Source organism: Tachypleus tridentatus, chromosome 7 (assembly GCF_004210375.1).
Source record: "Tachypleus tridentatus isolate NWPU-2018 chromosome 7, ASM421037v1, whole genome shotgun sequence".
NCBI lineage: Eukaryota > Metazoa > Arthropoda > Merostomata > Xiphosura > Limulidae > Tachypleus > Tachypleus tridentatus.
This window is the reverse complement of record NC_134831.1, coordinates 70,148,066-70,282,781: the sequence shown is the minus strand read 5'-3', so window position 1 is coordinate 70,282,781 and position 134,716 is coordinate 70,148,066. Positions and strand designations below refer to the sequence as shown.

The 134,716-nt window shown below is 33.4% G+C and overlaps 3 protein-coding genes across 5 annotated transcripts; 1 reads left to right on the top strand and 2 right to left on the bottom strand.

Annotated features, from left to right (window-relative positions):
• The first annotated feature begins 11,056 nt into the window (after nucleotides 1–11,056).
• On the top strand, nucleotides 11,057–47,673 carry LOC143255927 (synaptotagmin-15-like). The gene is made up of 9 exons (XM_076512360.1): nucleotides 11,057–11,304; nucleotides 26,087–26,268; nucleotides 27,933–28,084; nucleotides 28,217–28,433; nucleotides 30,484–30,577; nucleotides 33,575–33,745; nucleotides 37,443–37,566; nucleotides 41,623–41,805; nucleotides 47,537–47,673. Exons 3-9 carry the CDS (start codon nucleotides 27,967–27,969, stop codon nucleotides 47,653–47,655), a joined length of 1,026 nt encoding a protein of 341 aa, XP_076368475.1. The 5' UTR covers nucleotides 11,057–11,304; nucleotides 26,087–26,268; nucleotides 27,933–27,966; the 3' UTR covers nucleotides 47,656–47,673.
• Nucleotides 47,637–69,752, bottom strand: LOC143255928 (transmembrane protein 72-like). Of its 3 annotated transcripts, none has more exons than XM_076512362.1 (7): nucleotides 69,510–69,750; nucleotides 66,116–66,176; nucleotides 64,969–65,040; nucleotides 62,922–63,061; nucleotides 60,776–60,881; nucleotides 60,007–60,064; nucleotides 47,637–47,774 (listed from the first exon to the last, which is right to left on the bottom strand). In XM_076512362.1, the coding sequence occupies exons 1-7, from the start codon at nucleotides 69,595–69,597 to the stop codon at nucleotides 47,712–47,714; spliced, it is 588 nt and encodes a 195-aa protein (XP_076368477.1). In that variant the 5' UTR covers nucleotides 69,598–69,750; the 3' UTR covers nucleotides 47,637–47,711. The 3 variants fall into 3 exon arrangements, with proteins under 3 accessions (XP_076368477.1, XP_076368479.1, XP_076368478.1); XM_076512363.1 differs by lacking the exon at nucleotides 47,637–47,774 and adding an exon at nucleotides 49,959–50,683 and having other exon boundaries at nucleotides 69,510–69,749; XM_076512364.1 differs by lacking the exon at nucleotides 64,969–65,040 and having other exon boundaries at nucleotides 69,510–69,752.
• A 7,533-nt stretch (nucleotides 69,753–77,285) lies between these two features.
• Nucleotides 77,286–132,303, bottom strand: LOC143255925 (polycystin-2-like). Its single transcript, XM_076512358.1, has 16 exons — nucleotides 131,915–132,303; nucleotides 124,890–125,000; nucleotides 99,246–99,376; nucleotides 98,117–98,367; nucleotides 96,836–97,060; nucleotides 96,006–96,168; nucleotides 92,437–92,502; nucleotides 91,675–91,905; nucleotides 90,985–91,106; nucleotides 88,286–88,406; nucleotides 87,338–87,436; nucleotides 84,186–84,310; nucleotides 83,252–83,464; nucleotides 82,431–82,578; nucleotides 80,166–80,273; nucleotides 77,286–79,538 (listed from the first exon to the last, which is right to left on the bottom strand). The coding sequence occupies exons 1-16, from the start codon at nucleotides 132,087–132,089 to the stop codon at nucleotides 79,518–79,520; spliced, it is 2,310 nt and encodes a 769-aa protein (XP_076368473.1). The 5' UTR covers nucleotides 132,090–132,303; the 3' UTR covers nucleotides 77,286–79,517.
• Nucleotides 132,304–134,716: the final 2,413 nt, after the last annotated feature.

The window sequence follows — 134,716 nt, the reverse complement described above, 5'->3', positions numbered from 1 at the left end:
CTCAGACTTACCGCTAAACTGCTGGAGGGCGTATTTATAAGTCCACGTGGAATAATGTATATTGAAGATAATTGTACTAAAGGAAATTAAACAAGACTGGTGAAGTAAAATACAAAATATTAAGAATACACAAATGTCTTCTATTGTCTCCTGTTTATAATTTAACAAATAATTTTTTATCCATGGGTGCATTTATGATGCGCAGATTTTGTCTTATTTTATACGACATTGATTCGTTTTTAATTGTTTGAATCATCTTAAACTCCTTTATCCACTTAGTAAAAAGTGAATGAAAAAATTATAGTTATACGATTTGGTGGAATGTAGTGCTTGAACGCAATCATAATTTTAAAATGGCTATTTAAGGCACATTACCGTAATAATGGGCCGGCATGGCCAGGTGGTTAGGGCACTCGACTCGTAACATGAGGGTCGCAGGTTCGAATCCCCGTCACGCTAAACATGCTCGCCCTTTCAGCTGTGGGGGCGTTTTAAAGCGACGGTCAATTCCACTATTCGTTGGTAAAAGAGTAGCCCAAGAGTTCGCGGTGGGCGGTGATGACTAGGCCTTTCCTCTGGTCTTGCACTACTAAATTAGGGACGGCTAGTGCAGATAGCCCTCGTGTAGCTTTGCGCGAAATTTAAAAACAAACCAAACCATAAGGATGTGAACAGTTTACTTTCCTTTCATTGTTATCGTTAGAAATATTTTGCACAAATAAATGTACTATATACAGGGATCTTCAAAACCCACGAACGATTGAGTAATATATTTAAATTAAGTCTGTTTCAGCGTCAGATAAATCTGGCACTTATTAAAGCATTTAACTGTGAGGATTTAAAATGCATTTCGTTATGTTTGAAGCCTTGTTACTGCTTTGATAATAAAATATCTTGATAATTTGTTCACTATATTTGACGGAGCCGCTAGGCGTAAAATACTGAATTACTTGCACTGATGTTATTTTATATTTTCCTTTTAATAATCATACGTCCTTTCTTTAGAATGATAAAATAATATTTATGCTATATGGAAATGCAAAATAAATCTCCGTGTGATTTAGAACGCACAAAATTTGATCAGTACAGCTGTTGCTAAAGTTTGATAATCTCGAAAACAGGTAGTACCGACTCCAGAGAACACCTACACATTGTATAATCAATAGGAAAGTCTACTTCAATGTCAGCCGCTTTTGATTGATGATCTACCGATACGTGTACTTTGGATTACGGAGGAGAAAATGGCTCAGCTTTTAGCCACTGTTTTTTTATGTCTTCACAGGATACTAGTTATATAAACTTCCTCTTGCGCGCTAATATATCTGTTTATAAATCCAACATATAAAAATACGTATTTTGCATGCATTTCTACCATATTTTCGAAAGTAGTAAACATCTAATAAGATAATGCAACAGTAAGTAAATATTTCAAACATCACTAGCTGCCTTCTCTCTAGTCTTAAACTGCTAAATTAGGGACGGCTTGGGCATATAGCCCTCGAGTAGCTTTGCGTGAAATTCAAAACTAACCAAACTTTATATTTAACACAAAACCAACATTTAACTGTGTATAAGTTAATTCACGAGTGCAAATATAGTGTACAATGTAAAATAGTACGGAAGTATAGGACAAAAAGAAATGATTTTAGAATTTTCTAAGTATAAAGTTTTCAGAACATTGTAAGTATACGTTTTAAACCTTTGAAAGAATATGTTGTGTCGAATATTCTTCATTCTTCTTAGAGAGAGTGTCTCATAAAGTATCAAGGTTTTGAAACGTATCGTGTACATTTCAAAAAAGTGTTTCTATTTCATAGGTTTAATAATTTATAGAACACTGTATCTTATCATCCCTTCTTTTCGTATATGTATATGTGTTCAATCATACAGTGTGCTTCAAAATAACAAAGGTTTGTAGTTAAACACAAAGCTACATAATGGGCCAGCTGGGATCTTCCAACCACGGGTATCGAAACCCGGTTTTAAGCATTGTAAGTCTGCAAATATAAATCTGTGCCACTGGGCGAAGGGCGATATAAAACTAAATAAGATTACAAGAGTTTTGTCTGTTTGCAAATGATTTCAGTGTGAAATATGTCTGGAAATTTGGGAACCATCAAAAAGTTGGAAAACAAGATTCAAAACGCATATCTATCACGTAAGATGGTTTCAGTCTCTTGAAGGAAGAATAAATTATTCACAGAAATATGATCTGATTTGGTAATGGTATTGGTTTTCTTTTTGTTCTTGTTTAGTGTTTTTGTGTTCAATGTACCCTCTCTTTTTTTTTAATTTACGTATCAAGATAATTTGCAGATGTGCACTATTAGTTTGTTGTTGTTTTTTTAGAGACAGGGGGTATTTTAGACCTTCGGCCTTATTGGATCATAAGGCCACTTTGTATTACTACAAGTTAATTATTTGGGCTTTAGGCCTATCGTCTGCCAAGGTCATTAAGGCCGCCAACGTGTTGAAACTACTCACCATTAATAAAGATGTTTGCGGTACTTTATTGGTTATTGTGCGGCTGCGTTGTTTAGAGGGAACACTGTTTGTATCCTTTTCTGCTGTTGATTCAAAGATTGTTACTTTTATATATGTGCCGTGCATTAACTAATGTCGTATCGCCTGTGTGAGTTATGCCTAACCTACGATCAAATCTTCCATGGGTGTTATGTGATCATATTGTCTGTGAATGTGTTTGTACTGTGCTTGACCGATGATCGCGGCGTTGGTAAGTTATACTTACCTAAATATATCGTATCGTCTGTGGGTGTTTAGTGCATAATTATTATTTAAACTAACGGATGTATTGTCAGTGAGTGTTATGTTTGTTTAATGATCGTCGTCTGTTATCCTCAACTGATGATAATATCGTCAGAGAGTGTTAGGTTTAATTAATTACTGTATCATCAGTGGGTGCTATGTCTAACTAACAACCTCATAGTATGTGTGAATTATGTTTAAATAATTATCAGTTAGTGTTATATTGAATTAATTTTCTTGACATTTTACACTTTCATGTACTATCCTGCGCCAAAGATCACGAGCATGTGTTAAATTGGCATTTCCCGTACGCACACTAAAACCGTAGTTACCGAAGGCAACGCCCCTTATGGAAAATGATAAAGAAATTGTTATATTACATACTTTTAAGCTAGAAGAATGGGAACTCAGAACATCTACCATGCCTATATAAGCGTCGAATTCTTGCGTGGTGTCTGACAGTCACGTGAAAGATGGTGGTAGTTTTGCTGAAGCCAAACAATCACGAAACTTTCTTTGTATTAGACGTGCGTATAGGTAGGTAAAAGGAAAAAAAAAATCCTACAAAAGAAAACTTTTTCGTGCAGACATAAAGAAGTCTATGCAAACCCTACTATAATTAGGCTGACAGGTAATCCTACAAAGGAAGCACGAACTTCCTTAAAAGTTCGAAAAAGAAATTTGTATTCAGATCACCATGAATTCTCTATTTTGTGGTTTATCATCTACTGCAGAAAACATTAAATGGCCTACTTCTGTATTAGCGGACAAAGAGTACGCAATAGGTGAATTTATGCGACGTTTTAAAATAGTAGTTTTAATCAGCCAAATGCACACGTCTTCCCATAAAATAAAACTATTTTAACTTAACGTTTACTGCTAAAAACAGGTATGATAATACATACTTCAGCTCTTGTATAAAGCCTCCCTTAATGGCACAGCAGTACGTCTGAGGACTTATAACGCTCGAAAACGAATTTCGATACTTGTGTTGAGCAGAGCACGGACAGCCCATTGTGTAGCTTTGTACTTAATTACAAACAAACAAACATTGTATAATTTTTTTAACTGAGAGAAGTTGCTTACGTTTCCACAAAACGTTAAGAAATGTAATGAAAACAACAACTTCCAGGTGTTATAAAAATAGATTGATCTAAATACTATAAAAATACGATGAAATATTAAGTTTTTATTTTATTTTTATTACGTAATTAAAGTCTCAATCTGATAATATCAAAATTAATTCTGCGCAATTAGAACATTTGTTTTTAAAATTTGTCAAGGTGGGTTGCGCTTATTCTATGGGTGCACCACAACAAGCATCTTAACCTTCAGGTCAAAATAATTTTTAGGTCTTGTATTAGTATTTTTTCATTCATAAGTTTGAAATATTTGTTCGATGCTTTTAAACCCATCATTCTACAATCTTTCTTTCTTATACCATAACACACAGCCTACGTTACTTACAAGCACAGCACAGGAAAAATTATAACAGAAAGAATCATTTAGTGGATCATGTTAAGAGAAAACATAATGTTAATCAAGACATTCCAGTCATATACTTACACTATTTTTCATGTTTTATATTATTAGTTTCAAGTTTCCAACTTTGAATTCACGATTCAGTTACTTAATGCTGTGTTTCGATTTTTTTGAAAAATTGTTTAATGCTTGTACTTACAAGTTACGGATGCCAAGGAAACGCCATTTTTGTGCTTATATGTACTAGTTACCAAGGAAACGTTACTTTGATGGAAGATTGATCGGAAAGATAGAGGATTCAGTTACATATTATATTATATCATAATAATTACATAAGAAATTAATTTTTGTAAGATTTTTTGCCTAAGTGCTTTCTCATCAATCACGATTGTAGTAAACTGTCTTCGCCACTCTCGCTGTCGGTTTCTAAAATATTGGGGAAAAATCATATTTTCGTGTGATTAAGATTAGTTTAAGACACGAATAGCCGTGAAAGGACCAGAAATTCATAAATTGGTGTTTATATCCGTATAAAAACAAATAATTAACACAAGTTAACTGTACTCTTATTAGAAATAACCGAAGTAATAAAGTGTTAATTAACTATAACAAAGCACCTAATGCATCAGCAGTGAGCACAAAGACATATAACGCAACAGAAACACCAAAAGGGTTTCGATACTTATGGATACAACACAGATGGCCTATCAATCAAACACATAACTATACTAGAAACAAGAAACTACATAACGAACTAGTAAATGTTGGAAAAAAACAGCTTATGTTTCAAATGAACTTTCTGATAATATTTTTAGATTATTAGAGCGTGTTTTTCAGTTAACATTTTAAAAAGTAGAACAAGGGAGACTGAAATAAACTTGTTTAAAGTTTATGCGTTATTTTGTTTATTGCAAAAGATCTGAATCAGTTTTTAACATCATGTAGCAAACATCTAGAGAACGAGGATTGATTGATTTGCTTTCCTAGCACAAAGGACGAAATGGGATATTTGAACTTTACCCATCTCAGGAATCAAACGCGAATTTTAGTGATAAAATTCTTTAAGGTTACCGCTGAGCCACCAGGAGATCTAAAAGAGAAAACTTGTTGTTGTTGTTTTTTATGTATCAGTCACGATAAGTGATATCTGTCCAGACACTTAACATTTAATGCAGCGTATTTCGAGTTATATTTTCATAATTTTCATTACAGGTAAATGACTGCCATTAACAAACCTCTTTAGTATTCTGTCTTCTACATTTCCATTAATGAAAAGACATACATATTTCGTCAATATGTAACTTCGGCTGTTATTTCTCGTTACATAACTGATTTTCTTAAGAAAAGTTGTAGAAGTTAATATTTTAAACCAAACGTTGGCATATCGAAATCAAAAGATGATAATTCTTCGTTAGACACATTTATTTTGTTATTGTAAGTATACTGTTTGTTCAATCTTTAAGAGTTTTCTCAGCATAGTAACAGCAGACTATTAACATGTATTTGTCTTAGAGTTAATGTTATAGCTTTCATTAGAGAGGTCTTTTATTAGTACTTTGAAATCTTGAATACCAAGTGTGTGGCAACTGAAGTGAAAAATGTACATCGACAGTAATACTACGCCGATAAAAATAAAGCACACGTCTTGTACTCAAAACATGTATAAAGTATCATAGATCTGTTTCATTCTGATAGCCATCATTACAGTTGTTTTCCGATCATGTAACTTCTATTTTAAACAACTTCTGCGACTGCGAGGGTTTGTTTATTTACTTTTTTGAAGTTAAGCATAAGGCTATACAATGGGCTATCTGTGCTCTGCCCATGTGTCGCTGTGCCAATGGGGATTTCTGTGATGGATAACAAAGAAAATGCTAGACAAACTTTCCAGTGACCCACTGTTATATACATGAAATTTAACTTAGATTAAAAATGCATAGTCGAGTGGGATTGTAGTCGTTTGTATTATCTTTCTTATAACTGATGATTGTGAGCCTTCGTTAACTTGGAATTATATTTACCAGAGATATGCCTAGCTCCATCGCAAGGTTTTGTTTTTTATCTGTGTGTTTTGTTTTCATATCGTCAGTTTTCTTTTTTATGTGTGTGCGATTGGTCAGAGTCAGGTTAGAATTCACACTGCTGTCCTAAACGTTGTGTTGTTCGGGTTTTCCCACAAGCATAGAAAACGCTGAAGACACTCTTCTTTATAACATTGTGCTTTGTAGCCTAACATGGTATATAAATCTTGTTGTATTTTATGAACGTGTACCTTCGGTAAGCCTTTTTGTAATATATATTCTTCCAGCTTTACGTCTACCCGTGGCGCTGCTATACTAATACATACCCGTCATTGAAACAAGTGCGATTAACCCTTTTAATGTTAACTTATGTACAATAATTCATTATAATAATACTTTTACATCCGTACAGGTTAAGTACAGAACCTTTAACACAAAAATGTGTCGACAGTGAAACAATACCTGGAAAGAAACATGTATGTCGCTTATAGTTCACTAACCTAATACAATTGACACCGAAATAGTTCTTTTTCAAGTAATTGATGATATAGAAAATAGCGTTTCAGCCATTATTATGTACTCGTAATTCAGCTGGACTAAAGCACCTGAAATTGGACAAAATACCTCATCGTCACTGAATATAGCAGACGGCCCGGCATGGCCAGGTGGGTTAAGGCTTTCGACTCGTAATTCGAGGGTCGCGGGTTCGAATCCCGCTCGCACCAAACATGCTCGCCCTTTCAGCCGTGGGAGCGTGATAATGTGACGGTCAATCTCACTATTTGTTGGTAAAAGAGTAGCCCAAGAGTTGACGATGGGTGGTGATGACTACTTGCCTTCCCTATAGTTTTACACTGCAAAATTGGGGACGGCTAGCATAGATAATCCTCGAGTAGCTTTGTGCGAAATTCAAAAACAAACAAACATATAGTAGACTTAGCGTAGTTAACATAATATTGCATTTTTATTTACTTTCACTCATCAGTTCTCATAGTAATTAAGGTCTACGTCGTTCATTCTTTACATTTTATTTTTCTTTGTTGCCGTTGGGTATCGCAAACAATTTTGTTAATATTTCTTACCAGAAGTATTTATTTCTTTCTCTTTAATTGCTCAAAAACTCTAACCCTAAAGTAAGCTTCTACTACACTATTTAAAAATTGCTCTTCTGTATTGAAAGAAAAATAGAAACAAAACTTTGAATACCACAAGCATTACGCCCTTAGAATTAAAAAATATCATAGTTGCAAATTTCTAATTCAACCAACGGTTTTATTCTAACAATAGAAGCACATGCAATTCTACAGAATAAAATAGTTTGACCTTTTCTGACGAGTGTCAGCTTAACATCAAAATCATATAAATCTAGATGGCGTGACATTCTCATGAAAACTACAAAGGTTAGACGCCCAATGTGTTTGAGTCATGAACTAGCATTTGCATAAATGATGTAAAGAATTATTATATCACCAAATGATATTTATATCTATGAACAGTAAAATATTCATCAAGTCAATTGGTTCATATCAGCCATAAACACGAGCCGAATGTTTGTCTAGTAGTTAACGTACCGGGACTTTGGTTCGGAAAGCGATATTCGCCACATTTTCAGATATGAAGGGATTGAAATACTAACACTCAATTCCGCTATTCGTCTATGAGAAGTTGCATTTATGTTCATTTATTTGTTTTTCTAACGCTCTACGGTCAGTAGTTTTGAATTAAGAACAGCTAAATGTGTCTTTAACCTGCTCGCTTAAATCATGGTCGCATAAGATGAATTCATAACGACAACAAATCGCTAAAATCAAATTCCGATACCTGCAGTGGGCAAACCTCAGAAAGCCCATGGTATAGCTTTGAGTTTCATAACATACAGATAACCCAGTCATGTAAAAACAAGTTTCCGAAGTTTGAATTGCAAAGCTATACGAAAAATATCTGCGTTAACCATCCCTAACTAGAAGGAAGGCACTTAGTCATCATCACATACCGCCAACTCTTAGACTACTCTTTCACCACCGAATAGTGGGATTGACCGTCACTTTATAATGCACCCACGGGTGAAAGGGGAAACATGGCTGGTGTGAGGGGGATTCGAACCCGCGACCCTTGTAATAGGAGTCGAGTAGCTTACCCACCTTGCCATACCAGGCCTCCGAAGCTTAGTAGTTTGTTTATGATATGATTGTTATTATTTTTATATAGTGTAAATAAGTTGTTCTTTTTAATGGTTTTTAATATTTGTAGTTGAAGTATGATATTTTCTATAATGACTATCATTTTGTAACAAAAAGACAGCGTTTATTACTGCCATCATTTTATGGTCATCACTTTGCAATGCCACCTTTACAGTTATATTACTTTACTTTCGTATTTTTCTTTTACAACAAATAATATGCATTATCATTTACTTACATCATGCATGAATACACATATACACGTGGGATCTAAATATTTTACGCGTTTCACTAGAAACAGAAAACTGCCCATGGCAAAAATACAAATTATCTATTGCAAAGATAGGCGTAAAAAAAGATGAAAGTTTCTTGCTCGCAGAACACTAAATTGTCCATTACACTGTCTGAAACTTTAAATATAATAAGAGATATATAACATAAGCACTTTTTTTTTTAATATGATTTTAGCAAACGTTTCATTTCGATTCCTCTCGGTGCACTCAACAGATAGCTCGATGTGGCTTTGCTATAAGAAAAACACACACACACAAACGTTTCATCCAGTCTTGTTTATAAAACCAAAGTGAATTATAAATTTGACATTTTCTTCTCCAAGGAATGAACTGTAGCGAAATCGGTTAATCCAACACTTTGGTAGACATTAAAATAGCATTAACCTCGTGTAACGTTCAGATGGTTCACAATGATTTTAAAGTTAGATGGCAAGTGTTTTGACTGGATCGTAAACGAAACTGATCAGATTTTAAGTTTGAGGTGACTGGATCGTTCATTTTCGTGATTAAAAAATTATCTTGTTTTGAATTTCTCGCAAAACTACACAAAGGCTATTTGCGCTTGCTGTCCCTAATTCAGTACTGTAAGACTAGAGAGAAGGCAGCTAATCATCACCCCCCGCCAACTCTTGGGCTACTCTTTTACCAACGAATAATGGGATTGACCGTCACTTTATAACGTCCCCACGGCTGAAAGGGCAAGCATGTTTGGTGTGACGGGGATTAGAACTCGTGACCCTCGGATTACGAGTCAAGTGCGTTTACTACCTGGCCATGACAGGCCGAAAGGTAAAGTAGACATCAAAGTGTTGAAACGAACAATCTGTCAGGTGAACGGCGATCAGTGAACGTTTCGGTCAACTTCTGGGAATTTGACTGTTTCAGCAACATATTTCAGCTGTTCATTACCTGATAACTTTGTATTTTGAATAACGTAGATTGTGAATTTCTGGTTTGAATATGTTGTAAATATAGTTAGTTGCTGAACCATGTCTGTGACGTTACATGGTTAATATGATGCCACTGAAAACTGATTGCTTTTGAAAATAGTATGTAATAGCTCTTTCCGACTCAAAATATTCATTCACTCATATGATAAACATATTTTATAATCAGGAGCGTAGAGTTTCAAATAGAGAGAAATATCAGTTGTACGTAATGGTATTGTTAAACAAATGAGTATGGATCACCTTGGGGTACCAGGAACATACAGAAAGAGATCTGCAACAAACTGTGGTAAGCAAAGTGTAGATTTTTGTACCAAGTGAGAACCCATAAACACAAAGGTCAATGGCAAAAGTCGTCCATGTGCTTCAGGCAATAGTACGCAACATAATGGAGAAGAACCTCTGTCTGGAAAAACGTCATAAGTCACACGCATATAAGCAAGTTACTTCCACCCATACTTGTTCACCTGTCCCGTACCTCAAGCAGGTGTGAAACTAAAATTTATGCTGGTCCGTAGGAAAATAAACAGGTAAAGAACGCAGCGCCTGTATATTTTTGTACTATTAAACTGTTGAAATGGGCACAAAAAACCATTAATTTCGTATACTAGACGACTTATGAAAAGTTTGCAGGCAAGAGGGCATGTGTGAAAATCCTTACAACGGAGTCTTGTAGACTTTTACAATGGAAACTAATCTGTAGTTTTGTTGTCAAGACGTACGAACATCGTTAGATATAACATGACTGGACATGGAGACATTGACTTTAACGATATGGAGAAACTCCAAAATCGTTTTCCTATAATGTACTGAACATTTGCGCACTCTACATGATGTTTAGACAGCTAAAACCTAGACGTAATGACACATGGTCTTTGTCATCGGGAATAGTTGCAAAATAGTGAAGTTTTGTTGTGCGAATTTAAGAGCTCTTTGTGATAGAAAGAAAAAGTTTCTATAGAACAGCAGGTTTTGTAAATGAGTAGAATTTTTTGTAAATCCCCTATGACCGATTACAGTGAGACTTTTTGTAGGAGTAGCTCACTAGATGAACTAAGAACTAGTTATACTGTCTTTAACTAACTCAGTTGACAGTTTAGATCGGCGCAGTTGTTACAAAATGTCTGGTTTTATCGACCCATGTACTGTTTCCATTATCAATACCTCTATCCTTTAATAACAAAACAAAACCAGAAAAGCTATCTACCGTATTATAAAAACTGATTTACTTTATTTGAGGGTATATCATCTTTATAAAACCTGGATTGTCGTGTCAGCGAATTTAACATGAACGCATGCGCACTAAGCTGCACGGCTGGCACGCCCTGCATAGCAGTCTGCTGAGTGACCCCTTAGAAGATATTGATAAACGTCGAGCAGGACGTGCAGTTAGTTACCGGTTCGGAATCGCAACCTTCACAACCTCAGATGAAACAGATTGTCGTAATGCAGTCTACAATAGTCAGATCCGATATATTAAAAGGGTGGTCAGAGTTGAGACCAGAGCCAACAATCTCAGCCTTGAAACGACGACTAAATGGGCCAGTCAGACCGTTAGAACATGCTGACCCTTTAAAGGAACAGGAGTCGTTTGACAACAACGTTCACTTTTATCGTAAGTCTAGTAAACTGAACTATTTGTTGTTTGTTTTCTTGTTTCCTTTTTTACTCCTTATTTTCTACGTACTCGCATGGTCGGGTTGTTAGGGCGCTGGACTCGCAATCTGAGGGTCGTGGGCTCGAATCCCCATCTCACTAAACGTGTTCGCTCTTTCAGCCGTGGAAGCATTATAACGTGACTGCCAATCCCATTATTCGTTGTTAAAAAAACTACATAAGAGTTGGCGATGGGTTATAATGAGTAGCTGCCTTCCCTCTAGTCTTTCACTGTGGTCCCCAACAGCACAGCGATATGTCTGCGGACTTACAATGCTAGAAACCGGGTTTCGATACCCATGATGGTAAGGGCACAGATAGTCCATTGTGTAGCTTTATGCTTACGTTCAAACAAGCAAACAAACAAAATCTTACATGCTAAATTAGGGACGTCTAGTGCAGATAGCCCTCGTGTAGCTTTAAGCAAAATTCAGAATAAAACAAACCGTTTTTTTACAGTACATGAATCTTTATATCGACTATATACGTGCAAAATATAAATACAGACAACATATATACCAATATATTTATCTGAACACAATACAAAGCTTAAGAATTTATTTTGTAAGGCATTTTAAATGTGTGTGTTTTCTTTTAGCGTTGTAAATCAGAAGACCTACCGCTGTTCCAATGGGAGACTTTTAAATGAGAATTAATAAGATAGAAACACACCAGTGTATACTTTGTTTTAAAATGTAATTTTTTAGATTAAGGAAAATGTTGCACCTTTCTTAAAATTCATACTTCTTTAAACTTTACGCTCAACACGCTCTTAGGTAAACATTATATCATGCGTATCTGATATAGTTTACGTGTAAGTATACTGTTCGATCAATAACAATAAAACAGAAGTACTTCCAGGCTTAAAATAGGGTCATTACTGACGACAAATAGATTATCTTTAATGTTAAGTTTGCAAAAGAATGATTAGTATAATGACTCGAGCTCAAGTTTATATTTCTAGGTTTAGCATTTCCATTAAAATACTAAAATAGCTTTGATTCATGTGACATATTTAGTGTTGTTTATACAAAATTAAATAGTATTAAGGCCCACTTCGTTTCAACATACCATGCACGACGCTTTATGAACGTGGAAGGTCTTCATCGAGCGAATTTTTTGGATCGGTGCTTCTTTGGAAACTGCAAAGCCTAAGAGACTTCAAATATCCCTCTAATGACTGTCTTAATTCGACCATTATTCCTAATGCTGGAGATGCATTTAAGTTTCAGTTGAAAGTTGTAATCAACTAAATTTGTATATATGAATTTCCTGGTTTTGTGAACTTATGAAGCAAGTAATGGTTCAATATCAACAAATAACGATTTTCCTTAAAGCCTTGTGCCAAAAACTATATGTAGTAAGTGTTTACGATACTATTTTACTGATTAATATGTTTGTTGGATATTCGCACAATGCATTTCAAGGGTTGTATGCGTATACATAGCTGTCCCTAGTTTTGAACTGGTGTACTAGAAGGAAAGCAGCTAGTCAAAGGCATCTAGCTTCTACTGTTGGGCCATGACCGTCGCTCTTATAGAACCCTCACAGTCCCAGACTGCATACCGCAATTTTGTGACAGCTGGATGCGAACCGTAAGCCCCTGAATTTACGGTCCAAACAAGCTGATTGTTAAACCAAGCCCAATCCGGTTTATTAACTGCATTGCTTTTATTAAATAGAATAAGTTGTAGAGATGGAACGTCATCTTAACAATTCGTTATTTAATTTACACATCTGATGCTTTATTTTAGAATATTATTGTCTTTTAATATTAGTGTGTATATAGAAAACAAAAAATAATATATCTTAATATGTTGTTTTCTTGCCTAAAGCAACAATTATGTAAAATAAATGATGATTAAAAGGTTCGTACTGTGTGTTTTTTTTAATATACCCGGTATGGTACCTTATTCGCATCATAGGCTAAACCGCTAGGTTAGAAGTGCCTAGGACGCAAGTGTAGCCTAACAAATACTTTTCAGCTACTGATCAGAAAAAGGACTGGCAGCCTGTCGCACTCGCTCTCATAAAAAAAAAAAAAACTTTGTCCGGTTCCAAAAACTGCATAATGGATTTGGTTGTCCTTTTATAATGCATCCACAGCTGAAATTGCGAATGGTGATCAGAAGTATAGCCCCTCAATCCTTGGACCTTCATTATACCACAGCTGACCGGGGCAAAAGGTTAATGAGATGCATTAAATATAAGTAATTGTGCTGACTGACAACATAAATAATAAGATAGTGGAAAAACTGACAGTTGAAACCTAAAAGGCCATCCCATGTTTTTAATGCGCTGTTGATACATAACATTTTGATATATCTTTAAGAAACCGTCCTTAATTTAGATCTAACATGCGATTCATAATGACTCTCTGACCTTGACACCAAAAAATGATTTAGTGCCGGAATATGTGAAGTACAATGACTTGGCAAGTGTAGCTGCTCTTTGACCATTAGCATCTAGTAGTTTGTTAAATGTGGTGATCCTACACCAATCACTAGAAGTTTATCAAGTGTGGTGATCTTACATCAATCAGTACTGAATTATAAGATATTCTTCATCATTCAATATTAAGATATGTACTCATTTTGGTGGTTCTTTATTTTTTACTAGGTGTATATATATATATATATATAAACAAGTTTAGTAGGTCAACATTATTTGTAAGTCACCATGTCCGGTCATATTCTATCTGATGACCATTCTTCTTGACAGTAGCCCTGCAGCGTAGCTTTTATCATAAATACTCCATCGTAAGACTGTCAAGTCCGAAACTCATTTTGTCTCTCTGATATTTTCTATAATTTACGTAATGTACGAATACAATGGTTTCCCAGCATCCACTTCAACAATCCGATCGCACACAAATCCATGGACCCTGTATCTTGCGACTTGATAGGTGTGTCTTTGTATGGAACAATACTAATAAGCATTTTATCTCCAAGGCGCTTAAAGTATGCAGCATTTGAACAAAAGATGTGTTGTGGAAGGAATTTGTGTCCATATTACTTATAACTTGTGTTGCTTTTTCAGGTTAATGTTTTTCTTGACCCCTTTGCGTTCTGTTGGTTGAAACACGTGAGAAGCTTTTGTCTCTGACCTTTGTGTTGGAGGATTTTCATCTTTTACAAAATGCCGCACTTTGCTTACCTCACTGTATTTTTTTTTAAAATGTTTTCCAATGTCATAAAGTGCAAGGAATGTCTCTGTCTTGCAAGTTCTAAATCCCAGACGTAAGCACATCTATGATCTTAGTGTATGAATGTTTTGCGCCGAAAAGATCTGTTATACACCCTTTCCAAAATCGATCAGTATTTCGTGGCATCACATTAGCTATAACACCATACGATGCAAATTGTACTTCTGATACAACCGCAACTTTATATCAACTGTGATTTGCTTATTTACGTGTTCAAAATCGTTTTAATACAACGTACTCAACCCCTGTATAATTATGAGGGTTTATATTTCATCAAACTTAAAAGCTCGCAGTCAGCAATGAGTTTCGTGGGATTAATACACTTAGATTAGATTCGACAGTACTCCTGCTACAAACTCTGTAACAAGATACTTGCTTCCCATAATCTGCAAAATCTTTTAACAATGCACGTTCTACAGCTCTCACAAATTGGATTTATTATTGTGCTTCATGTAAAAATTCGATACTAGTCTAGTCCTACAAAAGCCAGTAATCACAACATGTATTAACTAAAGTTTTTATTGGAATTTTTTATACTTTGAGGAATAGATTAATAAACACCACAGCGCACATGCACCAGACATAATCTGATCCTCAGTCACGTAACTTAAAGCCTCAACCGATAGACCACGTTCTGATCGATATGTGCCGTCAGATTTCAGACCTGTCCGTCGGAGTTTTCTAGTCCTAGTGAAGCGTCACTTTTATAGGCAACGAGTAGAATAATTTAATCTAAAGATTGTAAGAAAATAAACAGAAGCACGTACATCTCGTACAAACGTAAAGAATAGAAACGACAAAAGAAAGGTAATATTGATCACATTGCACAGAAATTTTAAAATGTATGAAAAACGAAACAGATCAAATTTTATCATAAAGCGATGAAAACAAAGAATCCTAAACAATGTAGGTGAATCAAACAATATACGAAAAAAAGTAAATGTTATTATTGATTATATGATCACAACCAGATATGGCAATCAGCTGGAGGTTTGGGGGCGCTGTAAGCCCCTCCAAGAAAAATCTGAAATTTTAGGCCTTTCACAGCCATGCTATACAATTCTCGATTCTCGGAAACTTTTAGGTTTCTTCAATTTACACTATACCCACAGGGGTTTGTTCAAGTATACAAACAGACGAGGTGTGAATTTACTGTCAGTAAAATGAATAAATATATAAATGCATAAGAGGTTTTGGAGAGTGGGAAAAAAATGGCACGTAAATATCCAAGTATTTATGATGGATCATTTTCTTAACATCATCACATATTAGGCGCATACAGTACATAAATATTTATATGAGCTAATAAATACATTCCATCCATTAATTTGTGCTACACGAGTAGCTAATACAAACATTTTAAAATGACAATAGACTTTATTTTATGTATGAATAACGAAAGGACCAGATTCTAGAATTATGTGCACGAAATATTGTCTCTTTTTTTTTATTGGTCACGTTTTGATTTAATATATATAGTATATAGTATATATAGTATAGCCACAATTAATGAAAACATTATATCTAACCAAATAAACAAGGAGAACAAAAACAAACAAAAAGATCAAGACTTCTCAATACTGCTGACATCACGTAATATCAAGATAACTAGGACAATATCCGTAAATAAAAACAGGGTACTGTCGTCACATTACAATAATAGATGCAATTTCATTATTCTTTTACAGCTGTTTTCGCCCCCCTTTCCTAGTACAGCGGTAGGTATACGGATTTACAATGCTAAAATGAAGGGTTCGATTCCTCTCGGTGGGCTCAGCAGGTAGCCCGATGTGGCTTTGCTATAAAAAAACACACATACAATTTTATTCATTACATACAAGATTTCAAAGAGCAGTTTTTACTATTATTAAGTGGCCAAAATTTGGAATAATTGCTTGAAACTTTAAAATGCATTGTCTTTTTTATGGATAATAAGTAGGCTCCAGTGAATGAAGATCGCAATACAATTATCATGACTTGAAGACAAGGTTGATGCGTCTGTCACCAGATGAATCTCAACACTTCAAGGTGTCATATGGCTCAATATGTTGCACAATACTGTCTCAGTGTATATAAACAAACTGTTTTAATCCATATTTGCCATGTCCACTATCTTGGTCAATTAAATTTACCGAGAAAGATCATTCACATAAACACGATTCAACTGGAAGTGTCAGTAATAGATTTGTGATATAGATGTATGGTAAAAATGTTGGTGAACGTTCCCTAATTTTTTCTTAGTATATCAGATCGCTGATTATATGGGATTCTTTTATAGTTCTCCAGTAACCAAATTCTGTTGGTGCTCCTCCTTCATTGTGTTTATTAAAATATGTCACTATCAAACTTTTCGTGAAACATAGAGATCAGATATGAGCCCCGTGGTGAAGTAATTGCAGAGAACAACATTTTGACCTTCTTGCACCTTTTATTAAGAAGGTTCAAATGTTGTTCTTTGAGTTATTGGTAAAAGTGTTAATATCCATACCAGCCGTCCTGAGATACAGGTGTGAGCCCTGTAGTGCTGGCTTAAATTCTTGTGGGAACCTTGTGTTCAGATGCTGAATCACATGGTCTAAAACAGGTTAGAACATGTTGACGCAATAATAGTGTACTATGGCGCTACGAGTGGATTCTAGCATGACGTTTGCTCGATCTCTTTGGACTGAGATGCGTCTTATAATGGATAGAGTTGTTCCCACAAAGTATACAATGATATTTGCCCTGTCCATTATCTTCAAGAACTTAGCATCACACCTCCTTGATTGCATAACGTCGACTAACCTTCTAGGATCTGTGTATGCCTCAATCAAATTGCACTTGGATAATTGTAGTGACACAGAGAAGGCCACACATAAAATCCAATACAAACTGTGTGATCTCAACTGACATAATGAACTCAAAGTTGCCAAGTATGAAAATGCATTTGATGAATCACCTGAAGATTCATCGCAAATTGTTTCGAATGGCGCATGTGTATCTTCATAATGTTCTTTAAGCCATACCAAAGTATCCACCGCAGTAGCCACCTGGATTCAGAAAGACGAAGTACAAATACTCTGGATGATGTGCTGAAGAGGTCTTGCTCAGTTTTGTCAATCAGATCGAAGTCAAGAGAGCTATTGCTGGGGTCGTTGAATGATTTTCGACAGTATATTTTCCGTTTCACTGGCCCAACAATAAAACAAGTTAACTTGGACATGATTCCCATTAGATTCCTAATGGAAGGAACCTATTTACAACTGTCGGTCGCTACCAGATTTAAACAATGGCTGCTATAGTGGACAAAGTATTTTGCTTTTGGGTATCTGTCTTGAATTCTTTGTTTTACACCAGGTCATGCACCCAACATACCTTTGCTTGTGAAGTTTGTAAGATTAAAAACCCCAGTTTTCTAAGGCAAACAACAAAGCACGTGACATAGTTGCAACATCGGTCCTTTAAAGGTTAATAAAACCTCTAAATCTTTTTTAGTTTCACTTTATCAAAGCATAACTCTTCTCTGGATTCAGTGACGTTTTCGCCTGAAGTTGACCCCGAGCATAAACTAATATTTTTGATAGAAAAGTGGTGTCCCCTTGAGGACTTTCACTTTCCAGTTACAAAAATATGCAAACATAGTCTAACGTGGAGAAATACTTACCCATGGTTGAGGCATTCTGTTTCCAACTATTTTGCTTTTTGAGCCTACTGTTTTTATTTGCATCAAAGCATGTTTGAATACACTTGTTTCAATGAATAGAAACATGTCATGGGAAACGATAGGAGAGCCATGATACTCTCTCACAATCAAATTGAAATACACAAAATTACCATAGAAAAGACTTAAAATTCGTTGAGTTTCATCTTTTACTCAAGATAACATAGAGTTCAGTTTGAGCCAAGCATATAAACTCCATGTTGAGACTAACCGGGCAGCATTATTCTTAGTAATTGACGTAATTCTTGCAATTGTTCAGAAAATATATATCTTTCAGAAGGAACTGGAATGATGAGTTACATGAAGATAACAACTTCATCTTTTTCATCAAGTGGAACTCAAAAGTTTACAAAGTGTTACAGTTGCACCTTGAGACGGTTTCAGGAAATGCTTGCAACGTGGTGTGCAAAATCCAAAATGAAATTATTGAATGCATTGAAAAGGAGAAATGACAACAAATCAGGCTTGAGAGAGACAGCTAGGAATTTTTTATCATAATGGCAGACGAATCATGTGATTGCTGAATCTAGGCTCAGTTGACAATTATAGAGTAATATCTTTTTGAAAATGAAACTCAGAAATATATTACTCTACAATTGTCAACTGAGCCTAGATTCAGAAATCATGATATATATTTTATGAACAATTGCAAGAATTACGTCAATTATTAAGAGTAATGCTGGTCGGTTAGTCTCAACATGGAGTTTATATGCTTGGCTCAAACTGAACTCTATGTTATCTTGAGTAAAAGATGAAACTCAACAAATTTTAAGCTTTTTCTCTGGTAATTTTGTGTATTTCAATTTGACTGTAAGACTGTATCATGGCTCCCATATCGTTTCCCATGACATTCTTTTATTCATCGAAACTAGTTTTTCAAACTGTTGATATTCATGCTTTGGTGCAAATAAAAACAGTAGGCGCAAAAAGTAGAATAGTTGGAAACAGAATGCCTCAACCATGGGTAAGTATTTCTTTACGTTAGACTATATTTGCATTTGTTTGTAACTGGAAAGTGAAAGTCCTCAAGGGGACACCACTTTTCTATCAAAAATATTAGTTATGCTCTGGATCAACTTCAGGCGAAAACGTCACTAGATCCAGAGAAGAGTTATGCTTCGATGGGTAATTAGCCTACATATTTTTGGTTCCAGCACTTCACATGAACTGTGGCTATCACTATAAATCTTGAAAATCTTGATGAATGGTTCTGAGATAGATTGCGTATACACATCATTTTTATCAAAACACAAAAATAAAATAATTGTATAATTCATTTATGTATGATTTGAAAACCCGTTTACGTTCCATTTACGTAATAAACGTGAAATTTATTTCATGCTGTATTCAAGAAGTGAATATTTCTTACATAGATCTATACTTCAACAAAAGTTAGAACCATAATTATACAACCACAAAAATTAATCCATGCCGACACATAATGTACTAATATTTTATATACCTTTCTTCCCGGAGAAAAAGTTTCCTGTCTTGTTTCGGTGTAATTCTGGTACGTTTGGGGCCTTTCTCGATCTCGTGTACTAACACCAAAATTTTCGGTTAACTTCCTGATGTACTGTGCGAGGAGCTGAATAGACCTAGATAGGGTAACCTTGGTGCCTGAAGATGACACCATTCTCATAGACTCTCGTGAACGAGAGTCAAAACAAATTACTTTGTCTGATTTGGGATCCTTCTAGATGGCTACACCACACTGATGTACCAATAAACAACATGGCGAGGCCATTTCAGTTTGTAAGGCCATACTATTGCTCATCTTCTGGTGCCTCGCCGATCACTCCAGTTATACCAACATGTCTTGTTACATCATACTGAATGTCGTCACATAAGTTGACAGGTCTTCAGTGTGCATTAACGATGAGTGTCAGTGCTACTAGTCGCTGTGTTGTAAGTGCTCTCTCCACTTCTCACGATTCCGTCAATGTGAAAAGTAGGTCAGTTACTAATGACATTTTCAGATGCTCTAATAACCTTGCAAGGCAAGCAGTGGTACACTGGCGACCTCTGCAGCAGGTGGATAATCTCTCAGTGTTATTCTGGTGAAATGAACCCTTGCTTGTCTGTATCAGACAAAATATTAAAGGCAGGTCACGGTTTGTTTCACGACAGTGCACTAGGGAAAAATGTTCAGTTTGTGAATGAAAGGATAAAAAATTGACAGCTCTTTGATAAATCAAGCATACAATCCGATAGGGCAATGATGTGATATAATAATACACTGCCTAGAATAGTTTAATAGCGCTCGATTTTAAATACAGCTTTCATTTATCTACAGTTTCCTTTTTAATGGGGGCATTAAATGGTGACTGATTAAATAAGTGGCAGGGTATGTCAGATAAACAAGCCTAATATGCGACAAGGCATAGTGAAGAAACTTGTTGGATTACTAAATTCTAACGACAGAGTACCTTATTATTGGAATAAGACAGGCCTTCGGACACCTCAAAGTAATAATAATGTTATGCATTTTACCAAACAGTATGAACTTGTTAAACGAGCAAACTTCATCTGTCAGAAGTCTGTTAAACAAGCAAACTTTATCTGTCAGAAGTCTGTTAAACAAGCAAACTTCATCTGTCAGAAGTCCGATATTTTGGTAAAAAAAAAAAACGCTAGCTTTGTCGTATCACAAAATACAGTGGGAGAGACCTATAAAATTATATCCAAGTTAGAAACAAGTATTTCATTCTTTCACCGCCAAGCGATCGACAGGGTTATCGGACGATGTACCTTTTGCAGCATCCAATCTCTGGAGCCTGGCTTTAGTTACAATACTAGTTTTGCCGATCATGTCAAACTGATTTAGACAGTCATGTGACGTAGTCTGATCGCATTATTACATGTCTTCATGGTAATCATTTTCATCCATTCTTACCAATAACGTGTTGTAAGCAAAGGTTTATACGAAAAACCAGTTAAACAGTATGACCGTATCCAACTTTTGAAGTCAGCATCCGACTTCACAAATAGGCCTAGCGATTATTGCGCCAAGCATACGCTCACGGTTAGTGACGTGTTTGACAAGATCTGTAATGCAGTCATCGTTATGTTCGTTTTAAATGTAATGGAGATAGAGTATATTTCGAAAAACATAAAAAGTTCACGCAGTCGGTATTAGGTGTAATTAATGCTATTCTATATAAAACAAACGGTATTAGGTTTCATAAATGCTATTCTGTCATATATGCAAAGAATTAAGAAACCACTGGAAAAAAATCACTCAGAAAAAGACTCAATCGGGGCAGTTCCACCATAACTATTTACAATCATAGATTAGAAGTACCTGGATCAGAACATACTAAAGAGAAAAATACACAGAATTATATGAAACAAATAATCAATGTGTAAAACTATGGAGACAAGAATAAACAGAAGAATCAATAAAACAAATTCTTCAACATTTAATAACAATGAGAATAACGAAAATTCACCGGAAGTAAATAGTATCGCAAAAGAATAAATAGAATAATGTTTTAGTATAAATATCAACGAGTAAAGAAAATAGCAGAGAAAACAATAAACATAAACTTCACTACAATACCAGTCTATAACAGAAACGAATGCCCTCTGGAGTCCACAAGAAAGCGACACCATAACAGTTCTAACGTGAAATAAAGTCAATGTTTGTTTAATCAAGGACAAATAAAAACACACACACAGCTCCAAACTTTAGTGAAAGACTGCTACTGTAACTAACACAAAAAAAAAGAAATTGACTCGCCCAGATTCACAATTTCACACCCTTGCTTATAATGAAAGAATTATCATGAAAGGTCACGAAAAAATCAAACAAATGTTAAAAACCACAGAAACTCTAGTGGTTTTCAATAGTTGACAATTGTTCTTCCATAGTATGTAGGTTTGAAGGTGTTTGTGACACATTTCTTGACCAGTTAGTTGAATGTAAGGTCTTCTGTTGTCCTTACTCTTTTCTCAAGTGTGGTTCGTGTCTTATCACTTTAGTGTTAGTTTATTTTGTTGCGTGCTTGTTTTCACGTCATCAGCTATTTTATAGAGAAGAATATTAAAATATTAGAAACAATTCGAGCTGCTAGATCTGTTGTAATCTTTCCTTTAGTTAGATATATGGTAAATATGGCTATGTTGTAATATTTCATTTACCCAGTTATATGATAGATATGGGTCTGTTGTAATCTTTCATTTACCTAGATATAGGGTAGATATGAGTCTGTTACAATCTTTAATTTATTTAGATACATGGTAGATATAGGTCTGTTATGATTTTACCTTTACTTAGATATATGGTAGATACCGGTCCGTTATAATCTTTCATTTATCTCGATATATAACAGGGAAGGATCTGTTGTAGTCTTTCCTTTATCTAGACATATGGTAAATGTGGATGTGTTGTAATCTTTCCTTTATCTAGATATATGGTAGGTATGGGTCTGTTGTGGTCTTTTCTATATCTAGATATACAATAAAAATGGGTCTGTTGTAATCTTTCCTTTGCCTAGAATGCCCTAGATATATGGTAGATATACGCCTGTTTTAATCTTTCATTTATCTAGATATATAACAGATATAGGTTTATTATAATATATTATTTATCTAGATATATAGTAGGTATGAGTCTGTTGTGGTCTATCATTTATCTAGATATATAATAGAGTTGGGTCTGTTGTAATCTTTCCTTTATCGAGACGTATGGTAAATATGGATTTGTTGTAATCTTTCCTTTATCTAGATATATGGTAGATACAATATTCCTATTAACAGGAAAACATCCTTACGTGTTACGAAATCTATCCATTTTGCACACATCGTAACAACAACCAGAATAACTTCAGTATAAAATGATCAGTTTCAATATATGCACCAACGTATCAGCCCTCGAAATATTACAGATGCTCTGCCAGTTGGTTGAAAAATTGCTTTTAACTTATAAATAAATACTATCAACAACATGAAGGACTGACCATTATAATCTCATGCCTCAACATATATTTCTATGTTCTTCAAATATGATACCAGGTTAATAACTAGCGTATAGGATATTCATTAACTAGTAATTAATCTATAATAATTATTAATTAAATCGATGTGATCGTGTAGTTTGGTGATTATAGCAACGACTGATATCCTATCAGCACAACCTTACTGTAAACACTTTGTAGATCTATGAAGTACAGTTAGTATCCTAGGAAACAATATAAATAAGTATCATCACATCACAAAATTTATTATTTTAAACTGTGATAAAATGTATTCATACATGGCTCAGAAATTTTAATTTTTTTTAATGTCGCACAAAGCTTTTCGAGGGCTATCTGTGCTAGCCGTCCCTAATTTAGCAGCGTAAGACTGGAGGGAAGGCAGCTAGTTATCACCACCCACCGCCAACTTTTGGGCTACTCTTCTACCAATGAATAGTGGGATTGACCGTCACTTTATAACGCCTCCATGGCTGAAAAGATGGGCATGTTTGGTGCGATGGGAATTTAAACCCGCGACCTTCAGATTACGAGTATACCGTCTTAACACGCTTGGCCATGCCAGTCCGGCTCGGAAATGCAGTATGTATAGTTCATAATTGCTCGGAAATGACATTACATACAGAATGTATAGTTCGTAACTGTCTTAACGAAATTTTCTAACATTATCGTGAAACTTTTAAGCTGCCCGTTCTTATTACTTTACGTAAAAATTAGGTGAAAAAAAATACAACGTTTAAGGTATATTTTTCACACTGTAATACAAAGTGAAAAATGCATGTCGCAACTTCTCTGTCTTTTTTTAAAAAGTTCTGATTGGAAAAGTTGGAATCAAAGGAAAGTTTGTCCATTTATTGAAGTGTCAATTTGTACATAACATTCCACACTCCTGGAAAAGAGCGTCTCTGTCTAGTTCAATGCAGCAAACTCATCAATAACAATAAATTGGTATCTCCTGACATCGCTACTAGAGAATAATTAGGGACAGGTCAGAGTTCCAGGTATTTCTTTTATAGTCCAAGCGTAAGAAATTCATGCCAAAATCAAAGTTGTTATCAGATAGTTCTTTGTTCTAAAAATGAATACAATCTATGCTGTTACACTGAAATACGTCCACATCACTACGTATTTGTCCCATGTGATCTAACTTTTTATACTGTGGTTTCAATGGATCAAACGCTTTTTCCTTACTTGCAAAACTGATGAAACAATTTCGAAATAACCATTAGGTATGATAAGAGCATGCAGATTTGAAAGTCATTAGATATCCTACTTCCCTTGTATTTGATCTCTGAGCAATTGATTCACTTTGATTTCTGGAGATCGTTTTCTTGTTGCATTCATTGAGTGCCAAGTGTGTTTTTTTCGTTATCCACCCACTGATCATTTTCTGGTGAAACATATTAGACGCTTATTTCAAGTCACTCTCAGTCGCTGTTTTTAGCGAAAAATATATGAATCATTTGCCATGACTCATTCTTAGTTATTTTTCTTAATGATTAAAACGTTAACGCTTCATCTTAATTCGTTGTTGTGTTTCGGTTTGGTTTGTTTTGAATTTCGCGCAAAAGTACACGAGGGCTATCTGCGCCAGCCGTCCCTAATTTAGCAGTGTAAGACTCGAGGGAAGGCAGCTAGTCATAACCACCCATCATCAGCACTTGGGCTACTCTTTTACCAAAGAATAGTGGGATTGACCGTTATATTATAACGCCCCCGCGTCTGAAAGACTGAAAGCATGTTTGGTGTGGCATTGTAATGTACCGACTCTATTGTAGAATATATCAATCTTTTTATTTTCACTCTCTCTGTAATAGTTATAACCTAGTGCACATGTACCAACATTTTATCAAGACTCGTTCTTATTCCTTGTATTTGATTTGGAACAGTGTTTCTTAAAATTTTCCAGTTTGGCATACAAATATATCTTTACATTTTTTATCAAAGTACAAACACTGGCTTAATTAAAAAAAACACGAGAAAATCTATTAACAAAATAATTAATATTTTTCAGACTTACCTATTAATGGGAGGGAAGTGATTGTTCTTATAAAAAAAATGGAGGAGTGTCAGGTACAATTCTGTCAGTTTCAAGGTGTCCTCACCCTCGGTTGCTCACCATTAAGTGCCTTTTCGAGAATATCGGGGTCCTTCATCGCAATTCAGCTTTAACCTTCGTGACTTAATGAGTATCTATTACTAAGTTATTGTGATTAACTCTTAATTTCCGTGGCTTCGCGAGAATATTCTAGTTTTTTATCTCGACTTAGCCTTATAACTTAATCTGTTATCCCTTTATGGCCACTTACTCTTAAGTTTTTGCAGTTTCGTGTGGGTTTTGCTCTTCTATCAAGATCTCCCTATACTTTCATCTGTTTGGTTTAGTGAGCAGTGAATTAGTTCTCAGTCATTTTATATTATTTATTAATTTACTTTGCAGTTTGCTAAAATACGTAACATCTTTTATCATAACCACATCCAGTGTACATAATTTACTGTGAGGAACAACATTTTTCTACGTAAATAAAACAAATAAATATACTGCTTTGTATTTTACAGTGTAATATCTTTCTTTGCCCCCAGTGGCTCAACGGTATGTTTGCGGACTTACAACGCTAAAAACCGGGTTTCAATACCCATGGTGGGCAAAGCACAGATAGCCCATTGTGTAGCTTTGTGCTTAATTCAAAACAAAGACAAAAATATCTTTCTTTTTATCATTGTTTTGCCTTAGCTTTTGTTACTTACATCGTTTCACACTCTTTAGAACTGTTCTTAATTTCCTTTTGAAATATCTGTTTATTTTCAACTTATCAACATTATTACCACTTACTAATGATCACAACTTTATGTATTACAGGAGATCCAGTGTTGTTGACCCTAATGGCAATAGGATTTGCTGCAATTGTTTTTATCATTATTGGTTTTGGTCTCTATCGCCGACGAAAACGACAAAAAAAGCTACGAAGAATTCGGACGAGATTCAACAACTGAATATTATTCAAAGAGATCAACAGATTCGTCTATTTATGGATGTATTACGTAAGTGAAAATAACAATAAGTAATTACGCACAATAAACTGAAACCAAAATTAAATGTTTATGGTGATAACTAAACATAAAATATTTTGATGTCAGTACAAAACATGTAAGTTAGCTATTAGTGTTAAGTTCATATTTTATCTAAGCAAACAACAAAACAAATTGCTTGTGCTCAGAAACAGTAATATTCAATTTTTGCTATTATTTAGTTATTATTATACCATGATTCTAAGGAACTATTTTTCTTAAGCGTAAGGCTTTTCGAAATGTAGAGATATAGTGTATAATAACCGGGTTCTAAACATGGTCTAGCTCTTGGCCTTATGCTTCTAAGATATATAATCGACTTTCAACCATGATCAAGCTCTATACTTTGCGATTCTAAAGTTTGTTGGAAGTGTGAGCGGTAGGCCATACCAAAATGTATAAAAAGATAAAAGTATCAGAGTAAGAGAAGTTTGAAATGTGTCATAATGAGAATGTGAGACTGGTACACATATTAACAAAATCTCTCCAAAAGCTACTAAAATATAAAGTGTTGTAAGAAAAAGCTGTCTTAGACGTCATAAGTTCTAATAAATTTATAAGATATGTAAAGTGATTTTACATTAAACAAGTAGTAATTATGATAATCTAATTCTAAAACGTAAACAAGTGGTTATCATGAAAATCACAAAATTAAATTTAGTCACTTGAATCCTAACCGGTGCTGATTTAGAAGAGTGTTATGAATCACAAGAATCTGTATAAAAAGTGTTTATAAAACCCTGAAAATTTTCTAAAAAAACTGAAAGCCTGTTTTTTCGCTACACTAACAAGAAGCTGTATGGCTCAAATCAACGTATATATTCACCTACAACTCCCACAATATTATAATGAATCAATAAGTTCGATAAAACTTTACAGTACAATTTTCATAAGTCAAGTAGGATGACGAAAATTATTTACAGTATTAACAAATCTTATTTCTTAAAATAATCACTTATGAATAGATATATCAGAAGATGAAATCTCAAGTTGAGTGGTAGTGGGCAAAGACTTAGCATGAGACTTTGAGAATGACTGCAAACAATGACTTTAAAAATACCAGAATTAAGTAACCTACTTCAGCAATATTTAAAATGTCGACAAACATTTGTCTTTTAAATTACACTGAAAGCTGACACCAAAAGAACAAATTAATTTTATTAAAAACCAATATGTAGTTGGTGATAGTACCTTGTAGATTGAAACATGCATTTCTTCCTTTAGTTAGAAAGGCGAATTTAGATAATTCTTAATACAGCTGGTCCAGTATGGCCAGGTGGTTAAGGCGCTTGGCTCATAATCTGAGTGTCGCGGGTTCTAATCCCAGTTACACTAAACATACTCGCCCTTTCAGCCGTGGAGGCGATATAATGAACGATCAGTCCCACCATTCATTGGTAAAAGAATAGCCCAAGAGTTGGCGGTGGGTGGTGATGACTAGCTGTCTCCCGTCTCGTCTTACGTTGCTAAATTAGGGATGGCCCTCGTGTAGCTTTACGCGAAATTCAAAAACAACTAAACGTAACACAGCACAAGCGCTGCGGGCTCGTACATGAACATTACTCTATTACAAAAGACGAACATTAAAACTATACTTTCAAGACGTTGACACTTGTTGTTTGTTTTTTCATATTTAGACAAGAAAGACCTGTCGATTTTGTCACTTCAGCCATGCCTCTTACCGTTCTGCAGAGCCCGGACGAAACATCTTTATCATCTGGCTCATCTCCAGATGCCATAGTGTGGTCCAGGCTCTCCTTGATCGACAGTGGAACACTAGACCTCTCTGGTGAGTAGTGTTTAAAATTTGTTTAATTCTACACTGTGTAGCCTAAGTTTGTCTGCTTTAAATTAGCTAATCTGGAGCAGAAACCCGTATTTAATATAAATAATAATAACTTGAGTATTCATTCTTGTACAGAATCCTTGCTCTTCGACGAACTGAATTCGGATTTGTACAAAGTTGGCCAGGACGATAGTGGGGAGGAATTCATCTTTCCTGATGGCCACAGGGGTCGGATCTGGTTCAGTTTAGAGTTTGATGCTGTAAAGGAAAGACTCATTGTACATTTGATCAAAGGAAAGAACTTTCCTTCCAGGACGCTGGGTTCCGTCAATTACTGTGATCCGTTTATAAGGCGAGTAAGGCTAGGTACAGTGGGGAATGAAGATTCCTCTTGGCGTTCTTTTATTTCTTATTTTTTTATTATTGCTATCCGTTTATTTTCGTTCACACGTAAAACATCACAATTCTTCAAATATGATCATTTCCAGTATCCAAACACAAGAGTTGTGACCTCTGTTTTATTTCAATTCAAACAAATATTTATACAAATCTCTTATTTATTTTTGGGAACGACACAACTTATTCTAAGAATAGCTAAATTATTCATAGATAAATAAATTGTATTCCATTTATTTCCAAAGGAAGATTAGATTAATATTTTATTTCAGAAAATTGTTTGAGAGAGACTTCTTGTCACTAAATATACTACAATAAAACTTACATAAAACCAAATATGATATATTAAAATGTATAGTAATAAAGGAAATAGCAAAAAAATTATTTACCATTATATTCAATATAAAAAACATCGATATAATTTTAAACCAATATTGCTAGATTTAATGATCACTGAGGGTCTCTCATCTTCTATATTCATCTCAATTGTGTTTCAAGTGCTACCTGTTATAATTTATCCTGGACGAGTCTCCAATTTATTATGTCACGTGTTTAAATTTCAATAGCCGGAAGTTTTAATTTAAAAGTTGATTGAATTTTGATATGTGCCGCATTTATGATATTAATATTGATACACACAGTTTTCTTTCTTAACACAAATGTATTTTAGTATACAAATAATATTACAATTTATAATAATGGTTATTGCAAATATTGATTTATATACAAAAGTGTTACAAACTTTCAAACAATACTAAGTCTTCTATTTTGTCTGGATGAGCATATTAATTTTCAGACACAGGAACACTTTACTTGACGAGTAAGCTAGCTCCTTCACTGAGCACACGTAAGTCTTCACAAACGAAAAGATCTGATGTCCTAGTAGAAATATTAACGTTCGAATTTATGATAATTATCTAGAGTTAAACGGTTCATAATGTTCGAAATATATAAACGTTCCTGGTAAGATGTCTGTAGTTCATCAATTAATAAGCGTTTATCGCACTTAAAGCTTCCAGTATTTATAGTTTACTAACCGTAGCAAACCAACAACAATATATCACTGTCTCTCCGCTTGTTGCGATTTACAAATTTCAAGACGAGGTTCTAGAAAGCTCAGTTGGCAATAATACTGGCAATCACTATCACTTTACATGCACACGTCGCACATTGTTGATTCTAACGCTCGATTATCTTCTACAAATTTAGAGAATAAGCAATACGCGTTTAACAGTACAAGTTACATGCATTTCTAAATATGTATTTAACTAAAATAAACATCGACATTAAAAATAAATATACACTAGTAAATCGGTTACACAAGTATATATAAACAAATATATTATTGATTAAATGTACTTAATTTTATCACAGTTATTCTTTTCGCTTTTTATTTAGAGAAATGTAAATCAGACACCAAACATTTAAGGCCTGGTAGTCAGGTGGTTAAGGCGCTCGACTCGTAAGCTGAGGGTCGCAGATCCGAATCCCTTTCACAGAAAACATGATCGCTCTTTCAGCCGTGAGGGCGTTATAATGTGACGGTCAATTTCACTATTCGTTGGTAAAAGAGTAGCCCAGAAGTTGGCAGTAGGTGGTGATGACTAGCTGCCTTCCCTCTAGTCTTACACTGCTAAATTAGGGACGGCTAGCGCAGATAGCCCTCGTGTAGCTTTGCGCAAAATTCAGAAAAAAAAAAACCAATACTAAACATATATTATTCATACTATTCCTCATGACTAAGTGGTTAGTGTACTCGACTCGTAATCTGAGGGTCGCGAGTGCGATTCGCTGTCACGTTAAACACGATCGCCGTTTCAGCTGTGGGTAGAAGGATAGCTGGACCAAAAGTGATGACTATCTACAGTCTTACGCTGCTCAATTAGGAACGGCAGGCGTAAATAGAGGTGGTGTAGCTTTGTGCGAAATTCAAAAACGAACAAGCAAAATATTCTTCACAACATCTTGAAGATAGAATTTAATTTATATTTACGTTCCTTCTCTAGAATTTTCCTGCTTCCAGACGAAACTTGCTACTTTCAGACGAAAGTACTAAAGAAGACGTGCAACCCTAAGTTTGAAGAATGGTTCGTTTTTCAGGTAACATTGTGTGAAAACTTTATCTCACATGTATAATTTCAATGAATTAAATTTTGTTGCAAATTAACAAATACTTTGTTTCCTTAACTTTTGTAAGTTAAAAATTGCTGTACGATAACATATCATACGTTTTAAACATAAACATTGTCTGGCTATTCTTTGTAATTATACCTTGCACATTTGACCGCAAGGTGTCATAGGTCTTGCCGTTACCCCACTAAGGGGCATCAGAGGATAAATAATGAATAATGTTTTTATGTTGCATGTATTTTTTTCAAAATTTTTGGTAATATATAATCAATTGTCGGATAAAGCTTCTTGAAAATATTAAACTGTCTAGTCTTAGTAGCAAAACAAACAATAATGTAATAAAGGTTCAGTTTGCTGGACTCACAGTCTGAGAGTCATAGGCTCGAATCACCGTCTCACCAAATATGTTCTCCCTTTTAGCCGTAGGGGCATTATAATGTGAAAGTGAATCCCCCTATTCATTGGTAAAAGAAAGCCCAAGAGATGACAATAAGTGATGATGACTAACTGCCTTCCCTCTACTCTTACGCTGCTAAATTAGGGATAGCTAGAACAGCTAGTTTTCCCGTAGCTTTGTGCTATATTCAACACAGTCAAACTTTATTTGTGTACCTCAAAAGTAATAAAATTTAGGGGCTCGACAAGATATTAATTAAGATACTCACCGAAATTTAATTTTTGGATAAAATTCGCAATCATTCTATTATGTATATATATATATATATATATCAGTTTATAAAACCTAAATTAAAAACGGTATGTTTTATTACAGTGAATTATATATTTTGTTACGTATTATAATTTTAAATAGCCTAAAACTGAGTAAAGTTGTAATTTAGAGTTAAAAGCTAAATAAATGTCGATATGTGTCCAGTTTGTGTCACTTGCCAACAAGATTGATACAATAATTTCTTTCCTTAAAGTTAATAAAAATATATTTTGATATAAAAACAATAATACATCTTACAATAACGGTCATTACAAATTAAGATGTATGTACAGAAATTTTACAAACTGGCAAACAATATCGAGTCTTCTTTCTGGTCTAGAACTTACTTGATGTCTTATTGAGGGTTCACGGTGAGCGAGTTGATTTCGAATCAATATTGGTACAATTCACTTAACAAAAGCTATCTAACTCTGCGTTCTTCGTTCTTAGCTAATTACATGTTAAGTTTTCACCGGTTAAGTTATATAATATTTTCGTAAAAAATATTGTCCAATGTAAATCCACTGAAATTAAATTATTTGTATTGTTCCTAATTTGCGAACGTCTCTGGTCAAGTATCTAAAGTTCCCGATTAATAAGCATTAATCACAATTATAGCTTCCAAGATTTATTGTATACCAACAATAGCAAACCCACAATACATACTCGCTGTGCCGCATCGCGTTGGTTATATTTATAGGTGTAAGGAGAGTTTCTAGAAATTTCAGCTCAGGCAACAATATAGACGATACATTAATGTTACACAATTAACCCGTTGTGATGTGTCCACGACAGAGATCGAACCCAAAATTGTAATGATATAAGCCACGAGATTATTGCTAGCACTATGAGTAAGAAAACATATTTATCAAATGTTCGAGAATCATATTGATTTGCAATAATTATTTCTAGCATGTACAAAACATATCTCCCTTAGCCTGGTATGGTCTGATGGTTAGGGCACATCTGATTGATAAGTTGCAGGTTAAGGATTTGAATCCTATCACCCAACCGCTCGTTTTTTAATCCTCGGGGCCGTTATAATATAACGATCTATCTCACTATATATATTGCTAAATAAATATTGTTGCCTAAGTGTCGGCAGTAAATTAGGAAAGGCTTGCGCAGATAGCCCTTGATTGGCTTTGTGTAAAATTCAACAAACAAGTACCTTCGAATATTTCAATTTTAACTGTCATAGATTTTTCTTCCAATTGACTGGCTGTTGATGATAGACCTGAACTAGTATTATCCAGTCTGGAATTTTTTATTTCTCTTATACACAGAGTAACTTGGGCCCGGCATGGCCAAGCGTGTTAAGGCGTTCGACTCGTAGTCCGAGGGTCGCGGGTTCGAATCCCGGTCGCACCAAACATGCTCTCCCTTTCAGCCGTGGGGGCGTTATTATGTGCGGTCAATCCCACTACTAGTTGGTAAAAGAGTAGCCCAAGAGTTGACGGTGGGTGGTGATGACTAGCTGGCTTCCCTCTAGTCTTATACTACTAAATTAGGAACGGCTAGCGCACATAGCCCTCGAGTAGCTTTGCGCGAAATTAAAAAAACAGACAAACAAACACAGAGTAACCTGCTTATTCGTATAATTTTCACCCATTTTTCCAAATTCGTTTCATGAATGAAGACTTGCATCTTTTTAGTAGAAGCCACCAAAGTCTTAATTTCTCTTTAAAGTTTATTTTTATCATCATGAAGTCCTTGTCTAAGAAACGGATTTACCATGTGCGGATCCAGAAGAAAGGTTTAAAAGGCTTCACTTTTTATTGTTGTTGTTGCTATTTTCATTATTAAATAACATTATAATTTAATAATATTGCAAACCTAGAAGCTTTCTTTTTCGAATGTCAGCCATCTTTCACTGGTGACTAGCCTAGTATTACACTTGCACATTGTCTTGCTACAAGCCGTCCTTCACTGGCTCAGCAGTAAGCTTAAAGACTTATAATGCTACAAACCGGGTTTCGATCCCCTTCGTTGGCATAGCACAGATAACTTATTGTGTACCTTTCCACTTAGCTACAAACAAACAAAAAACAAAGTTAGGGCCTTCTTTTATGGTTTAGTTACTTTAATTTGTTTTTTTTTAAATAATTAAACTAAAATGGGTGAAAAATCCACTGTGACAAAACCTTCTTGTAAAAGTAAAGACAAAGTGCTTTTATTACATTACACTTACCTCTTTCAATTGTTAACCAAACATTTTGAGATTTCAATACAGTTCAAGGCTATTTTTGATTAAACAGATTCCCGGCAAAGCAATGGAAGAACGAGCCTTGAAGTTCTCCGCCTTCGACAGTAACAGAGGAAAGCGACACAGCTTCATAGGTCACGTCGTCTATACACTGAAGTCCTCTGATTCTACAACCAATGGAAACTTGATTATCTGGAGAGACTTGGAGAAAAACGTAGATGAGGTTTGATTTACCAAGTTTTTCATGTGTTTAAAAGCTCTGCTGATTGTATTTAATTTAAAAAATCAGCGACAAGGACACCAGGTACTTTGTCTATATGCAACTACTTTGATCAATATATTTAACCTTTTGCTGTTTTTTAGGTGAAGTAAGACTTTTCTTATATGGATTTAGCTAAAAAAATATATAGAAAAGTTAATTACCAGGAATAACTGAGTTGAGGTTAACCACAAAATTATGAAAATATGTATTATGACGTACAATCAACTACGTTACTTCTTTGTAAAAAGTTCTTTACTAAGTGCAACTCTAACATATAATTGTTTTAACTGTTGTCTTGCTTTAACTTTGAAAATTATACATCAATATTTTGGAAAGCATAATAAATATTTAAAAATAAGTAACACGCATGTTTCTTAATTGTCAGGCTTTTCGTGTGCGTGTGTCTTTTTCAACAGCGAAAATTATTTTATGTTAAAATTCCACGTTACAAATCCATGTTAAATGTATTTGAATATATATATTCATTAAGAAGGGTCTGTGGTATTTTAAATATTATTAGATAAGCCCAATAATGGCAATAGGATCGACCAGTAAATTTGAGAGTGAGCTGAATCTGAAAATTAGAGTGAGTTTTTGTGTGGAAAAAAGTTATAAATTTGAGAAAAAGAACACAACATTTACTACAATCAAATTAAAAAGTAAATGCAGCGTGTGTAGTTGTGTAAACAAGCAGACACTCGCTTCTACAAGATTGTTGAATAGATTCATTGGTTTTTCAAGATGAATCTCTGGTGAACTAGTTGCAATAAAAACCATGTGGAACTGAGAAAAAATAGTTGCTTCGATTCTAAGAGAAAGCTCTTTTTCTTTCTGTAACGAAATAATCACCACGTGATTATTGTTCTTTCACGGTATTCGTCGGCTGTAGCATATAAGCATTATTCATTCAGCCAGTAAAAAACGTTGCAGGTGTTAACCCTTCTAATACTTACGTGAACTATACTGCAATATCCTCTCAAACACAATAAATATTACCTGCTATAGAGAACAAAGTAATCAGAACAAGGAAACCTCAACGGTTTTTGGACCACATGTTTAGGCTAAAATTGTGTAGAATCTAGATAAACGAACATGTTTAATGTGTTATATTAATAACACCAGGAAGAAAATATAAGATATCCTGCATATCACATATCATGATCACAAGCCACCTACGTTAACGCCAACCTTGGCTTTTTTGAGAAACATGCGTTAAAGAAGTTTCCAATTTATTCTCACCATTGATACAAAAGTTCTACTAGTTAATAACTACCGCAAGATTTTCTAAAATAGGGTGTTTAGGAATTTCATTATCTTCTTTCCACCCTCCCGCGATTAATTATCTATGAAATACACAGCACAGCTAGATTCAGATAGAGGAACTTTTTGATACTGCACTATGACGAAGTTGTTAAAACTGCAGAAATGTCAGGAGGCGCTGGTAGCAGTGAAAAAGCTATGGCTGATTATATGAAGTCACTAGAGAGAAGAGAAGCAAGACGACAAACGTTAGGCATAGCTTATTAGAATTAACTTCCTGTGTTCGGGGTCGCCGGGTGGCTGAGATAAGTAAACCCAATATTCGAGAAAACCCACTTTCACAGGAAAGGCGCCGAGTAATCTACCTGTTCTGAGTCCAAGCTGAAATTATAAAACAACGTGAATGAAATATAATAAGCAATTCTTTATGAGTATTTTAGTATTGCGTCAATGTTAATTTAGAAGCTAAATATTTGTTGTATGGGACAATTACTTTATGTATTGCGTTTGTCATGGTATGTAGGACGGCAGTTAATGAATTTCTTACTTTTATTTTAAAATAGTATAGATGTTAATTTTTCGTTTAGTGACTGAAATTTATAAATTTAAGAGGCCTTAGAGATAACAGAAAAAATCTGTTTTGTTGAGCTTGTAGCTTGTTTATTGCAGGTGATCTTCCTAAACATACTCCATCAGCGGGCGTAGACAACCTGAGTAGATTTTAATAATGGTTCATTATTTACAGCCTTTATCCTTTCGTACAATGTCCTCAGATATGTGATTCGTTTAGCAATAGACTTGTTTGCATTTCTGTAAAGTTCAGCCCATGTAAGGTGGTTATTGAAGGTGATACCACGAAACTTGGTCGACGAGCATAGTTTTCTTTCGGTATTTTTTTAGTTTTAACTTGACTCTTTTTAATGTCTGAGCTCAGAGTAAGTCATTATATTGTTACTTTGAACTAGACAAACTAATGTATTAAACAATGACCTGCCAAAACAACACATCTTGTATGCTGATAAAAATTTTCAGTCTAGAGTGAGCACATTTACGTTTACTTCATGTCGGTGGACTCTTAAACATGCAATCACTGAACAGGTAGGCCCCATACTCAAAGTACGGAATGCAACCACCACCATAACGCCCAAACAGTTCCTTCACATCAGTACTGATAGTCTTTGACCTAGTAAAAATAAATTAATCTTTATATCATGGGAGGGTGTGATTTATGCACCCCATCTCGTCGTAAATGCCTACATTTAATAAGAACATTTCATATACAAATATTAGATGCCAAAAATGAAAGTTGGTCTTTTTATCAAATCATATTTCCGATACTTTTATACGATCCAATCAAGTCAATCCTTCACAGCAACTTTTATCAATTCGGACATCTCATTATATCCTATACTATTACATCCTTATTATCTTTAGTACAATCATATACAGTACACTACAAGTAAGAAAGCACTATGAAGTTCACATATCAGTTTTCCATATTCCAAGTAGCTTATAATATTTCCTCTGTCAGATTTTTAGTTCACAATATTTTCACATTTTGAATACTCGTCAGTATTACTACTCTATATTTGTGGTGTCTAACTACATTTATGTTTACTTAGTTTTCTTACATAGCACGCTGTGTAGGCTATGTTATGTATTAAAATTCATATCTCCGAAAAACACGTAGGTTCAAGAAACTCTTGATACAACATGATGAAAACCCTGTAACATCGGGTTTTATGTTCATCATTACGTGTTAAAATAGTGTACGGATACTTCTCACATGGCGAGGTATTCAGCCTCTAACAGAACTAAATAGTTTCGTCTATACGGTATCATCCTAAGGTAAGAACAATGTTTAATGACTTCAATAACATGCATGTTTTCCTAATTCGCTAATAAAAATTTAGTACACTACTTCAGAAATAGTACGTCTCATACACCAAAACACTTTCGTTGTTCCACATGTTCGATGTGTAGAAAAAGGGAACAAACTAGAAGTAAATAAAAAGTCTTTTAACATTTCGCTTAAAAATACGACGCTTTACAAAAAAACTTATTTGTCTAAGTTAAGCACAAAGTTACACACTTGGCCATCTGTACTTTGGCGTTGTAAGTCCTAAAACATACCGCTGTGCCACTGAGAGTAAAAGAGGCTAATTAATTAATTAAGATGTTTTTCTAAGAATTGAATTTATTATTTTTATTCTAATACTTTTTACTGCACGATTGACCCGAATCTTCTGTTGTTTTCATACTTGATATTTCACATACAATAAAATGTTAGTTCATGTTTTATATGTGGTTAAAACATCTCTACACAGATTAAACCCTTCTATGAAATATGTTTATGGCATTTTAAACAGCGATTACTGAAATATTCTTTAAATTGAAGGTTTCTTCTTCCAACCTTGGTGCGTTACTGGTCAGCCTGGTTTACAGTCAAACTCTGGAACGTTTAACTGTTACAATACATGAGGCTCAAGGTCTTCAGCTACCAGAGAATTCCTGTTTCATAGGTGAGTGGATTAGATCGTCATCATATAAAAGTTGCTATAACTTTTATACCACTACTGGATTTTTATTTGTTTGTAGTTCAGCAGAAAGCTACAAGTTGTTGTTCGTTATTAAACGCAAAGCTACACAAAAGGCTATCTGTGCTCTGCCCACCACGAGTATCGAAACTCAGTTTCTGGTAGTATAAGTCTGCAGATATACCACTGTTCCACTAGGGGACCAAAGTTGTGCAATGGTCTATCTGTGGTCTGCCCACCATGAGTATCGAAATCAGGTTTATAGTATTGTAAGTGCTGTGCCATGGACATGGTGCTGTGCCACTGGAATCACTACTAAATTATCCCACAGTCTACCTAAACATTTTTTATCCTACGTGAAATGTCAGCATGTTGTTTACTATATATATATCATTTTTATGATAAGTTATGACTGATGTGATAGGCTTACTGTATTGCTTGTTTGTAGTTAAGTACAAAGCTAAACAATAGGTTATCTGTGCTCTGCCCACCACTGGTATAGAAACTCAATTTCTCACGTTGTAAGTCCGTAGACATCCCGCTGTGCCACTTGAGAGTGGCCTAAGGTACATAAGACTGATCTTAGCACATTATAAATAGCAGACAATGCTAAATCTAACACAGCAACTAATTATTAGTCCAGTCAGTTTAGTACTATGTCACTCATTGACAGGCCTACCGTCACAGCGAACTGACTTTATCTTCTACCTCAAAATATTAAATTAAAATGACAGAATTATTAAGGCCCTAATATAGTTTCTGTTATTGACCCAGTTATTTTGTTTTATGCCGTAAGAACAATTAAACATTTTAATTTGCGGACCATCTGAATTTGTTTTTCATCTTCGCATACCACAATGAAATCTATACACCGTGCTGTCACTTTCTCTTCACAAATATGCAACCTTTCCACGAACCGTAGACTGACAAATGCTGGGTTAAATTGTAATGGAAACTTCAACTCGTTTAAATACCGACAACAAAAGGTAAAAGTTAACCCGAACAACATTTACCGACAGGTTTGTTTTGGAATTTCGCACAAAGCTACTCGAGGGCTATCTGTGCTAGCCGTCCCTAATTTAGCAGTGTAAGACTAGAGGGAAGGCAGCTAGTCATCACCACCCACCGCCAACTCTTGGGCTACTCTTTTACCAACGAATAGTGGGATTGACCGTCACATTATACACCCCCACGGCTGGGAGGGCGAGCATGTTTAGCGCGACGCGGGCGCGAACCCGCGACCCTCAGATTACGAGTCGCACGCCTTACGCGCTTGGCCATCCCAGGCCAGTTACCGACAGGTTAACTTCACAAATAAATTATGCTTACTTTCTAGTTTTGTATCTTTATCAGACCACAAACTCAGTGTTTACAGTTACAGTTGGATTAACCAAAAGCGAAATAAGCAGATGCCTATTATTCCATCCTATCAAGTGATCCTAGTTTTCTAATAACTTTCTAAAATAATTTTTAACTTTGAAACTGCAGTATTCTAAATTTGAGAAAGATGCTAAATAACTGACTAACTGGTTGATAGTGACAGATAAAATGACTGAATCGTGGACTGTTCATTTCTGAGCTGACTAATAAACCTGCTGACTAAATAACTCGGTTCAAAGACTCAGTAACTAGCTTCAGCCTAACACGTTTTTATTATATATGGTTCACCGTATTTCCTAAACTTTGAAGAAGTTCTAGACATTAAAGCCAGGCCCACCAAATTAGGTTAAATATCCTGACTGAAAAGTAATGCAAATTTATGTACACATCTTGATTATCGATTTTTTTGTATTTGATTGAATCGATCAAACTATGCAAACGTGACGCCATCGTGTCACCATATTGAAAGCCATATAAAGCCTGTTGTTATCTTACTGAAAAGCACTTACAAAATGGACGTGTGACGTACGAAACTTTCATTAGTTTCGAGTTTGTATATATACTACGGTATGTTGATATAATGTTTGAGAAGTAGAGTTTATATTGTCGTCAGACTTTATACATTTGGTTACTCTGAACAACATTTAGATACATTTTACGCTTCAATTTAATTTACAAATTGACAGATCTAGTATGAATAAACTCGATCATCTTATCAATAAACCTTTTATACAAAGACTGGGTTCATTTTTATCTTTACTAGTATTCCAAATATGTTAGACTTCGTTAAATATCAAAGCTTTATTGGATGTAATCGAATAATTAAATGTTTGGATGGAAATTTGTTAATTTGATTTCCAACTTCTAGTGATGCAATCCAGGTTACCCTGATAACGAGGATGAATGAATTATTAATTTATTTACTATGTTTGAATATATCAAGTATTGTTGTTTTAGATATAACTTCAAATGCACATAAGAATAAATATTATAAACCTTCATAATAACATTAAGTTTTTAGCATCTTTACATTATCAAACAACATTAATTTGCGGTTTACAGGATGCACGTTCTACATCAGGGGTTTCTAAATTTTATTATCTCGAGATCCCTCATGACAATAGGTACCCTGACAAAGAATTTCACTAACAGAATCCACAGAAATGGAGTAACATTTATATATATTTTAATTACTGTTTCCTCAGCGTTACCCTTTCTTGTGTTGTAACATAACGTTTTGTTAATGACGCTCTTCTGAGGGCTAAGCGAGGCAGCTGTCCCTGGCGCAACCAGGAAGGGGACGCAGAGCTCCAGCTATTTTAAAAGATATTTGAGAACTAAACCTGATAATAGAGTTTGAGAAAATTTCCTCATGCTCTTTTATTTTCAGATATTATTATAAAAAGGGTTGTTTTTGCCTTATATAGATTATATAAATTGTGGTTGGGAGTGGGGAGTGCAGTTCGTCACGTTTGTGTCAGGGGTAAAAATACTTAAGCACTGCGTTATAGAGTCACTATTGGAAAATACTATATTGGTATGAGCTGCGTCCATCCTATAATCATATTGTCACTCTTCACCCCCTTTGAGACTCGTTAACCACAGTTTGGGAACATGCTTGAAATAAACGTAGCGTCGTAGCTTCTCACAAATTAGTGAATTCAAATCTTAAAAATTAATTTTTTGTGTAAAGGATTTACAGTTATACATCTGTTTTAATATCTACGTTTGTTTCATCATATTGCATGTAACGTATTATTAAATGTATACTGTGCAAGTCCCGTCCGTTCCTTAAATTTGTAGAAGATTCTTGAGTGTAAGAATCAACATAAAATTAATTCGCTCTTCGTGGACCTGGAGCATCAGTAAAAGATTTAGCTTCAGACCAGATATAAAACTTAATATAGATTGTAAGCTTATAAAGCATTTATATATAAATTATTATTTGTAATAACTTTTGTTATAAATTATATTATTGTTTGTATATATTAAAATATATTTGTATTAAGATAGAAAATAGTATGCAACAATCTTGTTCAAAAATATCATACATTTAATATATGTATGGACATTTAATTGACTTCTATATAAATATTTCTGGCAATTTGAAATCATAATATGTAATGTACATAACACAATAAATAGGAGACTCGTCCGAGATAATTTATAATACGTAACAACCGAAAAACACAAGCTCTTAATCACTAATTAGTATGGAAAACATCCTTAAAACTAACTCTTTATAATAAACTATTTCAGCAAAGTTACATTAGGCTATCTGCTGTGCCTCCCACGAACAATGTAACCCTAAATATCAGTGTTGTAAGTTCTTAGTATTAACGCTATCCCATCAGAGAAGGGGAATTTCTCACTTCTATTTACAATGCTTGTTTCAGGACTCGAAAAATTCAAGAATAGAGCCTATAGAAACTAAAATGTTTTGTACAGATAAAATATTCGCTATAGGAGTATATGGTTTAAAGCATGCGCATTTTACACACGTAACATACGAGTAATTTTATGGTTTTTTTCGTCATAATCAACTTTCTAAAAATTCGTGAGAGTCTCTCTTTATACTTAAATATACTTACACTTAGAACATGAACGTGTAATTCTAGAAAACTTATATATATGATTTCTGTATGGTTATGGGTTTTACAGATTCTTATGTCAAGTTAACGATGCTGGTGGACAATAAACCAGTGAAAAGAAAGAAGTCCGTCATGGTAAAAAAAACAACTGACCCAAAGTACAATGAAACCTTTATTTTTCGCCTTGCTCCTAAATGTGTCAACACAGCCAGTTTGCTCCTGCAAGTAATCATGGCAAATGGAAATTCAAAAGGTGTGTTATATGAATATTCTAGAATAAGGAAGGAAACCACAATGGATTTTATTTTTTTAATTATTCGTTTTATCTTTTTTATTATTTGTTTTTGCACATAAACATTTATAGATATAAACCAAAGAAATCAAACACAAAGACTTGATAACGAGGAATCCACTTCTTAAAAAATAAAAGTTTTCAGCCGGCTTGAATGAGTAATGATAAAACTTTATTCTAAACGTACGACGTTTCGCCAAGATTTTGTCATCCTCAGGTATTGGAGGATGACAAAATCTTGATGAAACGTATTACATTTATGATAAGGTTTTTTTCATTATCCAATCAAATCACGGCCTGGCATGGCCAGGTGGTTAGGACATTTAATTCGTAATTTGAGGGTCACGGATTCGAATGCTCGTCACACGAAGCAAGTTCGCCCTTTCAGCCGTGAAGTCGTTATAATGCGAAGGTCAATCCCACTATTCGTTGGTAAAAGAGTAGTCCAAGAGTTGACGGTGGGAGGTGATGGCTAGTTGTCCTTCCTCTACGCTTACACTTTTAAATTAAGGATGGATAGCGCAGATAGCTCTCGTGTAGCTTTGCGCGAAATTTAAAAAGAATCAAGCCGTCTGAAAAGATTTAAAAGGCATAAGTCTAATCGAAGGCTGTTGTTTATTTTGATGGGGGTATTATGGAGATATATGATTAATATTTCTAACTAATTATATCACACTTTTGTGATTTTAATAAATGCTGGCAGTTGTGATGTTATTTAATTATAATTACGTTTAATGAGCACAGTTTCATTATTGGACAAATTAAGAACCTATTTCCAACAACAATAGACGTTGGGAGCACTGAAATATTTTTGTTGTTTCGTTTCTATTAAAACCTAACTTTATATCCTGCTGTAGTTGGACGTTTTCTTAGTTAAGCACTACTTCTAGCATAAAGATTACCTGTGAATAAATATTGGTCTCTTAGCCTTCATTGTCCTCCAATCTATGCAGTCTTTAGGTAAAGTCGTCGCTCTTGTGATAACAAAATACTGTTATGGTAATTACGAAAAAAAATCATTTAATCTTTCAACGGTTTATTTGGGAACTTTATATCCGCTGCTAGGATGGAACGCAAACCACTGGTTATTGGTGTTTTATATATATTATTTCTAACAATGAAGCAAGGATTGTACTATGTACCTCTTAGAATAAATTAAACAGTACGTGAGATGGATATTGGAAACACTATCAGCTGTTGGAATACGATAAAAGGTACATTTGGTTGTTTAATCTAAGATTATATTAACTGTTGAAATAAATTAATCGTTAGATTGATGAGTATTATCATTTATTAGTTTAAGGCCGTCTCGACAAAATGTTTGGCCCTCTGCAAGGTGTTATTCAATTTACATATAGGCCCTTATAATACATAAATTTGACGCGAAAGTGTGAAATTTGTCATATCTATGTAGGTATGTAAATTTTTTTTTTCATTTCGATGTTTTTTTTAATGTAATGATTAAACTGTAACTATTTACTTTTTAATATCTTGCTACAACTCTTAACCTTAATTAGAAATGAATATCTGGAAAATTTTAATTTAATATATTTTCCAAAACAGTTTGTTTGTTTAGAATTAAGCACAAAGTTACACAACGGGATAGCTGAGTTCTTCCCACTACGGGTATCGAAATCCTGCTTTCAATGATGTGAGTCCATAGACATACCGCTATGCTACTGAAGGACTAATTAATAGAGAACTTTTTAAGGAGAAAACGTTTTGTATCGAACATGCGTCTGTATTATGTATCACTTTCACACGTAATTTCATGTTCAATATTATTAACTAGTAACTACCTTCTGTTAACTATAACTTCACTAAATTATCCCCAGTTGTACATCAGCATGTCTGCGTACTTACAACGCTAGAAACCTGGTTTCGATACCCTACTTTGTTTATTTGTTTTTCGAATTTCGCGCAAAGCTACACGAGGGCTATCTGCGCTAGCCGTCCCTAATTTAGCACTTGTAAAACAAGAGGGGAGGCACCTAGTTATCATCAACCACCGCCAACTCCTGGGCTACTCTTTTACCAACAAATAGTGAGATTGGCCGTCACATTATAACGCCCCCACGGCTGAAAGGACGAGCATGTTTGGTGTGATGGGGATTCGAACCCGCGACCCTCGGATAATGAGTCGAGTGCCTTATCTACCTGGCCATGCTGGACCTTGATACCCTTAGTGGGCAGAGCAAAAATATCCCATTATGTAGCTTTACACTTAATTTCAAAACAAACAAACAAACAAAACTTGACTAAAATATCACTTTGAAACTGTGCATGTAATACACATAATTAAATAATTTATCCACGTCAATTTTACAAATTTTTATTTTTTATTAACTTTGGGTGTTACTTTCACATCTCCCCCCAGTGGCTCAGCGGTATGTCTGTGGACCTACAACGCTAAAAACCGGGTTTCGTTACCCATGGTAGGCAGAAGATAGATAGCCCATTGTGTAGCTTTGTGCTAATTCAAAAAAACAAACAAACATATCTTTTATTTATCAGCTGTTAGCGGAAGGCCATATGAAATTTATAACAATTTTGGTGTCTTAACAATTATAACAGACAGTAATTGTGTCAATAATCTGATTTGTGTACGCTTAAAAATTGAAAAATGCAAAGTAAAATATGTATACATATTGCAAATGATGGAATTTTGAGAAATTAATTGCTGAATACTCAAAATAGTTTTAAGATTGTTAGTTTTGTAGTTAAGTGCAAAACTGCACAATGTGCTATACACTGCTGGCCAAAATCTTAAGGCCAATGAACATAAAGAAAAAATATGCATTTTGCGTTGTTAGACTCAACCACTTATTTGAGTAGAGCTTCGAAAGATGAAAATAAGAAAAGGAAAAAAAAACAAAAAAACTTACACATTTAATAGGAAAAATGTGAACACTATGAAATTATCTTAAATACCAGCTGGTCAAAAGTTAAAGACCATACCAAAAAGAAATCCTAAACAGGGTAGGAAATGCCCAACAAGAGGTCTCAGTAGTGAGTTGCACAGCCGACATTGCGAATAACTGCAAACGTTTGCTTTGGCATGGTCTATATGAGCATTTGCAGAAGGCTGGCTGGAATGTTATCCCAAGTGGTGAAGATGGCTTCACGAAGATCATGCACTGTTTGGAATTGACGTCCATTTCTATAGACTTCCGTTGCCATCCACCCCCAAACATTTTCAGTGTTGTTCAGTTCGGGCGAACACGCTGGATGGTCCAAAAGAATCACGTTATTCGCCATGAAAAAGTCCTTTGTCCTGCGGGCATTGTGGATTGCAGCGTTGTCCTGCTGAAAGATCCACTCATTTCCACACAAGCGAGAGCCTTCAGTCAATAAGGATGCTCTCTCCAACATGCCAATGTAGCCAGCTGTTGTTAAACAGCCCTGTATAATCTAAAGCTCCATTGTTCCATGGAAGGAGAAAGCACCCCAGATCATGATGGAATCTCCTCCACTGTGTCGTGTAGAAAATGTCTCCGGTGGGATATCCTTATCGTGCCAGTAACATTGGAAGCCATCTGGATCATCCAGGTTACATTTTTTGTCATCAGAGAACAAAACCCTCTTCCACTTTTCTATGTCCGATGTTTGGTGCTTCTCAGCAAAGTTTAACCGAGTTGTTTCGTGGTGTGGTCTTTGAAAACGTTTACGGTTTTAAAGCCTTTCTCTCGCAGGTGCGTTTTATTGTTCTTGAGCTGCATTCTGCGACCGTAAGGGCCTTAATCTGATTTGACGATCGACTGGTGTCTTGCGGGGACGACCCGTCGAATCCTCCTGCTCAACGCCGGCGAAATTTTCTTGGACAGACCACTTGAAATTCTCGTTCCGTATTCCTCAGGGTCTTTTAAGAAATTTGCAACAGCAGTTTTAGTACCCCCAATCTCACCAGCGATGGCACGTTGAAAGAAACCTTGTTTTTGCAGCTCGACAATTCTGCCACGTTCAAACTCTGTCAACATTTTAGCCTTTGCCATGTTTTAACTCAATGTAACACAAGAGATGTTGACAACGTTAATGCTTGAACACAAACAACTAAGTTTCGTTACGTGTTTACCGATTAACGCTTCGTTTCAGTATAGTCTTAAACTTTTGACCAGCTAGTATTTAGGCTAATTTCATAGTGTTCACATTTTCCCTATTAAATGCTAAAAAAGTTTTTTATTTCCATTTTCCCTTTTCTTATTTTGATCTTTCGAAGCTCTACTTAAATAAGTAGTTGAGTCTAACAACGCAAGATGCATATTTTGATTTTATGTTCATTGGCCTTAAGATTTTTGCTAGCAGTGTATGTGATGTGTTAACTACGGGTATCGAAATCCGATTTTTAACGTTCTAAGACCTCAGACATACACTTGACTCACCAGAGTAGAGCAGAGTAACTGAAAATAAATAGGACAAAAATTTAATATTAACGGAAATTGTTGGTTATTCGTATAATCGCTATAAGAATAACGATTAACGAACGATCCTTATTCTCTGTTAAAACTTTTATTTTTTCTATTTATTTGGTCAGTTTTATATATCCGTGTACTGAAAACAACATCTATAAACTTTCATTCTAGCCATATCCCTGATAGCTATCACTGCACTGTTACGAGAAAACTACAATAACAAATTTATAAAATGTAATTCTTACTTTGGTCTACAGGGAAGTGTATAAAACTGTCAAAGTAAGGAATAATATTTATAAATTTGTGGTTTTAATTCTTGATTTCATTACTTCTGTTGGCAGGATCCCTACTTTCTTTGAAAAGTCGTATTTTTAACACTCTCGTTTGTTTACTCTTTATGTTATACCTGCATAAAGTATATACTTTATCTTTAGGAACTGTCGTGTACATCCATCTATATGTAAAGGCCCAGCATAACCAAGCGGTTAAGGCACTCGACTCGTAATCCGACGGTAGCGGGTTCGAGTCCCCGTTTTTGTGAACCTGACGATGACCAAAGAAGGTCGAAACGTTGTTCGCTCCTCTACGTAAAATATTTTCTCAACCAAAACGAGCCGTTTTTACATATATATATTTTTAAAACAATCTATATGTAGCGTCATCTGTTGGGTTCAATTGGCTTTAAAATATATTTACATAAGTCCGTATGTTTACCATGTGTAAAAATTCGGTATATATTTGCCGGAATATCAAAAACATCCACCCACTAATAAGTCAAGTATTATTGAGAAATCTTGTAACATAGTCCAAGCTCTCTAGGTGCTAGCCCCGCTGACGTGATCAGATAATTAGGTGGATAGTAGACGAAGTTGCTACTTTAGAAAATTTTGAATTGTATAACAATTTACTCGCTGCAAAACCACCCTTTTGACTTCCCAAGCGAAAAAGTGATCATTCAAAAGGGTGGTTTTACAGCGAGTAAATTATTTGGAAATCTTGTCAGTCTATACTATTAAGCATTACTGTACTCCTTAATAAATAAATTTATCTGTTTTACACACACACACACACACACACACACATATACATACAAGGTTACGTGCTAAAAGTAACGAAACGTTAAATTATTTCTTTTCAGCCCTGTTTACCTGGTCTTCTATCATGAAATAAAGTCAAAATAGATTATGGATGGCGAGTATCAACCACATCATCAACTTTATATTGATACATATATTCATTTTGTTTTATTGTTGTAGCTTACTGTTATTCCGTTAATGTTTCAGATAAGTGTCTAGGAAGAATCATCCTAGGATCCCACGTGTTTGCCAAAACTGAGGAGCATTGGAATGAAGAAGTGTCTGAAAGATACCACCAGATTCGTTACTGGCACAAACTGACGTAATACCAAAGAAATGTTGAGAGGCCAATCCCATTCGAACCATGCCTTTTCTGAATGTTTTATCCCCAACCAAAGAGTTTATAAACTCGTCGTCCTGTCCTGTTCCTGATCACGTGGGATTCCTGTAGGCGAATATATAACGTAAAATTAAATAAAAACTGAAGGAAAATTTAGAAACATATCAAAAGTGAAAAATATTTTAATTGCAACATCTGCAGTCAAACGCAAAGACGAACATATCTAATTAAAAATAATGTTTCGTTCGAAGTAGATTTTTGTCACGTACGTCTGGCAAACAAGAAAATAATTACGACATACCACCTAAACACAGCATTGTAAGGTATAGAAAGCACCTGCAGTTAGCAAACATTAAGAATATAGTTTTCAATTATGTTTAGTTTTATGGGTAGTTTTGTGCAACGTTCATTTGATAGAAGTAGCAATATACTCAACACAGCAATTGTTTCTAAGAAAACTAAACGTTTTTTGTTTTTTTTAATTAAAATATATATTATAGTTAAATATATCGGCGTCAGAAGTTAATATAAAACGTCACATCGGACTGCAGCTGTTTCCTCGCAATTTCCTTAGTTAGTTCATTAGGTATCTTTAAACTACAAGTGTGAAAATATGCATTTAAGAATTACTTTTTTGTACCGTAGCTCACTCTAGAAGGCCCTTTCCTAACACGCCATTTAGGCTGGAGACCTGTAACTGCCAAAAATCCAATCATGTTATTACTAGTAAATACGGAAATAGTACTAACTCCAAGTTATGGTATTATTATTAAACCTGAAAAAATTTTAAAAGTCTAAGAAGTGTGAATAAACATTATGTTATGCTTCATGTCTTAAAACTTAGCGAAGTTTTTTCTCGCAGAAGGGTAAATGATTGAAATTAAATACTAACTATACATAAAGTTCACTCTTCACCGGATTAGATGTTTAACATCTCTTGTTCTGCTTACCTTTTCGTAAAGGCACACACATCACAACACATGCTCGTTACTTTATATTTCTATTTTACTCGAACATTTTTCGTAAGTTTGTATAAGTTTTCTTGTTAAATAACCATCGTACGTCTGCATAGCGGACACTTGATTTTGTGACATGGTTATTGTACCTCTATGCGAGTCTATTTATTAGACAGGGTCCATCTTCTGCCGTTCTTGAATTAAACGTTTCATTTGCAGAGAAGGCTTTGCTTGTAAGTAAAATTGGTTCATGAGCCTATTATACTATGTTATGTAACGCTTGCCAACTAGTTATTACCTTTGTCACATTCTTTAGAAAGATTTTAAACTAAAAACTGATTGTTTTTTTTCTTCAGAGTTAAAATTATTTATTTACACATTTTATCACTTATTGTTGGTTTTAATCTCCAACTGAATCTATATTTCGAGATATTTTTTTCTGAGTTATTGATGTTACAATCTAGTATAACGTGCGGCTAATATATCAGTTGTTATAAACGAACTGAATGACTTGTATGTTGAGATACTATTATAAATAAATTGTTTTAATTCGTCGTTAGAGTGCAGTTGCGTGAATACTTAGGTTTATATTCTGAATGGAAAGTTCCATGTTCTTAAGTAGTTAAGCACAAAGCTACACAAGCGTTATCTGTGCTCTGCCCACCACGGGTATCGAAACCCAATTACTAGCGGTGTGAGTCCGCAGATATACCGCAATGCCCCTGGAGAAAGAAAAATAAGAAGTACATATCTTTAAATTTTACTTCCATTCCACATTCTGATAAACTTGCAGTAAACAGAAATTTTCGAGTTGTTAATCGCATTTTGTTCGTATATTAATAACAATAAAGATTTTGTTATACTTAAAATATCCCCCGGTGGTTCGACAGCAAAATTACTAACTTATGATGCTAAAATCGCGTGTGCTTGATTCCACACTGTACATTGGTGCATATAAGATCATTGTACAGCTTTGCGTTAAAACAATTAGTTTCTACCTGCAATAGTTTCTGTGCTTTCAAAACATTTTAAGGATGTTGTCGTTACCCTTAACAAAACGTATTTATTAAGTAGCGTTAACTAAGCAATGTAGCAAATTTATTTTGCTTAAAAAAATCAAAGCTTATTTTAAATTTAAAAGTGCAGAATTTAGTGGAAATAAAAATTCAAAGAAATCCACTAAAGAAATAAATATAAAAACACATAATGGGCATGCAGATAAGAGTCACATACAGAATGTGGGACAACTAAAAGGGGACTTTATTCATTGGACTAAACATTATCATCGAAAATGCAAAATAAAGCAAATACGTTGTACGATGAACCAGTTCATTTGTGGTTGTACCCTTTCCTTTACACAGCTTATTTGATGATTCCATAATGCCGTACAGTTTATCAATGTACGATTGTGGAATATGCTTCCAAATTCGGGTCTGCATGACCAGGTGGTTTGGGCGCTCGACTCGTATTCTGAGGGTTGTAAGTTAGAATCTCCGTCACATCAAACATGCTCGCCCTTTCAGCCGTGAGAGCATTATAATATGATGGTCAACCGTATTCTTCATTGGTAAAAAAGTAGCCCAAGATTTGGTGGTGGGTGGTGATGACTAGCTGTCTTCCCTCTAATCTTACACTGCTAAATTAGGGATGGTTAGCACAGATGGGCCTTGTATAGCCTTGCACAAAATTCAAAACAAACAAGCTTGTATACGTTTCCTATTACTCCTTAAAATTTATTGAAGTCGTTTGGTTGCCTTTTGATATTCTCGATTTTTACACAAGTCCATACGTTCTTAAGTATGTTCATATAGGGATTTTTTGTAAACCAAGCCTAGTTTCGAGTGTTCCATCAACCTCCTTTCTACCAGGTTATAGTTTAACCACATTTGCTGAATGCTTGGAATCGTTGTCTTGTTGGAAGAGGAATCTCCAGAGGAGAGGTCATGTTCCACTCAGGTTGGCATCAATTTTGCCAGCAGGGAATTTCTAGCAGCTAAAGTTCACTGTTAACACTTTGTACTGATGTGTATTTTGCTGTTCTAAAGGTAACATTCATTCCTATATTTAAAGCCAGAGTTAATTATCAGTTCAGGGAGAACTATCTAAAAAAGCTCTAATACTACTAGGCACAGTATGTTTTTTTTGTTTGTTTTTTTATAGACTTAACTGGTATAACATTTTCAGTTTGGGTGGATTATGATATTTCACAGTTTGCACTATAAACACTACTGTACTCATGTGTAGTACATACTGTAGTACATACCTTTACTTTCTTACCAATTTCATAATAATTTTCATGTTGCATATTAAAGAAATGATGGTGGAATTAATTATTTCAAAACTTGTAAATGGTTTAGAGATTAAGCTTTTATATACAATAAACAATTACATAACACTGTATTAAAACATTATTTAACAGCTCTGTACAGTTAATATTGTAAACTTTCACGACTTTTCACAAGTAAAGCTTGAAAATTTTACATATAAAGAATAAAAGTTTATCTTCTAAACTAACCATATAAATATCTTACTTATTTGAATATTGGTTTATTTTAGAAAGTCTAAAGGTATTCTGTTTAGAAGTTTTATTCTTATTTCAAAGCACTAAGGTTAACAGTTAAATTTCCTGTCACAACTGTACAAAAAAAAAAAAAAGTTAAATTTGACAGAATTTTAACACAACAGTTCAAGAATAATAAATAGTTTTATTTCAAATAATAACATTAAAGTTGTTTAAAAAGCCTATTATTGTAAACCGCGTGACAGAAAAACAAAAACAAAAAAATAATTTAATTTTACACTCTGAAATCCTTTCTTAAGTAAAGCTTACACAGTTGGGTATATTAAATTTCATAAAAAAAAGAATGAAAGTTTATCGTCATCTATCTAATTGTGATGTCTTATCATCTGGCTCAATTTCTCTATTCTTTTTAATGTCCTTTTCATGAGCTTAAAATCACTATAAACAAACAGTTCATTTGTTTTTACCTTTTTAAATTAAAATTTTTTTTAAATTTCTAGATTATATAATCTCTATATAAATATACTTCTAATGTGAGAGCTACATTTAGCTGACTTTAAGTAGCAAAATATAAGACACGACAAGCCATGAACTACATTCACACCTATATCATCCTGACTGTGTAAATGGAAAGTCTAAAAATAAATTTTTATAACAAGACAAAGTTTAATCTCTCTTGTAATGGTCAAGAATGGCACTAGTGTTTCCAATGTTGATAAAAGATTAAACATTCTCACAAATAAAAATTATCACTAGAAATGAAGTGTTATTACAGTTTATATCAACTGGATCACAATTTGTAAACAATGTAAAATTAACAGTAGTAGTTCAATAATACTTCAAGTGTAACACCCCTTACAGTCTGCAGTGGCAGCACCAAGGGGGGCTTGGGGGCCAAAAAATGAGCCAAGCCCCCCCTTTCAGCCCCTCCCCCCAATATTGTTACCTGCATATATTCATAAAATATGGAAAACACAATTGTCGTTGTTGCTTAACAATTAACATCAAAGAGACATAGATCTGTAGAACTCAACGTCTTCATTAAGACGGAAATATGTGTTATGTGTCCCATAGCAACGTACTGAATGCACTGAAACTCATGCGCTGTATTGCCGCTCCCTGTGTAACGTTATTCTATCTTGAGCTTTGACAAAGATTAGATAACCACGTTGATTTTAAGTTACAACAGAACAGGCACATTGTTTTGAAGTAATATTGACTATAAACACAACATGATGAAAGATAGTTAGCCTGATAGTGACCTTACTTTTCCTCAGAGTGTATTAACTTCATATGGGATAATTCGTTTCTGCTATGTAAACTATGTCTATGTTGTATTTCTTTTGATTTGTAGCTTTACTCTTAATGGTATATTAAATGTTCAATCTAAGCTAATCTTAATGTTCTTTATTATTATGTATTATCTTGGGTGAAACTTAGGTGATCTTCCTCTTTTACATATACACATATTTTCATAAGCAGATTATTTCTAATTTGTAATAATGAATTATTAATCAGAGTATGAGTTTCCAATGAAAACTGCATTGAAAACGCAGTTCAAAATAGTACACCTTTCTGAAATGTACCTTGGTACATTTATTATAATTATAATATATTATTTATTTACATTATTATAATTTACCATCTATACTTCATATTGATGGCATTTTGGAAAGCCCCTCCATAGTTTACCTCAGCCCCCCCCCAATGAAAATACCCTGGCACTGCCACTGTAATACAGAGGGCAAGGCTGTAACAAGAGTAGTGTGAACAATGCACTCTCACAGAAGACTATAAATTAATATCTTTTAAAAGCAAAGATAGATTTGTTTTTGTAAAGGAAGCACATAATATGTAACTTGCATAGAGTGCCATCCAAGATCAGTACAGCCCTGAGAGCATGTAAAAAAAAAAAAAAAGTTTCATATTTACTCCAAGTACTTCACCTACTAAATATCACAAAAACTGAATACTGAAGCAATGTACTTGTCAAAAAAATAGAATTGTTAAAATTACCAACAAAATAATCAAGCAAAAACCTTGCATAAAATACAAAAAGAAACTGTCTTCTAGATCGAACTAAAAGTATTAGTAATAAACAATTGATAACAAAGTACCATTTTGTTTCAAAGTATCTTGAATAATTCTCGATACTTATAATTCCTTTGCATATAAATAATTTTTTCTTCAATCACAAAATCCTAAATTATTAGTCTCTATATAATAATAATAATATATAATAATAATAAATTTATTAAGCAATAAATTAGACACAAAAAATCAAATATCAATATAAAACCATCAACAAAGAGTTAACTCGTCCTGTGATGGTTAAACACATAATAAAGTAAAATCAAAACTTACAAAATCAATATAAAGTTCCCAGAATATTATCATCAGTATTTAAGATCCATTGTTTTAAGTATTTCTTTTGATTAACACGATTAATAGAAGATCTTATACTATAAGGAATAAAATTATGAATAATGAGGTGCCAAATAAAGATATTGATGAAGTGTAACTGTTTTACGTGGTGTGGGTACATTAATTGGAAAAAAGATTGAAGTCGTGTAAAATATGAAGTGACTTTAAAAGGCCTATTAAAAGAAACATGCAATGTAGATAAAGCTAAAAAATATAAATAAAGTTTATCATATGAAAGAGGGGAGTTAAATTTACTGAAATCGTATCAAGCCTATGAGTAAAAAATAAGAGAGAAAACACTTTTTTTGCAACTTGTGAATAGGAATTAAAAAAGTCTTATATGTGCCACCCCAAATTGAAATACAATATTGTAAGAAAGATTGAAAGAGAGCATAATATACACTTAACAAAATATGATAAGGAGCACAATGACTAAGTTCAAAATTAGCATAGAACTATATTTTAATTTATTAACTAAAGAATTAATATGAAATTGCCAATTTAATTTTCGATCTAAAATAATTCCTAAATATTTAACAGAGGAAACTTGAGTCAATTTGGGACACTTACAATTAGAGTAAGTATAACAATCACTAGAATGATAAAAAATAGAAGGAAAAGCTGGAATGACACCATAAAGGTTAAACTGAAGAAGAAAAGATTTAGATATATTTAAGGATAAGTCATTACAGAAAAGCCAATTTTAATTTTATTAAGATCACTAGAAATAATGGCTTCATTAATTAGATTTGGCTTACTATAAACAACAGCAATATCATCGGCATAGGCTTGGATATCTCCAAAAAACTGTTGGTAAAGAATATCATTTATATAAATGAGAAATAATAAAGGCCCAGAACAGAACCTTGTGGTACTCCAACATTAATTGTAAACCAATCACTATAATTATTATGGATACAAACCGATTGCTTTCTATTGTGAAAGTAAGAAAAAAACCAATCAAAAACAATGCCTCTAAAACCATAATAAGATAATTTATTTAACAATATTTTATGATTAACAGAATCAAAAGCTTTGGCTAAGTCAAGAAAAACAGCAATTGGATGAAGATCAGAATCCAAAGCTTCTGTAATACTTTCCACAAGTTTAGCAACAGCAACCTCCGTTCCAAGCCCAGGCGAAAAGCCAAATTGAGAAGGAGACAAAACTGAATGTCTATCAAGAAATGATAAAATTCTAATCTTCATAGATTTTTCAAATAGTTTAGAGAAATGTATTAATAAGGAAATAGGTCTATAATTCGTAAAATCAGAAATATTACCAGATTTATAAATAGGAATGACCAATGATAACTTTAAAGCATTAGGAAACTTCCCTTGAGTAAAAGATAAATTAATTAAAAAAGTCAAAATTGGTGCAAAAAGATTAGCATTAGCTTTCAAAATCTTAACCGAAACACCATCTACACCATTAGAAGCTGAATTTGATAAGGAGAAAATATTATTCATAGTTTCAGATACAGTAACAGGATATAGATAACAAGAAGAAGAAGGAGCAGGAGGCATGCCCTGAGAACAAAATTTAGGATTGGAGCAAGTAGATTTAGCAACATTAACAAAAAATAATTCAAATCAGATAAATCAGTAGTACCAAAATTACAAAATTTCTTATTTTTTTTTAACATCAATAATAGAGTTAACAATATTCCAATTCTGTTTAATAGTTTTAGCATTCTTAAACAGGTTATGATAATAAGTCCATTTAGTCTTACGGGTCAAGCTAACAATATAATTCCTTAAACACTTAAATCTAATCTTTAGATAAATATCATCAGGAAATTGATGTACTTTCTTTTTAACTTATCTCTTTTAATCATTAACAAAACCAATTCACTGGTAATCCATGGCTTAATTTTTCTAAACTTTCGTGACACAGAAACAGTAGTAGTACAACTTTGAATACAATCAGTTAACACTTCAGCAAAATTATCATAAGCAACATTAACATCAGAACAATTCATAACACAGGACCAATCTGAAAAAATTCAAACAAGAACTCAATTCATTAAACTTAATCTTTTGAACATTTGAGACATGTTTTAGATCCGATAAAATGTCTATACATAAAACAATTGGAAAATGATCGGTCAAAAAACTCTCAACAATATAAGAATAACAATTTTTAACAGTATTTCCACTAATTAAAAAATGATCAATACAAGAATTAGTAACATTGGTTATCCGTGTAGGAGAAGAAATAATATACTGAAGATTGTTCTCAGACAAAAACTTAAAATATGCATTCTTATAACAAACATCATCAAATGCCAAAACATCTATATTAAAATCACCAACAAGTATATTAATATCATATTTGTATAAATTCAATTCTAATGAAAGCTCATCAATAAATTTCAATACAGGCAATCTAGGAGATCGATAAACAACAAAGAGATTAAATTTCTTATTTTGAATCATACAAAATAAAATTAAAGCATCAGACTTAATGTACTGTACTTCTTTATCATAGTCAGTATCTCAAATTTAACAAAACTGCCACTCCACTAGCCTTATTTAGACTAGAAGATGAAGAATAAAAAGGAGTAACCTGGAATCGAAAAGGAAACAAATCCATCCTCAACAAACCAAGTTTCAGAAAAAGCTATTATATGAAATTTAACAACGCTTGATTGTAAAAAAACAAGAAATTGGTCAAAATTTTGAGTAAGACTTCGAATATTAACATGTATTAAATTTAAATGACCAACAGAAAAAACATTTGGTAAATCAGAAGAGAAGACAAAGTTGGTGTAACACCAACAATATCATCAAAATCATCAGCCATTGCAGTATTTATAAATTATTAAGATCAATCAAGCAACGTAAAACAATGGGCTGAGTAGTTTCTGATTTCCTAATAAGAATATTACCATTCGATACCCAAAGAAATTTATAGCCAAGATCTTTCTGTTTTCGTTTTGCTTGCATGAAAATATCACGATAATATGGGGAGAGATGTTCGTTAACATAAACTGGATAAGATTCATTACAGACCTTAATATCATTAGTATTAAGAGAGCGAAATTTAGTTTTCTTAAGTTTAAGCAGATCAAATTTAATTTGCTTACGACAAAACTTAACAACAATCTGTCTCGGACTTTTATTTTCAGTTGTTTTCTTTCCTATACGATGAACAGTGTCAATATCTGTAGGAGCACAGTCAACCCCAAAAGTAGTTGTAATCTTCTCAACAACTTCTTGCAAATTCTCATTAGGCTTCTCTGGAATACCTCCAATCAAAACATTATAGTTATAAGAATATTGTTCCGCTTCACACATCTTCCTCCAAAACTTGCCATCTCCTTCCACAATTCTTCATTTTCATGCTTTAATGTTTTATTTTCCTGTTTACACTCCTTAACTTCAGCTCTCAAAGTTGTGATATCCTCACTCATAGTTTCTACCTTCTCTGAATAATATTGAAAGGAAGTCACTAATTCTTCGACCTTTACTTTAATTAAGTGAAAGTCATCAAGTCTTGACAAAATTTCAGTAACTTTTGTCTTAAGCCACTTCATATCTGCCTCCCCCCATATTTAAATCAAGCTCACTATTCTCAACAAGATTCACTGTCTCCCCCTCTAACGAAATGGACACAGTCCTTCTTAATGGAGTTTCACTATTTAGGCTTAACTTTCTTTTTCTCATACAAAAATCACATTCATAACTTTTCCCAATTTCATTTAAATATTCCAAATCCTGTTCAGTTAAGTTCTTACATCTTAAATGATACCATTTTTGACACTCACCAGAGCAATGAAGGGCTTTATCACCAACTTTAATATAAACTTTACATTGAGCACAAAATCTACGTGGCATACTAGTCAGCCATTAGTAGAACAAATATAACACAAAAAATATGACACAAAACAATAAAAATTGTTAGGGTTAAAAAACAAACTTAACTATTAACTCTATACCCAGGTTTATTTTTTGCAAAATTTCATTTCTTAATTATTAAAAAAAGTTTTAAACATCATAAAAACAATAATGAATGATAACATATCTGAATATTTATCACTGTGCACTTTGTTGAAAGTGCAAGCATTTTACTTCTACCATATCAATTTAAAATCTGAACCAAACTAAAAACTACAGGTGTGATGAGTATAATTGACTTGAAAAACCTAAGTTTTGATGAAACAATGAGGTTAGAAATCAAATTTTCAGTTTCACTGACAACAATTTCACATGATAAATTAAAAGTAATGTAGTCAGTGAACTGATCTATCATCTACAGTGATGTAGATAGTTGTACATGTTGGACCAATTAAAAACAACATGGTCAATGAACCTATAATCAAATGTTTTAACAATAAAGTTTCAGCTCAACCAATTACAAATACTGGAGTTAATGAGCTTACGGTAATGCAGATGACACATCTACATAATAAATTGAACTAAAGAAGTTAATAACATTGCAAAACCGTATATATTAGTATGATTGAATAAGTTTTATAACATATTACACTTTTGTTTTGAACAACTAATTATACCAGCTTTGTTAGATGAGCAAAACCAAGTAGCTGTTAAACTAAACTAAAGAAACTTTTCCACAACATTAGACTTCTGAACACATGATGGTCAAAGACTTACAGAAAAAAAAAAAAAAAGCTTTTTTTCCTTCATTAAAACTTACACATTTCTAGACAGTAAACTTTTCATATGTAGAACACAGGATTGTTCATATTTCAAAACTGTCAAATTTATTTACACATTTTTTTTCCTTATAATGCAGTGTATAATTATTCTACATTTAATACTTGACTTAATATAGCAAATAATTATATTTTCTAAAACCTTACTATATAATGGTTGTCACAAACCTGAAAATCTAATAACTCTCTGGATCTTCAAAATATTATTTGCTATATTAAGTCAAGTATTAAATGTAGAATAATTGTTTATATATACACTTACTATTATTTGTATACTTTCAATCAGTAAGAAAGACAGGTCAAAAACCTTTTATAATGGTTGTCACAAGACCTGAAAATCTAATAACTCTCTGGACCTTGAAAATATAATTAAATGTAGAATAATTATAGAATAATAGTAAGTGTATATATAAACAACAATTTAAATTAATTACACACGACCTTAAAACTTACTACAAATAAAGAAAAGAAGCTGTAGTAACATATTACAGTAAAATCAAAGTAAAATGTTGCAAGTAGCTGAAAAGGTCTATAAAAACAACTATGGAAAATAAGAGTAGCATAAGAATATTTTAATTTATCAATGACATGAGTAAAGAACAATGAGATTTAAACTGGAATCTTCCAGATACAAGATGCATCTTTATATTGAAATTATATATTCTATACTGAACTTTTGTATAAAAATATAATCACCATAAGACCCTAATACTCTACCTATATTGCAACCTTTGTATCAACTCGTATTTTGCAAAATTTATGGATTTTTACTTTAAAAAAAATATGAAGAGATGAGCAAAAGCCATGGAAAACTGTAATGTCTTCTCATAAATAAGAAGATGCTTATAATATTATAGCTTCCTTTAAGTACATAGTTTTTCAATGAATGCAGTTTCACTACATAATTCTGTTAGTAACAAAATACATCTAATGTATTTCATGAACTCTCTTAATACCTAAAGGTGCAGCTTAAGGAACTAGAACAAACAAAATCCCCAAGTAGTAAGTGAGATAATATATCTACAGAATTGGCCAAAGCTAGGTAGTAAGAGAGGTAATCCATCCATATAACTGACCAAGGTTATCCTTATTTACAGTTTTTTTTTTACCTGTTTTACTTTCAAACTTTTCATATGCTTTATCTAAAATAACATTAGTTTCAATACTACTATATTCAAGACAAAATATGTACATGTTAACAACAAATAAAAGTATTTGTATATCAAATAACATTTAGTTATGAAAGTTCAATTATTACTCCATTGTAATGCAAGTTGAAAACTACCATTCCCAAAACTTTCATTATATCCTAGTTTCACTTGCATTTTACATTACTTGAACACTTCAAAATTAAAACTACTTTTTTTGTTTGTTCGATGGATTAAACTCTTTGTCTTCTCAGTCATCTCAGAGAAGATTTGAAGATGCTGCAAGTACATTCTTCTTCCAAAATACACTATCTATCTATTTTCTAAATTATCTTTTGTATGTACCAACAATCTTCCTTGAATTATTTATCAGGATATTACTTGATAATGTGTGTCCACATACATTTGCACCAGGTAATAGGTTCTAATATAAGTTGATTGTCACTTTGGCTAACCTGAGGCAATAAAACCTATTAGTTAATAAAACAACATGCAAATTACTGGAATCAAAAGTTATCCAGTTTTCAATTAAAAAAATACAAACTTTGCAAATAAAGCTTAAGATTTATCACACATTTTAAAATTCTAGTATTTTCTCTTGATCACCCACATTTATATTTCCTGGTTCAGGAAGGCTGTCATCAATTTCATCTTGAAGATCATTAAACCTGAAAGAGTACAAAACTTACTAATTTAAAGCCAAGAAAACTTCATATAATTTCTCAAATCTCAAAACATTTCAGGTTTAGACTTACATTGAAGAAATGGGAAGAACTAAGATCTGAATCAGAAAAGAAATGACAATTTGTCACGTTTGTAATTCGATAAATGTGGCCAGTGTATTTAGATTACAGTAGTAGAACAATGTAAAGTGGTACATCATCATCAGGTGGAACTTTCAGATGAAATTCTCAAAATAATAAGGTAAAAGAGGTAACTTTCAGGTTGTTAATTTTTGCAATATCAATGAACTGTCAACTACATATACAAAGTTGACAAACTGCAACTTACAGTGCAAATTTTTTAAAACACAAATTCCATTCAAAACTCCAATAGAAGTTTTACTTGTATACTCATACACATCAAAGGATAAACATACAATAGTAACTACCAAAAAAGATAAATTTATTTACAAGCACTTTAATATGCCTTTATCCAAGAAAAAGTATTTATTATAAAAACAATGAATTTAGAGGTATTTGCATTTAACCATGGCACATAAAATGATATATATATATATCACAAAAAACTATCAGGTACAGAAATACAACAAAAATATTGCAACTATAATTTTCAGATTTCTTAACAATGCCAAGAATGCAACTTAAAGTAGAATGTTGTCATCATGTATGACATATCACTTCAGATAGCAAAGTTACCTATCATAAGATGCTTCCCTTTCAAACAGCACAGGTTTTCTAGGTTCAAGCTTTTCTCTGCAAGTCATCAGAAGATAAAGGATAGCAAGGGTTATTAGCATTACACCTAGTGGTAAGAAACATAATTAAACTTTAATTATAAGTTTAAATTATAAAAAATAAGTAGATGCATAAATGAAAAAGAATCCATGTATTCGTTTACCTACGAATCTGAAGTTAATAATAAAAGTTGTGCCTCATAAAAAATGTTAAGACTTAAGTTACCACAACAATTGTTTTTCATTGAAATTCTGAAAATTAATACAATTAAGAAATTTAAATTAGTAACGGTGATTATGGATAGCCACCATATGAAGATTCTTCTTTCCTTATGCTATGATATGAAACATAAGATAAGAGTTTAGAAGAAATCATTAAACCATATGACATACCATTGTCATCAATACATGTGTGCTGTACAGTCTAAGGCATACCTTCCTTCAAATATAGAAACATTACAAGACATATGTGTGAATGTTTGAAATAGCAAACCATTTTTTTCTTTTCATGATTACAATTGCATTTACTGTTCACTTATTATTTCCTTCTGACATTTAGTTTATAGAGGAATTTTTAGTTGTATTAAAACACTGACTCACTTTCTACCTAAGCAGTTATATTACTGAGTTAACATGTGTATGATGAAACTGACACTAGATCCCCTCATGGTAATGTACAGATACTACTAAAGCAGCAGAAGAGTATGTAAATTTATGATCACATGAGGTTGTACTCTCATGACCTATTCTGTGAATAAGTACCCTGCCAGGAGCTTCAATAAAAGAGAGAGTCATAAGACAGTTAGTGAATTATTGTTGTTTAAGTCTGAATATTGTTATCAATATTGAAAGGTATCGTTAGAACATTGTATGTGCTGTTGTTTTTTCAAATTAGATTTTTTCAAACACTTATTTAAAATGAATAGCTGATAAGTGACATTAAATAGATAATACAATAATGAATGGCACTCTCTAAAATGATGTATGTAACATGTGTACTTTGAGCTCCACCTGTGCATCTAGGGTTAACCTATTGAAATACAAACCTCTAAAATGATAAACATGATATTCTAACAGTAACAAACTTACAAAACTGATTATAGACAGATATAATAGTCTAAAATCTATCACACTTTGAAGTAGACAGATGTATAGACACAATGTTTCCAACAAAAGCACCTGGACCTAATTAAAAGGCATGGCTTATTACTGCTTGCTCTGTTACATAAAACCTCGCATTTATAAAACTTTAATTAAGTCATATGTTTTAAAGCATTGCTAGAAATACAAAAACTTATTTACAGGTGTACCCCAACAATAACAGCTTATGCTCCACTAAACAATCCTCCCCTATATCACTTTGAAATTGATTCACCAAAAGAGTTATGGTTAGATTTATCATAAACTACTAGCTGCATTGGACAGAATTATTATGCTGTATAAAATACAGTTGCTCCAATCAAGTAGAAGTTTTCATATCAATAAACATACAAGAACTTTCAAAATACACCAGATCCAATTATTCCAGCTAGATCTTTTATGGAGAAAGTTACAAAATGAGTTATGTTTACATCAATCTGTTCTTTCATAGTAAAAAAGTATTTGAGGCTACTTAGATTGCTGGTCCAATTTAGTATCACCATGGTATTTTTAAGCCTACTATGATTTTAAATCAGGTTTGCAGTTCACTATATCTTTATCTTGTTTCAATAATTGGTTGAGGTGTCATTAATTTGTAATAACCCATGGAAGTGATCTTGTAACATTGTACAACTGAAACAACAAGGCTCTCAAAACTTATGGTAGTATGTGACATATGAATCACTTTATATCATATGGATTATCAGCTAAGAACCATAGTTTAGTTATCATACCCCATCACTTGCTCCATTACAAAGAAACATACAGCCAGTGTAAAAAGAGTAAAAATGAACATATATATGTATAAACATATTAATTCACATTAAATTTATTTTCTAATTTCTTCAAATATACAAACCTAGTCTGACAATTTAAGAAACTGAAACAGAACAAAAGTTACCACTAAGATGAGTATATATGGCCTTATCTTTGTATAGATAAAGTTTTGATAAACTATGCAACTATACCTGCAACTATGGCTAGCCATACAGTAGATGGCCTGATAAAACAAAGAACTGACATTCCTAAATAGAGTAAAGATTTCCTCCACTGATCTAGCCACTGAAGTTGTTTCCAGCAGCGAAAACACTTGTCCTTGTTCTCATCTCTGAAAACCAAACAAAACATAAGAAAATGTTTTTAGATAGTTATTGATTATGGTGGTATTTAGAAATGAAATACTACAATGTATATTTGTGTGTGTGTGCTCGCATGCACGTGCACACACATCCCATGCTTTATTTCATTCAGTAACAAAACTTACCAGATGTTTTCTGTGTTATTAAACTTAAACACTTTCATTAAATGTTTAGCAATCTGGAATTGGTTCATACTAATACCCTACAATCCCTCTGTGCTTTGCTCTGTTTAATCCAAATTTATCATTTCACTTAATTCACAATAACATACTCTAGCATTATAGCTATAAACAGTTTCATCAAAACATTTAGTGTAAAATGAAAACCTTTTGTTTCGTATAGCTCATGTTTCCTAATACGCTAAGTAAGCTACAAATGCCGGTTATTTTTTCAAATCTCTAACCCCATTTCATTCTTCATGTCAAAATGACTAGTTCTTCCAGTTCTAAGAGTTTGATTTCTCAATATGGTCAAGAATGGCTTGCTACAACTGAGTTCTGAGGGTATTTCTTATCACACATGTCCAAAATCACTAACTGCTGTTCAGTTCTACAAATCTGATTAAACACGGTAACAATCACTAACTGTTTCAGCATGTTCAAATTTTACTTGTGTTAAGAATAGCTATTTGTCACTTTTATGAGAATGTATTACAAACATTTTAAAATTTATATCATTGTCAGGGAGGAATGACTAGTTGTTATATTTGCTCAAGTTTTTAAAAGTTCTTCATGATAATATGTTAATCATGTTGGGAATGAGTGGTTATTGTGATAAATAATTTTTATAAGCTGTTCAACATCATCATTAATCATGTTGGGAATGACTAGCTACTTTTGTGTTCTACAACTCTATTTGTTAAAGTATGACTAGCTATTCTATAATTTACCAAACTTGCTGAATTCCTTAAACCCAAGATAAACTGTTGTTCAATTCCATATGTTTTTCTTCTTTAGGACCTAAACAGTCTTAGTAAGTTAGTAAAACCTTGATCATTGAATTTGGCCTCAATTAAAATCTGTAATTCTGATTATTATTTTTTATAATGAATTAAAAACTTTTTTTTTTATCTAATATGTCTGTGCTAACTCATGCCTGAGATTCTAGATGAAGAAAACAATTTTTGGATTTATAATTGACCACACAAAATTAATTAACATGGTTGACCTTAATTAATGCTCATTATATTTTAGAATACATATAGAAATTGTTGATTAGAAGACTTAGTTTTAACACTATTCAGTCATTATGGTGCTTAAGAAAATTATTCATGTTATAGAAACTAAATGTTATTGGCAATCATTGACTAGCTTCTACAGAATCCTATAACAATACTGTTTAGATTAAACAAACTTTAACAAGTGTCTTGCATGTGATTCAGATTGAAAACCCCCAATTGTTGGAAAGTTGAATTAGTCGGTCTTTCTAATAAGTTAAACTGATAGATTTTTTTCCTTTGCTTGCATATTATTTAGATCAGGTATATTGGTGGAATCAATAAGGTTTTTCTAGCTATTTGGGTCATGTAAGACAGGTTAAGTTCATTTATCAACACCAAAATAATGTTCATTTTTGTATCATGTTATATATGCCTTAAGGAATTTAAAAACAAACATAGTATGATACCAAAAAAGTTTGGAAAGGAAAGATAAAATAAAAAATACATGTAAACAGATGTTTAGGCTAGGTATTCATGAAGCAAGAAGCAAATAGAAAGATTTGTTTCTAAAAAATTGTCTTAAAGAAAAATTAAGAAATTTTTAAATGTTAATTACAAAGAATTGTAGAAAAAGAATTATAAAAATTACACAAATATTTGAAATTGTACTCTATTCTTTTTCTTTACACCCAACCAATTACATACAAGTAGCTTTACCTGAAAGAAGCCTCGAAGAAGAGAAACACTACAAACATTGTTTCTAGAAAAGTAAGTATAATGGCCGATAATCTAAAGAAAAAAAATGACAGACACTACTAATAAATGGTTATTTAACATCATAAAATACACAATTCCAATTAATAATTACCTATATAATTTATCAGATTGAGAAAACTGCAAAATCATTAAAATCTATTCAATTTTAGAGAAAGAAAAAAAACACTAAAATAAGAGAGGTAATCCTTTTAAATATTTTGATACTTTAGCAATAAAAATAGTTTCATATATTTATATATTTTATTAATGTGTTATTATATTTGATATCTTAAATTACAGCATTAGTGTCCAGTTTGAATGTGAATTGTTATGGTTGATACTTTAAGATGGAAAGAATTTCACATCATTCTGTTGTTTATGAAATAATATATAAAAGACATATGAAAGACTCCCAAGAATGTGATTAGTTTGTTGTGGTTTATGCTTACAATATTGAAAATATCATATTATGAAAACATAAATCATAGAAAATGTATCCCATAACAAGATATCAGGGTTAGAGTATGTCATAAAATATTTATTACAGCTTCATAATACAGAAAAACAAAATTCTTTAACAGAATTTGCTTTTCTAGTACCTTCCCTTTTCATGGTTTAAACATCGTACATGAGAGAATGACAATGAAGTAATGCCAACTTTCTTTTTTTTTCATATTTCATCAGAAGATTTATCTAGTTAGGATATAAATTTTATAAACTATTACATTTATTAGCAGTCTAACCAGAATATATATTCAACATATACTTCCTGCACAAACTGACAACTATAGGTAATTAAAATCATTTTTACCACTTTCAACTTTTTACATATCAGACAATTTCCACAATACTAAAAAGATATTTATTGCACCCAAGTCCTAATGTACTTAATGTGTAGAAATCAAAATCAATAAACACTACTGTTTCTTGATAGACAAGATGTATGCTTATGGGTTATAAATACATTTACATATTGCTTCAAAACATACAATTTCAATAACATTTCACAAAAAAAATATATATAGATTTAAATGACATCAAACAAAACGTAGTAGTTAATATTAGTTCCACATGACAACATAAATACCCCTAAAACATTACTATTTACATTATATAAATTCCAAGTTTGTGTCCATGAAGAGCAACATCAACTCCAACTCCCCAGAACACTGAAAGAAACAACATATTTAACATTAAAGTCTGTGTTTCTAATGCAATATAAGAAAAGTAAAAAAAACAAAAACATTTTGTTTAATTTCCATAAATAACAAGAAAAAATTTGGCACATCTAGGCTATCCAATTTTTTTAATACCACCCTATTCCAAGTTACATAAAAAATCACCTTCTATATCCAATCCTGGTCTCTAAAACACTCATCTAAGCTCCTCCTGAAACAGTTTCACTAATGTAGTTTCTAGCACAATGAAGTCAAACTATTCTATACCACCCTATTAACTGAAGCCATGTCTGAGTTACCCATTACTTTTCCAAAAATGTCATATCAATTTATGAAATTCAAACCTCTAGAAAAATTAAAAGCCTCATACATGTTCCATGTGCCCTTTTCCTTTCCAGGGAAAATGTGCAAAGAGATTTCAACCTATTGCCACACAATAACTTTCCTACACTTGGATCATCCTGACAGTACTTTCCTCCAAACCATCAACATTCTTTCTAGATAAGATGACTACAACTAAACAAACAATGTACACTAGTGGTGCTAACTTGTGCTACACCTTTGAAAAAGTCAACTTTATTATTTCATACAAAAACACAGTAGGTGTCAAGTTCACTTTTAAATTCAATGTTTATCTATATAATTCAGCCTGGAGATGGTTTCTTTGCATAATACACATGCACACACTATGCATCAACAAACAAGTTTCACCTACAAATAAAAGTAGCATGTACATAAGAAGAAACAATACAAGGTAACAAATGACCATTTGACCCATTAATATTGCCCACAACTCAAAATAAGTAATGAAAACATCATATACAAATTTGATTGAAAATACTTCACAACATCCATATACCTATCTAACAAATCGTGGGAAGATTGAATATAACTATCTGTAACAAATCACTAGGGAAAACATTCTATAAGCTTATAACTAATAAAATTTTTGTAAAAAAAAACATAACTTACAGACAACAAAGCTGTCTTTGCACACCCACCCTACAGAAAAGTACAAATTTAAATCCACCCTTCACTCTGCTGGAAAATGTCAATTCCTCTATCAAACTCTTACGTGCTGACAAATTATTCCAGAAACAAATATCCCTGTTGGGAAAATAAAAGTTTGTATTATCTGGAGTCTAACCTGTCCTTTCAAAATCTTGAACTTATGTCCTCTTGTTCTATTTCCTTTGGAACATAGAAATCAGAGACTTCCATCCTACCAATCCACAAGACAATTTTACAAACTTCCATAACATCACATCTTACTTTCTTTTATCAAGAGAAAATAAGGTATCTTAACTATCCCTATAAATTAACTCTTTCATCCCTGGAATCAACATACTAGTTCATAAGTCAATATCCTTTTAAAATGAGATAAATGTACACAGTATTTGAAGATAGGCATAACTGGTTATTTGTATGAAGAAGATTATTACATGTTATATCTTTTGTGATTATTCTTATATCTATAAATATACCCTAAATTCAACTGATTTTACTTTTAGTAACAGATCACTGCTTTCAGGGTTTGTATGGCTTATCCTCCACTATATTAAGATCTTTTACTTCAATCGCACTAGTGAGTTCATTGCCATTTATGTTGAATGTGTCATTGCACATACTATACCTAAAGTTCATTTGCCACATATGTGTCCAACTTATCAATTGATTAAAGTCATTCTGAAATACCCAAACACCCCTCAATATACCCAGAAATACTCATGAATTTAACAGTATTCATGAACTTCACTAACTTATTCATTATGTCCCTAAAAATATAATTAATATAAACATGAAATAAAAAGACCAAAACACTGAACCCTGAGATATACTATTAGTAACAACAGTAAAAAAAAATTGGACTTCATTAATAATAACCTTTGCTTTCACCTAGATAGCCACCTTGTAATCAAATTAACTATTCTTTTCACAAAAGAATCAACAAAACATCTTTGTTCATCTAGCCTTCCAAAGTTTAAGCATATTATTGATAATATTAAATTTTGTATTTCCAATTTGATTTCTTCACTACACACATAGCTCACCTAAAGGAAACAATTGTACAATTTTGAATGTCCAATTAAATCACTTCTAATTCTTCTGTGTTTTACAGAAATCAATTCCAAGACATATATTAAACCAAGTATTATTCTACATGTAGCAGCCCACCTTTGCACTCATATTAGGGCTTTAATATTCTGTTTCTAGTAAGAAGATAAACTACACAAATCAGGTCTCACCATTTTTATATAAAGTTACAATGAACTGCTTACTATTAATTTTAAAATCCTTATAAACCAACTGAAGAGTTTTATTAATTCTTTTTCATCATAACTAAACAACTACTATAACAAAGTGTAACCATTCTCCAATTGTCCTATTATCTAACAAGCAAATCGTTTTCAAATTCACAAAACCCAAATGTACAACTCTTCTCTATATTATAACTTTAACTAATATAATTTTAGTTTAGACTTCATATTTCTAAGTACTCACAAAAACACCATGTTATGATTAACTAAAACTCAAAACAGAGCCTAAAAATATACTTTCCACCAGATATCTAAAATTTCTACTAATAATACCTAAAAAAGTTGGTAAACCTACAAGTGGTCAGTTCAGTAATTGATGGACAAGCTCATCCAGTGTTAGCAAATTATGCCATACACTTAAGTGACAGAAATTTTGACCAGTAATCATATAACCAGAACAAACAGCATGTACTACAGTGTTATACTGCAGCACCCAATCTCAAAGAGTTTAATCACCTATCAACAAAGCAATATATAAAAAGTATTCTCACAACCTAAGCTAAACAAATGATCTTCGATTGACAGGGATATGGCATTTGAAATTATTGAAGATACCCAACTCTTAACACTTAAAATAATGTTAATCAACTAACCATTACAAAAGACGTCTCAAGCATTAAGATAGCGATATGTTTAACAATTAGCTCATTTCTCTAGTTTACAATAAAACTTAGAACTTGAAACCAAAACAGAAAGTATATCTATACCAAATTCTAAGGATTTTATTGCAAACAACCTTAAATCTGTCACTGATAGTTTCAATATATATTTAACTTTATCTCACTCTCAAAACTTGCATTACTAATAATAATAGTAATAAATACTAGCCATGTTTGTTTAAACTTTAACAACAATTTACTTATTATAATAACATTATTTTAATTAAATGTGAAAAATTTCTAGCCCTACTATTAATTCAGTAACACTAAAATGAAAAAAATATCAACGCGTATAATATTGTTGTTAACATATTTATTTATTATATTATAATTTCCAATCTACTCACCTACAACAGTTAAAATACCCCACACTCTTGTTACAGGAGTAACAAAATTTATTAGAAATAAATACTTGCGCTCGTTATGATTCATCATTTTACTATAATCTTACAATTATTGTGAGAACAAGCATGTGACTAAGTAAACTCTGTTCTCATTACCACTTTCAGTTTAGTCTAACTAAACACAAATTTTATCATCGTCTGCACACACCATATTGCTTTAAATTTACTGCGTACATACACCTATGCATATATATACATTTAGTTTAATACCAAAAACAAATAATTCACAAAGAGGGCAGACTAACTGATAGCCCCAAAATTAACTGAACATTAAATACTTATAAATATCACGTTAAGATATATATAATTTCTTTTCGGTATGAAAAAAAATCACAATTTCTTTTATTTTTCTTCAAGATATCGCTTTTTCCAATAATAATAAAATACAACATAAGTCTATAGTATTTATTCCTATTATTTGGAATTCTAGTTCTGTGCGTTTGAAACATACACTACATGTGTGTGTGGACACCCGACCTTCACATCCATATGTGCTTATTGAACATCTCATTCCAAAACCATAGGCATTAATATGGAGTTGGTCCCTCCCCCTTTGCTGCTAGAAAGGCTTTTCACTAGATTTTGGCGGCCCGGCATGGCCAGGTGGGTTAAGGCGTGCGACTCATAATCTGAGGGTCGCGGATTCGCACCCCCGTCGCACCAAACATGCTTGCCCTTTCACCGGTTGGGGCGTTATAATGTGACGGTCAATCCCACTATTCGTTGGTAAAAGAGTAGCCCAAGAGTTGGCGGTGGGTGGTGATGACTAGCTGCTTTCTCTCTAGTCTTACACTGCAAAATTAGGGATGCCTAGTGCAGATAGCCCTCCAGTAGCTTTGCGCGAAATTCAAAAAACAAACAAACAAACACTAGATTTTGAAACATTGAATATGCTTATTTTGAATATTTAGCTCTAATGTAAAAAAAATCCAAAGCGTAAGCCAAACTGCACTAAAATAAAAATTCAACATCAATTTTTAAAAATCAATAAGATATCAACTCTTTATTGTTGTACCTCAGATGCTATAGCGAAATCGTATTTTTTTTTGAATAACTACTTTATCCGATTTTACATATTTTGTTTCAAATATCCAAGAGGCCAGTTTGGGGGGCCAAGAGAAAACTAATTCCAAAAACATCTTTTTTCATCAGAAAATTATACTGACAAATTTATGATACCTCATTTTTTTCCTTATTATACTTTATAAACATTTCGGTTTGTTTGTTGTTGTTTTTTTGTAAAAGGTGAACATTACTGTATAGGAAAAATTGTATAGTGAAAATTCTTAATTACTCCAATACAGATTTTTGGAAAAACAACAACGTTATACAGCCCGGCTTGGTAAGGTTGTTAAGGCTTGTTTGTTTGTTTCTGAATATGGCGCATGACCAGGTGGGTTAAGGCGTTCGACTTGTAATCCGAGGGTCGCGGGTTCGAATCCCCGTCACACCAAACACACTCGCCCTTTCAGCTGTGGGGGCGTTTTAAAGCGACGGTCAATTCCACTATTCGTTGGTAAAAGAGTAGCCCAAGAGTTCGCGGTGGGTGGTGATGACTAGCTGCCCTCCCTCTTGCCTTACACTGCTAAATTGGGGACGGCTAACGCAGATAGCCCTCGTGTAGTTTTGCGCTAAATCCAAACCAAACAACGTTACACGCGTTGCATAATATTTATTAATATGAACAGTATGCCATATATGGCATCAAATTTCATCAAGTTTTTATTGACAGTCAGTAAAATGTATAAAAAAGTAATTAATATAGTTACAAAAAATATCATCCCAGAGATTTCTACAATTTCGTACAGGTTAGTGGTTGAACTCCATTCAATACGTTTATCTGAAATATGCGTTAAAGTAGGTAACGTAAGGATTGTGGGATACTGCACAAAGTCTTTGGCCTGACATAAATGTGAACTATATATATATGTAGGTCTCTCTCTCAGTTTCTAGTGATTGACACAGATGATATTTGGTGGTTTTGTAGAGTTTACTGAATAATATGGTTTTATGAGGGCTAATTTTTTTCTCACAGATGATGAAAAATGGTTTTGTGTGCTTTAAAATGCCGAATTATAGTAAAGCATACTGTAGCTGGTTGAGTGTTTTAAAAGGTATACTCTTTTTACACATACTTTCCCTGATCTTGTATGATGAAGTTGTTCTTGTTGAGGAAGAGATCACCAGTGATTTAAATAAGAAATTGGAATATACATAAGGAACAGGTCGTCAATTAAAATGAAAGTTAGAATGTTAAAAGCTGAAGAACAAACAGATTCTGGCTTCAATACTTTTGTCCAGAGAATTAGGTAAAGAATTATATTATACATTTAAGTTGTTTCTTAGATGCAGTGTTAAGTAGAGGAGAACCACTTCAGAAAATGAAAATAATATTAATAGATTAACAATATGAAATAGTGGTTTTAAAAAGATTGTTTTTGTAGGTTGTTTGAAAGAGGATGAGAATGGAGAAGCATTAACATGTCGGTGTTCTGTAAATATTTCAAACAGATGAATTACACTGCACAACAAAGTTTTTGCTTCTTGAACACTGTTGTGTGTTCCTTTTAGATTTTTGGCTGCTGATTACGAAAATTACATCCATATTTGCCCATTACGTACCGTTTCCTCGAAATCTTCAGTTTTGTCATGTTTTTTCTTATATTTGTGTCCAAAAATTTTCTTTTCTGTAAGAGACCCATGAACAATGTTTTGTGCAGTCTGGGCATGTACAGGCATGAAATCAGACCAGGTTGGAAGCTGTTCTGTGGAAGTATACATCCCAGGCATGCCTGGGCAGATCGGAGCCTGCTTGACACTGTCTCAGCAGGCTATAAAAGTGGCTTGCATACACAGATGCTGCTCATTGGATTAATATAGACCTTATAGTGTGTACGTATTGTTTCAGAATATAGCATTGCTTCAGTAGCACTGTAACAAGTAAGTTAGATGTTATAGACGTTTTACAGGACGATTGGTGTCGGTAAATATGTCTCGTCAATGTCGTAACAGCCGCGATACATTCTGCTATATTTGTGGCGAGTATACGCTTGTTCATCAGAGACGCTCAATGACTGCTCTTGTGAAGAAAGCATATCGTCTGTACTTCGGCTGTAAAATTGATGATCAAGACCAGGAATGGGTGCCTCACATTTGCTGTGCGACATGTGCTGTCTGTCTGAGAAATTGACTCAGAAGCACTCGAAAGACAATGCCGTTTGCTGTCCCGATGATATGGCGAGAACAGAAAGACCATGTGGCGGACTGTTACTACTGTTTGATTAATGTGTCTGTTTTCTCTGCCAAAAACAAGAAGTCAATTGAATACCCTAATCTGCCTTCAGCAATGAGACCCGTGCCACATGACGACAGTCTTCCAATTCCGAAACCACCAGAGGAATGGACCTTAGACAAACCAAATGAAGAAACTGCAATACAGGGAAATCGCAGTGACATTGATCCGAATTTTGAAAAGTGTTCCTCAGGCGATCCACATCTCATAACACAGTCAGAATTAAACGATCTAGTCATAGATTTGGGTCTGTCAAAAGCAAAAGCTGAATTGCTGGGTTCGAGACTGCATGAATGGTGTTTTCTGTCACCAGGTGCGAAAATTTTGGTTTTTCGAAGCCGCCAAGATGATATAACCAAATTTTCTGCACAGGTTGAGTCTCTGTTTCTGTGTTGACATCGAACGATTGTTCTCTGCTTTGGGTTGTGACCATGACCCGCAAGAGTGGCGTCTCTTTATTGATTCATCAGTGTTGAGCCTCAAAGCTGTTCTGTTACACAATGGCAACGTTCACCCTTCAATACCTGTTAGCTATGCAGCACACATGAAAGAAACCAACGAGAACATGGAAATGTTGCTGAAGCACATCCAGTACAGCAAGTACAACTGGCATATCTGTGGAGATCTGAAAGTCGTTGCTCTGTTAGTGGGACTGCAGTTCGGCTATACAAAGTACTGTTTTTTCATCTGTGAATGGGACAGTCGTGCCAAAGAGTCACATTATTATAGACAGAGCTGGCCACTCCGTAAAATGTTAGTTCCATGATAGAAAAATGTGGCGCATGAACCGCTTGTTGACCCAGCAAAGATTTTTTTGCTTCCTCTTCACATAAAATTGGGACTTATGAAAAATTTCGTGAAAGCAATGAACAACGAAGACGAAGGTTTCCGTTATTTAAGACACATGTTCCCAAGAATAACTGAGGCCAAGATAAAAAAGGGCATTTTTGTTGGCCCTCAGATCAGACATGTTATGAGTGACAAGCGGTTCGAAGATCTGTTAGTTGGGCCGGAAAAGATTACCTGGAAAGCCTTCAAAAACGTTGTAGACACTTTTCTTGGCAATTACAGAACCCCACATTACATTCAGTTGGTAGGCAAACTTCTAAAAGCATACAAAACAATAAAGTGCAACATGTCACTCAAGGTTCATTTCCTCCACTCACACTTGGGTTTCTTCCTCGCAAATCTCGGTGTTGTCAGTGACGAACACGGTGAAAGGTTTCACCAGGACATTGCTACAATGTAAAAACGACATCAGGGCAACTAGAATCCGTCAATGCTTGCTGACTGCTGTTGGACACTGCAACGTAATGCACCGTACATTGAATACAAACGAAAATCAGGAGGAAAACACTTTTAATTATGTTGAGCTTAATAGCGTATTAGAAACATAAACGCCATTAAATACGTTATTGCCGGTAAACAGTTAACTGCAAACTGATGGAGAGAATTATCTCCAACCGTCTCCTCCATTTTTGCGAATCGAATAACATCCTTCCAGAATTTCAAAATGCCTCCAGAAAAAATAGGCAAACAACAGATCACCTCACACGACTCACCGAATCAATCTACAAAGCTTTCAATAACAATCAAGTAACCATCGGGGTATTCCTAGATGTCAAAAAAGCATTCGACAGCGTATGGCATAATGCCATCAAATACAAACTAAATCACCTGCAAATAAATCCCACGATAGTTAAATGGATTTCAAATTTCTTAACCAATAGAACAGCACAAGTAAAAGTCAATAAAACTATATCCAAATCATTTAATATAACTGCAGAAGTGCCCCAAGGATCAGTCCTCTCTCCACTTCTATACATAATTTTCGTCAGTGACATACCTTTTCCAAATCTAACATACACACACAATTCACAATACGCAGACGACATCGCTATCTGGAGCACCTCCAGAAACCCAGTGATGGCCATGTCTCGCGTACAAGAATCACTAAATAACGTCTCAACATGGAGCAACAAGTGGAGAGTCGTGTTAAATCCAACGAAAACACAAGCAATCACCTTCTATAGGAAATTAAAGAAGCAAAGAAAAAATCTAGAAAAATAAAACTATCACTCGGAAACACAACCATTAACATGAGCAAAAACATCACATTCCTTGGCATCACTTTCGACACAAAACTAACATGGAAAAAACATATAAACAATATACACTCATCAATCAGAAAAAGGATTTCACATCTAATGACTATAACCGGTAAACAATCGAAATGCTCACCAAACACCATTATACAAATATACAAGGCTTACATCCGTCCATTAATAGAGTACGGATGTCAAGTAACATACAATATGTCAAACAACACACTCCAGAAAATCCAAGTTCAACAGAACAGAATATTAAAATCTGCATTCAGCCTACCATCATTCACGCCAACAAATTATATACATCAAATTAGCAATTTACCAACAATAAGAGATAGAATAACGGAAATATCACTTAAATATTTTCTAAAAGCAGAAAATAGAAACAAACTAACGGCATCACTACACAAATTATCCAGTGCACCAACAAAATACATTTCACCTTACAACATATTTCAAGAATCACAAATTACTCAACAAAGAATGTAAATAAATAAATCCATGTCATTAACATGTATTCCATTTTTTTCAGATACCGGGCACACGACAGGCAAAACTTTCGGCGCCTGTCCTGTGAAAGTGGGTTTTCTCGGGGCACTCCCGTTTCCCCACACAGCAAAAAACTTAGGCATTGGATTTCTAGATCCCAGGCAACTTTATTGCCAGACCCTGAATCGCGCCGTTTGATTTGATTTGAATTCTATTCATGAATTGTATTCATGTTCACATTTGCTTGACTTCTTCCTTTCGGAACAGGTCTCGGCCTTTCTTTCCGGTGCTGCCTTTGCCTCCACCCAAGACAACATTTAAAGAGACATCCTCCACCCAAAGAGTTAAAAATAATAATAATAATTAATTAAAAAAAACAACTTATTCCTAATAACAATTCACGAAAGGGGACGAAGAGGAACCACAACGTTCCTGAACACCCCAGTTGGAGAGAGAACTCTTCTGATTTCTCTCTCTCTAAACTAAACCCCTGCCACGTTAGTTTGAGTTTTGAACAGTTAACTGTCTACTTCTCAGAGTTCCTACGTGATGAAGCAAAACCAAAGCTATATTTGTGCATACACTTCAGTTACCTGTCACAATCAGCAAAAACTTTTCAGGAAGCAAAACCTTTAAAAAAATTGGTTGTGCAGTGTTATTGAATAGTTTCTCCAAATATACACAAAATGAAGAAGGGAAGATCTTTACTCAACAAGTTCTCAATTTTTTCATGAGAACATAGGAACGTACAAGATTTTTGAAAAGTGTGCAAAACTAAAAAGATAGTTTTTCGTGATAAAGCAGAAATATGTCAGAGCTTATTTTATTCTTCTTTCTCAAAACAAAAATAATTGATAAAGAATCAAATCCTCAAACACCATTGTTTCTCAAATAATGTAGAAAGCTATTACAAATGTCTGACATACTATTTAAGAAAAGAAAAGTTACTAATCTGTTAAACACTTTGGCAAACATACATTATTTTGTTTACAACACCGATAAGCTAAAGAAATAAATCATTTATATAATTCATCATTAAATAATTACAATTTCAGAAATAAATTATTCTGTTCTTCCTTTGTGTTTGGCTTCCCTTGTGTTCTTCTTTATTTCATATTATTAACGTTATTTTTAGCAACTATAAATTAATTTAAAATAATTTACATACTTATTCTTGACAGTCTGGTACACTGTTGCATATGCATAACTTGTGTAACGGCACACTATGAAATATATAAAATAAAATATATTACTTATATTCCATGCTTATGAATTTTACAGTTCCAAATTTATACTTATTTTACCAAATATATATACGTGTGCTCCAAACTGTATGTTTCTTTCTTTTTTTTTTGAATTTCGCACAAAGCTACTCGTGGGCTATCTGTGCTAGCCGTCCCTAATTTAGTAGTGTAAGACTAGAGGGAAGGCAGCTAGTCATCACCACCCACCGCCAACTCTTGGGCTACTCTTTTACCAACGAATAGTGGGATTGACCGTAACATTATAACGCCCCCACGGCTGAAAGGGCGAGCATGTTTGGCGCAACAGGGATGCGAACCCGCGACCCTCAGATTACGAGTCGCACCCTTAACACGCTTGGCCATGCCGGGCCCCTGTATGTTTCTATACAATAATATTCCACAATTTTAATCAACAATGAAGGTAATATGGATTATACTAACTTTGTTACAGTTTTTGCTTTGATTTGATTTTATAAAATTATTTGTTGATGTAATCATTTAAACTAAAATGTAGTTCCCTACCCATTATATTTGATTTTTTCCTGTCATTGACTTTCTTATAATAAAACGTTAAAACTTCAACCAATATTGCATGTGCACAAAAACCTTTATTCACACAAACAATTGAAAGAACCTGAATACATTCAGAAACGTACTATTATAAACTAGCACTACAAATTTTATAACAGTATTAGATAGTGTAAAAAAAATTATATTCTTATTAAAAAGCAAAGTAGCTCATTTTGTGGAAATACACCAGTATGTGAAATGTAATTTGCACTTATAAAAATGAATAATATGTGTAAAACGTGGAAACCACAAACCAAACTATTAACAATTCTCATACAGAAGAAAAGCAATTTGGAAAAGAAAAAATTATCCTAAAGTCCATCTTTATTTACTTTATAATTCTTAACGACTTAGAGTTACATTCCAAATCTTTACTAACTTTGTTTGAGATCAATCAAATCAACTATTACATGAAACATACTGAATACTTTTTTTGCAAGAGTTAAAAACAGAAAGATTTTAACCTTTTAAGTATTAAATAAATCACATTAGTTGTCATAATAATTACAAATCAAATGTTTTATTTTTATTCAATTATATTTGACAGAGTATATGTTTTCGCTATAAAAATATCAAACAATTTATAAACATGTACAGTATGGTGAAGGTTTATTAAATTTGAGTATTGTCATCAGTAGAATAATATTCTTGCATTTGTCCATATTTTGTTCTATTAATTATAGTTAAACTGTTATTACAAAACTTCTTATTGAAATAAACTTAGATTTATTGCATTTCAATTCAAAAATGAGATATTCCTTGCTAAATCACTCTTTACTAACTTGTTTAATAGTACTTTGACTACATTAGAAAAACATTTACTGATCTAGTAACAATTCACGTTGGTATACCTAGCATTTATTGTTTCAAAACATTTACAAAAGATTATTTTGAGCCTAAGAATGAAATAATGTTAATGGAGTTAAAAACTGTACAAGTTGAAACAGCTTCTAATTAACCATTTATTTCAGTTTCTTAAATATCAAAATAATAAAAGTACTTATTTCTAACACATTTTATAATGTGTGTTTGGAATTTTTTCACAACTCTATTATAGCTTATTTAATGTTTATTTTAATAAAAATAACAGCTTTATTTAACTGTGAAGTAATCACATGACTTGAAATTTGGACTATTTTTTTTTTCTCGTGTAACTTTATTATAATTGATTCTTATTCCTTGAATTAAACTCTTCAAGAATTACTTAAAGGTAAACAACTCTTATCTATTAACAATCCTTTATCAACAGTTTTCGGGCTAATATTTCATGTAAAGAAACACCAACGTGACTTAGGTGATCTCACTTTACACAATTATTATTTATATTGAATAAGGTATACAACATGTAACTACTGTATAACATAGTTATTATTTATATTGACTAAGGTATATGACATGTAACTACTAAATGTGGAGTATAATTATGAAACAATAAACAGAATTTAAATAAAACATTTAATTCTTTGGTTTTAAATCCTACAATTTTGACACTAACACAGTTTTTCATATTTTATCAATATGTAATACTTAGATATTTTTAGCATTCTCAAGAACAGAGTATCATAAATAATATCCCCATAATATTAAAAACTACTATATGATACTTTTAATCTGTACCTTTATAAACTATGCATTCAGTTTGTTTATTTTAGCACAAAACCACACAATAAGCTGTCTACACCCTGTCACAATTGGATCAAATCAAACTCTAGATTTCAGCATTGTAACCTGCATATTAACACACACACACACACACACACACATACATATATACACACACAGTTATAAAGGGTATTGTTCACTGAATGTAATACAAATAATGTATATTTCAAAAATGTAAGGTTTCCATTATTATTACATGTTTGTATTACTTATTTATTCACAAAGGAAAATAAACATAGTTTGAGAAAAATTTTTTTCATTTAATTCACAAAAGAGTTTAAAATTTTCATGAGAAAGAAATTAAGCTATTCATTTTAAACTAAAAGTTTTGCTTTAAAAACTGTTTTACTATTTCCTTATGGTTTAATTAGATGTAGTTTGTAACATCTCAACAAAACACTAGTTTCTAATACATCTGTATTCAAAACTGCAATAAGAGTTCATATTCTTGTGTTATTTCAGATATGATATACCATTGAAAAGTGAAACTAAGTCACACAAAAGGATCTCTGCTTATAACAAATGATTTGTTTCTATATCTGTGCAAAATAAAGTACAAGCTCCTAGTCCTCTTGGGCAGGTTGGGTTATTTGTTGTTGTTTCGAGCCTACATTCATGGAGAAAGAGCAGTAATTGAATAAATACTTTGGTTTAAAAAAATTATTTTGGGAAATAACTATATATGCTTAGCTTATTAAATAATAAATACTCATCTTAAGTTAGTTGTAATATGATATGACATAATCAAAATAAAAAACAGTACGACATAACACCTATTTAACAAAACACTAAATACAAGTACTCAAAGTTGCTCAGATATGTCATTTATCTATCAGTTTAAATTTTGAAAATATGCAAACCATTGGATGCACAAACTTAGTAATTTATTTAAGGTGAGAATAATCTATGCATTTAACTAATAAAAAAACACATGAAAATGACTTCATAATAGACCTATGATGATACTGTAAAAGCATTTATTGAAATAAAGAGAAATGCCTAAAATTTGACTTCTGCAAATAGAATATGAGTAGTTCATGAAGCAATTGTCATTGTAATTTCAGTCAAACAATTAGCTTGAAAAAGCTTCTTATTACAAAAAAACTACAGAGGTTAAACTTTAACACATTCAGTAGACTGACCTGATGAATTAAATGGTGATAAGATTTCTAAACATTATAATAATTAAACTTGATCACTTTTTGACCATCTAATGAAAATTAAATAATCTTACAGAATGCTGAGGTAAATTCATAGTGGTATCTGAATCCATGCGTTGTAGTTCTTCTTGAATTAATTTCTCAATTTCCTGTCGTTTTGTCTCTTCGTCCAGTCCCTCATTCTGATAAATTATGGTTTGTGAACATAATATTCCATTTTTTCATAATTTATGAAAAGAATGATGAATTTATAAACTCTCACAAAAATTAAAATCACAAATTTACTACTTATAGAGTATGCCACAGTTACTTTTGTATATATATAAATAGTTTTCACAAAATATATACTCAATAAAATCACATTTAGCAATAAATTCATTTTAAATAGTTATTTACATTTGTTTCAAACATCTGCATTATATTATATTTTTATTGGAGCAATAAAAAGTTAAATTTCGTTTACAAAAAGTTGTCTATTAGGAATTTGAACAGTTACTAGCTCAGTACATAGAGCTTAGTTTCGAGATGCTAGTGGAATGCTGAGACTTAATATTTATTTTCCTCCAACTGTAAAATTTCTTATTCCACTTTCTCAAAATTACTTGAAAGGCCAATACTGACATCAGATATGCTTCTTTTCTTTTTCAAATATTCAATAAATATTATTATTAGTTTTCTACTCAGTTCTGATTTAGTCCCTTTGCTCGTAAGTTACTTACCATCACTGTTAAATCTTTTAAATTCTTTCTCTGTCTCAACTGATGTATTTTCAATGTCCTGTTCTAGCAGTTAATTTGATTCCAGTTTTTACATGACAATCATCTATTCTTCAAATAAATTTCGACTTTACTGCTTTCCACTTTTAATCTACTTGCTCATACATTTAATGCCTCTTTTTATGTAATCTATAATAATAATCTCTCTCAAAACCTCAAACCTAAATCCTAGATAACTAAATTTTTAATGCTACCAGCTACATCAGGAAGAGTTACCTTTTCGTCTGAGCTCTGTAAATTTTTTTATGTTTTTAAGGCTTCACACTATTACTCAAAATTCATATTATTTAATTTCAAAGAACAGGAAATACTTTAATTCTTCAAGAAATGCTGAAACTATTCAAATAATGAGAATGCAAAAATTACAAGTTATATTGCATTACAGCTACATGCAAATTTTCTACAGCTAAAAAGGATATAATGGTTTACCCATTTCTACAAACATATCCCTTTGTAATTTATTCTTTATCCTTTCTGGAAAAACATTTAATGACTAGTATGGCACTTTGATTCTGAATGACCATTAAGTGACAAATGAACTAAACTTCCCAGGTCAGAGAAGTTTAACATTCAGATTAGCTGTTCCTAATTTTGAACTACTGGCCAGAGAAAAGGCAGTTAGTCAGGCCTAACTGTTACAAGGTCTTAGCTCGACTTTAAACCAAGCAATTTGTCTTATGATACATCGAAAATTCAACTTCTTCTTACATAGCTGCAATGCCACAAACACTGAACCCTTCAATCAGCTAACTATTTTGCCCAAAATTAATATCCAAAAAATGTTACCTTTTGAACAGAATCAAAGTGATAATAAGAAAATGTTTCTTGTTTTCACCCAACTCAAGGTAACTGACCTCTGTACCCACCACATCTACTGAATGTATGTGGGGTTGATCCATTGGACCAGCCTCATATTGCAGAAAAAATGTTGACTATAATTCTAAATTTGCTAAATTTATCTACGTAAAATATGGCAAGCTTTCAGTAAAAATGTACAAATCTGTTAAACACATTTAATGAAACATGTCTGTAAACTGACAATGTCAGTCTGATTCTAACAAGTCAGTGTATAAAGTGATGGATGTTCATGAGAAGAATAAGAATAGTTTGTTTTTCATCTTATAGTTTGTATATTACATTTGGATAACCACCTCTAGAACTTCCTGACTATATATTTAGTTTTATTTTCAGTATCCCTGCATACTTATTGTTTCCAATGTTTACTCTCTTCTACCATACACTAACACTAAATCAAAAATATCAGGTGAAATGAATAACTGATAACTTTGGCATCAAATACATAATACCACACTAAATGATGCTCTATGCTCTGCAAAACGTAATAGAATGATTGATTTACCTTCTACCCATGCACAAAAAGTTAAATTAGAAATTATCTTCATCTACTGCCTAACCTAGTGTTATTGATGAGTGGAGATTCTGCAAAACTGAACCATGACAAAGGAATGAATTAAACAAAAGAAGAGCAATCCTTCTAGGAATTTTTTCCCATCAATAATTGGTGCAGGAAATATTAATAATTCAATCATTCTCTCCATTTACCTCTGATATAGTGTCTAGAATTTTACTGATATTCTCTTGCCGTTTTGCTTTGACTTGTTCCATAGCATTCATTTTCATCAAGACAGCATCGACTTTTGACACAATACTTCCAATGGAATATTCCATTCGATCAACCTTTTGTGATAATCTTCAAAAAAATATTAACAGATTGTATGTAAATTTACCTTGTATAATTTTAAGCTATTTGAATGCTAAAATACTTAAATAAAATATGTAATGCAAAATGGATAAAGTATGTGATAATGCACAAAAGATTGCAATTTCTAGAAACACAGTGATAGAAGTTAAATAATATAATTCTTTTAAATAGAACTACATCTTCATAGTTCACTTTTTAATTCTTATATGTAATTATCCTTGATAATGACTTGTTTTTTGAAGAAGACTTAGAGAAAATTAGAATCATCTGAAAATGTTACATGGGCTTTATTCTCTTCATTCTGCTAGTGTGGGTCAGACGTAAGTTCCACAATGACAGTAAATCAAAATGTCATCTCCATACAAGCATGAACGAGCAAATGAAATCCACTGAACTTTCCATGATAAAATATATTTTTTCTCCTCTTTTTTGCTACATTATTTGTGATATTACTTCTATCATTTTGAAACTTTGGCATCACACTTAAGTTATTTCATTTGTTTATACAAATATACTCTGGATAAGGAGCATTAAGGTCGTATCTCAAAATATAGAACAATATAGTTTTTCAGAAAGAAAATTAAGAACTATCTTTACAAATACCGTGCCGATAAAACTCTATGGTCAAATTCTTCTGGAGACAAAAAGGAAATAAACATACGCATTGTATTCTTCAAGAGCAACGCCTCCTCTTCCTCCTGAGATCTCTGCAACAGTTTCCTGTTTAACATCTTCTATATCCTTATCAAGCAGATGTTTTTGACCTTCCAGATCTGTAAGCATCCGTCTCATTTCAGTGTCATCAAGTTCTCTATTACCATCCAGATCATACTTGGAAAACATCATCTCAACTTCAATATCAGTAAAATTTTGTCTGTAAAACAAAAGTATAATTGTTTTGTTTAATTCTTTTTTATTATTTGATTTAAAGAACTAGTTTACAAAAAGTACAGTTTATGATGTTCACCATAGGATTAAAAATAGCATTTAATTAAGTGTTTACTCTTAATATATAGACATTTTTAAAAATATATAACACTCTTTCCTTTTTAATTTTAGTACAAACATTGATAAACAGTAATATACATATTAGCATAAATATTCTTTGAAGAAGTAACTATAACAAACAATTAAACTCCTTACTGACCTTAGAGATTAACACATTTGAATTATTTATACAGACTTTAATTTCAACCTAAAAACATTCAATCTGAAGAAATCATATACAAATTTTAGAAAGCAACTAAATTATCCATTGTTAACATCATTTTAAAACCTCAAAATATCAATTTTATATTAACTTTGTGAAAATTGTTTTGCATTACAAGTTAAAACAAATAACATGGATTATTCATTATCATCTTCATACAACTGTTATAAAATTATAAGCAATTATATCATCCTTAACTTTGCAGTTTCTGCTCACACAAATAAAAATAAAGCAGTACTGGTTTTAAGATAATTTAGGGATTAATGGTATTTGAGTGATGATTTAAATATTTTTTATGCTTTTATATCAAGTAACTATGTTAAAGAGAATTTCTGAAAGTTCACAGTGATTTTATTCTTATAAAAAATATACATAACAAACATACCTCTTTAAGGTTTTACGAATTTCATCAAATGAATATTTTTTATCATCTTTGGCTTGTTTCATTGCATTTTGAATTTCAGAAATTTTATCTCGTTTTCCCAATTTACTAACCAAGTTTTTGTAGCTCTAAATAATAAAATAAAAAGAAGTCATGTTTTAAGAATAGATTAATAAACAAAAACAGAAAACATATATTTTCTGATCACATTAAAGGTTTTATAAGCTTATTTACCCTTTAGTTAGAATATTACGTTATTGTGGATTTATATTTTATTTTTTGACATTTTTAATAGAAATTTCAGAAAATTAGTTAAAGTGAGCTAGTAATAAATGTTTATTACAAAGTTAAACTGATTTAAAATGTGATAAAACTACTTTTTCATTTAAAAAAACCCAACAACTTTAATGATAGTTATTGTGATGAAGTTTAATGTCTTTTTACATTCAAAGCAGTACAATAAAAACATATATTGATTCATAGTCTAAGAATTTGGAATATTACAATTAGTTATAATATGCCCTGATGGTTAAGGTGCTTGACTGACAATCTGCAGGTTATGGGTTCATGATCTGAATCCCCATTCCACCAAACATGCTTGCCCTTTCAGCTGTGGAGATGTTATAATCTGATGGTCTATCACACTATTTATTGGTAAAAGAGTAGCTCAATAGTTAACAGTGTGCAGAGATGACTAGCTGCCTTCCTTCTAGTCTTTCATTGCTAAATTAGGAACAGCCAGTGCAGATAGCCCTCATGTATCTTTATGCAAAATCCAAAACAAACTTTTGAACTATTCTTACATAAAGTGTCTAAACCAATGTTTTCCAACAACTAGCCTATCACACCTAATTTACTGGTCCTTCTGGATTCACAAAAACAATCAAAAACTACATAATGTAAATCATAATTTTATTTGTTGTACTTGCATTTTAAACATCTGCAACAGTTTAGGGTAGCAGAAATCTGGTCCCTAGTATTGAAAGGATTGAAAACACTGATTTAAGCAACACATATTGCAAGACAATTTATATGTGGAATCCTTCAAACTTCTTTTAATAACTATATTTCTGAATATAGATCTTAAGTAAAACGTTTTAAGGCCATTTAAAACCTTTTTAAAAATTAACTTTATGTAATATTCAAACTTAATAAATATAACAGTGCAACATTACTAGAAAAGTTGATTATTAACAAATACAAGTTATCAAGCAATTTAAATTTACAAAATTAGATTATGATCTCAATGAAAATAGAGATGACAAATAAAAAAAAATGTCTTAGCTATTATGCTTTAACCATAAACATGACATAGAATAAAATAATTTTTGTTTAGATAAAATCAAGATAAATTTTCAAAATTTTAATGACTCTTTCTTTCACTTGGCATCCATTAATTCTATCATCAGCAGGTTGTACATAATCAGGTGCAGCTAGCTGGTGGAATATGTTTCCAAGACTTATTATTTTACTGAGCTTACATTTTGGTTAACGAATATAGTGGATACATGGAAGATAAAATAAGGAAATAGTGTCTCTCTTGGTTGATCTCAAACATGTCGGTAGATTAGAATTACCTTTGTAATTGTCTTGTTTAAATGTGCAAAAGAAAAAAAAATCTTAACTTGTTTTAGTACAGATTGGTTTGATCGAGCATTCACACTTAAGTAGCTGGCTGGAATGTAACCTCATATGCTTACATACATTTTGCGTGTGTTTTGAAAGAACTAAAAATATTATTATTTTATACCACAATTTTATGTTTCACTTTGTTGATTAAATTTTACTTAAATATTCTTACAAATAATTTATTTTCAATCTTTTGCTATTGTAAGAATCTTAGGCTTATCCCTCAGTTCTATTTTTATTGGTAAATACTGTGTAAGGATTTCTGTTCGTTCAGTAAACACTTTTAATTTTCACAAAATACCAAAGATGAAAATTAACACTGTATCAAATTTATTTATTTCTGTCAGTTTTAGCAATGATCACCTTTTTACAGCCATATGCTGTTACTGTACATTAAATTGAGCAAAATAATAATTCTTTTTCTAAGTTTTTATTTCAAAAAGTCATAAAATTTGCAACCAAACAAACACAGAAGCTTTCAAAGTGTTACTATGAGTTTATGATAAGCACTAGTAAAAACAAAAGAGGATGAATATTTCACACATACATATTTAGAAAAGAAATCAAAGATATGTTAATTTTTTTTAATGAATTTACAGTTAGAGTTAAGACTGTCGGTACATTAACATGTTGGCTTTCAAGCCTATTTTGCCAATACTTTCCAGGGTCCAACTACTCATTTTACAATTACTTTTTTTACAAAAAGTGTATACGTAGCCATCATGTCCCAGTCAATAAGTGGCCCTTCATAGAAAAATAGAGCATGATTCACTGACGGGTTGAGTAGAAACCAACATGTTAAAATACTAATTTGGCAAATTCTTAACCTAAATGTTACGAAAATGCATGTACAAATCCATTCATGTATATATAAATACAATAAGTTAATTAAAATCAGCTGCTTATTACTCAGTGTAATGTGTTCTCTTTTCTGCACGGGTTTTGCTTGCTTGACTGTACCTAGTGTTGATAAATTAAGCAAATCATTGTGTTTAGGCATTTTGTTTCACATGTTTATATAAAGAATCCATCATGCAAGCTTATTCGTGAAACTTACTAATATATTTAGTTGAAATATACATTACAGTTGAATGCAGATTACAAGTTTTTCAGGTTCTAGGACAGAATCAAATATGTAAAAATTTCAACTTATTTAAGAATTGCATGAAACTATACAAACTTCCCAATAAAGTGGCTTCAGATACTTGTGAAATGACAAAACTTCAGATTTGTAGCAGGGATAGTTTCAAATGTATTAAATGTAATTTAGATTAATAGGATATAATTTTCAATGCTTTAAACTAACTTAAATTATTGTTTGGAGTACAGATGAAGAATGCAACCTCAAGACAAAAGAGTGCCAGCCAATTAACAGAGTAAGAATACAATTTATTCAAACCAGTTCTTTTGTGGATTTATTATTGAAGTTATAAAAAAAATACACTTACATTTTCTTGAGGGCTTAATACATTTTGAAAATTTCTGAAACAGAAATGAAAAAAAAAAGACATGAAAGTTAATCTCACCTTTAAGAAATATTCTCCAATTTCAAACTCACTCTTTCGGTTGGCAATTTCTGACTTGACTTCAGCATATGTGTCATTTATGATGGCCAAGAACATATTCTAGGAAGATATACACTTCTCATTACATAGTTTTTGAATGGCATTTGTATCTATCAAGTCATAAACAACTTCAAAATTGTACAACACAAAACAAAGTAAAACTAAATTAATCACATTTATTGCTTTACTAATATCACACTTCTTTATGAACATATCATTGTTATTTAATAAATAAAATGTAGAAACTGAGTGGTAGGTACAATTATTGGGAAAATATATATATTATTTTTAATAAAAATATTTCTAGATATTACTACAAAGTGAGCTACACTTTGTTTTCTCTTCTTAAATGTAATAACTGTTAGAATCTTATTGAATTAGTCTAGAAATTTCTAAAGTTGAAAGGTTATAACTGCTAGATTACAAAAATTGCCACCATGAGATAATGAATAATGCAGTTAGAATGTTTTCTACAAAAAAAAGCATAAGTGATGACCACCTAGATGAAATAGAAAAATGTGAAAATAATAACAAAAATTATGTATTATTAACTATCTGTGAATTTAAAAACTACAAGGAATACAGTCAATAATTTGTTGTGGAAGCAAAATTTCCAGACCACACAGAATGCACATACCCAAATTTCTACTCCATAGATGACTATTCCACATACACAGGAAAGATAATTGCTGTTCCATAAGTTTCTGAATGATTATTAATATCCAGATAAATTGTTAAACAGATAAAATATTTAATATTATTAGAGTATCAAATATTCTCTAACATTCACAGGAATTATCAAACATTTGAAAATAAATTTTGTTTAAAAAATTCAATTAGAAATAAGTCGGAATTCTTTGTTTGAAAGATCTGTTTTATTAATATTGTTAATTTTGGTAATGTACTCACCATCAGAACAAAGAAAACAAAAAACACATAGCTGAGAAAATATATTGGACCAAGAAGCCTGTTGGCTGATTCAATTTCATTAAAGTCAAAATCACCTAGAATCACCCGTAGTAGAGTAAAACTGTGAAAAATAAAAAAAATTTAGCACATCACTTGTTTACAAAGTTACTTCATTCAAATCTTGATGTAACCATAAGACATAAATATTTATTAAATAATGATATGCAAGTTTGGAAAACTGTATATTATAGCATAACCTGTGAAATAATTTTAATGTTGAATGAACATAGAGGAATATTTCAGTAACTCCAGTCAAGTCAAATATACTTTAATTTTAATTGTCATGTGCCAATATTCCATAAAACAGAGATATAATTAGGAACTTTGAAAAACTCTTTAGAACAAGATATACTAATTTGTTTATGTAAATGTGTGCACAATATTTAAATCGTTAGTAATTTAATAGGACATTTCTACTCTATAAGTTTTTATCTCAGAACTCACAGCAATGAAAAATTCTAATGTTACACTAAACTCATTGCATTGAAATCATAACAATTAAAAGTTGATAGGCACATTTTCATCTATTCACATGATAATTTAGTGCACTTTCTAATTAAGTCCCAGAATTACATTACAATTTTATACAAAATGTTTGAATAATTTTATAATTTTGCAGTCAACTTGTTCATAAATGAAGTATAGATTCAAAATTATATTAAGTTTAATATCTAGATTTTCTTAAAAAAAAAGACATTTTTCACACTTCACAAATTACATTAAGCAGGACTAAAAATCTGCTGGTACTCTAATCTGTTTTTCATTCAACCTGCATGTGTCCTATTGTATTGTCAGAAAGCAACTACATCATGATTCACAGAATCAGAAAAATCATGAAATACTCTTCAATTGAACTAATTAATGACCTAACAGCATTAGTTCTTACTAGTGACAAAATCATAAGGAGAAGTTATTTAGCAAATTCGAGGTCAATCATTACTAAACCAATTGGGTAGTTACCTTATTGTTTGATTTGTATCATTAGTCAAGGATGATAAATATATCCAAATGATGCATTTTATTTGCTGATGTACTGTGATTGGTATCCACCCCTGTTATTGGAATGCAAAAGGAAAAAGACATTTAAGGTATGTATGCTTTCTTATAGCAAAGCCACATCAGACTATCTGCTGTGTCCAAAGAGAGGAACTGAACCCCTGATTTTAGCATAGTAAATCCATAGACTTACTACAGTCCCAGAAGGAGACATTTGAAATAAGTTTGCAATTATGAAAATTTTAAAGTATTTACTTGTTTAACATATAGTTGTTTCTTTAAAACCATTGAAACAATGGTTCTACACGTTTTTTTTAGTGAACTGTAATATCAGGCTATTGCATATAAAATGTTGGATTTTCATGTGCAAATCTGAAACTCAATTTTTTAGTGGCTGAAAGAGAAGAATTATCATAAATTTGTCAGAATAATATAGTATATTTTCTGGTTCATTTCTATCTCACTTTATTTTTATTATTTCATAAACTAAATCATATTTATATTGTTTTTTGTCACCATGGATAAAATTAATATTCATACAACTTTCTTGTACTAGTTCAGACTTGGTCACAATACAGCAACAGCAGCTTGTAATATCAATCATGCATTTGGTGACGGCACAGCTACTGAGGACACAGCACAACACTGTGATCCATTATTCATTCCTGACCAAGGAGCAACAATAACAGCAGAGAAATATTGTTTTGAACTTGAAATTATACATCAAAAGTTATCATGAAAACATTCAGCAATGGTCAATCACAGTGGAGTTATACTGCTTCATGACAATGCTCAACCTCGTATCTCGTGCATTACTCTTCAAAATCTAAATGAACTTCAGTATGAATCTTTACCTCATTTATCAGATCTTTCCCCTACAGATTATCACATCTTTAAACATTTAAACATTCTTTAAAGGAAAAAATATGCAAACCAAAGGTCAATTAAAAATGTCTTTAGAGACTTCATTGCATCAAAGGTATCATTGCATCCCAATGGTATTTATAAACTAGCAACTCATTAACAGAAGTGTATTGAATCTAAAGGAACTTATTTTAATTAAATAAATTAAACAACAAAAAAGATGTACTTGTTTCAAATGTTCTTTTAAAAATTTGACATTTCATAAGCAACAGCCTAATATAAATTACATTTAAGAACAATGTTCTTTCTCATTTTTCTTTATATACTGGACAGCTCCTCTGAGCATTACCTTTCTGCCAATAGGCTGTTTCAGTTTCCATAATTTTCAAAAATCATTCATCTTTAAAAATTGAATGTCACTTTTTTACAAGTAGCTGATGGAACCTGTACTTCTTCCTTACATGGTATTGTTAAACTTGAGGGCCTATGTCTTTCAAATGTAACTATTACCAACTGACTTAATTTGTGAGAGGCTTGTGGTTTAAATGTGCAGTATCTACCAGACTGCAGTGCAACTGTAAATGTGTACAGATTAGAAGGACACATAGCTTATCAGTAAAATCATTTGTTGTATGCATGTTAAGAGTACTGATAATTTTTTTGTTGAGAATTTCATTCCTGTATTAATTATGTCACATTTGAATGAAACTTGTTTATATTTCTATACCTCCAGTGAAGCCAAGTATAAAAAAAACAATTAAATTCAGTATTTAACTTACATTGCCTTCATGATGTTACTAAAGCCGTGAACTTGGGAGCCAAACAACAGGTAACCAAGTTGGGCATATGCAAAGAACACAATAAAAAACATAACAGAAAATCCTGCAATGTCCTTGGAACACTAAAAAAAAAAAAAAGACTTAAAACATATAATAACTGTGACTTATGAATTCTAGAATTAAAATTCACTTTATGATTTTTTTAAAAAAAAAGTCTTAATTGATTTATTAAGTGTTCAATACTGAAAAAAAACTATTAATCTGCAAATTTTGTGAATAAAGATTTTTGTTTCTTTTACAAAAAATATGTATATCCTGTACAAGATGAACAGTTAGTTCAAATATATTTAATCACGAGCAATCTCATAATTTATCCTGGTCAGATTCTGCTGCTATTGTGGATAATGTTATCCATTACTTGTCAGGAACTTAGATTTTAATTGAAAATACTACAAAAGCAACAGAAAAATTGTATCTAAAGTTTAAGTTGTCACAGCATTCTCTAAATATTTCTGCATTACTGATATTATAATGAAAGCTTGTAATTTCTATTAAATTTTATTTTTTAAGAAACACAAAAGTTAAGTGCATCATCACAGAATCATTTATAATTCTGCTCACATGCCACAAATTTTTCTTATTAACTCTCAATGAAAAAAAAAAAAACAGAAAAAGGAAAAAGAAACTAACCCTAGACAAAGTTGATGAAAGCTGTGTCATGGTTTTGTTGAAACTAATGTACTTGAAAATCTTTATCCATACAAAAAAGATGGCAAAAGCTACAGCATTGTTGAACTGTGTTTGCCAAAATCCAAGGAACTCAAAATCTGCAAAGTCATCTGGTTTGCTTAACAAATTTTCCAACACTGTGTCCACTGTGAGGGTTCGGTAAACACTGAAGGCTATACACACAATTGATACCTAATAATATTCAGAACAAGTATGTTTTTACCATAAAAATATATTCAATACTGTAAAATTTGAGCCTACATTAGAACCTAACTCTCATTTAAATTTAAAAGTAAATTTAAAATGTTTCTCTTTCTAATAGTTATATTAACAGGTATGTATTATAACATATTTACAATAAAATATCATTACTTAAAGATACAACTATACAATAATACTTTATATATAAAGGCTAGTCACAACTTAATAAATATATCTGTGTTTTAGTATAAACAAATATATGTACTGATGAGTGTTAAAGTTGCATCATTTGAAAAATAGTAAATTTCTCATCTGCAAAACATTATAATTGAGATATAACACTTTGTAGAATATTATTAAATTATTACAATACATAATTACATATTTATTTTATAGCTAAACAAAATATTTAATTTATAATAATTTCAAACAAAGTAGGTGCAGTGAAGAATGTTTGTTTGTTTTTCAAAGAAACATGAGTTTTGGAGGTTACAATTCATTATCTTCAGAAAACCTACTGACCACAATTACTATAATATCCAAAACATTCCAAATTGATTTGAAGTACTTCCACTTATTCTTGCTGATCTAAAAATAAGAGAAATGTTTAATAATCAGAGTTTATAACAGTACAATCTTATATTAGTTTCATGCTAAAGGATCAATAAATATTAGACTAGATAGAATAAAAGGAGGTTTGACATGTCTGTGTGTTACTTTAAAATCTAGCATAAATAATTTTTCAAGTAATTCATAGTTCATTAGCATTTTATAAACTTTATTTTTTAGTCTTTTACAAAAGGCTTTTATTTTAATCTTCATAATTTTTTTAAACTTCAAATATATCCTAGTTATTTCAAAACCAAAAACTAATATACATTATATTTTGATCATAAGCTTATTGGATCAGATTTTGTTTCTCAAATAGTTTTGAACTAAAGTTCATTATAAAATATTTTCTTGTTAGCTATGTCTAGTCAGAATATATTTTAATTGCTCTTGAATTATATATAATCTAAATACATCTTTCTAGATGTATTTTACAATTTTAACCCAACTTACACATTTTGTGAAATAATTTAACAGTGTCTTTCTAAAGAAAGAATAAAACTCAGTGAAGTAGAAATAATAACCAATTAATTTATAAGAAGCAATTATATATTGTACAGTATTTCTACCCTTTCTTTTTGTCAGTAGTGGAATTAATTACTCATACTTAGTTCCTAATGCTACTCTCTCATTTTTAGTTTTCTGGGGAGCATAACACTGATATTTTAGTTAAAACACTGTTGCATGCTATTTACACCAGCTTTTGTCCTCCAATAGTTAAAGAATTAACTCGCAACAATAAATCACACCTTCTTCCCTTGTAGTAGTTTTCCAACTTGAACTGGACATATTAAATGCAACCTTTAAATTAATCAACAAGCCAGAGATACACTGCTGGCCAGGGGTGTAGATTCTGGGGGGTTGGGGGATACATCACCCGTCATTTTAGGTGGTGGGTATGGTGCATACAATCATCCCTCCCCCTACAGTTTAGTCTGTTGAATTATTTTATTGCATCACAGGCCTACAAATTGTGTGTTTGTTCTTGTGATTCTCGTGTTCTTACCAATCGAATTACATAATTAGGCCTGATGTAGGCTTTTTCAGTAGCCGAAATGTACATCTTTAATATAGGCGTGCTTCTAAGCTTTTCGATCTAAGTGATAGTTCGTAAGTATCAGTCAGTAGGCCTAAGTATACATGCAAGTATCGTGGCAACATGATTACTCTGTGACTGCATGTTTACAACTTTCAGGTTCACGTAATCAGAGATTACCAATTTGCAAATTGAAGAGTTCACGTATATACGTGGTTACAAAAATCACCTTCCCCTCAACCCCCATCGGGTGTAAAAAAATCTATGGCCCTGTTGCTGGCCAAAATCTTAAAGCCAATAAACATAAAGAAAATAATATACATTTTGCGTTGTTAGACTCAACCACACATTTGGGTGGGACTTCGAAAATAAGAAAAGGTTAAATAAAAATAAAAAACTTTTTCAGCATATAATAGGGAAAATGTGAACACTATGAAATTAGCCTAAATACTAGCTAGTCAAAAGTTTAAAACCATACTGAAACAAAGCGTTAATCGGTAAACACGTAACGAAATTTGTGTTCAAGCATTAGCGTTGTCAACATCTCCCGTGTGACATTGAGTAAAAACATGGTAAAGGCTAAAAAGTTGACAGAGTTTGAACATGGAAGAATAGTTGAGCTGCAAAAGCAAGGTCTCTCTCAACGTGCCATCGCTGGTGAGATTAGGCGTTGTAAACCTGCTGTTACAATTTCTTAAAAGACCATGACGGATACGGAACGAGAATTTCAAGTGGTCGGCCCAAGAAAATTTCGCCGGCGTTGAGTAGAAGGATTCGAAGGTTTGTCCGGCAAGACACCAGCCGATTGTCAAATCAGATTAAGGCCCTTACGGACGCAGAATGCAGCTCAAAAACAATAAGACGGCATCTTCGAGAAAAAGACTTTAAAAACCGTAAACGTCTTCAAATGTCACGCCTCCTCACAGATCACAAAACAGCTCGATTAAACTTTGCTGAGAAGCACCAAACATGGGACATAGAAAAGTGCAAGAAGATTTTGTTCTCCGATGAAAAAAATTAACCTGGATGGTCCAGATGGCTTCCAACATTACTGGCACGACAAGGGTATTCCACTGGAGACATTTTCTGCACGACACAGTGGAGGAGGTTCCATTGTGATCTGGGATGCTTTCTCCTTCCATAGAACAATGGAGCTTCAGGTTATACAGGAGCGTCAAACAGCAGCTGGCTACACTGGCATGTTGGAGAGAGCATCCTTAATGACTGATGGCCCTTGCTTGTGTGTAAATGAGTGGATCTTTCAGCAGAACAATGCTGCAATGTACAATGCCCGCAGAACAAAGGACTTTTTATGGTGAATAACGTGATTCTTTTGGACCATCCAGCATGTTTGCTCGAATTGAGGGCCCGACATAGCCAAGCGCGTTAAGGCGTGCGACTCGTAATCTGAGGGTCGCGGGTTCGCATCCGCGTCGCGCCAAACATGCTCGCCCTCCCAGCCGTGGGGGCGTTATAATGTTACAGTCAATCCCACTATTCGTTGGTAAAAGAGTAGCCCAAGAGTTGGCGGTTGGTGGTGATGACTATCTGCCTTCCCTCTAGTCTTACACTGCTAAATTAGGGACGACTACCACAGATAGCCCTCGAGTAGCTTTGTGCGAAATTCCAAAACAAACAAACAATTGCTCGAATTGAACCCCATTGAAAATGTTTGTGGGTGGATGGCAAGGGAAATCTATAGAAATAAACGTCAATTCCATACAGTGCATGATCTTCATGAAGCCCTCTTCACCACTTGGAATAATATTCCAGCCAGCCTTCTGCAAACGTTTGTATCGACCATGCCAAAGCGAATGTTTATAGTTATTCGCAATGACGGCCATGCAACTCACTACTGAGATCTCTTGTTGGTATTTCCTACCCTGTTTAGGTCTTCTTTTTGGTATGGTCTTGAACTTTTAACCAGCTAGTATTTGGGCTAATTTCATAGTGTTCACATTTTCCCTACTAAATGCTATAAAGTTTTTTCCCTTTTCTTATTTTCATTTTTCGAAGCTCTACTCAAATAAGTGGTCGAGTCTAACAATGCAAAATGCACATTTTTTCCTTTATGTTCATTGGCCTTAAGATTTTGGCCAGACGTGTATTAAAGAGAGAACATTGTCTGGTCACAAACCAAATTCGGACAGAAAGTAAAAAGCAGTTTTTGAAATATATCTTCCAATAACAAGAAATCATCCAAAAATATGTCTGCATTGTCTTTTCATACAGAAAACAGAAATAAGATTGGACATTTTGTAAAAGCAACACTTTCATTAACTAGCTAGATTAAAACAATCCATTAACACAATATACCTTTTTATCCATTTATTTTATGAAATAGTATTTAATTTTCTTAAAAATTTATATCAAATAAAAATAAAACTCTCTGCACAATATTTAGCAAATGTAATTTACACTTCAGAAAAACACAATTAAAATTTACCTCAATAGCTTCCTCTATAATGTAGTAGACAATAAAAACAGAGTACATGATCTCACAGCCCATAATAAAATAGTCAAAGGGGACAGCATAACGTAACAGCTTAACTGTACGGAAAGTCCAGGATGGTATCATCCCTCCGGTGGGTGGAAACTCAAATACAATCCTGTTTGTTTTTTTAAAAAAGGCTCTGAATTCTAAACTGTATATCAGTAAGATTTTGATTTTGTTTCATACAAAAACTGAAATACATTTTAAACACTTTTACTCATAAGCGAAATCTGTCAGACATTCACCAGTATTGTATATAATGATCATAACATTTTTAAAAACTGTTACATAAGTTCTAACAAATAAAATACTAACAAAAAGTTATATAATACCTCATATTTTAAAGATTTAAGGTTTCTCTCTTTGGAAATGTAGTTTGAAACCATTAAAAACTTCCAAAAAGTTTTGAACAATACTCCCTAGAAAATACACTAATTACTTTAAAATTTTGCATGAATCTTAAATGATTAAGACAGGAATATTTTCCTGTTAAAATAACACAAAATACATATTTAAGTAAATACTCTTTCACCAGAATATTAGTCTGTTGTTTTGCAAATTTTACTCTGATTCTTCAATTGCACATCACAGTAGCTATCCTTTCAAAACTGGTCTCATATATCAAGTTAAAACAATAACTATTTAAACAGCATAATAATGCTATTCCAGTTTTAATGTAAAGTTTTCTTCAAACATTACTGTCACCTCTTTTGAAATTTGTAAGTTTACATAAAAGTTTATGACACTCTTTATTTAGAGAAAAATCAAAATAAAAGGCATACCTTGCAACACAAAAGAGATTAATATTTGAATTATAAACAGTAAAGTCCAAAAACACCACTCGTGTTGCTCTGCTAAGCCACAAGTTCTGTCTTAACATATCCATGATTTCTTTTGCACCTTTTCTGGTCGTTCCTAAGTTTACATATGATCCTGCCCCACTATACGTCGCAAGTCTTCCCCAGTGGCTAGATCCATTTAACTGTTCTTCTGAGAAATATTGCCATCTGATCAAGGAAGACAAAAATCTCAACAAGTTAAGAGTACCCTCTCAAGTTAATCTAATATATCTTGCTTCCAGTTAATGTATACAGCTTATACTTCTAAACGTTTGCCATTTAAAATATTTTATAAGCTGCTTAAATAACCTAAGGTACATTATATTTTGATCATAAGTTCAATGTTCAACAATACTAGATCAGATTTTGATGTAGTTAATCTAATACATTTTGCTCGCAGTCATTGCATACGACTTTTGCACTTTCGCATATTAAAACATGTTATAAGCTACGTGATAAATTTGAAAAGTGAATAAACAATAACATAGTCCTAATAAATTAAATTGTATCAATGCACAAAAACAATAAACTTCCCTGAAACACTAAACAGCAAAACAGTTATTTTGTTAAATAATCTTTTTGTTTTTGGGTTACACCTTTAATTAATTTTTCTTTACATCCCACAATATGCCAGTTGTTAATTTTATTTGTAAAGCTTATGTCTAGTTATATTCATAGCGTGAAATTTAAATATTTTTTTAAAGTTAATAAAATAAAGTTGATGAATAATCAGAGGTAAATGGATATATAAAATAAATTGATTTTGAATGTGGTCAAAAACTTCATGGTTGATTATTTTCTCAGTTATAAATGTACGCTTAAATATTTATTTTTTAAATCATATCTTCAAATTCATTCAGAGCATGAAATGAGGAAAGCATTCCTAGCTATGATAAGTTTCTAAACATCATACAACAATTTTAAAATGACAATTAAAATAAACTTACGTTTAAATATGTGGATCCCTAGTTTTTATTTAGCACAATCCGTAACTATATAATTAAGAATGCAAATTATTTCTTTAAATTAAAACAATATATATACTAAACAGACAATACACTGCTCTACAAACATACATTTAAACATCTGAATTCCAGTGCATTATGGCGTGAACCAAACCTCAAAATATAACAGCCTTGTTCTGTTCTTGAACACAGCGTTACACGATTTTTTCTTGCAATTAAAGCTACCTTGCCAATGAAATATTACTAACGCTCAACTTACGCTGTTCCATTCATCAAACCAAAAGGTTTCTTGTCTTCGGTTTCACGAGAGTAGGAATTAAAACATGAGGAAACTGCCGAAATAAAGTCATCATGAACATCGCACGAGTCATTTCTCACTCGTAACTGTCGTAGTCGAGGGGAACCCAAAAGTCGATTCTCGTACAAAATGTTGCGATCCAGAATACTAGCTGGATTACTACTATACCAGTTTTGCCAATACATATTATCCAACATTACGTAGTCCACAAACTATAAAAAAAATGTTGATATAAAGAACCCAACGACTGTGTGGTGCGTAGGTTACATACACGCTGAAAAATGTACCAAATAAAAGTATTGAAAAAATTACGAGTCATGTCATATTAAACTTTGTTGAAAGTAATTGTTAAATGAAATTCATCCAAATATAACTTAAATACATACATTTTTCTAAACATAAGTTTGGTGGCTTTCTTTATTCTTATTTCTCGTACATTTTACCAACATAAATTGTTTATGCTATTACCAAAACTTTCTAGCAGTTAAATTGGGAACTTAATGAAGATATACTTTAAATGTATAGTGAATAGTCCATTTCATATTTTCATACTCACTGTGTAAGTAATAAGTTTATAAATCTATGTCAAAATTATATTTAATATAATCCGACGAATCACGAGTGTATATGTGTCGATCAATATTTATCACTTCATTATTTCATATTTCTCGTCACCACGAGTTACAGTATTTCTTCTAACAGTTAGGAAGCAATCATCACAATGAGTATTTGAACTCTAAGCTGTTTCAAAACATTGTTCTCGACTATTTCTATCTTTATTTTTCTTTACAAATTACAATAATAACTTTTCACAAATGTAACGAGATGACAGGCAATTAGTACAAAAACGAATTCCAGTTACGTTCTCACTCTTAAAATAACAAAATAAAACTTAATTTTATAACTGATTTCTCGTAAACATAAGTTATTAAAATAAAATCAAACTAGAGTACTGCAGTGATTTTGCAATTTAAAACTAGTTAGCACTAAATTTGTCTTAGAATGCGAACTACGGAAAAAAAAAAAAAGATAATGCAGCCAGAAAAACGCAACGACAGAAGAATTGATGAAAAAGACGAGTGTTTCTTACCCGCCAGAAATCAACAACTTGAGTTGAACCTCTAACATTATTCAGGGTATCATTGAAACGTGAATCTAAAAATAGTTCGCTGATGACTTTTGTATGATAATACATCTTGGGGCTCATCATACCAAATGTTACTGAAAGAGGAAAAAAAAAATCAGTGTTATTATTATCAAAATGTATGAATTATTGATAAAAATTAAAATATTTCTCAATTACTTACAGTTCATCTTATCTAAATGCATATATTACAGCACAGAAAGGACGTGATTGAAGCGGGAAGACGTAGAATAGCTTTTATATTGTTATAGATTCCTGAAAGTTATTTAATATTAATAATTTGTAGCAAATTGAGTTAAATAACACAATAATAACTAGATAAAGTAATTTTGCTGAATAAAAGTAAGGCGGTCACAATTTTAAATTAAAGTTTAATGGTTTAAATTTTACTACAACGGTACTTTTAAGTTTAGATACATTTTAAATTATTGGAAAATCGTAAAACAGTGTAAATGCATTGTTTTATTAAATAACTGCAAGCCAAAAACCAGCGTCTTGGTATTTTAAGAATTAACTTATTAAGTTCTTTTTCTAAGTCCCATATGATTAAAGATAATATCAATTTAATGTAAAAACAAAGCAGTGATAAAAGTATAGGTTCTTGAGCGTTAGGCTTAATAGTAACAGTGTTAACAATAAACTATTGCAGTGTTTCCCAAACTGTGCGCCGCGGCGCCCCAGGGCGCAGAGAGATACTTCAAATTTTTTAAGGAAACACAGCAATATTGACATCTATCGGACACCACTCGAACTACTACCTCGAGGTAGTTCACAGTTTTAACATCAGATTGTGCTACATTCCTTTCGACTACATTCTCGAATCTTTGAAATATGTTTTTGTCTACTTGTACTTTCGGCTATGCCAGTAACTTCTCGAACTTTCTCGTTTCTTAAATTTTGTATGTAAGCATCTACCAACTCTCCGGGTCCGTCAGTATCGAAATAGCTAAAAAGTGTTCTGATCAAGTATCTGCGAGGTCTAACGAAGTTCAGTAAATTATTTTGTTAATTTTTAATCCTTGTGCGTAAAGGTGGAAATATTTTTGAACATTAGAGACAAGTTTGAACAAGTTTGAGAGTGAAGAAAAGGATGACTAACCACAGACCAGTGGCAAAGTTTTGAAGAAACGGTTTGTTTGTTTGGAATTTCGCACAAAGCTACTCGAGGGCTATCTGTGCTAGCCGTCCCTAATTTACCAGTGTAAGACTAGAGGGAAGGCAGCTAGTCATCACCACCCACCGCCAACTCTTGGGCTACTCTTTTACCAACGAATAGTGGGATTGACCGTCACATTATACACCCCACGGCTGGGAGGGCGAGCATGTTTAGCGCGACGCGGGCGCGAACCCGCGACCCTCGGATTACGAGTCGCACGCCTTACGCGCTTGGCCATGCCAGGCCCTTGAAGAAACGGAAGCATGACGATAATTATCTGGATTTTGATTTAACTTGGTTAGTCATGAAGAGTGTCCGCAGTGTGTATTATGTCTAAAAGTTTTGGCTTCAGAGTGCATGCTTCCAAGTAAACTGAAACACTACTTAGAGACCAGTCATCCTAACATGACTAGTAAATCCCGTAGTTATTTTACCAGCAAGTTAAAAGAATTGAAAGAACAAAAAGGTACATTTTTGAAACAAGCATCAATAATGAGCAATGCTTTGCTAGCATCCTACAAGGTGGCATATAGAGTCGTGAAATGTAAAAAGCCTCACACCATCGCAGAATAACTGATTTTTACTGGCTGCAGTGGATATGGTTGGTGAATCTGTGGGAAGACTGCTTTCAAAGGTGCCTTTACCTAACAATACTATCAGTCGTAGAATCCAGCACATGGCCAAAGACCTCAAAGATCAGCTAATTGAAAAAATGAAAGGGAAGGAATTCGGGTTAGAGCTAGATGAAGCGACAGTTAGTAACAAGGATGCTCATTGGATTTGCTAAACACGGTTCATGGATGGTGACAAAATTGTGGAAGATCTTCTCTTTTGTAAAAGTATCACTATAGGTATAAAGGTTCAAGACTTGTTTGAAATTCTTGACACTTTTATGTGTGAAATCAACTTAGACTGGACTATGTGCATTGGCGTCTGTACCGATGATGGTCGCTCTATGTCTGGCTGTTATGGAGGATTGCAGGCACTTATACGAAGCAAAATTCTTGATACACTGTTAATCCACTGCATAAACCACAGGGAAGTCCTTGCTTCAAATCACTTGAATCCTCCACTGAACCTAGTCCTGGAAAGTGTGTCGAAAGTAGTGAACTTTATAAAAAAAACTCAGTCACAGAAGGCAATGTTTTTTAAAAAACTCTGTGAGAACATGGGATCTGAGGACATACCTTTGTTTTACCACTGTAGCTCGCGGTGGCTCTCTCGTGGGAATGTACGATCGCGTGTGTTTGAATTACGACAGGAACTCTTATCTCGAAGAAGACGACACGAACTTGCTAAAAACTTCTGGGATACTAATTTTTTCTCAAAATTAATATACATGTGTGATCTCTTCGAAAAACTGAATGCATTGAATATCTCTATGTAGGGAAGCAACAGACACATTCTGTAACTTGCAGAGAAGGTTTCAGCCTTCAAAAAAATTACTATTATGGAAAATAAAAATGAATGAAAATGGTGGCAAAGATTGTTTCCCTGTTGCAGCAATTTGTTACATCCGATGAAGTTCATTCGACCCAAGAACTAAAATTTGTTTTTAAGGAGCGCCTAAAACAGCTCAGTGACTGGTTTGAAAATTATGTTCACAGTTTGTTAGTACGTTGTTAGATATAATGGGTGCAATGAGTGGGTTTTTCTCGGGGGTGGGGAAATTCGGGACCGGCACGTACTTTTAAAGGCCTGATATGGCCAAGCGCTTAAGGCGTGCGACTCGTAATCTGAGAGTCGCGGGGTCGCGCCCGCATCGCGCCAAACATACTCGCCCTCCCAGCCGTGGGGGCGTTATAATGTGACGGTCAATCCCACTATTCGTTGGTAAAAGAGTAGCCCAAGAGTTGGCAGTGGGTGGTGATGACTAGCTGCCTTCCCTCTAGTCTTACACTACTAAATTAGGGACGGCTCGGTGCAGTGGGTTAACAACCTACTCACTTAAATACCTGTTGAAGAATCCGCAAGCGATTGCGGCCCTATGTTCCTTGATGGAATCTAATGGTGATAACTAACGTACTTTTAAGGAAGCTAGTAATAACAATGAAGATATATAATTTTATGTAAAGTTTGTAGGTTGGAGAAGAAGTTGAAGGCCATACTAATTAGAGACAGTAAATAAAAGAAAAATGTAGACCATGGGAAATGGCAGCTGGATTTCAGAAGAAGCTTAAGCTTTTATATTCAAAAAATACATCAGCTAGCAATGGCTTTTAGGTAGTTAGAAAAATAATAATATTAGTTATTAGTGAATTTTGTTACAATGGGCCTATTCTATTGAGCAGCAAATTTCAGCTCTTGGCTTCTGCTGACGAGGAACTATTGGAAGGAAGGAAAAAAATGTCAGAGAAAGATATGGATGATAAGGAGATTATAATTATAGGTGAGTTCTCGACATGCATGTGGATAGGATAGCCTATGGGGTAGATATGGTGAAAAGAATCACATTTTGTTACCCAGGGACACAAGTGGCAAATAGAACTTTGTGGTGCATGTTGTGGCTAATGATGTTGAAAAAGTAGGTCAGAAGAGCTAATTAATAAGTACAAGGAGTTGATAAAGACATTTAAAGTAAAAGACCATAACTTACTTTTGTCAGAGATACTGCCCAGAATTAACTGTAGTAATGAAATTATAAATAGACCACTCTGGCTAAATGCTAGGTTTAGGTAAGTGTGTAAGGATGAACAGATTGTCTTGTTGGATTTGTGGGGTATGTACAGTGGAAAAAGGGAACTTTTTGGAATTAATGGCTTACATTTAAATGGGGCAGGGGCTGGTTTGTTTCCTAAGTCTATCAACTCTGCTGGTCAATCAAAGTTGAGAAGTCTTTCCTTCATTTACCCAATACCTCATGCATCTGTGTTGTCTTCAACACCTATTTCAGTGAGGTCCAACCTACTTCTCTCCAGTTCTGTTCCATACAATTGGCCTTTCTTAACATTCTGTCTACTCCTTCACTTTCTGCTTACAAGGTATTTCACTTTTGGAGGTGTAGTCTTCTGAATCCTTTCATACCTCTTGGCTGAGTTCATGTGCAATCTCTTCAGTGGGTCCTCTAAAATCAATGCTCGGGATCCCTTGGGTGTTCATATAGCCCTTTCTTTATACATTATGGACAGTAGCAGTTGGATATGACTCGTCCTCAGGCAGATGTCTTGCTTCTTCTTCCACAATCAGGTTTACATCTGTTTATGGATGCATTTCTTCAGGCCTGAGAGGGCATGAATTGATTATCAGAAGGCTTCAGGTTGTTGATCTGTGGCAGAATGTTTTCTTCGTATCAACATCCCTGAACTCTTTCTGCTCATTAGGATTTGAATCACTTTCTTCCCCTCTCTAGAGATCATTTAGTCATGATCCAATCTAACAATTCAACAATTGTGACTTATATCAATTATCAAAGTGGCACCCAGTTGAGATCATCGCGTTTTATAATATTGGAACTTCTCTTTCGGGCTCACAATCATCACATTTATTAAATGATTATGTGCTTTCAACTTTGTAGTGGATTGTCTTTTATGACCCACCCAACCGGATTTACCCAACAAAGTGGTCCCTTCATCCCCTTGTTTTTCAGTAGCCTTGTAATTGGTGGGGTATTCTTCATATCGATGTATTTGCCACTACCCTCAATCACTAGTTGTTTTTGTATAGTTCCCCAATTCCCCATCCTTTGGCTTTGACTATAGATGTCTTAAGCTGGGATTGGTCAGACAATTTCCTTTATATTTATCATCTTATCCAATTACTTCATTGGGTAATCTTTTTCACCCATACCACTACATACAAAGTATTTCTGACTGCTCTTTATTGGCCTTCTCAACCATGGTTTCCTCAATTACTCCATTTACAGTTGTCCCCCCCATCAGTCTCTTTTATTCCTGACCTTCTTTGTCAATTCCAGTATCCACTTCTGCATCCTACACTTCACACCCTCCATCTTCATGCCTGGCTTTTGTATGGTCCCTGGTGAGTAGATCCAGTTTCTCATGTCAAGTGTTATTTCATTCATTCTTCATCCATGACTGTATATCAGTGGAAATGAGAGTTTTTTGGCTCGGAGTATTCCAACTTTTCATCCTATGGTTGTTGTTATCTCCGAGTTTCTTACATGACTTTTTGAAAAGGAGTTTTCAGTCTCTTCAATATCAAGATATCAGCAGCCCTATCCCACACTTTCCATTTTTCAAGTCACTGCAAGGTATTTCTTTTTCCTGTCCTCGCCATTTTTATCTGTTCTTTCTTGATATGAATACCTGGCTCATAAGTGTGCAATGCCCCTTCTTCAATCATCTGATCTGTTTCTATCATACACTGAAGTAGCCTTCACATGCTTTCGGGGTTACATCTGTTCTATCCTCGCAGCGATGCCTCCTCCTTTTCAACGTGGAATCCTAGTTAATCTTGTAAGAAGAGAGAAGTACCGTATCGGAAATTATAATTTTCCAATAATGAAAATGTATTTCAGATAGGTACTTCCCTCCTCCCACAGTTTTTTTATGCTTACATCTTTTTGCCAAACTTGAAGATGGTGGTTTAGTAGTAGCATAAAGAGGGAGTTGCGTGCGTTATGTGATAGTAGTGCTCTTATACTGGTGAAGAGATGACGCATGATGATTTGCATTAGAGATATGTGGGAATCTTTGATTTCAATAAGGGTGTGTGGAAGGTTTATGGCATGCATTATAAAAAAAAAAGTCCGCACATACAGGATAGCACAAAACAGAAGAAGCTAATATTGTAAGAGGAGGGGAATACCTATCGGAAAAATCAATTTCAGTATAGAAAAATTATAAATTTTGGCAGGGTAGGAATCATCTTCAGCTAAGACAGGCTCTTTCTGTAACAGGGTGATTAGCCTTTAGAATGAGTTCGTTTCGGGTGAAGAGAAAGTGAATTTAAGAACATGTTTGATAAGTATGTGTATTATAAGGGCTGGCTTTAAGATTTTTATTTATTTTTAATCAGTTTAGTTTAGTGAATAGAACAGTCGAGATGGACCAGTAGGTCCATGTTTCAAAATTTTATGTTATGCTTGGTGTAGTTAATTTATAAGACATTTGATAACATGTTATTAGCATTTCACTTTCAAAACTGAAATCCTCTGTTGTTCCACTTTAGGTTAAAATATTCATCCTACGAGTTGCTTGTCGATTTATTTTGTGTTCTATAAGTTTAGTTAGAAATAAAAATACGGCAAATTCAATTACTTAATTCGAACCTCAATATGTTGAACAACACGCGTTTGCATTAGAATCAAAGTATTTCCATTTACTGAAAAAGCATTCTGTGTTTTGTTCACATCTAGCAATTCCTTAATTAACTGAAACAAAGATATAGAGGTGTTCGTAACAGTAATTTCAAAAGCCCATTAAATGTAACACACTTTAATCATATAAATATTTTTGATTTTTCTAATTTGGTTCGGTTATTCGTGCAGATTTACAATAATAACAAAAAATAATCACGCTAATCGTTCTTAACTTAACTTTGTGGTAATGTTATTCCAGGTTAGGATCACTGGATTCACAGTCCACTCAAATCACCATAATTCTAAATTGTTTTTGTTAAATTGTGTCACTGAATTAAGCCGATAATAATAACATGAATATGGCTTCAAAACCTCAACGTTTAGATCATAAATATGGGTTCAGAAACCTAATCTTTTCACTTCTGTATTAACAAAGAGTGGTATCCAATTTATTTATTTCGACTCTTGTCTCCTCTTTATAACGTCAAACGTTGTACGATGATTTTCTTGTCACTCAAGGTTTTTATGAAAGCATAAGGATTAAATTATATGGTTACGACAATGTGTATGTTTGGTTTGTGAATTGAGTGAAAAATATTATACATATTTTATATAGCATGAAATGATACTTTTAAGGATACTACCCCAAAATTTAACTTATCTATCGTAAAAAGTAGCAGCTATTTTTACTGTTATTTCATTCTGTCAAACTTCTTTTGAACAATAATGGGTGACTGACAGGATTCGGTTTAATCGAGTTAAATAAATTTTCCTTTTTTTAAATATTTTTTGACCAAAAATTTAAGTGATCCTGAAAAAAAATGTTTACTTCACTTTTTCACAAGAAAAAGTTAAACGACCTATAATAAATGTTTTTACACGTTTCTTCCAGGGTAGAAATTTATATTATCATAAAAAGGTTTATTGCGTGTGTATTTTAAACCAGCAGTTTACAGAGTTACTACAATTACCTATGTAATAGAGACTGTCATAAAGAGGTGAAAAAAATATTTAATATCATACATAGTTTCCTTGTTTCATTAAAATTTTATAACTATTTATTTATTTGCTCTTAGACTTAACGAAATATTTATGGACGTAATGTTTTTACTACACAAGTCTTTCTAAAGTTTAATATTTAATATTATATCCATATACACATATTGTATACACGTAAATAATTAATATAATTAAATTAAATTTTCTTTTTTGTCTCGAATATTTCTTAGAAAAGCAGAACTTTACAACTGTAATTTATAAACTTAAATAAGTGATGAACATCATTGTACTGAAATAAGCATGCAAAGGTTGGTTTTAATTAGTTATTGACTACGACGGAAAGTATGTGAGCACGTGACTGTTGAAGACATTTATTTTAATTAATTGTACTGGCGTAAAGCAATAGTGCGTGGTAGATAGATACACAACATGAAGTTTCAAGTAAGCGTACAACGTACAAAATACATTTTTAAGGCATGGCGCAGTTTGTTTTTTTCTTTTGAGTTTCACGCAAAGATACTCGAGGGCTATCTGCACTAGCCGTCCTTAATTTAGTAGTGTAAGACTAGAGGGAAGGCAGCTAGTCGTCACCCCTCACCGCTTACTCTTGGGCTACTCTTTTACCAACAAAGAGTGGGATTGATAGTAACACAATAACACCCACACGACTGATAGGGCGAGCATGTTTAGTGTGATCGTAATTCGAACCCGCTACCCTCAAATTGCGAGTTGAACGCCCTAACCACCTGGCCGTGCCGGATTCATCATACGAAGCAAAACGCATAACATATCAGCTGAAATTCTAAGAAATACAAAGTAGAAGTATCATGTCGCAGTAGAGGGTAAACAGAGAATGGACCGGAATGGCCAGTTGGATTAAGGCGTTCGACTCGTAATCTGAGGGTCGAGGATTCGAATTCTCCTAAAAAAAACATGTTCGCTCTTTCAGCTGCAGGAGAGTTATAATGACGGTCAATCCCACTATTCGTTGTTAAAAGAGTAGCCCAAGAGTTGGCGGTGGGTGGTAATGACTAGCAGTCTTACACTGCTAAATTAGGGATGGCTAGCGCAGATAGCCCTCGTGTAGCTTTGCGCGAAATTCAAAACAAACAAACAAACAAGTAAATGCGGGTTACTCTGGTCCTCATGAAGTACTTACAAATGTATTTAATAGAAGTTGTGGATCAATGTACAAGAGGGAGGAACAGGTCAATACGTAACTGACCATCCAGGACCTTCATACCCAATTCCCGACAAAAGAGAAAGAGAAAATATAATGTTTGAAAAAAAAATTGTCTGTCTTCCATTCATTGCCTATCAATATGAATATAAAGAAGAAGAAGGGAAAAAGAAATAGGCAAAGAACAATCAAATGTATAGATCTATGGCCTACTGAGAGCGTGTTAATTTCTATTTATGTGGTGTTAAAATATAATAGAAGAAAATATTTATATTACAAAATTTGTAAGTCATAATTTTCTTGTAATGCTGCAGGCATCAAAATCATTTTTAAAAGCCAGTTGTCTGAGTAATGTTTATGTCCAATATTTTGCTAGTAATAATTTAAACGTTTATACTTTAAAAATGCACGTGCAATACGAACGTTTAAACTCAAAATTAAGGAACTTAACACTTTCAAAATGTGTTTTTGGTATTATCTTTCGTTCGAATCTTACAGGAAAACTATGATAAAACAACATACTTTGAACTGCATACAGTTGTTGTTTGTTTTGCTTAAAGTAATCTAAGCAGTGTATATAATGGACATGTAAAGTATTGATATTATAGGAATGTTTTGTTGGATTTTTTTTACAGCAAAGCCACATCGAGCTATCTGCTGTGTCTACCTAGGGGATCAAACCCCAGGGTTTTGGCATTGTAATTCTATAGAGTCACCGCTGTCCCAGTGAGAGTTAATATTAAAGGAACAAAGACAAAACCTTTTTAGTTATATTGTAGGCCCGGCATGACCAGGTGATTAAGGCTCTAGACTCGTAATCTGAAATGTCGCAGGTTCAAATTTCCATCACACCAAATATGCTCGCCCTTTCAACCGTGATGGCGTTATAATGTTACGGTTAATCGCATTATTCGTTGGTAAAAGAGTAGCCCAATAGTTGGCGGTGGATGATGATGACTAGTTGCCTTCCCTCTATTCTTACACTACAAAACTGGGGACGGCTAGCGCAGATAGCCCTCGTGTAGCTTTGCGCGAAATTCAAACCAAACCTTTTAGTTATGTTGTTGATCTTTCTATATTTGAAAACGTCAAACACAGGCTCCCAAAACTTATTCAGTTATTTATGAAAACCGAAGACTAGCTTTTTGCATGCTCTTAACAAGGATAATTGATATTCTTATGAGTTGTTGGTAATAAAATAATCGAAATCAGTATTTTTAAGTTATTTATAAGATGCTCAAGTTGTCCATCCATAATTATTCTATTATGATTATTGGAAATATGTCCAATTTAATGAAATTTCAAAGCATACAAACGTTTACGTCAACAAATTACCAGACTGTGGTCGTTAAAGCGAATCCACACGAATGCGGAGTAGACTACGCACGAATAAGGTTAATGTCTCCTATGTACAACTGACATGATTGCCTTCCTGAAGTTAAACGTACGTGCACATATTTTCATAAAGGTCTTTCATCCAGCGTTTATATTTCCTCTTATTTCTGAAAGTTCACAAAGAGTTTCTTTTTTTTTTTTTTTTTAAATAATCGACTTCCTTTCGTGTGATTACGTTGAAGACGGCCTCTTAACCAGATTAAATTGTAGAACATGGCATGGATCATAAATGCAACAGAAATAATAGCATTCAATTTCTTGCATAGAGTGCGTATGCGCAAGTGCTTGGACAATACTTTTATTACATCTCTTTACCGATCTCATTCCGTACAGTCTTCTCATGAATAACATGTGACCTTTGAATTACAATGCCCTCTTCAATGTCTCCTGGCGGGCCAGTAGTAACTCTAAAGATTTACAAAGCTGTATAAGGAAAAATCATTAAAATAATAATTAGTAGCAGACTCTTAACATTTAGAAAATTCAGATAAACCACACAATTTAGTAAGACTAATAGGAGCAATAATGAATAGCTCCAACAAAGGTGAATGCACTGTCGCGTGCGTTCTCGATATTGTGAAATAATTCGACACTGTATGACATAACGGTCAAAGGTTTCGCACATCAGAAATGGAACTATAGCGTGGTATTATTCGCTGGCTAACAAACTTTTAAGAAAATAGGATATGTAAATGGCACCCTCGCAGAGTCTTTTACTACTGAGACGGGTGTCTCCCAAGGAGTGGTAGTTAACCTTATACTATTCATCACGTATGTGAGCGATATGCCTCTTCAAGACGAGAACTTCAGGTGTTCAACACAATTTGTAGACGATGTAACGGTCTGGAAAAGTGCTCTCACCCTTTCAATAGCAGTTACTAACTTACAATCAAAATTGAAAAATATCAAAGAATACTGTCAAAAATATAGAATTAAAATTCACATCCCCCAAAATCAACTAAATCATATTTACAAAACGAGCTAATCATAAGAAAGATTAACCAAAAATATACATGCAGGGAACACGACTCCAGACTACACCATCAACTAAATACTGAGGATCAACCTGTGACCCAAAATTAACAAGGAAAAGTCATATAAACAATCTCTTACAATTATTTGGAAGAGAATGAGTTATTTGAGGATTCAAAGTGGAAAAAACTATGGCACTTCTCCAGAAAACATAATCAAAATATACAACACTTGTATTTGACCTGCCCCCCAGTGGCACAACGGTCTGTCTGTGGACTAACACGCTAGAAATCGGGTTTCGAAACTTGTGATGGCAGAGCACAAATAGCTAATTTGACTAGTAATATAATATGCAAGTCCGGCATGGATAAACACAAAACCCAATAAGATTTTAAAACTTCAGTCAATATAAAACACCATAGTTACAAAAGCATAAAGCGCCCAGAAACGCATCAACAAAACCTCTATATAATTATGATAACATGCAGACCATATCCGATATACTCTTACAAAATGCTTCTAACTACTACTTGTTATAATTATAATAATAATGGTGATACCTACATGAACATTGCTCTGAAATGGGTCGGAGTAAGTGTTGTCTACTTCAATCCTCGTGTAGTATTACAATTAATATTCAACAGAAAGTATAACATCAGTACAGAAGGAAGAAAGAGATCTAAGTAACACCTGACTTTTCTAAATCAATTCAATGAGAATTAAACACCGGTCATGGCAACGAAACAAAGCGAACGAAGTATAAACAGACTTAAGGGATAAGTTAAACAGACGTTATTATTGCCGATTACCGTTTTTAATAAGAGCGATCTTCGAATAGAAAATTATTTTTCATGTGTGTAATTGTTTTCTTATGTCCTTATATGGTAATAGTTATGTATGACCAATGTTGTGTTGTAGAAAGTATTAATAGGTTGTTTGTGTTAGAGCTAAGCCACAATGAGCAGTGTCAATTGCAGGGAATCGAGCCCCAGATTTCAGCGTTGTAATTCCTTAGACTCCCCGCTATCCCACCGAGAACATATTAACAGGAAAAAGGGTGGGAATAGTGAGGTGTTATTTTTAACAAAACTGTTCATTTTGTTGTGGAAGAAAAGTATGTATTTACAATTCATTTGATATATATATTTAATTACATTCTGGGAAATATATTTGACTAAATATGCATTTTGCATGTCAATTTCTTGTTATATATGTAATTATGGACCAATTTGTGTTTTTAAAACTATTATTTGAATGTATTTTTTATGGGGTTTTTTCAGAAATTTGAGGAGAGGCCGATTTGATAGCTTGAATTTGAACATCATCAGTTGTGTTGTTTCATTTTGTTTGTTTTCAAGTGTTCACTCATTTTCTCTTTTTATTTTGTGTTTCTTGTTTTCATCTAAATCTTTTTAGCTTTATGTGTTCTGTAATAGTGTTTACTATATCTGAGTTGAGTTGTCATATGTCATGTTTTTTGGATTGAGTGTTTTGGGATATTAATACCTGCCAAATTGATAAGACGATCACTGATTATATGACATTAATCATTAAAGTATGAAGCTCTATTGATAAATACAGCATTAAATGTTCTAGTGTCTTCAAGCCAGTTATTCTTGTTATAGTAATAACCGGGTTAATTGGTTTTTATATTGAGAAAGGTGTGTTTTTAAATTAAAGTTCTACCAGATAGGTAGATGATCTCTGTCACGACACGAATATGGGTTGAAGTATATTAGGTTCAATAATATGATTGGTTTGCTTTGAATTTCGCTCAAAGCTACACGATGGTTATGTGCGCTAGCCGTTCCTAATTTAGCAGTGTAAGACTACTGGGAAGGCAGCTAGTCATCACCACCCACCGCCAACTCTCGGGCTACTCTTTTACCAACGAATAGTGGGATTGACATCACATTATAACGCCACCACAACTGAAAGGGCGAGTATGTTTGGTTCGACGGAGATTTGAACTCACGACCCTCGGATTATGAGTCGAATGCCTTAACCACCTGGCCATGCTGGGCCTCAATAATATGATGTTATAGAAAGTCTGGTAGACGTCTACCATTATAATTTGTCTTACTTTATCCAATTCTTCGTTTTTACTCTTTCAGCCATCACCTGTTTTGCTGAACTCTTTAGAGTGGTTTAATAACTTTAGTGAAGAAGTATATTTTAACAGAAGTCTAAGGAAGACAATACATACTGTTTTAAAATTGTTCAGAACAATGTCTACAAAGATATTTCCATCAAAGAAGAATATGAAGATACGCTGTAACGAAGTACTTTATTTACAAAGTAAAGTAATGTCTCTATGTTGGGAGCTTTTACATGAGCGATCTGCTCTTGTAACCATCAACTTTTAAGCTATGTGAATGATATAAAAGATTTTTATCAACACATACTATGTCACCTTTTGTATCTTTGTAGTTTGTGCTTTTTATTGAAGCAAGCCCACCATCAATGCTGACATAGACGATCATGAGAGTGAAGCAAGTCCACCATCAATGTTTTCATGTTTAAACCCTCTTTATACTAGGGTAGCTATAATGTAAACTGGTAGGTTGTTAAATTAAAGTTGTTACAAATGGTGTTTGTTTAACTTTATGGTTGTACAAATTCTTTGTTTGACTGCTTGGACCAGTGTGTGAGTTAACTGTTTTTTGCATGTCTTTAAGTTTACGCAAAAGTAGTTGAGTCAATGGACTTCACGACAGATGTATGTATTAGAGTGAACCTGTGTATATTGAATATTGTGTTGCTATCGGGTGGTACTTTTATGTTATTTTTATGTTGTGAATTTTAATTTTGTGTGAAGTAGTAATAAGGTTTGTTTGACATAAGTTAGTTGGCATTTTGTTGTTGTTGTTTTTTTATATTTGCTGTAACTTTTATAATTATCTCTATCGTTTTCCTGGCAATTTCAGCAAGTGGGTTTATCGTGTTGTTCGTGTGAGATTTTCACGATACAGAAACATAGCCATATATCTAACAGCTGGATAACTGAAATGGCTGGTACTTTTGCTTCTTTTACATTTTATCCTGTTCTAGCTTAATAGTTTTATTGTTAATGTACTTAACACCGTAAGTGTTGTCAGTTATGTCTTATGTAAGATTCCTGAGTACCGTGTGAAGTAATTTACCACAAAGTTTAAATCCATAATAGCGGAACAATACCAAATTTAAATGGACACTAGTTTTAGGTTTAAACTTTATTGTAAGTTTGTGGAATTATTTGTTTTCTTGGACATAATCATCCCATCTAGAGTTAAATAGGACATTTTTTTTTCTTTTCTGACAGGACGTCCTTAACATCCTAATACACTGAAATATAGACTCTCAGGGACACAGAGGTATATGTGCGGACTCGCAAAGCTACACAATGGGTTATCTGTGATTTGCTCACCACGGGTATCGAAATACGGTTTTTAGGAGGTTTTTAAATCAGGTAAAGTTGAAATATGTCTACTAGGTACAAAAATGCAAGCAAAGGCTTTTGTTATAAGAGGATGCATTTCAGTTTGATTTTGGAATTAAATATATCTTCTGGACAACCTTGGAGAAGTTATTTTAAATATCTATCTTCGACTATCCGTTTGATTTTGACAGTGGTTACTTACATCGTTTATTTTTCTTAGATATGTTAGTGTCCTTAAACGTTCCAGTGACCCCTTCCATAAATACTATTTGTCTGGATGGTATGGTATTTTTTTGTCCTGGGTTGTGTTTGCATGTTATGTGAATTGATTTTTGTTTTGGAAATTTGCTGTGTTTTTGTGATTAATCAACGAGAGCAAATGCAGGATCTACGTCAAGTCAAGAGCTCCTTCTGCGTGAGTATGTTCGTATATATTAGTGTTTGTTATTATTTGAATGCACTAATTATGCGAAGTGTTTCCAGACCTCTATAGAGATTGAGTACATTATACCAAAATGAGTTTAGAACGTCACCATGTCATGCAACATCTTGACAATAACCTGCTGTATATCTTCCATCACAAAACTACCTTGTCCGAAGTACATCTCTCCTCATCTAGAGCTATACATAAGCCATCTAGCATACGAGGACATCTGCAATTTTTCAGCACATGTTGCAACAATTCAATCGTACAATAATCCACAGACTATGGGTATATCGTGGAAACAGTTTGTATACACGTGATTTGTGTCGCTTTTCCAGATGGAGATCCTTCTTTATTGTACTGTAGATCCATGTGGACGTCTTTTGCGTTGACCTTTGTGTCAAGGATTCTCACTTGTTACTGAACACCACATTTTTCTTGCAATAACCCATTTCCATCTTTATACTATTTTTTAATTTTTGGATGGTCCTAGCGCCCTAAGTTGATCTATATTCAATCGCTTTTGGTGCCATTAAGTACAAGGGATATCCTATCATGTAAATAGTAAATTAGATCTTTATGATCTAATTATATGAATATTGCATTGGAAAGAGCTCCTACTTCCCCATCCTCAAAACGATGAGTTTTTTTGGTAAAAACATACTACTTACACAATGTCAAATGTCAACATTTACTTCTGATGCATGCTATTCCGCAATATTATATTGGTTGTGTTTGTCACGTGACTTTCTGATGTGCATGTGAAACTCGTTTTACTATAATCTATCAACAGCAATAGGCTCATGAAAAATGTATACTTTTTTATATTTTGGTTTGATTTTAAATCAGTTACATTAATAAGAAGAGTTATGTCTTTACCCAGCTCAGCTGTTTACTAAAAATACTATTAGTTATAATTTATCACTAGTATCATTATCAGAGCTTGAAAAATATGAAAATCTACTATAGTAGTTAAACCTATTTCATTCAGCGTGATGTTAACTTTTTTTCCATTTTTAACCCATAATTGTAAATAGGTTTGGTTGGGATGAAACCGAGTTAGTAGCTATAATAAGACCACCAAAACTATAGGCTTACGTTGTGAAGTAATAGCCGCCTCTCGGATGAGCACCTTTTTGCACGATTTTAGTCTCACTGAGGTCACAGAAAGAAAGAAAATGTGACTCGTTAATAGACAGTACTTGTTTTTAAATTGTGACACACGATCTCGGTTGTATTCTTCTATGATGTTCGATGGATGGTAAATTTAGCAGAGGATCTGAAATTGAATCCGTTTCTTTGTTTGAATTACCTTTATCGTTGAAAGATTTTATACTAGTTGCACCAAAGGACATCCACCAAGTCTACGTCAAAATTCGAGGTTACTGCTGGCCTTCTGGGGTATGCTGTTGTTGCAAGCAAAATCCTAAGATACCACGTTACTATTAACCAGACTATAGCTTTTAACCATGCAACGCATTTTCTTTTGACGCTGTCCTTTCATACATTGTGTCTTTCTGAGTGACTTCCTCGTCAAGGCATAAGAACGTTGTCTTGTTCTTGTTTTGTACTATCATAAAAGGAATTTTAAAATGCATTATTTCAGTTGTCTAAAGAACTCTGTTGGAAAAAGTTGCTTAAGAAACTATATTAAAATCAAGAGAGGACAAAAAAAAAAGAGAGAGAAAAAACTGGCTGTAATATAATGCAGGTCCAGAATATCGTATCCGAAGTTCCAATATTCTAAATTTAAAAGCTCTGAAAACAGAAGATTTTTCCGTGGAGTGTGGAGCGTCAGTATTACAGCTGACCCAACTTCACACCCACTTGACTTACGTCACTAAAGTGTGACGTGGCGGCGTAGCCCAGTAGTCTGAGTGGCACGTCAGTTATGTCTCAGCGCTCCTACTAGTCACACTTGTGTCTGCTGTTCGCTGATATATATATATATATATATAGTTTTTTTGCTTTTTAGTTTGTGACTTTGTGTTTAATTTCACTGTGAAACTGTTCCAGAGTATTTAGGTTCTATATTTACTCCACTAAGTCATTTACCGGTTTATCATTACAGCATATAAATAAACTGTAATACTAATCAGTGATGTCGAGAAACCCACTTGTTGAGAAATATATATGCAAAAATGGCTCGTTTGGGTTGAGAAAATATTTTACATAGAAGAGCGAACAACGTTTCGATCTTCTTCGGTCATCGTTAGTTACCTCTTTCTTTGTGAACCTGACGATGACCGAAGAAGGTCGAAACGTTGTTCGCTCTTCTATGTAAAATATTTTCTCAACCCAAACGAGCCATTTTTGCATATATACTGTAATACTATTTATAGTCTTTATTTATCTCGCTTAGTGTGAGTATTCATACGTTTCTCTGCAGAAATATTAATGTATTTAATTACTGTTCATTTAAGTTGGGTATGTTTAAGTTTTACCGAATGTTTTTGTTAGAAATAAAATGGTTTAGAGAATTTCTGGTATATAATTATCTCACTGTTTCACTTATTACTCTATAAATAAATTGTAGTAATAGTTGTAGTCTTTATTTAATCCACTTAGTGTGAGTATTCATACATTTTTGCAATAGTATTAATGTTTGATTCTGGGTTGCTGCCCTGGACCCTTCTGGGGTGATACATTTGTTCTAAAATCCGAAACACAACTGGGTTTCGGAAAAGGGATTGTGGATCTGTATACGTCAGTCTTACTCGTTTAAAAAAGAAAAAAAAAGGTTTCGCTTGATAGTCGTCCTTAATTCAGCAGTGAAAGACTAGAGGGATAGCAGTTAGTCATTACCACCTACCACTAACTCTTGGGCTACTCTTGTACCAACGACTAGTGGGATTGAACGTTGCCTTACAACGCCCCCTGACTGAAAGAGCAAGTGACGGACATTTGAACCCGCAACTGTCGGATTGCAACTTGAGTGTTCTATTCGTCTGGCTATATTCAACAGTAAGTGATAGAACTATGGAAACCAACTAAACAAAGAAAGTCAGGTATTCCTCTGGTTTCTACCTCAGAAGCTTCAGCTAGCGTTCTACACATAGTCCTTTTCCATACCAGTTTGTACGTAGATGTTTCTGTTTCGCCTTTTGAATACGCTACTTTCCAGGAAATCCATATAGAAAGGTATACACGCTAGCTTGAGACTTGAGAACAAAGGTTGCAACACATAGCTTTTACATGAGTAAATTTGCTCTTGTTTACGACCTTGAGACATTTCGTCAATGAGGATCTTACAACTACAAGTAGAAGTTGCATTGAATTTTTGAGAAAAAGTGTTACGTCAAAATACCCTAGTATGAAAAAAAGATATATTCTGTACTAGTTATAAAAAGTTGATATTCTTGACTATTTCAGTAATTACAGTGATTGTAAGAACGCAGTTGGAATGGTTAACAAACTTATCTCCTGAAACTGAAATATTAAATAAAATGAAAACATTAATAATATTTCCAAATAAATAAAAACGGTTTGTGGTACACTCTTCCCACGTCACTAAAGTCTACACCTTAGGCCATCCAAAAAGGGGGTCGAAAACCGCCTGGAGAAGTTACCTGTTTTAATTATTCGCACCGCATGACGTCACATAAGGAACGCTTAACGTTGCAATTGGTAAAACGTGTGTATGCGATGAACCACGAGAAGAATTATGCACTCTGTAAGCTACAACACAACATGACATATGAACTTCAAAACCAAGAAATAAAAATATTTGTAACTCTTAATTATGGATTTATTTACTCTTGAAACAGAACATTTTCGGGGACTCTGCGCATGTACGTTGATATACAACACATTGTATGTATAAGTTTTCTATCTCATTAGAGACAATGGGTTCATTAAATTCCGTTTCCACACATAATATGCTTTAAATTAAAAGGATGCATTTATTCAAATGACAGGTATAAAAAATGGGATGTGGGAAAAGAATGGCAAATTCTTCATCTTATTAGAAATTAAATTAATAAATCTAGCTTTATAGTCACTTACCAGTTACTTGTTTCCGTTCCTTCACACATTCTGTGTGAACACTAAATCCTCTTGGTGATTCAATGTAACCTTTTTTTTTACATTTGGTAATAGGGAAAACTTAACTATTTGTAAACATACAGATATATTAATTTCAAAACTTATACATGCATAAATGAAACAAATGAACTTACACATGTTATATTAGGTATTAATCACAATATGACATAAATTCAAGCTGAGTTTGAAAACGGTTCCGTGGTACTGTTACTGCGAAGCTCATTTAAGGTTTATAACGAACTAGGTGATGTTTTATAAATTAACTCTATCTCAGAACAAAATGGAACAAAAGAACGTCTGTCAAAATTTTAAACGGTAATTTATAATACAAAAACAAAATTTATAGCACGTTTTGTTTCACTTGACATGAACTAAAAGCAAGAATGATGTATTTGTTGAACCATACCAACAACGAGCAGAAAATGTTGAAGTGCATTTAACTGCATATTGATCTCAACAATTAATTTTATAAAGTTTTCTTTTAGTGTTAGTTCTAGATTCGGGCCTAACCAAGACGTCATACACATCAGTAATCACGAGTAGTATGAAATAGTTGTATAAAGATGATATTTATTTATTATCTCTATTGGTGGTCTCTGTTGTATTTAAGTTATAATATACAATGTTGTGTAAAGCCAAACTCGTTGAAAACGAAACCTAAGTAATATTTTCACTTTTCAGCAGAGAAAAATCATAAATATGAGTACTCAGACACTAAGGGTATTTTATTTATTATAAGCTATCGACGAATAATCCTATTAACAAGTAATTAGCTGTTCTTGACGTTACAGTTCGAAGTTTGTTCCCTGCGCTGAGCACAAAACAAATAACCCATTGTGTAGCTGTGTCTGCTCAGGGGTTGAGTAAAAATAATCACCAACAGGTCATCAGTTACTGCTAGTAGTGATATCGTATGTTATGACTAACCTACCACGAGGAGCGACTTATAATAAACTTTCGAAATAACAACTGCGAGTGGCATTGGTTTTCAATCTGAAAAAAAAAAAAAATAGTTACGTTGTTAACAAAGTGAAGGAATAAAGCTTTTTGTTCTTACATATTTGTGGTCTGGTTAGCCTAAGTAAAATAAAATCTGGTTTGTTATTTTATGAACACCTCTCATGTACTTTTTGTTTTTCAAAATAATATTAGTAAATTCCTCACCATTGCACAGATGGTGGAATAACAGAGAACAAACAGCTACAAGTTAGGAATGTATTTGGATTCTGGCAGACAATATATCTTTCCAAGGATGTATAGGATTAATAGCAAATAATTCCTATCAGTACAAAACCGAGAGATGTTACAGTAATAATTCAGGTGAATTCCATATAGTAGCGAATAAAAACCTTCTTTCCAGTAATGTTTGAGATTATGAGTACAAGATGTATGGGACAAAAACTTTTTTTTTTACAGAAATTAAATTTACCCTTTCTTGTACATATCTTGCTTTTTTCATATTTTTTGTAAAAATATCATATTTAATAATATTGTATTTTAATTATACTTGATTACAATAATATTAGGCTTATTATATTTTTAAAATTATATTCCTTACTCAGTCCCATAAGGTTCTTCAAGAAAAGAATGTACAATAGTACTTCAACCATATTATGTTCGTCATATCCATTTCCAAGGACGTATTTGGAACCCAACAAACACGGTCCTTGTGTAATATTATATATGTGAGCCAGTTATCATAGTAACAACTGCTATCTGCGCTAACCGTCCGTAATTTAGCAGTGTAAAACTAGAGGGAAGACAGCTGGTTAAGGCGTTCGACTCGTAATCTGATAGTCGCAGGTTCGAAACCCTGTCACATTAAATATGCTCGCCCTTTCAGTCGTGTGGGCGTTATAATGTGATGGTCAATCCCACCATTTGTTGGTAAAAGAGTAGCCCAAGAGTTGAAGGTAGGTGGTGATGACTAGCTGCCTTCCCTCTAGTCTTACACTGCTAAATTAGGGACGGCTAGCGCAGATAGTCCTCGTGTAGCTTTGCGCGAAATTCAAAACAAACAAACAATTAACTGTTCTTCTAAACCTTAATATATTCGATTGATTATTGTGAACGTTATTTCTGCACTTCATAATACACTTAGATTTTTCACTTTTGTTTTACAATCCGACAAGATATTCTCAGAAAAAAGCTCCCCCCCAAAGTCTAAATCTTTACACTCACCTGTTTTCATAGCACTAAAAGAAAAATATTTGATGTAAAATAAACATCAACTCTGTGGAAGCGGATAAACTGTTTCTATCGTGCACAAAATAGCATTTATGTCATTATTACGTTTATAAATAATAAAATAACTTCAGATATGCTAATAGTATTTAATAGCTTCGTGTATAGTATTCGAAATTAAGGTGTTCTGCAATCGAATTTTCGAGTATTCTATGGCCAAAGGTGGACTTGTGAGGAATCACGAACTCTGTGAAAACACTTTTACTAGTCACGTCCCCCACCAAGATTATATACAAAAGTGACAAGACAATAATGGTAAAGAGAAATAAAAGTACCGCCGTACTTCTACAAAGTGAAAGTGTTTGTCTGGAAAAAGATTTCGAAAATGATAAGTAGTCAATCAAAAGTTACAGACTATTTCAATGCATAAATTATTACAAAATATACTCGCTGTATTGTTATGTTGAGTTCAAACCGTTAGAGGATTTCTCTCCCACTGTTTCCTTTTGTAGTATTTGAAAAAAAAAAGTATTATCTCTCTTTTGGCTTAAAAAGATAAATAGTTTTAGTTTATCTCTCTCATTTACACATATTCAGTGAATGTATTTTATTTATTAAGCAGTTAATCTGATTATGGAATATTGTAACATTTTTCTCGAGCATGTCACTCATTGTGGAGGGTCATTTCCCTTTGGTATCACTGAGCTTTCCTGGGAAAGTATCACTAGATAATTCCTTAGTTCTGTATTGGTATATTCTCGAGTGGCGCCTGTCGAGTTGGAGTATAGTAACGTCTTGTGATTGTGTCCTCCGTATTTTAACGTATTGGAGGACCAGGTGAGGTAAGCAGCAATTTCATTTTAGTATAACCGATTCCAATGTAATATATATATATATATACAATGGATAACTCTCTCAGTCTAAATCAAACTTTCTGAAGTTTAAACTTCAGGTTCGCATCTGAGGTTGAACTCTTACACATTCAATATATTATGTAGTCATTACCTGTACAGAATAGTTTTTTTCTTGCTACACAGGTAAGTAATGTTCATTTACGCATTATTTTATATTGTACCCAGTCTCGTTTCTTTCAACTAGGTTAGGCTAGTGCTTTGTGAGATATCTCCAGTTATCTATCCGTACTTTACTCAAAAGTTATTAGTTTACCTGATAATACGTAATAACAATTATCTAAAAAAATACACTCACACACAACGAATATTTTGAAACAAGTAGAGTTTCTGAGGTCAGTCTAAGTTTGTTTTTTATAATATACATCATTCAAATTATATATATATATATATATAAAAATAAGAATATTTTCATGATTGGATACGAATGAGTTGTATACAGTGTACGACTCGCAAAAATTCCATCCGTGTTTAAAGCAGCCGTAGTGAAAGGGTTAAATATTATTGCAGTATTTTCAGGTAAAAGTGAAACCGAGAAGTTTTTGGTGTTTTGTTGAATTTTGCGCACACCTATACAATGGTTATCTGCGCTAGCTGTCCTTAATCATTTAGTGATAGATTAGAAGGCAATCAGCTAGTCAGTACTACCCGTTGCTAAATCATGAGCAACTCTGATCAAACAGTGGGATTTGACCGCAACTCTTATAACTCGTTCAACTGCGGAGCACAGTTACTTTGTTTTGAGACAGCTAGTCATTAACACTCTCCATCAACTCTTGAGCTGTTCTTTTACCAACGAATAGGGGAATTGACCGTCACACTATAACGCCCCCATGGCTTAAAAGGAGAGCATTTTCGGTGAGATATGGATTCGAACCTACGACTCTAAGATTGCAAATCGAGCACCCTAACATCTGGTCATATAAACAAATGGAAACAGATTGTCCTGTGGTAAAACGTTACTCTATTACAAAATTGTAATAAAAGTAGTATTCTAAAGTTAACTTTAAAAGGTTATGACGATGAAAGCTGAAATTATATTCAAACACCAAGCTTTCGATAGGCAAAGTGGGGAAGCCAGTAATGTAGGGATTTTGTTCTTCATGTAAACTCGAGACGGCTTATTCTGCTATGTGACCATGAGCCGGATCAATTGATATGTCCACTTCCATCCTCTATTTCAGCAGCTAACCCTACATAACTTTTTTTAACGATAATTTGTTCGTAATATTTGTTTTTGACAAGATAAACTTGCCCACAATCATAGTTCAATATATCTTATCCGCGCTGTTACAATACACTTCACATGTACGAAGTAGCACAATTAATATATATATATATCACTCAGTAAAGCATCCCTCTGACCATATAATACATTATTACTTTCATTTCATTAGTTACACAAATACAGATCGATAGAGTCAAACAGCTGTAAAATACATTATTTCTTTCTAAGCTACTAATGAAATATCTAGTCAGATATCTTTTAGAATTATGATAGAAAAATATTTTATGTACTCGTTGTATTTAATCACAAAGCTCTCTGTTTTCGCCCACTACGGGTATCGAAATCCGGTTTCTAACGTTGTAAGTCCTCAGACATGCCGTTGTGCCAGTGGAGAGGGGACGTAACAAAAGTATGACATGTTCAGAAGTAAAATCTTTTCATCATCATATCTGCAAGTTTTCAGTAAATGTGATATAGAAACTAATTAATATCACGCTGGGCCCAGCATGGCCAGGTGGCTAAAGGACTCGACTCGTAATCTGAGGGTGGCGAGATCGAATCCCCGTCACACCAAACATACTCGCCCTTTCAGCCGTAGGAGCGTTATAATGTGACGGTCAATCTTACTATTCGTTGATAAAAGAGCAGCTCAAGAGTTGGCGGTGAGTGGTGATGATTAGCTTCCTTCTCTCTAGTCTTACACTGCTAAATTAGAGACGGCTAGCGCAGATAGCCCTCGTGCAGCTTTGCGCGAAATTCAAAACAAACAAACAATACCACATTGGTAAACATGGAAGGTGGAGTTGACGGAATATGTCACCTTAGCAACGGCTAAAATTAAATGAATAAAAAGCTTTTCCACTTTGATCTGAAGTTACATTAGTGAAAATCGAAAACTCCAAAACTGTTTGCGTGATACATTCAGCGTTGTTTTGGTTTAACTTGTAGTAAGCAAGCAAAAACGACGCATAGATAAAAAGAAAATAAACATTAAATGTATGCTTTCAGCTGACGTCTGCAAATAGTACAACATATTAATAAGCATACAGACTGGTGTTCCTTAAGGTTTTGTATATCAATAATATATCATCTTCGTTAATACCATTCCATTTTTTTCTTATTTTCTGACTTACCACTCACTCACGTTCCGCAATATGCAGATATAATATTGTTACCTGGAACACTCACGCAATCCCTTCGTTGTTACTGTAAAGATTTAAACTTCTTTTGATAATATTACTTGTTGGTTTGACCTCTGACTTTTACCTATCATGAAAGTCGAAGCAAAAAATATCGAACAATTTTTAAATGTTGAACTCCATCCAAACAAACAACACCAAATGACGTTTTTCATAACTGTTGAATCTCTAGATGTCGCATTTCACAGCATATTTGTTTGGAACCAACGTGGTAATTCGCCAGTTACGAAACTCAGTAAAATAATCAAATGTAGGTAAAATTGGAAACTAGTTTCTAGTTTGTTGTAACTACTCTTCCATTTTCTTATTTGTGGCTTCCCAATGACACAGCGGTATGTCTTCTGACTTACAAAGCTAGAAACCGTATTTCGATACCCGTGGTTGGCAGAGCACAGACTGTCCATTGTGTAGGTTTGTGCTTACATACAAACCAACATATACTTATTTGTGCGGATTTAATCAGTATACTCATGGATTACGAAAGCACAACGACATGTAATGTACTTAACTTCGCTTTTCAACAACTTCAATCTAAAAAAAAAAACACTTATAGAACTTTCTTTTTGGCTTCAAACACTTCTGTTTACTATCTTACCAAAATATTTGGATCTTCTCGTAAATTCTCGTATTTTCAACTACCCTTTTCCTTTAATAAAAAGGCTACCAATTGATATCTACTCTTAGCACATTTATCAACTTCTGTAACAGTAACCCATATGTGTTGGCATGAGATATTTCTCACCCTATTAAAATTAGTTTTACTAAAGGTAAAACGATCTCATTTTAATTACATTAAATATTTAAAGAAGGATTATTATATTTGGCAACCGTGAGTATTCTGAAAAAAAACACAACCAAGATCTGAAAATCAGACAGTTGACTTTATTGCCATTTCAGAAAATAAGTATATTAACAAATAAACCCAGTAAGAATAATCATTAAGTGAACATTCGTCGACAGTTGCAGGATCTCACCGAAAAATCAAAATTAGTACCAGTACGGCCTTTCAACTGTTTTCAATATCACTTTAATATTTTAGCATGCACTTGAATTTCTCTAATCACACTAAAACAATAGTGAACAAACTCACGCTATATATTTCAAAATCTACAGTATAAAACACAATAAAGAATGGTATTTGTTGATGTTATTTCAACCGATTTCTGACAACCATTCTACGGAAAAATGAAGAGCTAGAGCCTAAAATGTCTAATACTCACAGAAGCAGAGAACTGCTACAAAGATGATGTAGATGAGCAGCTCACGCAACGTTGTCTTTATAAACCATTCCTTGTCTTCGGTCGTCGCCATTTCTCGTGTCCTCCAAAATCCTAAAGATAACCAAAAAGAGAAGTTATACTTGTGAGGATCAATCTCGCCATTTAAGATTAGTCGTGTAAACGATAGATGCTGGTTGGTTATTGCTTTTCCTTTGTCACTGGCTTGGTAGTTAAGAAACTCGAGTCGCACTCCGTGGGTCGCCCCTTTTAGCTGTATGGACGTTATAACGTGATGGTTAAGTTCACTATGCTTTTGTAGAATAGTAGCCCAAAAGTTAACAGTGGGTGGTATTGACTAGCTACCTTCTCTCTATTCTATAACTGCAAAATTAAGGACGGCTAACACAACGAGCCCTCGTGTAGTTTTGTGCAAAATTCAAAGCAAACCAAACCAAAGCTAATTTTAAAGTTGGAATGACCATAAATGAACCTTAGGGAGTCTGTCTCTGATCTAACCTTTTAGTCCATTTACCCAAGTGTTTTATAAAGTTCCGTTCAGGTTGTATGTTTTGTTATAGCAATGCTACAATGGACTATGTGCTGTGTCCATAAAGTGGAATCGAACCCCTTATTTTATCGTTATAAATCTGGAGACCTGTTTAGGTTGAACGTACCTAATACCAATACGTCAGAAGTCGCATCAATGGATAAAACAAGATTCTATTTATCTTAAAATAACAAAAGAAGATCTGATAAACGTCGAAATGTTACCTTGGTAATGAGAATTTTATTTTAAAATGACATCCGGAAAACTTCATTCTAATGTACATGAATAAAAATAAAAAAACAGAGTCACTAGATTTATCAAGTCATTTGTCATTAACAGTTTCGTTAATACATTTGTTTACACAACCTCATGGACCGGCATGGCCAAGTGGGTTAAGGCGTTCGACTCGTAAGCTGAGGGTCGCGAGTTCGAATCCCCGTCGCTCCAAACATGCTCGCCCTTTCAGCCGTGGGGCATTATAATGTGACGGTCATTCCCACTATCCGTTGGTAAAAGAGTAGCCCGAGAGTTGGCGGTGGGTGATGATGACTAGCTGCCTTTCCTCTAGTTTTACACTGCTAAATTAGGGACGACTAGCGCAGATAGCTCTAGAGTAGCTTTGCGCGAAATTCTAAAAAACAACAAACAAATAAACACACCCTGACAAAAACAAACTACGATTTAATTTCGTATAAAAATATGTAGATTATTTTCAGTCCTCCGCTGTGTCAGCATTAAGTTTATAGGCTTGCATCGTTGAAATCAGGTGTTCGATTCCTATCAGTAGACCTAGCAGATAGCCCAATGTGACTTTGATATCAAACAAAAAGTCTTATTGTAGCCATGAAGATATGTCTGATAGTTAGAACTGTTTTGAAATGTTTATATTCGGACGCAAAAATTAAATAAAATATTATCCATTTATAAAATCAGTAGTGCATTTCATATGTTTAAAAATTAAAACTTTCGCATTATGGCCGAAATCAGCATTAACAACATATAACTTTTGGCGCTGTAACTTATGATTGGGCAAGAAAAAGAAATTATGAAGTCCAGTCTATCATACAGCATATAATATGGCTCCATTTTGTACACGCAGAACTTTAAAATAAAATCTCTTTTTATTAAGTTTCGAAGTCACAATATTTCACCACCACCTGTTCCTCTTCTGCGCGATATGGTGTATATGTGGAGATTCGTTCAAACCCACTCTAACATTTATACTGACTGACAGCTCCAAATTATACTTAATCAATATGGTGTATATGTGGAGATTCGTTCAAACCCACTCTAACATTTATACTGACTGATAGCTCCAACTTATACTTAATCAATATTCGTGGTCCTTCTGTTGGAGACAGGGGTGGTTAATTGCACATAGTATTAATAGGAATAATAAAGGACAGGGGAGATTTAGTGCACTTTATGCGTTTCAAAGCCGTTCGTAGAGTTTTAATGAAAAATTAAAAATAACTAAAATAAACCACGTGCTTGCAATAACGAGGCAATAAACCGTGAGTTTTTCAAATCCTTTTATCCATATTAAACGTCTATGTTGCTTAGGTAATTTTTTTTTCATAGATAGTTGGATATGCAAAAAAATGTTCTCCTGCATGTTTCTATGTCTACGTATTTCCTTTCGTTAACCCATTTCCTCTCGTACATATGAAAAAACGTTTAATATTATTATTTATATTTCTGGCATGTGAATATCCTTATACGGAAAAAAAATATTTCTTTTTTGTCTTCTCTGTTCGTGTTGTTCGGTAGCGTGTTGTTGTTTTTTTTTAGTTTGCGGTTCAAAGCTGCTTATACTTAACATATATGTATATTTTGTTTATATTCAGATAAACAATTTGTTCTGTAAACTATCGATTATCTTTGAATGTTTTCGTTGCACTACTTCAGACCGCAGAGACACTGCTAACCATTCAATAGGATTCTCTGTACGCGTTGCACGTAATGGTGATTCATGTTTTGTTATTATTATCAGATTCATTAAATGTTTTGTACGTGATAACGTTCAACATATTCCTGTCAAGTCAGATCAACAACCAGTCATACTGAAACTACAAAGGAAACTTTGTCGCATACAAAAGAACAGATAGATTTATTTATTGTTTACTTGTTTGTTTGTGTTGAATTTTGCGCAAAGCTGCACGGGGTTATCTGCACTAACCCTCTCGAATTTAGTAATGTAAGACTGGAGGGAAGGCAGCTAGTTATCACCACCCACCGCCAACTCTTGGGCTTCTCTTTTACCAACGAATAATGGAATTGACCGTCACATTATAACGCCCCCACGGCTGAAACAGCGAGCATGTTTGATGCGACCGGGATTCGAACCCGCGACCCTCGGATTACGAGTCTAACGTCTTAACCCACCTGGCCATGCCGGTCCTCTACATACATGCAACACAAGAATATTATATTTCTTGGTCTCGAAATTCAGGAAGGTTCTGCATATATACATATAAAAATTGACCATTGTGAACATCAGAACTAAACTCTGGTGGATTAAAATTAAATCTATAATCAATCTATTTTGTCAAGCTGAAACTAGAAAAAAAAAACTTATCGGTTTGAAAAAGAAAGCGTTGTAAATTAAGTCAGAATCAAAATCTGGTGGGTTAACTGATCCAGTTTGTTGTGCTGAAAACACAAAACGAGCCCTGTCGCGATGAAAATGTCAGAGGAAAAAAATCTATGGAGTTAAAATCAGATAAACAAGCAGTCCAGTTTGACACACTGAAACGAGAAGAAGTTTGGAACTTACTGATAGGAACTGGCAAGAAAATGTTTTCGACTTAGGTTAGAGCCAAAGTCTGTCAAGTTAAAACCAGAAGAATAATCAATCGAGCTTGTCACACATGTGTAACACCAGCAAAAAACAAAAAAACATGTGTTGGAACTACAATAAATTATTTTCTATTAAAGCAAACACAATACTGTCGAGTGTAAATTGAATCAAATCAGTCTTGATGAAGGTACATCAACAGCCTCTCATACTGAAAACTAAACAAGTGCGTTATACGTTTAAACTCAATATCTTTCTAGAAACGTCTGAGAAGTTTCCTAAAGTTAGTGAAAGCGAATCGCAATATCACCTCAAACAGGGCGTAGATTTTTTACACCCGATGGAGGGGGAAGATTTTGCAACCACTTATGTGGTCTCTTCAATTTGCAAATTGGTAATCTTTTTGATTACGTGAACCTGAAAGCTATAAACATGCAGTCACAGAGTAATCATGTTGCCACGATACTTACATGTACACTTAGGCCTACTGACTGATACTTACAAACTATCGCTCAGATCGAAAAGCTTAGAAGCACACCTATATTAAAGATGTACATTTCGGCGACTGAAAAGCCTATATCTAGGCCTAATTATGTAATTCGATTGGTAAGAACACGAGAATCACAAGAACAAACACACAATTTGTAGGCCTGTGATGCAATAAAACAATTCAACAGACCAAACTGTAGGGGATGATTGTATGCATCATACCCCCCACCTAAAATGAAGGGGGGATGTATGCCCTCCATCTCCCCAGGATCTACGCCTCTGACCTCAAAGAAACATCATGCCCCCTCCCCAGTGGCGGACTAACAACGCTAGAAACAAGAACAACTGCTTGATATGTTGAAGCTAGAATGCTAAACCTAACCTTCTGAAACACAAATGACTATCTGCTGTACTAAATCAATACCAGTCCTATTGACACAAGAACTATTTACAGTACTTAATTGCTACCAGTTCCATTGGCACAAAGACAGTCTCTAATACTTAATAACTACCACTCATATTGAAACAAGAACAACCATCGGCCGTAATAATTCAATAACTACCAGTCCTATTGGTACAAAAACAAACTGTAGTACTTAATAACTACCTGTTCTATAGATACAAAAACGATTTGCAGTACTTAATAACTACCAGTCATAATGAAACAAGAACAATTATCTTTCGTGTTAAATAAATTAATGTATATATATATACATATTACTGCAGAATGATTGCATTAGAATAAATTGTCATACTGAGATTAGGACACCTAATAATACACGCAAAAATAAATTCTAAGACCGGTAAATGATATTAAATTGTGTTGAGCTAAAACTACAAAAACCTTTATGCTAAAAGTAGAAAACCGTTTACATCGTAACAAAACTATACATGAAATGGGTAAGGAGTAGCCTAGCGGTCAATGTGCTCGAACTAAGATTCCAATAGTTTGCAGTTATGTTACTGCCAAAAAAAGACCATGAGCTCTGCGAACGTGTGAGTGCTTTAAGAGTAAGAGTCTAATCCCAATATTCGATCAGCTCTGAGAAGATCGAGTTGTCTTCACTTCCCTTTAGTATCTTAGTTTAAAATTAGGAGCGTCTGTGAACATTCTTTTGTGTACCTTCACTCGAAAAATTCTGAAGAAAAACAGAAAAAAACAACATTATCTATCTAAATTTAGGAAACTTACTATGTTGCTCTGAACCCGCATAAGAAATTACGAAATAAAGTAAATGACAACTTGATAGCCTATGATAAATGAAAAGTAAAACACTTTCACATCTGTAATTTTTAATACACAATATACTTCAAAAACCAAGTTATATAATTGTCACGCAAAAAACGTCCTTTAGCGAAAAGCTAAATAAATAACCATGTCTTGTTTGCTTTTTGTTTTGGAATTTCGCGTAAAGCTACTCGAAAGCTATCTGCGCTAGCCATCCCTAATTTAGCAGTGTAAGATAAGAGGGAAGGCAGCTAGTCATCACCACACACCGCCAACTCTTGGGCTACTCTTTTACCAATGAATAGTGGGATTGACCGTCACATTATAATGTCCCCACGGCTGAAAGAGGGAGCATGTTTGGTGCGACCGGGATTCGAAACCGCGACCCTCAGATTACGAGTTGAACGCTTTAACACGCTTGACCATGCCGGGCCTATAACCATCTCTATTGGCAGAAAAGTGGCTATACCAGGGTGTCACTTTTCACAGTTAGAAGTATAGTCTAGGTACTCAGAACGTGCGTGTAAATATTATTATAACTAAGTCTAAGGATCGAATCAGAAGCAGTACTATTATCTTTACATTTCTAAGTTTTCGAATTTGTGAGATCAGAGTGTCATAACAAACATCTGGCGAGTACAACTCAGGTTATCAACTTGTTTTGTTCATGCTGAAATCATGGCGTGACCCGTCAAGTTCGTATTATCATACGTTTGTGTGAAGTTGCAAATTCGTGGCAGTTTTCCAAATCGCATGGACAGAAAGCAACTTTAGAAATAACCATCGTGTTTAGAGTAGTAACTGTATAATTTAAAGAATTATTCCGGACAATGAACAGAATCTCAAAAAAGTCGATTACCAAAACAGTAAATTTGTATTTATGACAAAATTACTAAGCCTATCTGTCACCGTTACAAAACTACTAATCTTATCTGTCGCCGTTTCAAATTACACACTGTCGGACAACTCACCAACCACAATAAGTGATGGGCCTATCACTCTTATAAGGCACCCGCAGAGTAAATAAAGTGCTAGGAACACTTTTTTTAGCACAAGGTTTCGAATCCAGCTCGGCATCTCCGAAATTCAGAGCTCTACCAAAAGCTAACTTTACATTATCGAAACACGGAAGTTAACTGAACTACAACGAGAAAACGAATGTTTTCTCATCACTTATCATAAATAAACGATAAAAAATCTCTCTACCACAGGTCACTTTTTGTCATATCTCACAATGTCATTCTGATGGGTTTGTTTGTTTGTTTTTTTAATTTCGCACAAAGCTAATCGAGGGATATCTGTGCTAGCCGTCCCTAATTTAGCAGTGTAAGACTAGAGGGAAGGCAGCTAGTCGTCACCACCCACTGCCAACTCTTGGGCTACTCTTTTACCAACGAATAGTGGGATTGACCGTCACTCTGATGGGAAATGAAAGTAAAAGGATTTGTTTCTTTAATGCATTTGTTTTTGAAATATAAATCCTATTTAAATGCTCTGTATTTTAGATAAGACTTCTACGAACATTACCCAGTACATGTTCATGCAATTTTAATAATTTTAACTTTTGTAATTAATCAGTTATATATATTTATATTTATGATATTTATGATATTTATATTTCCAACTTTTTTAGAATTTATATGCGTAAGTAAAAGGTTAAGAAAAATAACTTTAGAAATGTTCATTAAATGGTGGGTAATTTAGAACAAATAACAATAAAATTGAGTATAAGATCCAGGTAATGTAATTCTTTATACTTGATATTCAGTAATTCTTAATTTTAAATAAAACTGATGAAATGGCTAAATTACACGATGTATTTTAGTCTCTCACTTATGAACTCAAGGACAATTATAATGAGTGTTGTAAGTGTTTGGAATCAATGTTTTCTTTATTAATTTAATTTGCAAGCATCATATTAGAAAGAGTACATACAACAAAAAATATCAGACTTCATTACTTACCTTTCCGAAACCTATACCAACAACCTGACCGTTGCGCCTCTGGAACGATGTCCACTTCTTTCACCTCGACACAGGCTGGGTCATCACCTAGGTCGTAACGAGAGGTGGGTCCGCCCTCAGTAGTCCACGCACTAAGGGGACGTTTATCGGCAAAGCTACTGGCCGGGTTACTCATCTCTCCGTAGAATATGTATACCTACCTCTCTTTGAAAATATACAGTATACAGAAGTAGTTTGTAAACCAAAAACTTTAACTCTCCTTTTTAAATCAACTCAGTATTTTGGGCAACAACAAAGAAAAGATGTTAAAAGTTTTACTACTGCCACTGATTTCAAAGTGTTCTCAAATTAAGCTTTGTCGTCAACTAAACTATTCAGTATAACCCACTATTCCTACTTCTATCCCTTCAAGTGACGTTATGTGTAACGAGTCACTGATTGGTGACATTAAGAGCACGTGTGCTTGATTCTCTTTAAGATAAAAGCAATACATAACGTCAGTTAACTAAAAATGCTATAACGGCTTATTCGTATAGACGTGGATTGGCTGTAAAAATTAATTAAAATAAAAGGCTCGTTTCCGTTATTAACATTAACGGAATAAAAAGCTTTCTGGTCGTTTGATTGTCATGTGATCAAATTTGATATATATTATTCCGAGTGCATGTATCTCGCTAGAATAGTGGTGACTTATTCGTAATATCGGTTTCAGTGTGAGCATAAGGTTAATCATAAGCTAATTCTTCCTCGTTTTTGTCTTTATCTTTAATAAGCTTTAGGTTAAAAAAAATTATCCCAATTCCTTTTCGACTTTCTCTAGCAGTTCAATCTCCATTTTCACTCCTCATTTGAAAGTATAAACTTTAATAAACTACTTTAAATTTGTCATTGCAACACAAAAAGTTAAGGTACCAAATACCACTGCTCTGTGACCTATTCTGAGGTGAAATGGTGATGTTTATTCATTAGCGTACCGGGCTGTAAATCTAAACCTCCGTTGTTCGCGTCCCGTTATCACCAAAACAAATCTCCCACCGCACTGTAGGGACTTAATCATATTATAATATTGATGTTCGAATCACGTTGCTCCATCTGACAAGAAAAACTCAAGAGTTGGGGTGGGGAAGGGGCTGATATCAAAAAGTAGTTGGCTAGCGCAGACAACCCTCGTGCTGCTTCGCGCGAAATCTCACAAAACTTTCTTTATTCACCACTTACACGTGGTATTTGTTAAAAATATTTACACAAAGCACATGCACTATCTGCGTACAGCTGGTCCAAATTTTAAACTCATATACTACAGGAATGGCAACTGGTAAGCAGCATTTGCCGCCACAAGGGCTTCGTCCGAATCTTTGAACCAAATACTAGGATTGACGCTTACTTCTGTAACGCACTCCCAGCCAAAAATCCGGAACATATCTTGAGGCATCACATTTTGAACATAAAACTTTTCGATCTAAAGCCCAACACGCTAATCACTAAGCAACAATCAGCCCAGTTTTTAAAATAGTTGCGCGAAATTACATGAAGTTAAGGCTACCAAGTCACACAAAGTATCACAGTTAATTGTGTCTACACAGTAATAAATATTAATTTATTATATACATGTATATGTTTCAAACAATATCAAAAGTATATAATAAATGAATTTCTAATAATTTTTTGCTGCAGTATGTCCGCATTAGATCTAAATTCTATCACGATTTCGAACCACCGATTCACATGTTTATCTGAATGTTTCAAAGCTACACGGTCATAAACTCCACAAAACTGGGAGATTCACCCAAAGGTTTGGCTTAGCTTGGATAAGGAATGTGAAAAATACATTTTGTTGAAAAAAACGTAGAGGGTAAAAAGTTAATAGATGTTAAACGTAGAAAATTTAGTCCAAGCGTTTACTTACATACGTCATCAAGAAAATTCCCATCACTTAAGTTTATCCCGAATTGTTTATTTGTTTCTTTTTTAATTTTGCGCAAAGATACGCAAGGGATATCTGCACTAGCCATTCCTAATTTAGCAGTGTGAGAGCAACCACTGTCAACTTTTGGGTTACTATTTTGCCAATAAATAGTGCGATTGATTGTTACATTATAATGCCACAAACATGTTTGGTGTGACGAGCATTCCAATAAGAGGCCTTCCGATTACATGTCGAGCGCCCTAACCACCTGATCATACCGGGCTTTTTCGTCAAAGACCACACAATCTGGTTCAGTTGTCTCTCAGTTCTTCTCTGCTATGTTATTACAATACAGGTTGGTGATAATTTTACTTATGCTACGCTGTTGGTTACCACAGTCATACGCAAAGCTTTAAATTATTCTCTCTGTCCGTCACTAATTCAATTACTTTAACACACAACTGATAAAACGAATTATTCTCTACTCTGCTATTATAGTGCAATCTGTGATAATTTCACTTTAAAGGTCGCCATTATACGCTCTTTATATGGCTAATCTTACAAGTTTGCAGCCTAGATCTGTCTAATTAACTCAAACTACATGTCGTACGCCTATTTATAGCCTGACCGAGATCTAGGACGTTCTACAGGCCTAAAAATGTTCTAATAACATCACACAATAATACAACAAGTACTGAACCACAACAGTTGAACTACAAAATGTACGATTCGCAAACAGTTACGCAAACAAACCTACAATAAATTATCGCTTATAGAAATAACCAAACTAGCACTAACATCGAACTTAAAATGAAACAGTCGTGTATAGCAGTACACATTGGTAGTAAGATTGTAACGTTACTCGAACTTAGACCTTTAAATTATACATAGATATT

Excerpts from the sequence above, each read along its gene's own strand:
- LOC143255927 (XM_076512360.1), top strand. The coding sequence starts at position 27,967 with ATGCCTCTTACCGTTCTGCAGAGCCCGGACGAAACATCTTTATCATCT. Across the intron at positions 28,434-30,483 it reads TACTGTGATCCGTTTATAAG|AATTTTCCTGCTTCCAGACG; the intron begins GCGAGTAAGGCT and ends TTCCTTCTCTAG. Across the intron at positions 41,806-47,536 it reads GGCAAATGGAAATTCAAAAG|ATAAGTGTCTAGGAAGAATC; the intron begins GTGTGTTATATG and ends TTAATGTTTCAG.
- LOC143255928 (XM_076512362.1), bottom strand. The coding sequence starts at position 69,597 with ATGATGAATCATAACGAGCGCAAGTATTTATTTCTAATAAATTTTGTT. Across the intron at positions 63,062-64,968 it reads TTCTTCGAGGCTTCTTTCAG|AGATGAGAACAAGGACAAGT; the intron begins GTAAAGCTACTT and ends TTTGGTTTTCAG. Across the intron at positions 60,882-62,921 it reads ATGGCTAGCCATAGTTGCAG|GTGTAATGCTAATAACCCTT; the intron begins GTATAGTTGCAT and ends TCTTACCACTAG.
- LOC143255925 (XM_076512358.1), bottom strand. The coding sequence starts at position 132,089 with ATGAGTAACCCGGCCAGTAGCTTTGCCGATAAACGTCCCCTTAGTGCG. Across the intron at positions 88,407-90,984 it reads AGTAACATCATGAAGGCAAT|TTTTACTCTACTACGGGTGA; the intron begins GTAAGTTAAATA and ends TATTTTTCACAG. Across the intron at positions 79,539-80,165 it reads TGAATTTACCTCAGCATTCT|GCTCGAAACAACAACAAATA; the intron begins GTAAGATTATTT and ends CCATGAATGTAG.